Genomic DNA, 140,183 nt, shown 5'->3' with positions numbered 1-140,183 from the left:
CAGCTGCATGACCTTTGGGCAAGCCTCCGGGCCTCAGTTTCCTCCTATGTTAAATGGAGGTAATGCTGCCCACCTCCACCGTACAGTCTCCTGACAAGTGCCCCAGACCAGTCAGGTGCTGTTATTCCTGGGAGACTCGCTGCCTGTGGCTAGGAAGAGAGATGAACCAACGACCGCTTTGGGCATCGTTCCCTGAGTTGACGCTTTCCGGCCACTGTCAGAGACCACATGCCGACCTAGCGGGCCCCAAGGTCGGGTGCAAGGCAGCAGGGCCTGAACTCCAGCACATGGTTTGGGACAGGCTGTCACGGGTCCAGGCTACTCTAATGCCAGGGATAGAGGCAGGTGCTAGAGTTAACTGCTCAGAGCCTAGGGAGGCCATTAGGCAGGTGAAGTGACACAGAGGGGACACTCCCACATTCTTCCTGTCCTCACGGGGCCTTTGTGTTCCCCGGCAGCCCTTCGCCTTGGCCTAGCTCTCAGGGCCAGCCTCCGCTCGTGCCACAAAGCTGGGAACGAATTAAGAAAAGCCTGTGTGTGAACCACAGTGGTGCACAAGTGTGCGTGTGAACCACCAGGTGCGAACCACCGTGGTGTGCAAGTGTGCGTGTGAACCACCGGGTGCGAACCACTGTAGTGTGCGTGTGAACCACCGGGTGCGAACCACCGTGGTGCGCAAGTGTGCGTGTGAACCACCGGGTGCGAACCACCGTGGTGCACAAGTGTGCATGTGAACCACCGGGTGCGAACCACCGTGGTGCGCAAGTGTGCGTGTGAACCACCGGGTGTGAACCACCGTGGTGTGCAAGTGTGCGTGTGAACCACTGGGTGCGAACCACTGTGCGTGCACAGGTATATGTGTGAACCACTGCGTGCATGCAAGTGTGCGTGTGAACAACTGTGCAACTGCTCTCTGAGTGTAGGAGCAGGCAATATCAGCTGATTAATTCCCAGCTGGGGCTGGACCTATGGAGCACGAGGCAAGGACCGGGGTATTTCATGGCATGGCTGGAGCCTGGGGAAAGCTCGAGAACAGCCCGGAGGGCTTTGGCTCCGGCCCTGATGCCTGGGCCCAAAACAGACTGGAAAGTTCTGCGGAAGAGCTCCAACTCCCCTCCCTGCCGGCCTGACTGGCAAACTCAAGTCCCATGGGCCTGGAAACCGGCTTGGCAGTGCCTGGCTGGGGTTGGCGCACAGGCCGGTTTTCGGGGGAAGGCCGGCGGCTGCCTGTTGGCAGGGTGCGGATGTGACTGTCGCTCGTCCCTGCAAGGCAGCAGCGGGTAGGAGTGAGGAAGCAGCCGGGGCAGAAAGGGGAGCGGGGGAGAGCTGGGAAGAAGGGCAGACGTTGCCTTTGAATGCTTAAGTACGTCGCTGGGGCTGATGAACAGCAGGTGGGGGCTCACCAATAGCTGTCTGGTTGCTAAGCAACGAACCAGGGAGCTGTGGTGAATCAGAACCCTTCCCAGGCGCACGCTCCCTCGTGCACGTGGCAAAGACGCACGGATGAGCCCAGGCCCACGTGTGTGGACACAGGTGAGCACAGGCACGTACCCAAAAGCGCATGCATGAACATACACGTGCACGCCGATGTACATACACACACAGGTGCACGCACTGCAGACATGCACATCTACAGCCGCAGGCAGACCCGTAACCCCGGTAGCACACCCACACGGCTCTGCACGGATTCACACGCAGGGAGGAACTCTGACACACCCCCTCCGTCGGAGGAACACGTGCGGATGTGACTAGCACTGCAACACACGGACGGACAAGCCCCTGTTGATGAACTGCAGGCCAAGCTCTCTTCCCTGGTCATAGCCTCCTCCCCGGAGCCCACTGCCGGGGCTGTCACCTCCTGCACCCAACCCTCTGCCCTGAGCTCCCTCCCTCACCTGATCCCCCCCCCCACACGTCACCTCCATATTGGTGCACACAATAAAATTCATTCCACACATGGACATAACAAGTTAAAGGGAACCTGCTTGCGAGCCTTGGACTCCCCCAGTCCTCTAAAACAGGAGAGATAAGAAGCCTAAAACAGAACATGGTGTTACCGCCCTCACTGGACAGGGAACCCAGACTGTCTCGCCCGGCCAGCTGGAGAAGGTGACATTCACCCGTCACTGGCACGCCTTCCAGTCTGGATGGGACACTGCCTTTCTCTGGTTAATGTGGGAGGGAGATCCCAGTTCCTGAACGTGGGGCGGGCTCCAGAAATGAGAGGAGCAGCCAGCCTTCTCCTAACAGTGGCAGGCAGTATTCCCTGTAAGCTGAGCTTTGGGCAGCCGCTCAGGAGACATTCAGATACCACCCAGCTGATAAGCAGAGCGCCCACAGCTAGGTTTGCATTTTCACCGTTAGTGTCCATTGCACGCACCATGGTACACATAAAAAGTTTTATTCCGCACATGGAAAGGATAAAAATTTGCACATAGATGGAAAAGATTAAAGGAAGCATTGGTGGAAGGAGGCTGTCAGCCGGGGACAGTCGGGGCCGTCCCGAGTGGGTGCTGGGCCTGGGGGACCCCTCTCCAGTGCCCCATGAGTGAGGCCCCAGGCAACCTGTCTTGTCACAGGCCCCACCCTGCCCCCATACCCGCTCCATCCCTTCCCCAAGCCCCTCCCTTGCTCCTCCCCCTTTCTCCCACCCCCGAGCAGCAGGGATCATTCCCCTCACCGCACAGCTGTCTGCTCCCCACCTCCTGGCCCACTGCACCCCACTTCTGGGGCCGCAGCACTCTGCTTCTTGCTGGAGCAGAGATGTTGGGGCAGCACCTATGGATAGGACGGCTCTAGCCAAGGGGGCAGAGGGAGGGCACAATGGGGCCAGGGTTCAGGGCCACGCTGCATGCACCAGCAGCCTGCCCACTTCTGGACGCTGCTGCTTTTTGCACTGCTAGGCCAGCGTGAAACGTGATCTGGGCTAGAAGCCCCCAGGCATGGGCATCTGGCTCCAGGCTTGGACTGGTGGCGACACCACGAAAATCTCTTTGTCTCTAGGACAAAAGGGAGAGAAACTCTCTCCTCCCCCTCCCCCACTGACGGCTGACGCAGGAGGGGCGTAGGGTGTCTGCCGCTGCCACAGCCTGTCACTGCTTGTGCTCGCCCTGCGTTTCCGAGACAGCGCAGCTGCCAGGGGACCCAGTGGCTGCGGTAGATGGGGTACGGAGGCTGCCTGGGAGAGGCGGGACAGGTATTTCACAGCAGCACTGAGCGAGGGGGGTGTCACTCATGTTACGGCTTGGGCTGGGCTCAGCTCAGGGCGGCCCGGTTGGACCTGCCGCCTCCCCCGTTTGCCTGTGAGATTGTCAGCTCCTCGGGGCACAGACTGTCTCTGTTCTGGGTTTGGACGGGGGCCCTGGCCCAGGCCTGGCGCCATCAGGCTCTGCTGCTACACCAATAAATAACAACGCCACAGGCCCTGGCCAACCCGCTCGTCAGGCCTCAGGTCGTTGGGGTTCATGCTTGGTGCAGACTGTCCCTTCGGGCTGGGCTGTGGGTGCTGTTTCTCTGTCCAGGGTGTGGGCGCCGCACTGTGGGACAGTGCACCACGCCCAGCCGGCACACGGGTTACAATTGCACAGGACTCTTCAGGGCCACACACGACGCAGCTGGGCCCCCTGGAGACATTCAGGCTGGGAGACCTGCATTGCATTAGCTATACCCAGGGAAGGGTCCCTGACGGACCCCCGGGGCTATAAACCACAGAGCTTGGGAATCGCCTGCCACCCGCACGCCAGCTCACGCCGGCTAGGGGGCGCTGCAGTGCAGAATTGGCACACGGGCTTGCACGGCTCCGTGCGCTCTGAAGACTAAACCCAGTTGTTGTTGGGCTGTAAAGCTGCCTTGGGAACCCCTCCTGCCCCCAAGTACCTGGTTGGCTCAGAGAGGTTAGAGTGGAAGGCAGCACAAAACGGGGATAACCTGTCCCGGCCTAGGAGGAGAGGTGGACACGCTGGAGGGTGGGGATAGAGTCCAGAGAGACCTGGACAAATTGGAGGTTTGGGCCAAAAGAAACCTGACGTTCAACAAGGACACGTGCAGAGTCCTGCCCTTGAGACGGAAGAATCCCAAGTCCTGCTACAGGCTGGGGACCGACTGGCTAAGCAGCAGTTCAGCAGAAAAGGACCTGGGGATTTCAGGAGCTGAGAAGCTGGATAGGAGTCAACAGGGTGCCCTTATAGCAAGCAGGCTAATGGCATATTACGGTGCATTCGGAGGAGCATTGCCAGCAGGTCTAGAGAAGTGATTATTCCCCTTTTTTCAGCTCTGGTGAGGCCACATCTGGAGTATTGTGTCCAGTTCTGGGTCCCCCACTATAGAAAGGATGTGGACGCATTGAAGAGGGTCCAGCGGAGGGCAACCAAAATGATTAGGGGGCTGGAGCACGTGACCTATGAGTAGAGGTTGAGGGATTTGGGCTTGTTTAGTCAGCAGAAGCGAAGAGTGAGGGGGGATTTGAGAGCAGCCTTGAGCTACCTAAAGGGAGGTTCCAAAGAGGATGGAGAGAGGCTGTTCTCAGTGGTGGCAGATGGCAGAACAAGGAGCAATGGTCTCAAGTTACAGTGGGGGAGGTCCCGGTTGGATATTAGGAAAAACTATTTCACTAGGAGGGTGGTGAAATACTGGAATGGGTTACCTAGGGAGATGGAGCACATGACCTATGAGGAGAGGCTGAGGGATTTGGGCTTGTTTAGTCTGCAGGAGAGAAGAGTGAGGTAGGATTTGATAGCAGCCTTCAACTCCCAGAAGGGTGGGTCTAAAGAGAGGGGGTCCAAAGAGGCTGGGGAGAGGCTGTTCTCAGTGGTGGCAGATGGCAGAACGAGGAGCAATGGGCTCAAGTTGCAGTGGGGGAGGTCTGGGTTGGATCTTAGGAAAAACAATTTCCCTAGGCAGGTGGGGCAGCACTGGGATGGGGTCCCTAGGGAGGGGGTGGAATCTCCATCTCTAGAGGTGTTTAAGTCCCGGCTTGACACAGCCCTGGCTGGGATGACGGAGCTAGGGTTGGTCCTGCTTTGGGACTCTCTAGGGCTCTGCCAGCCCTGGGATTCTGTGCCTTGCAGAGAATTCTGAAGGTTAAACCCACAGCCGCTGCTGCTGCAGAGAGAGAACGTTTAATTCAATCACATCTGTGGTACAGAAGTGCCCAGCTGTGTTTTTAACCAGGGCTGCCAAGTGCCAGCATAACGCTGACAGGCAGAACCGAACCTTTGTGCAGGAGGCTCGACCGCTTGAGCTAAAGACCAGCTGGCGCTCAGCTAAAGCCGTAAAACAAACTCCTTCTCGGTCTGTAAGTGGGCTAAGTGCCACTGGGTTACACCAGCTCTCTCGCTTTTGCCACACGGCTTAGGATAGCTGGTTGGATTCCTAAACCCCAGCCCCTAGACTCCGGTGAGGATACGGGACTCTTCAGCTTTCATTAAACCAGTTCTCTGGGAAGACTTGTGAATGGGATGCCCGAGGGCAGAAGCAGCCCAGAAAGTGAATAAGAAACCCACCCACTGTGATATTTTTTTACATCTCACAATTCCTAAGTAGATCTCCCGGTTTGGGAGGCAAGCGCCAGGACTCCTGGGCACGGGCCACAGTTCGCCAGTACAGGCTATTGATTCCGGGGCCGGCAGGAGGGGCTGGTGTAATGTCCAAAGCTCCTTCCTTATAGGAGTGTGCTCCAGGTAGCACTTACACCGGCACTCAGCCAGCAGGGCTCTGCCTCCTGTCCCGTTTTTGGCTGGGCATGGCCGTGGCTGGTGACCAGGCAGCAGCCAGTTACGTGTCCCCTCTGCTTCACCCCTTTATGTGCCCCTCTTCTCCTAGCTCTGCCCCTTCACCCACCAGCCCCACTGCTCCTCCAGAGCCCCCCCCCCCCACACACACACACATACAGGACGCGGCCTGCTCCCAGCGCTGTGCAGAGAACCAGCCCCTGGTCGGAGCGCTCCGCTCACTGGCAACCTGGCCTGCAGGCTCCTTCCTTCCCCCACTACTTCTGGCTGGGCTGGCGCCCCATGAAAACCCAAGAGTCTCCAGCACGGGGCACTGGCCAGGAGGAACCGAGCTCTACATGTGCCAAAGCCCGGCCCAGCGCTTGCACGGAAAAGCCTGTCTGCTCCTCAGCTACGCTCTGCAGTGGAGGGGGGGGGGGGAAGCGATTTCCCGCCTGTTCCCACTCCAAACTTGCAGGCTCCACTCCAGCCCCCTGGGCAGGGGCTTAGCATCCCCTTCCCCCACCCCCTCCCGGGATCCTGCCCCTGGAGACTGTGGGGCTGCTCCAGCCCCCAGGCCTCCTCCCCAGCTCAGCCACCTCTCTGGACGGGTTCCATGTAGCCCCTGCAGCCAGATTCTCTGGCCCTGGTACAAAGCATCCTTGGGGCTTCTCACCCCTAGCTGCCCACCCTGTAGCTGGGGGCAGGGCCCATGGAGCGCAGCCGCAGCAGCCTTCCTTGGTGCTGGGGGCACTGCTCTGGCAGCGGGGGCCGGGTGGGCGTGTGCTCAGCTCACCAGGGCAGCAGGTATTGGGGCCCGTCTCCACAGGCCACGCTCTGTGCAGGAGATGGGTGTGGGGACAGGCTTTGTTTCAGGGCTCCCTGGGGCTGCTCCCTTCTGCCTGGCCCCCTGGTGGGGTCAGCCCATCAGAGCGGGACTAGCCCCTTCAGGGGAGCAAGGCCGAGGACACACACGTGGGATCAGTGGGGAGAGAGGGCCCAGAGAGCTGGGGATGAGAACTGCCGGGAGTGGGGTGAGCCGAGCTTGTGCAGCGCCCGCAAGGAAGACGGGAAGGGACCTGCCTGGAGAAGCCACTGAGCCCTGGATCGGAGGCTCACCAGCTTGGGGGAGGGGGAACCCTCAGCTGGGAGGCCTGGCTGGGGCTGCTGGCGGAGCATGGGGCAGAGACGCGTCAGGTTGCTCTCTGGCCCAGATGGAAAGGGGTGAAAAGATGGTGGGTGACCAGCCTGCAGAAGGGCTCTTGTGCGGGGAGCTAGAAATGGTTCTCCTGGAGGAGGGGGAGCAGATAGGGTTGCCAGATGGTTTACCCAAAAATACTGAACACCCCCCTCCCCACCCAAAAAAAAAAAACCCAGCAGGAAAAAAATTCTGTGACAGGGAAAAAAAGGGGGGAGCCCAAAGTTGTTGAAGAAAAAAAAACATTAAAACAGCTTTAAGTGCCTGCAGAGTCAGACTAGGGATAGCAAGACGGAAGAAGGTGAGCACTAAGACCCAGGGAAGGCTTCAGTTCTTTAGGCTTTTTGCCGGTAGCCATTTTGTTTTCTTCATGGAGGCAGAATGCAGCTTCCCTGCGGAACCAGGTAAGTGAGGCGGGGGTGGGGGCATCAAGGGCTGGGCCCAGTTGCTGAGTGTGACCAGTTACTGGGTGTCCAGTATTTTCACCTCCTGGCTGGGAAAAAAAAAACCAGACATTTTAGGTGTCCGGTATTTTCTGAATTTTTTTTACTGGATAGGAGGCGAAAATGCCGGACTGTCCGGGTCAATACTGGACACCTGGCAACCCTAGGAGCAGAAGCAGCCAGGTCCAGGGCTATCCATAGGATGTAGGGGGCCCTAAGCAGGACTATTAAAGTGCCCGATGGCAGCCGGGGGCGTGTGATTTTTTAGAGATGTGACTTTACAATTTCAGCAATGCACTCATGAAATGGTTTAAAGCTAATGTTAAGCTAAGGCCCTGTGGCCTCCCACAGGACATACAGACACTGACAGTCTGGACTTGGGGTGGGCATAGGCCGGTTAAATGGCTCCATTACCACTGGAATGGCTCTTCCCCAGGTTCAGTGTCTGCTCATTGCTCCTGCGGGCTTTGTCACTTGCAAGGTAACCAGATCCTCTCCAGAGGAAGCAGAGCCACAGAACAGGGCTAGGAAGAGTGGAGGGTGGACATTAAGACCCAGCGGTGCCCCAAATGTTCAGGTGCCTCTCACAGCTGCCTATGGGTAAGGAGGTGCCTATTGTACTTTGGGGCTAACGGCTCTTATCACACAGATTCTGTGAACTGGTTCATGTGAACATGGAAAACATCTGCCCCAGGTGGAATTTTGCATGCTTTGGCCTTGTCTACAGGAACAATGAGCTGCAAGCTGAGAGTTGAATCTAGCCTGCTGGGCACCAACTCCCCCCATCACTTCTTCTCAGAAGCAAGCCTAGATCAAAGCGTGTTAATGAGTCAGCTGTTTTCAGTGAGACAGTGAACCCAGGGCAGAGTCACACCCCAAACTGTCTGTGCAGACAAGCTCTGAGAGAGGGTTTGGGTGGTTTTTTTAAATGAACAAAGGACAGGGAAACTGAGGCAGGACACTGGGTGTGTTGCAGGGGCCTAAGGAGGGGTTGCCTGTCCTGCAGGGGATACTCAGAGCTGTGAGCTACTGCATTTATCTCTGGGCCTCAGCGAACATGTGCTTTGCTGGTGATCAGATGGTGTGTCAGCTCCCTGCCTCCCAGGCCAGCTCCTCCCTGCCCGCCCTCCTGCAATCTGAGAGCTCCAGCCCCCTCGCTCTCCAGCCAGGTTTCTTTGCCAGGCTGCGAAGTTGCAGAAGAGATGAAAGTGTCAGCCCATTGCAGCCGATTAAGCGAAAGGGGATAAACCCACCCTCTCCCCTTCTGCGCCAGTCCTGAGCTGGGTTTCGGGGGTAAACCTCCAAGGGCTGGCACAAAGGCCTTAGGGTAAGCGATCCCCGGCAGACGGGAGAACGGGAGAAATGGCTACAGACAAGCACAAGCAGCAATCTCTCTAGGACTCCGACCTACCCCTGCACCCTTGGGTCAAGGCAGCATCCTCATCGCTTTTCCTTGCAAGCTCCTCGCACTAGCTGGCTGCTGGGCCGTGCCCCTCCGCCCTTGCGTCAAGCTGCCGGTTTTGCTGGTCTCCCCAGGTGGCCCCTGAGGCTATGCCTGCAGCCTCCCATGGCTTTGGGGCTCGTGTGTGTCTAGGGCTTGGAGACCTGCAAAGGGGGAGGGTCTCCAAGCCCAGGCTCCAGCTGGCCCTGGGCACCCCAGGTTTGGGCAACGTCCCCAACGCACTCAGGCCTGCCAGCTGCCCCTTGTGTCCGCTTCACTCCAGCCCCCCAGTTCCCGACAGGCCGGGCTGGTTTGACATCCCACCAAACCCATGCAGCTCTCCCCGGCCCCTTCTGTGCACACACAGGGCCCTGGGGTGGGGGTGGGCAGGCATCTGAGGCTTGAGCTGGGAGGAGGGGCCAGGCCACAGGCGGTTTGGTAGCAGCGCTCCGGCAGGGCTGTTTGGGTGGGGGGGGACGTTGAGATGTGAGGAAAGCCAACCCCCCCCCCCCCAGCTCCCTCTGAATTCCACACATAGCAGAGAGGAGCAAGGGATGGGGCAGCCTCTCCATATAAGGGCAGATCCCTCCAAGGGCTGGGCCAGCCACCTCCCTGGGAGGCTGGTGAGGAGAATCTACTGCTCCCCCCCCCGCCCACGCACAGTGTTTTGTCTCCCAGCCCCCACTGCCTGCTCAAGGGGCTGGGTTCCAAGCTGCGGGGGTCTGACCCCAGCTGTCTCTGTGTGTCCTGCTGATGGGGGTGGGCGGCAGATGGGAGAAAACCAGCAGGGCCCCCGTGGCATAGAAATGGCCAGGCCTGATCATCCCCTGGGACTGCCCGAAAGAGCTTCCTGCCCCCAGAGCATGAAGCTGGTTCCCTAGTCCACTGCGGTCATGAGCCGGATCAGAGCCTGGGGCCCAGTGCCCCGCCTGGGGGGGGCTTTCGTCCAGAGTTGAATCAGATGCCAGGGTTCTCCTGCTCTGATTCCCTTACCCCCTGCAGTGGGTGGACGTTCAGAACCCCCCAGCCTGGACCTCAGTCGGGTGGCTGGCTCCCACCTCCAGACGCTTTCGGTCTGGATGCCCTGACTCGTGGATGGGCTTGGAATTGGAGGCTAGACTTGGACTCGTTTTGTTATAGCCGGAGAGAAAGGCTGAGCCTCCGGTTAAGCCAAGGGACTTGGAAGACCAGCAATCTGTTCTCTCCTCTGCTACAATTTCTCTGGATGATCTTGGGCAATTCACTTAGTCGCTCCATGCCTCAGTTTCCCCGGGCTGCAGCTTGGATACAGTGTTCCCACCCTCTCTCCTGGGGGTGTCCGAAGAGTACCTCAATGCTATGTTAGGTGCTGTAAAATAACCCAGATGGGCAGAGTCTAATCCAAACGCCCCTGAGCTTAGCTCTGTTTGCTGTCTGGCTCTGGGCTTTCCAGCTGGCCCCCCTCCTGTGCCAGCTTGTATCGACCCCGCAGCACCTTCTGGGGCCTTACTGGGTTGTGATCAACCGCTGTTGCACGTTTGCCACAAGCCACGTCCACCGTGGGCCCAGGGTGATGCCGTTGTCACGCTTCCGATCCGTGGCTCTGGGGCTGCTATTTGTATTCATGGATCATTTTTGTACTTGACGAGCTGAACGTTAGTGTGGGGCTGAATTTCAAATGTTAGTGCCTGGAGGAGGCAGCCGGCATGTCTGGGGATGGGTCGGCTTCGCCTGGCCGCCAGCCGTGTCCTGAAACCTGGCTACAGAAGGTCCCTCCACCCCTATCAGAGCAGGAAGGAGAGCGGTCCATGCTCCTTCCGGAGGGCACGAAGAAGCTGGCTCTGCGCCTGCTCTCCTGGCGCTGGGGGGCTGGATCCACAGCGCTCGGGAACGGAGACGTCTCTTTGGCCAGATGGCCCCCGTGCAAACTCCCCAAATGGCCCCCTCAGGCGGTCCACCCCCTGAGGCGGAGAGGAGGCAGGGCTGGGGGTGTGGGGCAGCCCTAGCACACGTCTGCACTGGCTTCTGGACCCAGAACTGCCCCATGACATCACACAGCCCAGCAGGGGATACCAAGGCCTACAAGCTGTGCAGGCTTCCACCTTGGTGGGCCAGCCCCACAGCCCCTCCTTGAACATCACTGGCCTCTGGCCTCACAGCCCTGGAAGGCACAAAGGGCAGCGATAGGCCTGACCCAGCGCCCCCCAGATCTGTATCCTATGGAGGCTCAGGGCTGGTCTCTGCTGCTTGGGCCTGTCTCTGGCTGCTGCAGAGGGGAGAGGCCTCTGGGACTATCCTCTGTGGCGGCGGCCATCTTGGCCCGCAGCGGGGTGGAAGCGGGGGGCTGCCGGAGCAGGGGCCAGCGGAGCAGGGGCCAGCACAGCAGGCCCTGAAGCAGGCTCCGTAGCCGAGGGCCGGAGCACATCCATGCGCTCCACATCCTGAAGGATGCAAACCACACGCCAGCAGCCGCTGACTCCCCTTTGCTCTTCCGGGGGCTGCATGGTACAGACCTCAGCGTGGGTCTGCAAAGTGAAGCCATGCAGGTGGGGGGGGTCAATGGTCCCTCTATTTTTTTCCATCCATGTGTGGAATAAATGTTGTTCTGTGCACCGAGGTGCATATTGATGTGCACCACCAGTAGAAACACAGGCTGCCAGCTGAGGGTGCTCTGCTAATCAGCTGAGTGGCATTTGAATTTCTCCTGGGTGGCCGCCCAAGCGCTCAGCTGAGAGGGCACGCCGGTGGGAGAGGATGTGTAAAACTCCCCCTTTCCTCCTATGTAGCCACAGCTATGCTATCAGCTCTGCTAATGGCACCCAGGGGGGTGACGGTGCTGTACCAGCAGAAAAACACCTCCTGCCGGCATCAGCCAGGAAGCTGTGCTGGCCGTTGCTGGCTATAGCCATAACCCTGTGCCGCATGGCTAGCCCTTGGCAGGCCGTCTCTGGAGGACTGTCCAGAGAGCAGCTCGCTGATGCAGGAACCGGCCCTGACTGGTTGGGAAAAGCGTCACTGTGCTCTCTGGTTCGTGTCAGTCCAGCTCGGTTCTCTCTGGTTATGGCCGAGGAAGGGGGGGCTGGGAGCAGCAGCCCGAGCGCCTTTAGGGAGGAGGTTTTGATTGCGACAGATGGGAGAGCCAGGAAGGGTGTGATCATGCAAAGGCTGCGGCACCGAGACAAGCCAGACGCACTGCGCCCGGCACTTCTGCATCGCTGCCTGTTACCTGCAGCTGTGGGAGCGGGGACTGGATTCTAGCCCCGTGCGCTGCTGAGCGTGCCCCTGTAATTAACATGGGGGGGGGAGGTCTTCTGCAAATGGAGGGACAGGTGCACCATCAGGGGAGCGCTGCTCCCTGGGGGGTCACAGACCGGGGTCAGAGCCGGTATAAACAGGCCAGCGGACAAAGAAAGGGACTTGGAGTCGCTTCAGGCTGCCTGGCTCTGTGACCTTCATTTGAGCCCAGCCCCGACAAGGGACTGCAACCAACAGGCCAAAGCTCTGCAGACGGGTGTGATCTGCTCGTTGTTTTGTGAGCCGCTTTCTCTGCAGTGCTGATGTCCTACAGCAAGTCTCCTGTGCTCTGTGGAAGCTGTCTGGCCCCAGTGTCCCTGCCACACTCCCTGGAGAGACTGTGCCAGGCTCAGGCAGGCCAGACCTGCGCGGATAGTCACTGGGTTGCAAGGAGACTGCAGGCTGGAGGAGGAGGGACATGGGTCACCCCACACAGAGCAGAGTGCTGGAGGCCTGAGACCCAAACGTCATTCTGGAAGGCATTCACAGGAGTGTCGTAAGCAAGGCATGAGACATCATTCTTCTGTTCCATCTTTCTTCTGATTAGACCTTGGCTGGAGTGTTGTGTCCAGCTCTGGGCGCCACATTTCAGGAAAGATGTGGAGAAATTGGAGACGAGCCACAAACATGATGAAAGGTCTAGAAAACATGAGCAATGCGGGAAGGCTGAAAGAACTGGGCTTGTTTGGTTTGGAAAAGAGAAGATTGAGAGGGGACATGAGAGCGGTTTTCAAGTACCTAAAAGGGTGTTACAAGGGGAAGGGAGAAAAATTATTCTCCTTAACTCCTGAGGATCGGACAAGACGCAATGGGCTTAAATTCCAGTGAGGGAGGTTTAGGTTGGATATGAGGAAAACCTTCCTGTGAGGGTGGTTAAGCACTGGAATAAATTACCTAGGGAGGTTGTGGAATCTCCATCACTGGAGATAGGTCAGAGCAGGTTAGACAGACACCTGTCAGAGATGGTTGAGATCTGTGGTGTCCAACATGCTAGCCATTAGCCTCATCTGGCTAGTTGGCTGGTTGAGTGCGGCTAGGTCACTATAGTGGCTACTGCTTCAGAGCTGGTTGGACACCACGGGGCTAGATGGTGCTTGGTCCTGCCAGGGGGGTCCCTCCAGTTCCAGGATTCTAACAGCATGCCCATGAGCAGACCCCGCCGCTGTGATGGTGCTCCTGGCTAGCGCACACTGGCTCGGTGTTGGTGCGAGGGAGCTCCTTCTGGCTGGCTAGAGGCAGGGATCGGAAAGGCTGCGTGCTGATCCAGCACTGCTCTGACACTGCTGTGGTGTTCGCCAGGACCTCGGCTCTCGTTACAAGACAGTTGTCGCTAGTTGTGAAGAAAAGTGTCGCGGTGGGAATGGAGTGTAACCGGAGCAGGACCCCTGCCCTCCAGCCATAGTGGCAAAGCTCATGCAGCTGCTGGTTCTTTTCGTTGGCAGGTGCTGTGTTTGGATAGATGGAGGGGAAGCGTTCCCTCTCCCCCAGTCACTTATCTGTTTAACCCCAAAGAGGGTGATGGGTGGAATAGCCCATCCCCTTATTTCGTCCACCAACTAGTCCCGATTTCTGAGCACCCAAGTTTGGTCCACATTCATGTACCAGGGATGATCTTAACCCAGTCCTTGAGTTTGGACTAATCTCGCCTTTTTGTCCCATTGACATCTTTCCCCATCAACATTTATTGCTCTGACTACTTAGCCATGTGCCCACGGATGCCATCAACTGGAAGGCCCAGTTATTACAACCGTGACCTCTTGTGTTGGTGTCAGAAGTGGGTGGAATTTTGGGGAGATGCCAAGGTCTGCTTCCTACCCGTAGTCTAGCCCCATCCACCTAGTGGGCCTTTAGCCACATGATCATGCCTTGAACATCTGGACAAGACACTGTGAATGGTCTTCTTGTGGCAGCTCACGTGGGTGGAGCTTATTTTGTGGGTGGAGCTTGGAAGAGACCTGCCATCTTGTCCATACTTATGACCATTGGTAAGAAGACCGTGAACTACAGATTGTGTTTGGCCCTGGGATGTTCTTTACTCCCTGTTCAGGAGGACAGAAAACTCAGGAGGTTCTCCCAAGCTTTGCCTCCAAGCAGCCCTGGACTTTGGGGGAGTTTGGATTGGCAAAGAGTTTTCTATCCTGGCTGGGACACGGTGTTCCCTGAAAGCTGAGCGCTTGGGTGGACACCCAGGGGAAATTGGCAGAGTGCTCACAGCACCCACAGCTGGTAGCATGTGTTTCTACTGGTGGTGCACATCTGCACGTCTCAGAGTATATATAGCAGTGGTCTCCAACCTTTTTACACCCAAGATCACTTTTTAAATGACAGACCAAGCCAAGATCTACCGCCCCGCCCCTTCCTTGAAGCCCCGCCCTCTCTCTCCTCCTCCTCCTCTCCATCACTTGCTATCCCCAATCCTTATGCTGCTACTTTAAAAAGAAATTCCCACCATTCCTCGCAGCTACTCACCTGTGCTGTTGCTCAGTGAGTAGTTGCTCCTCAAATGAGGAAATCTAATGTAAATGTACTGCGCAGGCGCGCAGTTCAAAGAGGGCTCAAGAGCTACGCTTAGAGCCTCCGAGATCTATCAGTAGATCGCGATCTACTGGTTGGTGACCACGGATATATAGCAACATTTTTTCCACACAGGGGTGGAAAAAAGTAGAGGGAACATTGCTTGGAAGACTCCAAGTTTGGATGCTTCAGATGCCATTTGGGGTGGAACTTCTGGGTTCTTGTCTTGAATAGAAACTGTGGAACTTTTTTTTGCTTTGCCTGAACCTTTGATTGTTTCATTTCTCCATCCAGGTTTTTGTATCCTGCCCACCACCGTGGTATCTGATCTTTGAACAGATCCCTAGAAACTCGACCACATCTGTAGCCCGCAATTGAGCACTCTAAGAGCACAGCTGTGGTGCCTGCAGTTCCTGCCTGTGCTACAGTTGGTCAGTAGCAATATTAGTAACACAAGACACATTGGTCACGAAGAACCTGCCGTGGCTCAGCAGCTCCCACACGTGGCTCCTGTCCTTTGAGAGGGACGCCCCCTCGGCGCATGGCGGGACGGAGCGAGCGAGTGTCATTCTTGGAGTGCCTTCCGATGCGGCCACTGGCACTGAGCCAGGGGCTATAAACGGCCTGCATGACTCAGAGGAGAATGATTGCCCTGCAGGGGCTGGCTCGTGGACAAAGGGGGAAAGAGGAGGCGCAGTGGGGAGGCAGTGGCAGCCCGGCGGCACGGTGCGGCTTGGCAGTGAGGCTGGACAGTTGGACTGGGATAAGAAGACGCTGAAGGCGTTCTGCTCCTCCAACATTGACAGTCCGATGACCTGGTTCAGTGAAGCCTTCCAGGCTATGTCTACACTACTCTGATCTTCCGGGAAAAGCTACGCAAATCACGAACTGAGAATTGTGTAGCTTTTTCCGCTTTTTTTTTTCAGAAGAGGTTTTTCCAACATTTGGCCCGTCTACACAGGGCCAAATGTTGGGAAAAAACCCTTTTTCGGAACATCCTTCCGTCCTCGTAAAATGAGGTTTACAGGGATGCCAAAAAACCACATCTGCTCTTCCAAAAAAAAATTTCGGACGAGCAGACATGTTGCCTGGATGCGGCAGAGGTTTCCGGGATACCTCGATATCCCGGAAAAACTCAGTAGTGTACATATCGTTGAAACATGTTGGGATTGCCCTCCTTTGAGCCATGGAGAAAACTAGGTGTGGACAGGAAAGTGGCCACATGGGAGGGAGAGTGTTCTGATGGAACCAATGTGCTCCCTGCTCTAACCACTAGGGGACACAGCCCCTCAGAGGAGCTCTACAGGTGACCTCTGGGGGAAAAGCCAAAGATGAAAGCAAAATCTGTGGCCTTGCTGCCAGCAATAAGCAACTGCAAATGCCTCTGCATTTTAAAAAAAATCCTTCTTAACTTTCTGAATGGGGGCCGCCCCAGGACTGGAACAAGCGCAGGCACCAGGACTTGCTGCAGCCGGTTGGACCGAGAGTCCCTCCAGCCCGGGTCCTGCCTTGAGGAAGCTGTTGCCAGCACACGGTTTGTCGGAAAATGCCGGCTTGTGGAAACCCAGAATATTTGCTGGAACTGGATCCAGTTTGCCCAGCACTGCCCAGCACCGGGCTGCACGGTGAAGTCCATGTGCTGTGGTCACAGCCTGGGGGGGGCCTAGGGGCACTGCCTGTCCTGAGCCCCAGGCCTCCCACTCCTATCCCAGCTCTGCCGAGCAGACTCCGCCGGCCCCGCTGGATCCTGTTTGTCTGAGACATGGATTCCTGTCGGCTGACGCGGGGGCTGAGTCCTATCGCCCTCGTCCCACTCTGGGCCTGGGCTGGGCTCGGCTCCCTGTGCTCCAGAGATTAATCTTGGGCTCTCCAGGAGCAGGGGCTGTTAACCCTTTCCAGGCTGTGTCCTTGCCCACGTGCCGGCGGCACCTGGAGCGTTTGCTCAGGCAGCTTTCGGGCCTGGATTCTGAGCACCAGCCCCCCGATCCTAGAGGCTCAGGGATTCTTGTCAGGTCACGCGCGCCGGGAAGGCTCTGTCTCGGAGTCTGACTCAGGAAGGGGGATTAGTGCTGGGATTTGTCAGAGCGGTAATATAGTAACAGCAAGAGGCCGGGCTGCCCATCTAAGGCTGCGACCCTGCTTCGGGCTCGGGGGTTACGGGAGCCCTCCCTGCCCACGGTCCCGGCAGGGCCTTTGGGAACCCCCACCGGCTGATCCCTAGCAGCCCAGAGCACCCCTCCCCAGGGCAGCGTCCGCCTTCCCCAAGCCAGAGGGGAAATTCAGCACAAGCCCACGCAGTCGCTGAGAGGTGGTCAGGGCTCTCTGGAACCAGGGTCCCGTAGCCCCCCGTCCGCCACACTTAGAGCAGGGCTGCCTGGCACTTGGCATTGCCGTTTCCTGGGACTCCCCTAGCAACCGTGCAAGGAACTCTGGAAAGTGGTTCGTGGGATCGGCAAAGGCCGGGAGGCTTCCCCAGCATGGCAGACAGGGCTCTTGAGGCCCCCGTTTGTACAGCACCCTGCACCATGGGCCCTGGCCGTGGCACTCCTCAGACACTGCTCTAGCAAACCTGGCTAATAACAGCTGAGGCACTCCCAGCCCAGAGGCCTGGTGTGTCTGGCAGTGGCAGCCTGACTTGATGCCCTCCCAGAGAGAAGGGGGGTCAATCTAGGTCTCAATCTGGGGTAGCTGGGTGGGCTCCTGAGGGAGGGGCCTGGGTGGGCTGGCGCAGGAGCTGAACTTCTGGGTCTTGGACCTGAGGGTAGAATGGGCTCGTATGAGCCACATCCAATCCCTGCTTGGCCTGAGGGCATCAGCTGTGGTGCTCCAGCTTGGGCCTGCCCGTGAGAGTCACCGACCTGGGCAAGCTCCCCCAAGCTGGCCTGTGGGCCAAGCAAAGCGCCAGGCGGCTCCGGGGTTTGCTGCCAGCATTTGGCCCGGCTGGGAAAGCTGCCGCTGTTCTCTGCCCCACGGCGAGCGGGGGCTGCTTGGGCTTGGTTCTGGGCCCCGCTCTGTGGGGGTGGCTGGGCTCCTCCGCAGCCCACGGCTTCTCCCCCCTTCTCAGTTAGCCTTGCTGGGCACGACTGTCCTGCCGTAGCTGTTCACACCGACGCTGCAGGGGTCAGGAACGAGGGAGCTGTGGTTCCTGGCGTGGATCGAACCTTGCGGGGCAAACTTTGAAAGGGCCGGGCGATAGCAGAGGCCAACAGCGCCTGGAGGATTCCAGAAACACGAGGGCATGCGAGAGGAATGCCAGGAGCCTGCGAGCCGGGAGCCAGCAGGGAGCAATTCCTGGCGGGTGAGTCACACTTTGGAATAGCTCCAATAACACCCGGCCTGGCTCCCGCCTCCCTGCTGCACAGCAGAGCTGCAAACCTTGCTTCGGGTTCCAAACTCAACCCGCCGGCCCTTGCAAATACAAAGGTTCTTTGCTCGATCCCGGGCAGCTCCTGTGCCCTCATGGACTTCAGGGGGCTGACCCATTGCTTCTTTTCACAGTCAGGGATCCCAGAGCCGTGGCTGGGCTTTCCCCTCAGGACTGGGATTCCCCCCATTGCTAAGGAGGCTCCTTGAGGCCGGGAGAGCAAACAGTCCTCCCAGATCACTTCCTTATCCCAACCAACCCACGGGAGAGAATCTCTTCCTTTCTGGCAGCTGGGAGCATGGGGACGGCCCTGTGGCCAGGCCCCTGCAGCAGAGCTGGCCATGAAACACGGCACCCCATACTCTGTGCTTTAGTGCCAGGCCCACCAGAGCCCCTGCCAACAGCCAGGGCAGGACCGTGCCCCACCATGTGACACTGCTCCGTATGGAAGAACGGCCCAAGGACGAGGAGCCCAAGGACAAGGCCCAAGACTGTTCCCAGCCCAGCTTCCCAGCCTCCCTCAGGGGAGACACTGAGCAGGTCACTTAGCTCAGGCGGCAGCTAGCAGAGGCTGCTGGGAGAAACCACGTCCTGGTGCCGTGTGGCACGTGGACCTTCTGGTGAACACGGAGAGAATTTCTCTTGGGGCTTTGCAGCCCCCACCCCGGATGCAGCCTGGCACTATCGCTGGCTACAGGCTAGCCCCAGGGCCAGTGCACCCGGCCATGCAGCACACGGGGAGAGACACTAGGGGGTTGGTTTATTTGACTTTTTCCGATTTATTTGAGCAACTCAGTGGCTGGGCTAGTACAAAAAAAACCAAACAAAACCAAAACCAAAAAAACCCATGGCTTGGGGGGGGGGGGGGCACATAGTGGATTGCGATTTTCCTCCGGGCCAGGCGCTGGCTTATTTCTTGGCAGCTTCCTCAGGCTTTTTGGTGTCGGTCGGGGTGATCTGCGCGTGGCTCTCAAAGGTGACGGGGATGGTGATCTCGGCAGACTGGATGGCCGGCTTGGGCAGGGGGGCTTCCACCGTCAGCGTGCCATCTGGGGACAGCGAGGAGCGCACCGTGGTGGCGTCGATGCCAGGAGGCAGGCTGCATGAGGGAGAGGAGAGGGAGGGTGTGCCGGGGCCGGGGGCTCGCCTGGCAGTGCCCACTGGCACCTGATTCCTGTCTGCCCTCGATCCTGGGAAGCCACCCCCTCCTGGCCAGCAAGGGCTGAGCGTAGCTCCCTCCTGGGACCGCTCACCACTGCTCTGTGCCACCCCGGCCCCGGAGAGCTAGAACCAGGGGCTCCATCTCTGCTGCCCCTGCCCCCCCCTCACGGAAACATCATTCCAGCAGGGCCAGGGATGTGGGCTAACATATCTCCCCTGGGTCCAGCCACCACGCCCCTGGGTCCCACCTGGCGAGCCGCACTGCATGTGGCAAAGAAATCGCCCCCCCCCCCCTCCTGCCACGGCTGAAGGCCCAGTCTCCCAGGAGCCCTCTTCTCCCCCCCTCCCCCCCGGCTGAGCCGGCCACTTACGTGTATTTTCTGGTGAAGCACCTGGAGATGAAGCCGTGCTCGTCCTGCCTCTCCTCGTGCTTGCCTGGAAGAGGAGGCGACAGACACAGTCAGGGGGTGAGGCCTAGTGGTCAGTGCCATGTCCCGGGCCCAGCTAGGACCCTGCAGCCGGAGCTTCCCGGGGGTTTACCCAGAGCGGAGAAGGTACTGACTCCTCCCCGACTCCCAGGGCTCCTCCACAAGCCGCCAGCCTGGCCCACAGACCCCCCCCGCCAGACTGCCCAGGGGACTAGTAGTCGCTTGGCTGGGGGAGCCAAGAGGAACGGGCTCCTTCGTTTCGGAGCGGGGAGGCTCCATTCTGAACAGGACCCTGCGTGCGCAACACGAGCCCTCGCTCACCCTGCCCACTCTCCAGCGAGGGACAGCTTGTTTTCCGCATGGGGTCGTGCGCGACCATCCGATAAGCAGTTTAAAATGCGGCGCCGCAGTGCGGGGGGCTCCTGGGGCTGCCCCCGTGGCGGCTGTGCATAGCGGTGCGATCGGCTAATCGTATAGTCGATACAGATTGTATCGATACAGATTGTATCGACTATTCGATTAGCTCGCAATCGCAATTTAACATCCGGAAGCCCAACTCCTATGAGAGCGCCTGTTCGCGCCAGATTTCCGCCACTGGCGGGGAAGGTTGTCCGGGCAGAGGCCTCGGTTGGCCTGTCAGGTTTTATTCTGTGTATGTCCAGCACCTAACACAGCGGGTCCCGGCCCAGGGCCGACCCTCCCAGGGGCAAGAGCGACTAGTATAAAATGCTGATTTGCCAATGCTCTTGTGTCACTCTGCACCCCACCTGCCAGCTCACAGTGGAGTTGGACCTGGCTGACAAGCTGGTCCATCTCCCCAGCCCTGCTTTCCCCCTCCCCCCAACAGGGCAGGCAGCTTCTATGGCATGCGGTGGGGCCAGAGCCAAGCCGGGCTGCCGTTCCTACAGCTCCCCAAAGCGCGGCTCGGCCTCCCCGCCTTCTAGGCCTCTGCTTCCCTGTTACCATGGTTACCCAGCGCACGGGCGGCTTGCCATTTACATGGGTGATTGCGAATGGAAGAAACCGCTGCCCCCCACCTCCACCCGCACCCGTGCAGCTGGGTTACAAAATCGGGAGACGCCTCAGCCACCCGGATGCTGCATCCTGGGCTCTGTCTGGTTTTCAGGGCAGGCGCCGGGCTGGGCTGAACAGCCGAGACCAGATAAGGAGAAACTGCAGATACAAACGGGAAAGGGGATCAAAAGCTGGAATTTTGCTGCTTGGGGGGTGGGAGATGCGTTCTCTGCCTTGGGGGTTTGGCCCCTGACAGTAGAAAACTGAAGAAAAGTTCCCAGTCCCTTTCCCCCTCCCCTCCCCTCCCACCCTGGATGCCAGCTTTCCTTTGCTTCTCCTGGATTTACAGCCTCTGGAAGGGAACGGGCCGGGGTATTTGGTGGCTCAATGGGAGCCTTCTGCTCCCCTGGTCCACAGCTGCCAAGCCCCAGGGTGCAGAGGTAGCCTCACTGCATCCTCCCCCACTCCCCTCCCCGGCCGTGTCTCAGGCTAGGTGGTTGGTTCGCAGCCCCTGGGTTTCAGCAACCTCCACTTCTCAAGCTAAGGCACGTACGCAGCCCTGTACCTCACAGGCTGCTCCGGCCGGGTAGGGAAGTGCTGATCCCCTGGGCTACTCAGAGGAGGGCCCAGCTCCTAAGGGGCATTTAGGCCCCAAATCCCGCTGAGAAGCTGGAGTTAGGTCACACTAGGCGTCTGTGGCAGAGCAGGGATTTGAACCCATGTGCTGGTATCTCAGCCCAGCTGGGTCCTGCCTTCTGAGCTCCAGTCCCCTGGATGCAAGGGGCTGCCCCTGGGTGAGCACCATCCGCCTTGGACTGAGTCAGTCCCTTTCAGCTTCGCCGGTGGCTGCAAATTGGTTCTGAGCATCGTCGCTCTGGGTCGGTTTCACCAGCAGGCTCGGAGATCCCCGGTTTGTACCAGCTGGTGACCTGATCACTGGCTCGCTGGGAAGAAACAGGGAAGTTGCAGCTTCTTGCAAAGCTTTCCTGCTGCCCAGCAAACCCCAGACTCTGGGGCAGACCCTCAGCAGGTGTGAACCAGCATCGTGCTTTGAAGTCACTCAAGCCGCACCGGTTTGTACCAGCTGGCGACTTGGCACTCTGGGACAGCTGGCTGCAAAACTTCCTGGAGCCGAGGGCGGGAGGGGACGGCTCAGGGGGACTCAGGCTGATCTTACATCCAAGCCGCGTGAGCTGCGCAGGGCTGGGTCACAGCACAGTGTGGTCAGGGCCGTCCTAGCCACATGCAGAATACGCAGCTGCGTCGGGCACCTGGAAATTCAGGGCACCCCTGGGTCCTAATGTCCATCCACCCAATTCCTCTTCCTATCCCTGTTCTGTGGCTCTGCTTCCTCCAGAGAGGATCTAGCTACCAGTGACAAAGCCAGCCGGGGCTAAGAGCAGACACTGAACCTGGGAAAGAACCATTCCAGCAGCAACGGAGCCATTTCACCCGCATGTGCCCACCCCTGGTCCAGACTGACAGCGTCTGAATGTCCCATGGGAGGCCACAGGGCCTTAGTTTAACATTTGTTTGAAAATATTTCGTTACAGGTTGGACCTCCCCGGTCCAGCATCCTGGGGACCTGAGAGGTCCCAAACAAGGGGCTTGCCCGACCAGGGGAGGTCAGGCCTCTGGGCTCTCCTGGGGCTCTCCTCCAACACACTGCTCCCGGCCCACCTGCTCTGGGGCTCCACTGTCCCCAGCCACCAGCTCCACTGGCCACCAGGGCTCCACTCCGGCTGCTGGTATGGCTCCCCATCCCCCGGACACTGGTCCCGCAGGCTGCCAGCCTGGCACCACTCCCAGCTGCTGGCAAGACGGACCCCAGAGTCCCGGACCAGAGGGGGCCAGCCTGCAGTGTGTTGCAGAAGTGGCTGAAAACGGCAGTGAGGGGACTCCTCCTTCCTCCCCGCACCCTCGGCTTTGCTCCCTGCCATTGTGATGGCGATTGCTGGGCTGGGAGATGTTTTGCCGAGCTCTCGTTTGGGATCTGAGCCAGGGAGGGAGAGAAAAAGCTGGAAGGGTCACGATTCAAATCCAGCAGCGAGGCCCACACGATTCCCCCGAGAGTGAAGCCACCATCTTTAATGATGCTCTAGAGGAGATTCGCCAGGCTGCCGGAGCACTCACTGCTAAGGGCGTGTGTGAACTTGGAAAGCCCTCGGGCCCAGACCCCCCAAGGGTACAAGGCTCCTCGCTTTCGAGAGAGGGCCCTAGGGGGTAGTGAGGGCTGGGGGCTAGGCTGTGAGCCGGGGACTCATTGAAGCTTGGGGTCTGTCCCCAGCTCTGTCACAGACCTGCTGGGTGATAAGTTATATTACAGCCCCCTGCCTCAGTTTCCCTCCTCCCCTTTTGTCTATTTAGACCAACTGCTTGTTGGGGCAGGGTCTATTTCTTACTATGTTTGTAGAGAACCCAGCCCAAGGGGGCCCTGCTCTAGGCTGAGGTCTCTAGAGGGGTCTGGAATACAAATATTCAGCCGGAATGGAATAACAAGCGTAGTCTTCCCCCATCCCATGGCTTGCATGGATTTAGGTGGCTGAGCAAGCCCTTTCCCTCTTCGACCTGCTGGAGCAAGCGGCTCCCTAGCGTGCGGTGGGGTGGAACATGGCCCCTCACAGGAAACAGAGGGGGCCGGCTGGCTGCATCCACTCCTCAAGGCTGTGGGGATGGGGGAATAAGGGGGGGCAGGCAACGGCCCGCTTGGAGGCATGAGCGATATAGTGAGAGGCGCCGAGTCGAGGGCTGGAGGTTCGAGAGAGTGAAGGGTGCACCAGTGCCCCACCATCTCGGCAGGAGGAATCCTCCAGCCTGAATGGAGCCTTTGAATCCTGGCCGTCCGGGGCCACAGGCGGCAGCCAGGCCGGCCTGAGGGGGGCTGCAGCCACCTCTCACAGACCAGGCCCAGTGGGGCCTGTGTCACTCACCTTGCTCTAGGGGGGCAGAGCCGGATTAAGACCTTTAGAGGCCCTAAGCACTGAAAAGATGATGGTGCCCCCCCCATGTAATTCAAAATAAAAACAATACTATACCGTAAAATCTCTTTTTTTTGGTGGCCCGGCTTTGCGGGTGCCCTAAGCACATGCTTAGTCTGCCTATTGGGTAATCCAGCCCTGTGGGGGGGCATGTGCAGCAGGCCTAGGGCTCAGCACAGGGAGAACAGCTCAGGCTCACAGGAGACGGCTGCCCCTCTCCAGAGCCAGGAGGAGCGGAAGGAAGCACTCACCGGTTATCTCCACCACACCCTCCTTGGTCTTCACCACCAGCTCCTCCGGGGCAAAGTGGTTGACGTCGAGGGCAACCTTCCAGCTGTCCGCTGTCTGCCGGATCTCCGAGATACCGCTGCTGAGCTGGCGACTCAGGGCCCGGCTGTAGGCAGGGTTAGGGGAGGTGGGGGAGGTGACGATGGGGCTGGGGACGGCCAGCGGCTCGGCGGCCTGGCTGGGCAGCAGGCGGAGGTAGCCCGGCCAGTTGGTGCTGCTCGGCCACTTGTACCAGTCCTCCAGCATTTGGGGCATCCCGAAAGACTGATCGAAGAGCCGGCTGCCCAGGTACCAGTCCCGCCAGGGGTCCCAGCTGGGGCTGCGCAGGAAAGTGAAGGGCACCCGGCGCTCTGACATGGTGCACTCCTGCTCTGGCCTGGCTGCTCTGGCTGTGGCGGGAGGGGAACGAGCGGGCGTCTCTCGAGCAGCCCCGCGGGCTGGCCCCTTATGAAAAGGCAGCTGGTTATTTTTAGCCAGGCAGTTCAGCTGGCTATTCATGGAGATTACATGCGGGCCAGTCACTGCTGATGAGCAGCAGGTCAGCTGTCAGGCTCTGCCCGCGTCCTCCCAGGCCCTTCGTCATCCCACGGCTACGCTGGGCCTGCAAAGAAGCGGGGAAGGGTGCTGGCTCCCCAGTATCTGGCTGCAGTGGGTTGGCTGGGTAGTGAAGACACGACTGGGGTTCAGGAGAGCTGAGTTTAGGGCTTGGGCCCTGCCACAGCCTGCTTGTGTGGCCTTGAGCAAGTCACTTAATCTCTCTGGGCCTCAGTTCCCCAGCTGTACAATGGGGCTGGGTGCAGGTGGGGAAAGAGGAGGGGGCTGCGAGGTGTGGGAGGGTGGATGGTGCAGTGACTGAGAAGCGCATGGCTGCGTGGATGGGCAGGGGCAGCACATGGGAGGCAATGGAAAGAGGAGGGAGGGGCGGGGGTGAGCTGGGGAATGAGGAGGAGGAGAGCCGTGAGATACAGTCCGTGGGTGGCTGAGGAGCAGTGAGAGAACAAGCTGGGCTCAGCCTGCCTCCAGCTCAGCTGCCAAAGGAGGGCCAGCGTCCCCCTGCACCCCTGCCCCACCCTGTGCCCTGTCCGGCTGCAAGGGGCCGGTACACAAGGAGCCCTCTCACACTGCCTGCGCGGGGCAGGGCAGGATCCGGTATCAAACCTGCCACGTCCTTACTGGGACCAGCTGCAGAGGATCCGGTGCCCACCCACCATGCCCATGACAAGGCGATTGATTGCCAGCTCCCAAGTCTCATCACTCTCAGCCTGGAGCTAGGCTGCCCCCCAGCCAGTGTTCCCTGGAAGCTGAGCGCTTGGGCGGCCATGCAGGAGAGGTTCAGATACTTCCCAGCTGATTAGCAGAGCCCCCGTAGTCGGTCGGCAGCGGGTGTTCCTACTGGTGGTGCACATGCCTTGGCGCGCATAGCAAAATTTATTCTGCACCTGGAAGAAATTGGGGGGGAACATTGTCCCCAACCTCATTACCAGTGCAGCAGCTCCTTCCACTGACTTCGCACAGTTCTGCTGAAGCTGGGGATTAGCTCTCCACTCGGGGAGGAGGGGGCGCACCCACTCGCGTGCTGGCTGAGTGCACTGCACAGAGCAGGATGGCAGCTGCCCACCCAGTGCTTTTTTTGTGATGGTACTGTCCTGTACGCAGTACCGGCAGCTCCAGACACAGTACTGGCACCTCCAGTCGTGGTACCAGCACCTCCAGTCATGGTACCAGCACCTCCAGACACAGTACCGGCACCTCCAGTCGTGGTACCAGAACCTCCAGTCGTGGTACCAGCACCTCCAGACACAGTACTGGCACCTCCAGTCGTAGTACCAGCACCTCCAGTCGTAGTACCAGCACCTCCAGACACAGTACTGGCACCTCCAGTCGTAGTACCAGCACCTCCAGACACAGTACTGGCACCTCCAGTCGTAGTACCAGCACCTCCAGTCGTGGTACCAGCACCTTCAGACACAGTACTGGCACCTCAGGTCGTAGTACCAGCACCTCCAGTCGTAGTACCAGCACCTCCAGTCGTGGTACCAGCACCTCCAGACACAGTACTGGCACCTCAAGTCGTAGTACCAGCACCTCCAGTCGTAGTACCAGCACCTCCAGTCGTGGTACCAGCACCTTCAGACACAGTGCTGGCACCTCCAGTTGTAGTACCGGCACCTCCATTTGTAGTACCGGCACCTTCAGTCGTAGTACCAGCACCTCCAGTTGCAGTATTGGTACCTCCAGTCGTGGTACCAGCACCTCCAGTCGTGGTACCAGCACCTCCAGACACAGTATTGGTACCTCCAGTCGTGGTACCAGCACCTCCAGTCGTGGTACCAGCACCTCCAGACGTGATACCAGCACCTCCAGTCGTGGTACCAGCACCTCTCGACGCAGTATTTGTACCTTCAGTCGTGGTACCAGCACCTCCAGTTGTAGGGATAACATATTAATGTATTGAAAATGATTCCCCCAAATGGAAGTGACTCCCCATAATTTGTTCCCCACAACTTAAAGTGTTTAGATTTATTATTAATTCTTCTTATTATTATTATTTGTTAAGATTGTTAAATGTTTAGATTTATTATTATTATTGCCCCTTTAGAATATAATATATTAGGTCATGTAATTTAGAACTGTTAAGAATATAATCCTATGTAGCCAGAAACAGCCCCCCCTCCTGTGTCCCAGGGCATGCTCAAGCTTGTGCAAGGGGCTGCTTGAAATTGACATTGCAGAGATACATTGTAACAATGCATTGTCAAGCCACTAACTCTGCTATGGGAGCCAAGCCCTGTAATTGACTAAGGGCATTGTTACATAATTGACGCCTGTTCTCTTTAAAACATTGTAACTTTACTTAGCATTCAGAATGTTTTAAGCAATACCACCCAGTAACTTTTGTAACTACAACTTTTATTATTATACAAAATACTGTATGGGAAACATTAATTAGGGAATGTATGTAAGAGAGAGTGAGTGCTTGGACGATGAATGAATGGTTCTGAGAGGTGCCAGCCTGAGAATACAGCAACAAAGGGCTGAAGAAGGCGTCAGGTGCCAGTGCAACCAAAAGGTGTCGAGTGGAGAAAACCAAGTACTGGAGGTCCACCCGATGAGATCACTGACGAGCACCTGGCAGCCACCCTGGAGACATCAGCATGATGCAGCAATTCCTATAGACTGGCATAGGAAGAAATTCCTATGAGAACTGGACTAAAAAACTATGGAATCAGAGTCCAAGGTTCTGCTGCCAGCCTACCATCACTTCAGATGCGCATCTGATCAGGACTTCGCTCCCCACTACCATCACTTGTTTACAGAATACCTGGCCAGTATTCTGTCACAAGCAACTTCCAGGCTGGTAATTATAACAAATACACAGAACCTGAATGAATGGATGAATGAATGTTTATATGTATAAGGGTTAAGTAGTTAAACAACGTTGTTTGCTTCTATCTTTTCTTTATTTTTTTTATTATCTTTACAATAAATGTGGCTTTTTGCCTTATCCCCCTCATAAGATCCTGCTTGCTTTTATTGGTACAACACAGTTGTAGTACCGGCACCTCCAATCGTGGTACCAGCACCTCCCGACGCAGTATTGGTACCTCCAGACGTGGTACCGGCACCTCCAGTCAGAGCTCAACAACTTTTCCCCTGGAGTACCGGCACCTTTTTCTTTAAAAAAAAGCACTGTGTGCTTGGGGCCACTGGGGATTGGCCATGGGCAGCTGGCCCAGCCCCTGCCTGCTCTGCAGCACCCCGTGGCTTTGCACAGCTCACAAGCTCAGTCCAAGCGCACACGTGTGCCTGCCCCCTGTGCAGCAGTGCCCAACCTACCTCCACACACTAGCCTGCACACTCGCCTCTCTTCCTCCACCAGCCCTGGTGTTGTCACTCTGCACTGTGCCATAGAGCTCTGGCCCTCCTCTCCGCTGTGGGAGCAGAGGGCCTGCGGGTGGCCAGGGTGCACGGGGAAGGCAGGCTCTGAGGAGTGCCTGCTGGCACTGGCTGCAACCTTTCACACCAGTGCAAAGCAGGGAGGAGGGCAGCATGTCGCACTGGTGCGAGTGGCTGCATGGGGGCCTGAGCAAAGGAGGAGCAAATCCAGTGTGTGCACGTGCTATCAAACCTACGCTTCATGGCGGCAGGGGTGGGGGTGTATTCTGCTATCCTGGGCAATGTTCCCTGTAATTTTTTCCAGTTCTGTGCAGAATAAATTTTGTTATGTGCACCAAGGCATCTGTGAATGTGCACCACCAGTAGAAACACAGGCTATGGGCAGTTGTGGGTGCTCTGCTAATCAGCTGGGCATTGGATGGCCACCCATGCACTCAGCTTGCAGGGACCACTGGTCCTGGGGGTGAGGGGCAGGCAGGAGAGGAAGAAAAGCAGGGATTCTACGGCTTGCCAGCCCCACCAGTCACACCACTGCAGGGGCTGAGACTACCATGCTCTAAGGCAGCTGCCAGCTTGGGCCGCTGCATGGGCCCGTCTGAATCCAGGCTGCCTGACCCCAGCTGGCAACCTCAAAGCAGATGAGATCTCAGGCACCGTCTGGCTCCCAGCCAGGCCCAGGGCAGGGACTGGGCTGTGGGGAGGGAGCTGGAGCGGCCCCAGCAGGCAAGGTTACAGCGAGGGCACGGCCTGGCCTCTCCTGGCTACCTCCCAGCGGGAACAGGAGCCGCCCGTGGCGGAGAGATTGACAGGCCCCATCTGCGGCCCTGCTCCTGTGGCTGCAGCAAGAATAGGGCCTGATTAGGCGGCTGGGCAGGGGGTAGGCCAGGAGAGTCTCTGGGATCCATCCAGCCCCCCCTCCCGATACCCACCACACAGGCGCTCCCAGCTGCTGCCAGAGGGCCGTCAAACTGGCAGCCCAGCTTCCCCTGCCAGCTGGCTGCAGCTACAGCCCCAGGCGGCGTGGGCAGCGCTGGAGCCCAGCATGTTGGGGGAGAAGGGGGGGGGGGTTGAGGAACAAGCCCTGAGGCGGGCCCCTTTGCAGGGAGGGGGAGCAAATGGGAGGGGCACTGGGCAGCTGGCCTTGCTGCCAGCCCCCCGCCCCACACAAGGGCAACCCCAGTTGTCGGCACGAAGGGCGTCGCCCCTTGGGGCAGGGCTTGCAAACAGGAACAGCTAACAGGGAGTTTGGAGAGGAAGTTCTCCAGGTAAAAGAGTAAAAACGGGACCCTTGTGGTAAGTGGCTGTCTGGAGTGTGTGTGTGTGTGTGTGTGTGTCGGGGGGGGGGGTGTTTGCTGTGTGCTGAGCTTGTGTTTGTCTGGTTGGTTGGTTGGTTGGTTTGTTTGAAGGAGCTTCTAAAAGGTTTGAAATCTAGAAGCCTCTGTTAATTGGCTGAGCCTCAGTCAGGGGGCGGGGCTACCAGAGGTATATAAGCCTGTGACTCAGCAACCAGCAAGCTTGCGACCAGGAATAGCTAACAGGGAGTTTGGAGAGGGAGGTGAGAGGGCACTAGTGACTTCTGACCTTCTTTAAAACATAACTCTTAGAATAATCTATATTCCAGAGGTTTAAAAAGAATCCCAGTTTATACTTAAACTTATTCATTAGAAAAATGGAGACAGAAGCCCAGCAGCAGAGTGGGGGCTATCCTGTTTATTGCGTCGAGTGTAACATGTATGATTACCTGCCCTGTGGGCGGGTGGTGTATGTGTGCACCTGTTGTAAAGAGCTCCTGACCCTCAGAGACTGAGTTTGGGCTTTGGAGGCCAGGGTGGCTGAACTGGAGGAGCTAAGGGAGCTAGAGAGCTATGTTGATGAGACTTTCTGGGACACTGTAGTACTGTCCCACCTCCAGTCTGAGAGCCCCAGTGCTCTTAAGGAGGATGAGTCTCAAGGGAACAGAGCATTCAATGGCGGCAGAGGGAAACCATTCTGTAGTTTGGACCCTCCTCCCAGAGCATGTTGCACTGAGGATACCTCTGAGGGGGAGGGAGTGCCAGTTAGGAAGAAGCAGGTGTTAGTAGTGGGTGATTCAATCGTTAGAAACATAGATAGTTTGGTTTGTGATGACCGGGAGAACCGTATGGTCACTTGCCTGCCTGGTGCGTTGGTTGCGGATCTCTCGAGGCATCTAGATAGACTTATGTGTAGTGCTGGGGAGGAGCCGGTGGTCGTGGTACATGTTGGTACCAATGACGTAGGGAAGGGTAGCAGAGACGTCCTGGAGGCCAAATTTAGGCTGCTAGGAAAGAGACTGAAATGCAGGACCTCTATGGTGGCATTCTTGGAAATGCTTCCAGTTCCACACGCAGGGCCAGGTAGGCAGGCAGAGCTTCAGAGTCTCAATGCATGGATGAGACGATGGTGTAGGGAAGAGGGGTTTGGATTTATTAAGAACTGGGAACACTTTTGGGAGAGGGGGAGCCTATACAGGAAGGATGGGCTCCACCTAAACCAGGGTGGAACCAGACTGCTGGCACTAAACATTAAAAAGGCCGTAGAGCAGTTTTTAAACTAAGAGATGGGGGAAAGCCGATTGGTGCGGAGATGCACGTCAATCGGAGGGAGACTCCTCTTAGAGGAGAATCCATTGATAGAGATTGTCTAAGCTGTAGTCAGAAAGAGAGGATGGGAGAGGGCAAACCATGGGCCAGAGCAGACAAACAACCGCATACAAAGGAATCCAATGCAACAGGGAAGGGCAGACAAATAAGCAGTGGCAAATTTTTAAAGTGCTTCTACACAAATGCTAAGAGTCTGACTAATAAGATGGGGGAACTAGAGTACCTCGTATTAAAGGAGGAGATTGACATAATAGGCATCACTGAAACCTGCTGGAATGAGGAAAATCTGTGGGACACAATCATAGTGGGATATAAAATATATAGAAAGGATAGAGCGGGCCGGGTGGGTGGCAGAGTGGCACTGTATGTGAAAGATAATGTAGAATCAAATGAAATAAAAATATTAAGTGAATCAACATGTTCAATAGAATCGCTCTGGATAGTCATTCCATGCTCCAATAATAAAAAATTAGCAGTAGGGCTATATTACCGACCACCTGACCAGGACAGGGATACTGACATTGAAATGCTGAGGGAGATTAGAGAGGCTACCAAAATAAAGAACTCTATAATAATGGGGGATTTTAATTACCCCCCTATTGACTGGGATACATGTCACCTCAGGAAGAGAAGCAGAGAGAAAATTTCTCAATGGCTTAAATGACTGCTTCTTGGAGCAGCTGGTGCAGGAATCCACAAGGGGAGAGGCAATTCTCGATTTAGTCCTGAGTGGAGTGCAGGATCAGGTCCAGGAAATAACCGTTACAGGACCTCTTGGGAATAGTGACCATAATATAATAACATTTAACATTCCTATAGTGGGAAGAACACCTCAGCAGTCCAGCACCCTGGCATTTAATTTCAAAAAGGGGAATTACGCAAAAATGAGGAGGTTAGTTAAACAGAAATTAAAAGGCACAGTGACTAGAGCCAAATCCCTGAAAGCTGCATGGAAACTTTTTAAAGACACCATAATAGAGGCCCAACTTAAATGTATACCCCAAATTAAAAAACATAGCAAGAGACCTAAAAAAGAGTCACCGTGGCTTAACCACCATGTAAAAGAAGCAGTGAGGGACAAAAAGGTATCTTTTAAGAAGTGGAAGTCCAATCCTAGTGAGATAAATAGAAAGGAACATAAACACTGTCAAATCAAGTGTAAAAATGTAATAAGAAAAGCGAAAAAAGACTTTGAGGAACAGCTAGCCAAAAACTCAAAAAGAAATAACAAAATGTTCTCTAAGTACATTAGAAGCAGGAAGCCTGCTAAAAAACCTGTGGGTCCCCTAGACGATCGAGCTATAAAAAGAGCAATCAAGGACGATAAAACCATTGCAGAGAAACTAAATGATTTCTTTGCTTCAGTCTTCACGGCTGAGGACGTTGGAGAGATTCCCAAACCTGCATCGTCCTTTGTGGGTGATGAATCTAAGGAACTGTCCCGGATTGAAGTGTCATTAGAGGAGGTTTTGGAACAAATAGAAAAACTTAATGTTAACAAATCTCCGGGACCGGATGGCATTCATCCAAGGGTTCTAAAAGAACTCAAATGGGAAATTGCTGAGCTATTATCTGTGGTTTGTAACCTATCCCTTAAATCTGCTTCCATACCTAATGATTGGAAGGTAGCCAACGTGACACCAATATTTAAAAAGGGCTCTAGAGGCGATCCTGGCAATTACAGACCAGTAAGTCTAACTTCAGTACCGGGCTAATTAGTCAAAACAATAGTAAAGAATAAAATTGTGAAGCATGTAGAAGAACATAATTTGTTGGATAAAAGTCAACATGGTTTCTGTAAAGGGAAATCATGTCTTACTAATCTATTAGGGTATGTCTACACTACCCTCCTAGTTCGAACTAGGAGGGTAATGTATGCATACCGCACTTGCTAATGAAGCCCGGGATTTGAATTTCCCGGGCTTCATTAGCATAAGCGGGGAGCCGCCATTTTTAAATCCCCGCTGCTTCGAACCCCGTGTAGCGCGGCTACACGGGGCTCGAACTAGGTAGTTCGGACTAGGGTGCCTATTCCGAACTACCGGTACACCTCGTTTCACGAGGAGTAACGGTAGTTCGGAATAGGACCCTAGTCCGAACTACCTAGTTCGAGCCCCGTGTAGCCGCGCTACACGGGGTTCGAAGCAGCGGGGATTTAAAAATGGCGGCTCCCCGCTTATGCTAATGAAGCCCGGGAAATTCAAATCCCGGGCTTCATTAGCAAGTGCGGTATGCATACATTACCCCGCTAGTTCGAACTAGCGGGGTAGTGTAGACATACCCTACGAGTTCTTTGAAGGGGTTAACAAACATGCGGACAGGGACATAGTATACTTATAGTATACTTAGATCAGTGGTCCCCAACCTTTAGAGGCTCCCGGGTGCCCGGGAGGTGGGGGCCACTCACGCGCCGGGCGCCCGTGGGCAGAGCCACGCATCCAGGGGCACGCCAGGGGACTGGGATGCCCTTGCACCCAGCGCCGGTGTGTGCCCTAGGGCCGGGGCTGGGGCCGCCCGAGCGCCTTGTGCCATGGGCCCGGGGCTGGTGCTGCCGCCCGAGCCACGCGCCTCTGGCCGGCACCGGCGCCGCTCGAGCACCGAGCGCCCGCATGTGTCCCGGGGCTGGGGCTGGGGCCGCCCGAGCGCCTTGTGCCATGGGCCCAGGGCCGGTGCTGCCGCCCGAGCCATGCGCCTGGGGCCGGCACCGGCACCACTCGAGCACCGCGCGCCCAAGCGCCCGCATGTGTCCCGGGGCTGGGGCTGGGGCCACCCGAGCACCGCGCACCCGGCGCCGGTGCGTATCGCGCGCCTGGGGCCGGCACCTCCCATGCGCTGGGGGTGGGGCCGGCCCAGGTTGTCGGCGGGCACACACGAATGCCCCGGCGGGCGCCATGGTGCCCGCGGGCACCGCATTAGGGACCACTGACTTAGATTTTCAGAAAGCCTTTGACAAGGTCCCTCACCAAAGGCTCTTGTGTAAATTCCATGGCCATGGGATAAGGAGGAAGGTCCTTTCTTGGATCGAGAACTGGTTAAAAGACAGGAAACAAAGGGTAGGAATAAATGGTAAATTTTCAGAATGGAGAGGGGTAACTAGCGGTGTCCCCCAAGGGTCAGTCCTGGGACCAATCCTGTTCAACTTATTCATAAATGATCTGGAGAAAGGGGTAAGCAGTGAGGTGGTAAAGTTTGCAGATGATACCAAACTGTTTAGGATAGTCAAGACAGAAGCAGACTGTGAGGGACTCCAAGAAGATCTCACCAAATTGAGTGATTGGGCAACAAAATGGCAAATGAAATTTCATGTGGATAAGTGTAAAGTAATGCACATCGGGAAAAATAACCCCAACTATACATACAGTATGATGGGGGCTAATTTGGCTATGACAAATCAGGAAAGAGATCTTGGAGTTATCGTGGACAGTTCTCTGAAAACTTCCACACAGAGTGCAGCGGCGGTCAAAAAGGCAAATAGGATGCTAGGAATTATTAAGAAAGGGATAGAAAATAAGACCCAGAATATATTACTGCCCCTGTATAAAACTATGGTTCGCCCACATCTTGAATACTGTGTACAGATGTGGTCTCCTCACCTCAAAAAAGATATTTTGGCCTTGGAAAGGGTTCAGAAAAGGGCAACAAAAATGATGAGGGGTTTGGAACGGGTCCCATATGAGGAGAGGTTAAAGCGACTGGGACTTTTCAGTTTAGAAAAGAGGAGACTGAGGGGGGGATATGGTAGAGGTCTATAAAATCATGAGTGGTGTGGAGAGGGCCGATAAAGAAAAGTTATTTATTAGTTCCCTAAATAGAAGAACTAGAGGACACCAAATGAAATTAATGGGTAGCAGGTTTAAAACTAATAAAAGAAAGTTCTTCTTCACACAGTGTGTAGTCAACCTGTGGAACTCCTTGCCAGAGGAGGCTGTGAAGGCTAGGACTATAAAGAGAAGCTAGATAATTTCATGGAGGTTAGGTCCATAAAAGGCTATTAGCCAGGGGATAAGATGATGTCCTTGGCCTCTGTTTGTCAGAGGCTGGAGAGGGATGGCAGGAGACAAATCGCTTGATCATTGTCTTCGGTCCACCCTCTCTGGGGCACCTGGCACTGGCCGCTGTCGGCAGGCAGGACACTGGGCTAGATGGACCTTTGGTCTGGCCCAGTACGGCCGTTCTTATTGTCTTCTGTTCTTTCTCCCCAGCCGCAGGCTGCTGCCCGGCCTCCTGTGGGGTGTGGCGCTGTCCCGGGCAGGGCGCCAAACTCCCCTCTCACTGCCCCCGCCTTTTATAGGAGCAGTTTTTGTTTGAGGCCCAATGAGGTTGGGGGGGAGGGGCGGGAAGCGGCCTGGCAGGCTCTGGGTGGTAGTTTGGGTGAGGGAGGGAGCCTGGGGTGCAGACGCTGAGGCGATGTCTGTTTGCTGCGTCAGGCTCTGGGCTTGGGCAGAGGGTGCAGGGGGTGAGGGGTGCAGGCTTCAGGACGGAGTTGGGGTGAGGGGTGCAGGATTTGGGGTGGAGTTTGGGGGGTGAGGGATGCAGGCTTTGGGATGGGATTTGGGACGGTGAGGGGTGCGGGCTCTGGGATGGAGTTTGGGGCATTGAGGGGGTGCAGACTGGGACAGAATTGGGGGGAGAAGGGTGCAGGGTTTGGGAAGGAGTTTGGGGGTGAGGGATGTAGGCTTTGGGGTAGGATTTGGGGGGGCAAAGCGGTGCAGCACTTACCTGGGGCATCCCGCCGTGGTGGGAGGGGGGCAGGGTGTTGCCATGTGCAGGCACTGCCCTCATAGTGCCCAGAGGGCTCAGGCCTGCTTGTGGCAGAGGCGATGCATGGCCCGCAGGGATGTGCTGGCAGCCCCGCAGAGTGAGTGGGCAGAAAACCACATTAGCCCTGCTGCTCCTCAGGCTCCCTCCCCACCCCGGCCAGCTGCCATGCCCTATTAAGTCACCCAGGGGTGGAGAGGCCTGGCCTGGCTGGCAGCTGGCACATGGCAGACAAAGCTGGCACTGGGCCTCTGGGGGCCAGGCTGCAGCAATCCGTTGCTATTTCCCCAGCACCTTGGTAGTCCCCTGCCCAGAATCTCAGCAAGGACTCTGCTGCCTGCAGATGTGACTGCCGAGTTCCCGCCCAGGTCAGCTGCTGTCCTGTGCTTTGTTGGAGTCTCAGGGGTGTGAGGCAGGGAAGGGAAACTGAGGCACGGAGAGGCGTGACTTGCCGTAGGTCACTCAGCGGGTCCGTGGCTGCGCTGGGTCTAGGACTCACGGCTCTCGACTCCCAGGCTGGTGCCTTGTTCCCCAGCAGTGGGTCTGCCGGGTGCAGGGGGCCATTTCAGATTGGGGGGGGTGCGACCTGTGCATGCTGCACTGGGGGACAGACTGAGAACAGCAGCTTCAGCAGTGTTACTGAGCATGCTCAGTACAAGCCAATCTTGGGGGAGGAGGAGACCAATACTGTATGCCCCTCCCCCCATCACCTCTTTCCAGGGGCTGCTAAGACTACGGGTGTTAGCACGTAGCTGTTTGCGAGAATAACCAATAAACCTGGGCTCCTTGGTTAATTGTAACGGTTACGTGCATCCCCCTCTGATACAGAAGCAGCAAGGGGGGGATGCAGCCGTCGGTGCTTGGGGGGAACGGTTTAAAAGCCAGATCCCCACAAGTGCCGGCTCCTGCGGAGTCACCTCCCTGCCATGCTGCTGCCTTTTTCAAGCCGGCTTCCCGGCTTCCCTCGAGCAACCGCTCCCACTGAGCTGCCTGTCCCGTTCTCCCCACCCCCCCAGTTACTGTCTCTAGGGAGGGGAGGCAGGACAAGCTAGTAAGCATGGAGATCCAGCTTTTACGCTGGCTGCCTCCCCCCGGCACGCTGCTGCCTCTGATAGAGGGGGGTAGGTGGGAGCCGGTACATATGGGAAGTGGCTTTCCAGTTGGCTCCTGCAGAACTTCCTGCCCCCTCACCACGTTGCTGCCACTGTAGCAGAGATTGTCAGGACTCGGGCTCAGTCTCGGCTCTGGAAGGGAAGCGGGGTCTAGTGGGTTACAACAGGGGCAGAGACATTTGGGGTCTATCTAAGAACATCGGGACAGCTAGGCCTGGTCAGACCAAAGGCCCATCTAGCCCAGTGTCCCGTCTGCCTTCATTGGCGATGCCAAGTGCTTCAGAAGGCATGGCCAGACGGGGCACTCATCAAATGATCCAGCCTGTTGCTCATTCCCAGCTGCTGGCCAGCAGGAGCCCGGGACACCCTCCCTGCCCCTCCTGGCTAGTAGCCACGGTGGCCCTGTCCTCCTTGAACTTGCTTGTTTCTTCTTGGCGCCCTGCCGGAGTTTGGGCCTTTCCACCCTCCCCTGGCACAGAGCTCCACATGCCGACTGTGAAAAAATCCTTCCTTCAGTGTTTGAAATCTGCTGCCTGTACATTTCGGTGGGGCAGCTTCCTGGGGCGTTGGTTATTTCTTCGCTAACACATGTCCTCACTCTGCTTTTCCACACCACGCCAGGCTTTCTAGCCCTCCAACGCAGCCCCCACCCTCCTGCCGTCGCTTTTCCAAGCTGAAAAGGCCCAGTCTTGCTACGCGCTCCTCATTTGGAAGCTGTGCCTTGCCCCACATCGGTTCCGGTGCCTTTTCTGTTCCTTTCCCAAACCCAATAGGTCTTTTTTTAATCTGGGGTGTCCAGATCTGCCTGCAGTATGCAAGCTGTGGGCATACCATGACTTTATATAGAGGCAATATGGTACTTTCTGTCTTATCTGTCCCTTTCCTAAGGAGTCCCAAGAGTCTGTGAGCTTCTCATGATAATAATAAAACTGAATTAGAAAATACCCCCTGGCTTGCACACAGCCCCTAGCTGCCCCCCCCCCCCCCGCCCCCTGAGCTAACCCCTGCCTGCAGCCCCTACCTACGCCCACCTGCACCCTGAGCTGTTTTCAAACTTTTGGAGCTGAGTCCCCCTTTGAATTATAATTTTTGATTGCGCCGCCCCTCCCCACACTCTGCCACAACCAGGACAGGGAGAGTGGCCTGCTGGTGTGACTCAGTGTGGCGGTGGCATTGTCGCCCCAGTCCTGCCACATGGAGCTGGCTTGAGTCCTGCTGCCCTCCCCCCCAATAGAAGTCAAACGGCACCAATCCCTGCCCCCCCCCCCCAGCCAGGCCCCTGTGGCCCGCTGTCCCCCGCTGGGCCCTGGCGTTTTTTTGGCACGTGTGTGTGGGGAAGGCCTAGCTTGAATTCGTGCCAATTTGCCAGGTGTCTCGTACTTGCCAAGGGAGGTTGGGTCTCCCCAAACAGAGGGCGAGTGACCTAGGGAGCGAGCGCCCGAGGGCAGCGTGGATTCGCCTGCTCTTACTGGCTCCTCAGCCAGACTGATGGGGGGGTTGGGCGGGGGGAGCTTTTGGGAAGAGACATCAGCCAGTGGTGTCCATGTGACCTGGGTGGGCCGAGCGGGTCAGCTCAGGCAGCTCCTTTCTGGCCTGCAGATGCCCCAAGCGACCAGTCCTACGGCGCCCCAGAGGAGCCACGCGCCCTGGCAACACCCTTCCTGCCCCTCCTGGCTAGTAGCCACGGTGGCCCTGTCCTCCTTGAACTTGCTTGTTTCTTCTTGGCGCCCTGCCGGAGTTTGGGCCTTTCCACCCTCCCCTGGCACAGAGCTCCACATGCCGACTGTGAAAAAATCCTTCCTTCAGTGTTTGAAATCTGCTGCCTGTACATTTCGGTGGGGCAGCTTCCTGGGGCGTTGGTTATTTCTTCGCTAACACATGTCCTCACTCTGCTTTTCCACACCACGCCAGGCTTTCTAGCCCTCCAACGCAGCCCCCACCCTCCTGCCGTCGCTTTTCCAAGCTGAAAAGGCCCAGTCTTGCTACACGCTCCTCATTTGGAAGCTGTGCCTTGCCCCACATCGGTTCCGGTGCCTTTTCTGTTCCTTTCCCAAACCCAATAGGTCTTTTTTTAATCTGGGGTGTCCAGATCTGCCTGCAGTATGCAAGCTGTGGGCATACCATGACTTTATATAGAGGCAATATGGTACTTTCTGTCTTATCTGTCCCTTTCCTAAGGAGTCCCAAGAGTCTGTGAGCATCTCAGCTTCTCGTTGGACCCTGCACATGGGGCAGATGTTTGTAGGGAACTAGCCACAAGGATCCTAACCAAACAAGTACCGGACACACTTGATCTCATATCGTCCGGCGGGAAGCAGGGCTGGCCGAGAGGGAGATGGGGGGGTGGGGAACTGGCCGGTGGGAAGCAGGGCTGGCCATGAGGGAGTTGGGGGGAGCGGGGCTGTCCGGGAGAGGTGTGTGTGGGGGGGGAACTGGCAGGTGGGAAGCAGGGCTGGCCAGGAGGGAGTTGGGGGGAGCGGGGCTGGCCGGGAGAGGTGTGTGGGGGGGAACCAGCAGGTGGGAGCGGGACTGGACCGGGCGCACGCAGCTCCCAGGATGCTGCCTGTCCCGCGCATGGTCCTGGCGGGGCACACGGGCGAGTCCAGCCCCGGGGATTCCATCCTGCCCCAGCCCCTGCACTGCCTGGCTGGTAGGCATGTTCCCCCAGTGTGAGCCTGTCTACCCGCCAGGCAGTGCACAGATACGTACTGATACTCATCATATATATAGTAGCCCAGTGTCTGTGCGACTGTAACACTGACGTACGTGGCCATGGCCCCTGGCCGTGTACATCAGTGCCCTGCCCCCATTCTCCTCCCTCCGTGGCGTGCTGTGCCGCTCAGCTGGGCCCCGGTGGGGGAGCAAGTGGCGGCAAGCGGACCCCAAACGGCCACTTGCTGCCACTTGCTCCCCCGCCAGGGCCCAGCTGAGTGCGCCATGGAGGGAGGAGAAGGGGGTCGGGGCTGGCCGGAAGGGGGGCGGGAAGCAGAGCTGAGGGGGGATCGGGGGCTGTGGGGCTGGAGGGGAGGATGGGGGGGCCCGGAGGAAGGGGGGCGGGAAGCTGGGATGGCGGGTGGGGGGGCTGTCCAGGGGCTGTGGGGCTGGCCGGCAGGAAGAGGGGGTGGGAAGCAGAGCTGGGGGAGGGATCAGGGTTGTGCGGCTGGACGGGAGGAGGGGGGGGACAGAGGAAGGGGGGCGGGAAGCAGATCTAGTGAGGGGGGTGCAGCCATTGGCCATAGCTGGAGTCCTTCCAGCTGCCCCCCAGGCAGGAGCTCCCTTTACTTGTCTGCAGAAGCCTGGCGGGGGCGGGGCTGGGAGCCACTCCCCCCGCCCTGTGTCTGCTCGCAACCAGAGGCTCCCAGCTGGGAGATGGGCCGCGACTGGTGCTGGGAGCCTCTGGTCCCGTGCTAAAGCCAGGTGGGGGGGGGGCACGTGGTTGGGAGTCCCGGCCCCACCCGGCTTTTGCGCGCGACCACAGGGCTCCCAAAGCCAATGACGCTCCCAGTCGCTCCCCCGCCCCCGCCCGGCTTCCCTCCGACGCCCCGCCAGAAATTCACAAAATACCGGACATTGCCCGTGTCCGGTATTTTCTGAATTTTTCTACTGGACAGAGGGCGCAAATACCGGACTGTTCGGTAGAAAACGGGACAACTGCCAACCCCAGCCCTGGCGGGAGCGCCGCTCCCCAAGTGGCAAGCGGCCATTTGGGGTCCGCGCTCCCCATGCATGGGGAGCACGGACCCCAAACAGCCACTTGCTTACCTGCTGCGGCCCAGCTGAGTGGCGCTGGCGCTGCGCCCCGGTGGGACGGAAAGGGGGGTGGGGCGCTGACGTACGCGGCCAGGGGGCGGGGCCGCATACATCACTGCCCCCCCTTCCTCCTCCTGCTGTGTCGCTGAGGGGTGCACCCCTCAGCCAGGCCACTGCAAGAGAGGGCAAGGGGGGGCGGTGACGTAGACAGCCCTGCCCCCTGGCCATGTCCGTCAGCGCCCCGTCCCTCCTCCCCTGCAGCGGCCTAGCTGAGCACACAACACTCAGCTGAGCCGCCACGGAGGGAGGGGAAGGGGTCGGGGCGGAGTGGTGATGTACACAGCCAGGGGTGGGGTCGTGCACATCACCGCCCCCCTTCCCCTCCCGCTGTGGCACTCAGCTGAGTGCTGCGCCCCTCCGCCGGGGGAGCCAGCTACACAAAGGGCCGTTTGGGCTCCCCCGGGGTGGGAGGGGAAGGGAGGGCAGTGATGTACACGGCCCCGCCCCCGGCCGTGTACGGCACCGCCCCGCCCCCCCTCCCTCATGGCAGCCCAGCTGAGCAGGCAGCACTCAGCCAAGCACCATGGCGGGAGGGAGAGGGAAGGGGAAGGGGAAGGGGGGAGGGGAGACAGAGGGAGGAGCAGGAGGAGAAGAGAAGAAAGAGAGGGAGAGAGAGGCAGGAGGTGGAGGAGAGCGGGGGGGGGGGTAGGCAGTAGAAGGAGCGAGAGAGAGAGAGACGGAGCGAGCGCGCTCAGGAGAGAAGACCTGAAAATCCCTTCTTATGACAGGCTAATTGGCTAGTGATAATAATAAAACTGAATTAGAAAATACCCCCTGGCTTGCACACAGCCCCTAGCTGCCCCCCCCACCCCCTGAGCTAACCCCTGCCTGCAGCCCCTACCTACGCCCACCTGCACCCTGAGCTGTTTTCAAACTTTTGGAGCTGAGTCCCCCTTTGAATTATAATTTTTGATTGCGCCGCCCCTCCCCCCACTCTGCCACAACCAGGACAGGGAGAGTGGCCTGCTGGGGTGACTCAGTGTGGCGGTGGCATTGTCACCCCAGTCCTGCCACATGGAGCTGGCTTGAGTCCTGCTGCCCTCCCCCCCAACAGAAGTCAAACGGCACCAATCCCTGCCCCACCCTCCCCCAGCCAGTCCCCTGTGGCTCGCTGTCCCCTGCTGGGCCCTGGCGTTTTTTTGGCACGTGCGTGTGTGTGTGTGTGTGTGTGGGTGGGTGAGGGAGGGGAGTGGCAAGCTTGAATTCGTGCCAATTTGCCAGGTGTCTCGTACTCGCCAAGGGAGGTTGGGTCTCCCCAAACAGAGGGCGAGTGACCTAGGGAGCGAGCGCCCGAGGGCAGCGTGGATTCGCCTGCTCTTACTGGGTCCTCAGCCAGACTGATGTGGGGGGCGGGGCGGGGGGAGCTTTTGGTAAGAGACACCAGCCAGTGGTGTCCATGTGACCTGGGTGGGCTGAGCGGGTCAACTCAGGCGGCTCCTTTCTGGCCTGCAGATGCCCCAAGCGACCAGTCCTACGGCGCCCCAGAGGAGCCACGCGCCCTGGCAACCGGTGACGCCCCCAACATCCACGCAGCTGGGCTGTGCTCGCTTAGCAACGTCCCTGTAACGCTGGCAACGGCCGCGCCCCCGTGGGGACCAGCCACGTGACCAGACGGGCAAGCCAGGCCGGGCCTGATTAGCTTTCTGCAGCAGAGGCATCGCCATGGTAGCAGCTCCACTGCGGAGAGGGTGCCTCTGCCATTGTCTTCCTAGTGTCTGCTTTCTTCTCTCATCTGTAGCTGCTCTAAGAGCTCCAACCCCCCTTTCCTCCTTTAGTAGCCACCTTGTTCCCCCCCCCCCGCCCACTTCCCTGGGCCCCGGCTCCCTTTTTACGCCACAAACTGGCAAGCAAGGCACCGGTCCCCACGTCACTTTCCGGAAGCCCTTGCTCCGGCCTCGTGCAAAATCACAAGCACCTCCCTCTTCCCTGCAGACTGACACACCCACGGAGCTTTACCCTGGCTGAGAGTGTGTGCGCTGGTGGGTGTCAGGGTGTCTGCGCCAGGAGCAGTGAGCGCTGCCATGGAAACAGCGGGGGGGACGACCGCTAAAGGGGGCGAGGAAAACACTACAAATATAAAGGGTGTGATGCTGCCAGGTGCTGAGAGCACGGGCGGGAGATGAGGCGGGGCAGGGGAAGGAGGGGGCCTTCCTGAAGCATGGAGGAAGAAAGAGAAGACAAGAGGCAGTCGTGCTGACAGATTGTACTGCCTGGGGTGTACAGCCAGTGTAACCCCCACCCCACAGACCACGCCGTGCCCTGCGAGTCCATTACAATATATACTGTATGCTTTATTAGAACCCAACCAGCTCACTGAGTCTACAGCTGTACTCACAATCGGAAAAGGAGGGGAGAAAAAAGGCGAAAGAGGGGCCAATACTGAAATCTTTCCACAGAGTATTTGTTCCAGTCAGCTCCCCTGGCTGAGCAGGGGACAGACACTGTAGAAGAACCGGAGGAAGACTGGACATTTTCCCTGATGTGCTGTTGTTGTCTGGCCTGTGGCCGCCGTCGGGTGTGTCAGAGTAGAACACCAGGCTCCAGCAGGGAGGGAGGAAGGTGCCGCCTTTCCGGGTATCACCTTTTGCCTGTGGGTCTCCGCTGGCCGTCACCAGCACGTGTGTCTTGGCGGGGTGGGCTGAGCAGCACCAGGATCTGTGTATTTGGGTGTGTGGGGGGGAGGGTTTCGTTACCAGTACGTTGTCCTTTCTGTGGGAGTGGGAACCACACGTGCAAATGAACAGTCACAGAGGGACATGTTCCTGGTGTTGTGCACACCCGTGCTACAGCGTCACTGCTCAAAGCACGGCCCTTCCTGTGCACCTGTGTGGGCACCGGGTAGACCTGAGGTCACTGACTGCAGCAAAGCATGGCTTGCCTCCCCCAGGAACCCGTGAAGGCAACTCCAGCCATAGCACCCCCCTCGCTGCTTATACTTGCGGGTGAGGAGACGCCAGCCCAGGGCAGCTGGGGGTTGGAGAGAAGGCCGCCAGCTTCCAAGGTGCACATGACCAGGCTGGAAGTGCGCTGTGGTGAGCACAGTCAGTTCACGCAGACCCGTCCCCTGCGACGAGAGAGGATCCGACTTGCTGAGTTTGGGACCAGCTTTGCTTTCCATTGCAGGGGAGTGAGATGCCCAGAGACTCCTGCTGCCTGGACTGTGATAGCTACGTCTCAGCGGCTGGCGGTGGACTGTGGAACCATCTCTTGGGGGAAACAGTAGAAGCCCCATCCCCTGGGGGTGTCAAAAAGAGGCTGGGCTAAACTCTAGCCAGTGGCCTGAGGAGCATAATCCTGCCCTGGCAGGATATTTTGCCCCCTGCCTACCTTCGAAGGGTGGGTTGGTCTTTGAGAACGGGGTGTCACAGGGGCCCTAGGGAAGGATCCAAGCCGTCTCCCCCCCCCCAGAAGCAGACATGGGTGTGACCAGTGGGGATGTAACAGGAGGCTCTGCCTAATTAAAGTCCGGGGAGGGGAGAGTCTGGGGCCAGCCCTCTTTGCATGAGTTCCAGACCCATCTGGGAAGGGGGTCAGGCATTTCCTATCAAGGTCTGGAAGGCTACAACGGGAGGAGGGAATCTGCGATGAGCGGGGGATGGCATGTAGCCTGAACAGCCTCTGGGGCCAAGAAGCCTGCTTTGGTTTGAGTTGATGCAGGGGGGCCCTGGCGGAAGGGCCTGTGCCGCGAGTCCTCATGGGCTGGGCAGACAGTCCAGCAGCCTGTGGGACCCCCAGCCCGGGAGGCTCCCCCGAGCCTGAAGCCTGGGATGTGACCAGGACAGGTGACGGGTTTGCAGAAGTGAACACTGGCGCCCCACAGGCCGGGACGGGGGGTGAGGACGGGATGCGATCAGTTAAGTGTCAGGTGGAACCCGTTACCCATTCACTGGTTACCTAGGCTGAGCAAAGCCAAATTGCTGCGGGGGGAGCGGCCCAGTCCCCTTCCTGCTTCTAGCAGCCACCTCGTTCCTGCTTCTGACCCCCTGGCGTCTCGTTCCTGTTTCAAGTGAACAAGCCACTTGCCAATCAGAACCCGCCTTAGTTTTAATTCAAGCACGGACCAGAGCCAGTTGGTCCCACCCTCCTCTGGCCCGTCTGCCCTGGCTCTCCGGCACCATACAAGAAAGTGGCTCCTTAACACTGTGTCTCTTTTAGAACCGGATGCGCCCCCATCGTCGGGCGATGGTTCCTTAGGGCTGAAAACAGCGGATGGTCCAGGGACGCAGCCTGCGGTTACCAAGCCCTCGGCACGGTTCTGTGACGGTGACTCACAGGCTGCGACGTGGCTCTTGCCTGGGGCGAACGGAAGCGCCGGAGCCTTGCCCGCTTGCACCAGGCCAGGAGCTGGCCACCTGAATATTCCTACTCCGGAGCCAAGCAAGAGGCCTAGTTATCTCCTCTTGGACAGCCCTGTCTATGCAAAGCTCCAGACCAACGCATGGTCAATTAGCGGCAGAGGCAGGGGCAGCTCCCGAGAACAAAGGCCTTTCACGGCCTGCAGTGACAGCACGAAGGCTTGGCTCTTCGGCGAGGGCGCGGCGGAAGACGCCTTAGCAGCGAATTGATTTCCTGGTCCTTAGCTCTTCTTTCCCTCTGGGGGGCCTTAGGGGTTTTGAGCCCACCCACCTGGATCTTCCTTAACCGATTGTCTCCTGAAGCTCAGCTTCTATCAATAGCAGCGACGGATTTGAACTAGAGCCCTGGACCACTCGGGGTGGTTTGGAAGATGAACCAGAGCCGGGGCGGCTCAGTCTAGCCCAGACTTGGTGTCTCATGGCTTGGACCAGCTCTACCGTGAAATATCTGTTGTGTGCATGGGCCCGAGATCCTTGGTGGATCTCAACCTGGCAATCCCTGTATTCAGAACGTCCTACTTTCCGCCATCAGTTGCATGACGGGAACAGAGGCTCTTGTGTTGTTCCCAGCCCCCGCCCAGCCAGCTTCTGTTGCCCAGGGAATGGTTGCTAGAGCAACACGAGTGGATGCTTTGAAGCACATGGTTTCTCAGGGAGAGGGAAGAGGATTGCTCCCCTAGAGAGGGAGGTGGCCAGAATCCAGGCCTAGCCCTGAGTCAGACCCCACGTGGCGGAGGCTCCCAGGTACCACGCTCACTTGCTGGGGCTACGGTGGGACTAGCTGAGGGAATCACTCAGCGCACGTGCATGTCCACTGGCCCTTTGCTCTGAGAGCCACAGCACCAGGGCAGGTGTCTGTCACCCATGGCGAGAGGTGCTGAACACCCTCCGCTGCCACTGCCTTTGGTGGCCATTAAGGGTGTGCCACACCTTGGAAGAGCAGGTCCTGTGGGTGCAAAGCTCCATCAAACCATTGAACATTATCTGGTGTGCAGTGCCCCAGCATGGCTGCTGCTACTGCCTCTCCAAGCACAGCAACGAGCTGAAACTGAAATCCACCAGGGCCCCTCTAGCTATGGAAATCGCGCTGGAGGGCACGATTTCCATAGCTAGAGGGGCCCTGGTGGATTTCAGTTTCAGCTCGTTGCTGTGCTTGGAAATCGCGCCCTCCATGCAGCAGCCCTTTACCTAGTTGATCCTGCCAGTAGCATATGCTTGTCTCAAAGATTAAGCCATGCATGTCTAAGTACACACGGGCGTTACAGTGAAACTGCGAATGGCTCATTAAATCAGTTATGTCCTTTGATCGCTCCAAGCCTTACTTGGATAACTGGTAATTCTAGAGCTAATACATGCCGACGAGCGCTGACCTCCGGGGATGCGTGCATTTATCAGGGTCCATGCAGCGGCCCTTTGCGCCTGGCACGTTGTACCACATCCCACCCTAAGCTGCGTCTCGTGGCCTGGCTGGTGAGCAGCAGAAGCCTTCAAGTCCGATGCCCTCCATGCATACACGGCGCCTATGATGGGCCGTATGAAGGGCCGGGTGTGTGCCTCTGACAGCATTCCAGCGCCTCGGCAGTCGCACACACATACCCCCGGAGCCCGAGCCTCACTCTGAACACTCGCCAGTGCAGACTCATACAGGGGGACGAGCCAAGTGATTAGGGAACACCACGGTTTCTCCTCCTTGCCTTTCAAAGGCGTTTGTAATTGCCTTTCTGTCTGAGCAACTGGCCCCCACCCCTCTCCAGAGGAGGCGAAGACCAGACTGGAATAATAATGAACAGGCCCTCTCTCCCCTCCCTTTATCCTGCCCACAGATGCAGCTCAGGGATGCAGAGGGTTTTGCAAACGTTAATACCAGGCTCGCGTGGGGTGCGGGTGGGGGGGCCTGTACTCAGCCAGCCCGGCCTTAGGAGAGTGGAGGAATGAGATTGGGGCTTGTTCCCCTGGTGATGGACCATCAGAAGTCCACGCTGATGAGCGGTGTTGCACTCAGCTGTACCTACAGCTGAACTGTAGGGGTGGGTGGACTCATTCCGGTCCTGACCCTGATTGATTTCAATGGGGATGAGGCATCTAACTCCCTTGAGCGTCTGGGCCTTTGCCCACGACTGGCAGACGGCCTCGGCTTGGGAAACAGTCCCAGGCCTGGGATCAAATAGTAGCCACTTGCTGCCTAGGCGGAAGTCACCATGCTGGAAGCGGCCAGTGTAAGGGCTTGCTGGACACAGCAGTTAGCTTCTTTCTCAGCTGAGCAAGCTAGTGGATGCACAGCAAAGTCAGGCATGGAGCCTCCCGCTGGAATGAGATGCGTGCGCACAGACGCACTCACTGCTCAGGCAAATCAGTGCTCTAAAGGAGCAAGCAAAGCCTAGTGCGTTGCTTCCCCTCATTGGCTGCCCTCAAATCGCTACGTCACCTTTGCAACTGGATAGTGTCTCAGCAGGGACCCTACAGTGTCTGAGCGCTAAGTACGGGGAACTCATAGAGATGCAACACACTGGCTTAGTGTGTGTGGTCACAACTCTGGCCAGTGAGGCTAAGCGATACTAGACGCTCACAGCGAGCAGAGGGCTTCAGCTCAGGGGTGTGTTTGGGGCTGGGGGTCCAGGGTTTGATCCCAGCTGATGACGACCCTGGAGGTCTGTCGACAGTGTCTGTTTCACTTGTGCTGGATGGAGTGGGCGCTAAGCCTGTGGGACAGTCATGATGTTAGATGCATACGTGGCTGGGACGCATCAGGGAATTACGGGGCGGGTCCCTCTAAGAAATATGTGAGGGCTTGTTTGGTGCAGTGATGCACACAGACCACCACAGCGCCCCCTTGTGTCAGAGTGTGGTGTTGCATGGGGAGTTTTTGTCTCTAGTGCCCCCTGCAGGCTGTCTGTCCTTGCATCGCTCTGGCTGAGAAGCTGCTAGTCTGAAGCCCCGCCCCCCGGGCAGCACAATGTCCACATATAGGCCAGAGTCCCCCAAAATTGACCTGTGTTGTGCCCTTGCCCTGGCTCAAGTACTTAGCACTGTCCTGCCCAGCCTCAGTTTCCCTGGGGCCTCTGGTTCCACCAGTCTCTGCTGTTTGGGCCCTTCAAGGAACCTGGCAGCCAGTTTCCCCAGACTAAACTCACTTAGTAGGGCCCAGAGCTCTGCCTCGTAGCCCCCGGAGCTTTGTTTAGTTCCCAAAATGATTGGGGGACTGGAGCACAGGAACTACGAGGAGAGGCTGAGGGATTTGGGCTTGTTTAGTCTGCAGAAGAGCAGGGTGACGGGGGATTTGAGAGCAGCCTTCAGCTAACCTGAAGGGAGGTTCCCAAGAGGCTGGAGAGAGGCTGTTCTCAGTGGTGGCAGAGGGCAGAACGAGGAGCAAGGGTCTCAAGTTGCAAGGGGGGGGGGGGAATCTGGGTTGGAGATTAGGAAAAGCTATTTCCCCAGGTGGGGAAGCACTGGAATGGGTTCCCTAGGGACAGGGTGGAATCTCCACATGCCCCTTGCGCCAAGGCTCGGCCAAGCTGTGATGAATAGCATGCCACACACATACATCGGCCCAGATTTCTGCTCTCCAAACTGCACCATGGCTCTGCGCACCTCCGGCTCCTCACACAGCAAGCATGAAACGAGGGAGGCCCCTGCAACCTGCTAACCGAGTGGGCTCCAACAAGGCAGCTGGTGCCTCTCCGAGCCACGGGGCCCTCCTGCAAACAGAACAACAAAGCCCAGCCTTTTGTCTCCGACCATGGAGTCATCCTCAGCAGCTGCTTCCCCTGCCAGGGGAGGCCTCTCAGCAGCCACCCTGCAGCCAGGCAGAAAGAACCTGTCTCGCAGAGATTCTGTGACAACAACAGCAGCACATTGTCCCGCCGGCCAGCAGCCCCGTGCCCTGGCCTGCCGCCTCCTGACCGACAGAGCGATGATTAAAGAGGATGGAGATCGAGTGTGGCATGAACATGTCCACGGGCGGCCCCGCTCCCAGCCCCTTTTCCGCACCACACAGAGCGCCCTCTGCCGGGCACCCGACCTCTTAAAATGCAAGCCGCCATCCCGGGTGTGCATTGTCCCATTGCTGCTTTGCTGTCCTGCCCCGGTCTGAGCTGGCGCAATTCCATTCAGGAGCAGCGGCCTCCTTTTTGGCAGGAGAGGTCTGCAGGACTGGTCTCAGGCAGTCCGAGCCAAGCGCCGGGGCAGGGTGAATGGCTGGAGCAGGCGCTGAAGGAGGTGGGGAAGGTGGATTGGGATTTGCTGGCTCTGACACCTCTGGTGAAATTTGGGCCCCAAGTAGTGGAAATCTCATGAGATCAGCTGACCCCCTGGGGTTTTCAGGCCCAGCCGAACCAGGACCAGAAAGCAGGCCCCTCTCTGTTCAGATGTAACCTGAAACCAAGCCCACGTGTATGAAGGGACCACTCAGGGCAACCAGAATAAGCCAGGTTACGAGAGCGCAGGATGGGAACATGCCGCTTTGTTTATCTGCCTCCCGAGAACGTAGAAACTGGCACTGAAGGGAGGGGCAGGGCAGGGCTCTATCCCATAACACCAGGCTGCTGCACCATGGTGAGGACACCAAAACGTGACCAAGAAGCCAAGAGCTGGCTGTGGCCAAGGCCTAGGTGTCAGCTGAGAACTGACAAACTCGCAGCCGGAAACCAGGCTGATGCATTTGTATATTAGGACAGATCAAAGTGGATTGTTTAAATAGAGAAGAATGTTTCAGATGTTTTAAACATCCTGAAAACTACTGGGATGCTGCATTAGCTGTCTTCCCGTTAGAAGACAATGGTAAACATTTACACTGTATGTACCCCACAGTGAAATGAGCCCCATCAAGTGAGAAAGAAGGCTTGTATCATGCAGTGAAGAACTTTAGCAGGACTGTGCTAATTCTTGTGCCTTTGAAGGCAAGTGGTCCTTGTGTGTGATGATCACAGATCACCAGTGACACTATCTGCGTTCTCCTCGCCCTCTGCCCTCAAAGGAAGAGTCCGTGCTGTAGTGAGCCCGTCAGCACGGTTTCTGGGAGCAGAAGCATGAAGGAAGAGACACCTGCTTATCTCTGGACTGTTTGGACAGAGCAAATGAGTGAGGAGATGGAGCTCCCTGGACTTTTCCTGGGCAGCCCTGAAAGACTTATGGGAAACTGGCAGATGACTACACATCGGCTACCATTTGGAATTCTAGCCCATGACTCACCCGTAGATCTGTTTTACCTGCTTTAGCTTCTCAATAACTCTCGGCCTTTGTTTAGCATATTTTGAAATTTGTCACATTTACCCAGCACCAAATTTCAAAATAACGTGCTATATCGAGACATCCCTTAACCCTCGTGGAACAAGGATTACAGGGATGCTGAAATAGCGTGTCCACTATTTCAAAGCCTATCTCAAAATAGCGAGCGTGGTCAAAAAATACTTCCAGTATCCCCAAATAGCCCTGCTGTGTAGATGTACCCTTAGTTAGTTTACTCCAGACTTGGTTACCAGAGTTGTCTTTGGCGTGAGCGCCGGGATGCAAATGAGCCTGGTGAGTGGGACTGGGTATTATTACCTGATGCTTTGTGATTTCTGGGGGAAGTGACAATTTTTCATGTAGCCCCAAGCTGGCCTCAGATCTCTGGATGCGATGCCATAGTAAGGCTGCTGTAATCACTGGGAGTTCGTGTGTGTTACTAGGTGGGTACATCCCACTGCTGGGGCTCTGCTCTGCTTTCTGACATTCTGCCCCGAGGCTGGCCCTCACGGTTGTGAGGCGCTCCAGACAGCATGACGGGTGTGTTTATTATACAGATCCGGGCAAAATACAGCCCGTGGGCCAGATGCGTCCTGCCACCGTCCTGCAGCCCAGTGGGAGCCTCAGGTCGGTTCTCTGCCTGATGCACCCCCGCACGCCCTCAAAGCAGCCAGTTGCGGGCCCATGTCCTTCTCTGAGTGCTGCGAGCCCCTAGGTAAGGGCTTCACATGCAGACTTGCCCCAGCACAATCTGGCAGCTCCCATTGGCTGGTTTACGGCCAATGGGAACTGCCCGGGCCATGCTTGGGGTGCAGATAGCACACAGAGGGCCCCTCCAGGGCATGCAGCACACAGAGTACATGGTCCCTGTAGCCAGCTGCTTTGAGCAGTGTGTGGGGCACACAAAGCAGGGAGTCTGCCCAACGCTCCCACTGGGCTGCTGGCTGGGAGCCACCTAAGTAAGTGTCTCTCAGCCAGAGCCTGTACCTGGCACTCCAGCCCCTCCCCCAACCATCTGCTCCCCCTCCTGCACTCCTGCCCCAGGTCACAATCTCCTCCCAGACCCTGAACCCCTCTTCCAGGTTAGACTCCTCTCTTGCACCCCTCCTGAACCCTGCACCTACTCCTGCACCCCAATCCCCCCCAGGTCACAACCCACTCCTTCACTCAAACCCACCCAGACCCCTCACCCCCTCTTGCACCCCTATCATCTACCCTGAGCTCCCTTCTGCATCCAGCCTCCATCCCAGACCCTGCACCCACCCCCGTTAATGTCATGGAATTCTGGGAAGCCCTTGCCCACTTTCCAAATTCATGGAGTGCCCCTCCCCATCAAAAATGATTGCCCACCCTTGGTTTGTTGTGTTCTCTAGTCTTGTGTATTTATTGTGCGGCTAAGTACTGAGCAGTGGTGCTTCAGGATCTGTGCAAAGTCTGTCTGTCTGTGCTGCATGTTACCCTATCCCAGGCCCTGCAGCATTACCTGGCTAGGACTCTGGGAAGGGTGGGCACATGCTACAGGGGAGTCTGGGGGCTTGAACCGCACTTCTGGGGGCTAGAGAGGGGCAGTCCTGGAGCATATGGGAAGGCAGCTTCTGGCGGGTCTTGGAGGTGCTGCTCCATTAGATCTGGGACACACTGGCGGCTGCAGGGCTGGCTGGGCATGTATATGTGCTCACGGGCTTTTCCTTTCCATCCATCCCCTTTGTTTTGGGCTCGAATGCCAAGGGCCGGGGAGCTGAGGTCAGGCGTGGCAGAGGTGTCGGCGGACAGGGACAGCAAGACACGGGGGCAGATCTGACTCTGGGGGCTGTTCTCCCGGTGATGCTGAGAGCGACGTCACTTTCCAGCTGGGGCTCTGCCCTGACAGGGACATCAGACAAGGCAGATGTGTGTATGTGGGGGGAGGGGGGAGCATGTGACCATGACTATCAACAGGGTTTGAACTCAAGATCTCCACTGCTAAAAGCTTGGGCCTGTGCTGCCTGAGAAAAGGGACGAGTCCAGCCGCTGGAACTGCGGGAGCACCCTTGGCCTCTTATGGGGCTCTGAAGTAGACAAAGACAGGGGTGCACCTGTCCACAGCCAGCATGAGCCCTCATCTGAGGAGGGATTCTGGCCTTCCTGTACTTGGAGCACGCGCTCTGGGAAGCAGCTATAGCACATGCTTCTCCTCCTGCGGGGAATGTTGCTCCCTTGGGTCATATGATATCAGGCGCCTCTGGGGCTTACACCACCACCTAATTCCCTATGCAACTTGGAACAGTTTGTAAGTGATGCGTAAAGAGAACCCTGGAAAGCTCTGGAGAGCAGGAAGGACCAATAAGTGAAGCGGGAGGAAGTGACCAAAATGATGCTAAAAGAAGGGGAGGAAAAGCCAGGAACTAGGAATTAAAGAAGGAATAAATGTAAACACTGGAGCACGATGGTCGCTCCAGGGACCGGTCCGATTTATCGGTGCACAAATGCCAGAAGGAGGCTAAGAGAAACAGGGGTGCAGAGTATACGCAAAGGGGGAAGTTCACATCTGGAGCTGACAGTCCTTCACCTGGGTGAATTTCACCCAATGTGAGTGGAACTTTTGCCTTGCAGGGTGCACTGGGACATGTCAAGAAAGCAAAGAGCTGAAAGTCAAGAGCTTAGAAGTGACCAAGGGAAAGGGCCCGGCTAAGGCCTTTGAAAGTATGTATCAAAGGAAGTTGGGAAGAAAGACCCTGGTGAAGAATGGGCAGACCTCAGCAGTAAAGGTAACAGACGTGGCCGCTCGCGCTGATAGCACAGTGGTTTTCACATTGCGCGAGAATTCTGGGAGTTTGACAAATCTTCCTGTCCTGGATTAGGATGAAAAGTCAAAATCTTGAAAATTTTCATGTATGAATGAACCAAACGTTTTCCTGGTTTGGACCCACTGGAATGTTTTTCATTTGGTTTTTCAACCCGCTTTTCTTTCCTCTAGCCACTGTCTGGCGTTGCCCACCATTTGGAACCAAATGTCGTTCTGATGCAAAACACAGAGACGTTCCTGTTCCGAAGGGTCAATGGGATTTCTGGCAAACAAATCTCTAAGGGAGAGATTGAAACCGACCCTGATTCCTGAACAGTTTCAGTTTCAACAAAGTGGCATGTTTGGGCAAAGCATTCCCGACCAGCCCTAGCGGGAGGCTGCAGTGGAAGCATATGAAGGGGAGTCACCAAGCAAGGCGCTTCCTTGGAATTCAGGTTGGGATTTCAACCTCCCCTCCCCATAAGTGTTTATATGTTCTGGTAGGACCGAGAGGCACTGAACTCGCATACAATCAGTGATGTTCCCTGTGCCTGAGTGCTTACAGTCGGAATAAGCAAGACTCACAAAAGGGGAAACTGAGGCACAGAGGGGGACTTGACTTATATAAGGCTACACCCAGGGCAATGCTAGACTGAGGAACATAACTTGCATCTCCTAACGCCTAGTCCGGTTCTTGATGCACTAAACCCAGCTGGCTCCCGTAGTCCCCAATGGGCCAGGCTCCACGCTAATACACATCAACCCGTGACATGATGCTATACAGATACGGTGTGTCTAGACTACAGGGTTTTGTCAACAAAAGTGGACTTTTGTCGACAAAACTATACCTGCGTCTACACTGCCGCTGAGTTCTGTCGACATAATGTTTTCTCAACAGCAGTAAACCTCATTCTATGAGGAATAACGCCTTTTGTTGACAGAGTTCTGTCGACAGATGGCGTTATGGCATCTACACTGACCTGTGCGTCTACACTGTCATGTCTTGCTTTGCGGCTTGCTTTGTTGACAGAACTGGCTGTAGTCTAGACGCTCTTTGTCGACAGACGCTTTGTCAACAGAACTGGATGTAGTCTAGACGTTCTTTGTCAACAGATGCTTTGTCAACAGAACTGGCTGTAGTCTAGACGTTCTTTGTCAACAGATGCTTTGTCAACAGAACTGGCTGTAGTCTAGACGTTCTTTGTCAACAGACGCTTTGTTGACAGAATTGGCTGTAGTCTAGACGTTCTTTGTCGACAGATGCTTTGTCAACAGAACTGGCTGTAGTCTAGACGTTCTTTGTCAACAGATGCTTTGTCGACAGTATCTGTCAACAAAACTTCTGTCGACAAAAGCCTGTAGTCTAGACGTACCCATACAATGTAAGTCACCCGATTGTAATTAACCCTGCACTGCCCGGGCTGCAGGTTTGATGTCCTGAAACAATTCTGGTCTGGACCGGTCCCTTCCCCACTGCCTCGCTTCCTGGGGAAATGGTTCCACATTCCCTCACCATAGCACTGAGGGCAAACCCTTTATCTTAGGCAGGGGAGCAGGCAGTCACCCACTCAATTCCCTGCAAAGAAGAGCTCTCCAGGGTGAGTGGGGGGCTCACGGCTTGGGCCTTAGAGGCTGCATGGATCGAGTCTCTGGGCTGGGTAAGACATGGCTACTCACCAGGGCAGGCAGGGAGCCAGGTGCAGGAGCAGGGGCCGTGTTCTCTATGATGCGGGCGGCCCCCCAGGGTAAAGGATGAAACGCAATTCCATGAGAAAGGCAGCATCAGTGGTGGAAGAGGAGCGCCTTGGCTCAGCCCGCCAGGCTGGGGGCTGCATCACCTGGAACCCGCCCGTCACCGGTAGCATCTCCTCACCCGTAGCGTGGCATCGAGGTCATGTGACTTCAGTGTGTTCTGAGGGGTGGAGCCTGGAGTCAGGACATGCAGAGGACTTCTCCGCCATGCTGGAGAGCACTGCTTCTCTATGGGAAGCAACTTGCCATGGAGCTGCCATGGCCGGGTGTCCCTGGGACCAGGTCGTTCCGCTGCAAGCCCGTGGGTTCTGCAAGCCTGCGGCCAGCTCCTGCACTGAACCTGTGGGATTGGCTGGATCAGACTCTGGGCCTGTGAGACAGCAGCAGTTACCTGCACAGCTGGGGCACTGGCGGGCCTTCGAACTGCACCCCAAAACCCACTCGCCATCCATAGCTTTTCAGAGGGGGCTGCACCACACCCCGGCATCTGCGAGCTCTCCCGTTGGCTCCATTCATAGGGGTTTGCTGGCAGCGGTGGCAAACTTTGTTCATTGGAGGCTCTGCATATGCTGGGCCTTGTGTCACTTCGGCAGGCGGGGGAGTGGAGACGTCTGCACGTGGCCCCTGCCCCACCCCAGGCCTCCCGCAGGCCAAGGTCCCAAGCAACTAGAGATGGTCCCACTCAGTGGCGATTCTGCACAGAAGCAGCGGATCCTCTTCTTTGCCTGTGGCCGGTTCGCGTCTCTGGTTTGCATCAATCCTGCAGCTCAACTGTCCCCCGGCCCCCCTTCTTCCCCTGCCCCGCCAGCCCTCCACTTCAGACAGTTGTGCTAAAAATTAAATTAAATGAAGCACAAGGGCTCTGGACGGATTCGATCAACATAAATAGAGACAAACCCCCTCCCCCCCCCCACAACCTGCCTCGCGTCCATGAGCTTTTTGTTCGTGAAAGGGCCCCCCACTCCGGGAGGCTCCGAGTCCGAGGTCTTTGTTAAGCATTTTGTTCCCTTGCTCCATGCCCCCTCCCCCTCCCCAGTATTTGTAGAAATGAGAAGCCCCCCCCCCCCCAGCCCCACGGCAGTTTGGAGGCTGCCCCGCCCCCGTGATGGGCGGCAGCAGGGTCGGATTGGCGCAGTCACCAGCCCCTGCTGGGAAAAACCTCAGTCTGGTCCCCTCCTCCTCTGCCCAACATGTGCCTCCAGCCAGGCTGGGCGCCCTCTGCGTCCCGCTCGCCGTCCTCCAGCTCCATCTCTCAGCAGCTGCCACGGGTCCCTCCCCCCTGCCCTGGCACCCAAGCCAGGGGTGGCTCCTTCTCCCTCCTCCAGAAGAAGGCAGGATGTGCTGGAAGGACCAGGGCGGCTCACGTGCCGGGGCAGGCATGGAGACTGGTGATGGGGGGGCCCCCGTGCCGATGGAGAGAGGGGGCGTGCCTGCTGCCAGGGGCGGCGAAGGTTCGGTCCGGCTGCTCCCTCTGCTGCTGGCTCAGAACCCGGCGCTCTCCGAGCTGCTGCGGCTGTTGTAGCTGGGGCTGGGGCTGTGGGAGTGGCTCTGGGGGCTGCGAGTCCGGCTCCGGCTGGTGCTGTAGCTGTCGTAGCTCCGGCTCCGGCTCCGGCTCCGGCTCCGGCTGTAGGAGTAGCTGCTCAGGGAGCTGGAAGAGGATGGACTGGGCCGGTAGTAGGGGATCGGGCGCTTGCGGGCACTGCAAATCAAAGGGAAACCGAGTCAGGGCTGGGCAAGGCGGGACAGGGAGCTGGATGGAATGTGGGCTTTGGCTTGAGCACGGGGGGGAAGCGGAGGTGGGGGCTCTAGCTTAGGCCAGCTGAGCCCCACAATTACCCTCCTCCCCAGACAAGGGGCTGCTCTGGAGTCCAATCTGGACGCAAACGGCCTGCGTTGACCCCAGAGCGGCAGGGCAGCCAGAGGCCAATGCGTCTGTTCATTGCGAGGCATTTCTCCTCAGCCTGTGACTGTTGCCAAGGCATCGGGTCCCCACCCCTGCCTGTTCCCCTCTTCCCCCCGTGCCCAAGCCGTCCTCCGGGGTTAGTCCTGGATTAGGCAGCTACGACAGAGCATGGAGAAGGTTAATTGTCGCTTGTGGTTTTGTTCCCCGACACCAAAGAGTTAAAGCTGCAGAAAAACAGAAGTTAGGGATTAGTGGGGGGCTTGGTCAGGCCAGGCCCTGGGGCCGGGGGGCCTGAGCTGCTGCTGCAAGTGTCCCGGGGTGAGCCCAGAACAACCCTGCCCTTGGGTTCTCCCCACTCCTGGTCCCAAGGGCAGGCTCAGCTGGGGAAGTCTCTCCTGCCGCGTTCGTTGGGCCCCAGGCTGTGGGGACGGGGTCGGTGTGAAGAATGACAGGGGGCTTCCTTGACCCCACAGGTGCCCGGTACCCCCCATAGGCCCCATTGGATCTGTAGCCTGCCAACCTTCTTCCATGGGCCCCATGGCCTCCCCCACGAGCCCCATGGCCTCCAAATCCTCCCCTGTCAGCCACTCCTAGCAGGCTCTCTCCTGGACGTCCACCATGCCCTTCCCCATGGGCCGCTGGGTGCCTTTCTCTGTGGGTCCCCAAATGGCCCTCCTCTTCACCCACCCCCTCCTCACCTTGCCCACGAGCCTTACCCCTCTCCTTAGCTGCCCACGGCACAGACCTCTTTCAGCCTGCCTCGCACTCGGCCCCTCTGCCTTGGCTCAGCCCCATTCACAAACGCCTCACCCCACCCTCCACTCGGAGGGCAGCTCCCACAAGTGGGGTTCAGGCTGTTAGCGCCTCAGTTTCCCCAGCTCCAAGGCTCACTGCAGCTGGCACTGGCTACTTGCCCAGGAGTCAGGGTGTGCCCCTCTTAGGCAGGCAGTGAAAGGTGGGCAAGGAGCAGATGCTACCAAGCTCCTCCCCCCACCCTCCCGATCCTGTGGGGGGAGTGCAGGAACCACGCGTGCCCCGGGTGAGTGGTGTTAGTGGGAGCGCGAGAGTGAGACAGACGGCACAGACACGGCTTAGCGCTGAAGGCCTCACACAGTGAATTCAGGGACACACGGGGGGTCCTGGACACCATGGTAACCAGGCCCACGGCGACGCTCTCCAAGAGGAACCTAGAGACGGGCTGGAAAAGGAGAGGTTGGCATCAATAATGGAGGGGGGAGGAATCGGCCAGACAAACGTACGGGGCTCAGATACAAATGTGGGAGCTCCAGCTGGGGGGACCTGGGGGTGCTTGAGGCTCCTTTGCAGGCAAGAGGCCTGTAGGCATCACCCCGTTTTTCTTAGTGCAGTAATGGGAGCCCAAGGACGCACGTCTCTGGGCATCTTGCCAGCTGTAAGGTATTTCTCCTTACAGCACCGCTGTGGGGCAGGGCCGGGATGTTCATTCCCAGTAGTACAGAAGGGAAACTGAGGCACACGACTTAGTCACCCAGCAGGAAACTGAGCACAGGCCTCGCAAAGCCACGGCGCATGCGCTAACTACTGGGCCATTCTTCTGCTGTTTATTTGGGCCTAATGTCCCATTTCTGCCTGTGTTCACTTCCCCACCGCCCCACCCCAATCAGCGCAGAAGGACTCAAGTTCCCTTTAAAAAAAATCACAGACTTGAAACTAAGGAAATATCAGGACACAACAGGCCATGTGTCTGGAGGGAGCCGGACTGAGCAGCAAAACCGGAATGGAGCAAACGGGCCGGAGGGCTGGGTTCCCCGGCTTGCACCCTGGGGCCGGTGCACACGATTCCGCGCCTCACCCCACCCTGCCCCCACCCGGCAGCTGCTGCCATTTCAGCTCAGCGCCCCAGGGCAGACGAGTTCCCAGGCCACGGGGACAGCCAGGAAACTGAAAATACAGGACTTCGGCGTGTGGCGAGCTACAGCTATTCGTGGGTGTGGCCTCTCAGAGCCAGGCTGGGCAGCTTCACAGCCTCCCGGACCGAGCAAACAACACATCTGGTACACTGCATAGAGAACAACCCATTCACTCTTAAAGGCTGCTGCAAGAGCGGAGGGCTCCGTTACGCCGGGGGCAGCTCTGTACAGCGCCATACCAATAAGCCATGGCACTGATTGCGTGGCAGTAACACAGATCAGACACAGCCGCTGCCGGCCCAGTAAAGCGCCTTACTGCTCCGTTTCCAGTGGGGCCACCTTGCAACACGGCTTCCCTTTTGCAGTAACTGCTTGACTTGCTTCCCCAGCCTGAGCCTGCAAACACACACTGGGTAGTTCCACGCAGCCCCAGGAGCGTTCCATGCGTAGGGGGCTCTGCGCTCCGGAGGCTAGGGTGCCCAGGAGGGCGTGTGGTGCTAGAAAGCCGGGAGTCCAAGCTTCCCGCTGGTGCAAACGGGTGAAAGTGCCTCGACTTCAGCGCTGTTTTGCCTCATGACATCGGCCGTGAATCGGGCCCCTAAGAAGGCAGGACCACACTCCTCTGGAGCAGCAAAGTCACAGGAATCGGTAATGCTGCCCTTTGACACTGGCAGGGATTTTGTTGGCTTCATGCACAGGGAAGCAATGTAGGAGAAACCTAGAGAGAGCTTTAGCTCACTGCTGTGGTGTCGATGTGGCTACCTTCTCCACTCAGGGTTGCCAGATACTTTCATAAAAAATACCGAACATGGCAGGGAAAAAAATTGGTTGAGCAAAAAGCCAAACAAATAAAAGGACCAAACTTGATGAGCAAAAAAACCAAAACCAAAACCAAACCGCACAACAAAAAAGAGTCACTGCGCCTTTAAATCCCCGTGCGGACACGGCAGGGGAAGAATGTCCCAAGCAGTCTTCGGTTTGAGAAAAACAGAAAATACTGGTATTTTATGGGGGTTTTTACCAGACAAAGGCCGCAAGTACTGGACACCTGGCAACCCTATCTCCGCCTTTTAACCCTTGAGACTAAGGCTCTGTCTGCACTGGGAAGGTTGGCGACTAAAGTGATGCCGACATGCAAAAGTGAAAAACGGCCAAACCAGTTTTTCTGCCTCTCACTGTTGACATTTTATGGACACAGTGCAAGCACTCTGTGGACAGACAGAGCAAAGGATTGTGGGTAAACTTTGTACAGGGCACTGTTGTGGGAAGGCAGAGCTGATCCCTGCGCTTCTTGGGATTCCCTCCGAGTTCTCCCACAGCCTTCTCAGCTCCTGGAAGCGGCATCATGAGTAACTCTGGGAGCTCTCCATGCTGAGGAATGTCAAAGCAGCACAGCAGCCTCTCCGGCTTCTCCCTGCAGCAGCAGCCTGCCTCCTGCTGTGCTCCTAACAAGGCAGAACAGAAGCACTCCACTGATTTGCTCTTTGTTTGCTCCCCAAATGGAGCAGCTTGCTCAGCTGTCAGACACTTCTTGGAGCTTTAAAAGGGATGGGGCACATGCCTGCAGAGCAGCAGAGATCACAAAACACTGAGCACAGTCACCAGGGCAGGCAGCGTGGGATACCGGAGGAAGCCAGTTCTCTCAACAAAACAAACAGCAGAGTCCACACTGGCTCTTTATAGACAATAAAGGGAGGGGAAAAGAGAAACATCTCTCACAGGGATGGAAGTTTTCTTGTCACCAAAACTGGCTGGTTTTTCCTGACAAAATACGCATTGCCGTGTTTGTTGACAAAAGGCAATTTTTGGTGACAAAACTCAGTAGTGTAGACAAAGCCTGAATGGCACAGGCAAACTAGTGCTAAAACCCTCACCACATGACCTGAGACTGGTTTTCCAGCTGTCCAAATATTAAGTCCCAGTGTCTCACGATGGACAGTAACTAGAAACACATGGCTTAGAAAAAGCACGCTGTCAGTTTAAGGTTTAAGTTTCTAGCTCTGAACAAGATTCTAGACTTTCAAACTGTGTCTGGCCTAGAATTAAATATGGCCTGTTTTGGGATTTAGGGCTAGGATGAGTTTAATTTCAAAGAGGAGGAAATTCTACATTTACAGTGCAAGCCGGAAACATATCTGTGGCAGTATCTTTGGCTGTACAATCTAAATAAAACGTTAAGTAAATAAATCCATATTTCCTTTTACTATTTTGAAGGCGCGTAGAAACTTGTAATTCTGGACTAGGATTTGGATGGTGCTAACCCGTTAGCAGCTTCATGTAGACAAGGCACATATGGGAAACTCTTGTTCTGGTGACTAGCTGCAGCAACCGGGGCTCTGTCTATGCGGCCGAGCAAAGGGAGTGTTGGGGGCTGACCCTGGATCAGTGAATGAGTAAAACCCAAGAGCCGAGCCAGTCTGGACTCCAGGCTGAACCTTTGCACCGTGACTGCTACCTTGTAATTCTCCTGGGCTCCATGAAGCTGGGAGAGTCCCGCCTCCTCTTCCTGATAGGGGAATAGCTCCTGGAGCGGCGCCTGGCCCGGGCAGGATCCGTGTCACTGTGCCGTGTCCGAGTCTCGTTGTCTTTCTCTCTGGATCAAAACCACACACATTAGAGGGGTGGGCATGCACCGGGAGGAGCGCGCATGTCTGCCACAGGCCTGTGGGTTTGCCCGGTGTGATTTGTGCTGTGTGAATCCGTATTTACTGGGGTATCTACGCTGACCTCATGGGTGGGAATCAAACCCAGGACCTGTGGAGCGCAAAACGCAAGCCTCGACTGGTTGAGCTAAAGGAACGACTCCAGCAGTTTAGAGGCAGTAGCTGACTCATAACCCCTGTTATCTTGTCTGGCCGCTAGGGTGAGACAAAGAGCCGAGTTAGCCCAGGTTATAGTGACGTCCCAATGCCAAATAACAGTGAGAGATGGACAGGCCTATTCGGGCCCATCGCGCAGGGGCCAATACAGGACTTTGGAGGTGGGGCTTCCATGGCTTGCATGCGTGTGGCTCTAAACCCAGACTGGTGGGCAGGCTGGCTCTGCTGGGACTAGCCCTGGGGACCACACAGAAGCCTCAGCTGGTGCAGGAGCTGGTCACATGCGTGTCCCAAGCTGCTCTGGTTGCCCCCACATCTCTGGGTGCAATTCCACATTTCCCGCCCGGTCCAGGTCTCCCAGCCCCTCTCATCCCAGCTGCTGCACTCAGCAGGGATGCTGGGGCTGATGGTCCCAAGACGGCTTTGCGCGGGAAGAGATGCTCTCAGGGAAGGAAGCAGCCTCCCACCCTTTGGTCTGACAGAGAATTTTGCACTTCTGGCCTTGTTCCAAGCTGCATTTATTTACTCAGGCCTTGCCTGATTGGATGAACTCTGGCCTTGTCTGATTGGATGAGCTGGTGCGTAAGGCGCTCACTCAGGCCTCGTCTGATTGGATGAGCTGGTGCGTAAGGCACTCACTCAGGCCTTGTCTGATTGGCACTTGCCCCCTTGTGTGTGCCAATGTCATTTGTGAGAGTGAACACCATGTGCCCATTCGTGTCCACAGATCTGTTGGCATCCTGACGCATGCCCCTGCGTGCACGTACTGCCCCCCCAGGATACACGTACTGCCCCCCCCCCCCGCGCGGGGTGCTGCCGGTGCCTCACCTGCTCGCAGGTTTTTTTTGAGATGGAGACCGGCTCCGGCTCCGCGCTGCTCTTTTCTCCCGGGATCGCGACCGGGATTTGGATGGGGAGTCGCTGGAGCTCCAGGAGCTGCTCCTGTGACACGGGCTCCTCCTCTCGGAGTTGTGCCTCGAGTGCTTGGCAGGGGACTGGGAGCTGCTGTTTGGCCGGCCCCGGTGGTGTCTGTCCTTCACCCTGGGATGTCAGTGGATCAGAGAGCCAGTCACTACCTCCGCTCGACCACCACAGCCACAGCCCAGTCACCCGCTGGCTTTGGCCACGTTTCCAAGGGAACCGGAACACCCCACCCCTTTCTAATCGGAGCCCTGGAGCTCAGAACAATGGGGCATGGGCATCCAGGAGCCACAACGGCTGGGGCTGGATTTTCAGAAGCTCTGGTCACTCATAATGCCATGTGACATCACTGGGACTCTGAACAGTCAGTGTGACTCCTCACTGCAGCGTCAATTAGCAGGGTGCTGCTAACCTGGCCATCAGTGAGTAATGCAGGGCTAATCGTCATTCTGCTCTTTAGTAGAATGGCTATTTCTGCTGCCATGGCATTCCACAGACCATGTATAATTAAACTCTGGAACTCACTGCCTCAAGGTAATACTTAGGTCGAGTTTTAGCGGGATGACAAAAAGAGGCCTCCACCGTTCCATGAGGTGGAACAAATGTACATGAAAGGAACTCAAACCCTCATGCTTTAGGGCATAAGCCAATCCGTCTCTTTCAGGGGTCAGGAAGAAACTTCCCCAAGGAGCAGGTTTTGCCACCATTGTTCATTAAGGGCTTTCCAGCACCTTCTGAAGCATCTGGCACCACCAGGACATTTGACTGCATGGGCTCGGATACAGCCTGACAGTGCCTGTCTTCTTAGGATTGGGAAATGGGAGGCTACAACGTCTTTAGCTCGCTGGAGGTGGTGTATCAGCCCAATTCTCAAGGGGCTGCCCTGCGCTCCACAGGAGGACCAGAAAAGAATAAACTGGAAGCTGCTTGTGTTGTCTGGGCATGTTTCCCTGCTTACCTGCAATGTGCACACCTGACACCTGCACCTCTAGGCCTGATTCCATTCCAACAGGTGGTTCCCTGGCACAGGCCCAGGGAACCCTGTGCAGTACTAGCCTGCTATCCAGCTGCCATTTCCCCTCCCTTAATGCTCCGCCCCAGCTGGAGCATGCCAGGGTGGGGATGCCCTTGGAGCCCTGCGGCCTGTGCTCACATCTCTGCTGGAGGAGGTGCTTCGCCAAGCCACACTGGCAGGAGCGGGTGGATCCCTGCAAGCCCAAAAGGCCAGTTCACGTCGCTGGTGGAGCACCACGCCCTGCAGGCCGTAGCCGGATTGTGAGTTCCCCAGCACCCTTCCCTTCCTGGATCTGATTCTTACTTTTTCAAGGGTGCCCCGTGGTTTTTCTCCGCCCCCAGGGCCGCCGGGTAGGGGTGTGAGCAGGCCGACCCCTCCGAATCACTGCTGGAGTCCGTGTGGCTGAGCGAGCGGGACGACGCCTTGTGGGCCGAGGCCTTGGCCTTGCTCTTCCCCTTGTGCTTGTGCAGCGACGCCGACCGGGAGCGGCGTCGGTGGAGGTGCTTGTGCCCGCCGGAGCATCGGCCTCCTTTCTCCGGCGACACCGACCGGGGGCTCCGGGGCCCACGTCTGCTGCCCTTGGAGCGGGGGGACGGCAGCTCGGTCTTGACGTGCCCCCTGGGAGAAGGGGACGCAGAGTCCAGCCTCTGACAGGAAGAAAGAAAACAGGGGTGGGGAGGAAAGAAGAGAAGAAAGAAGGGGGGAGAGTCTTTAACGGGGAACCCCAGGCCCGGCGTGCAATTCACAACGTCAACGCACATTGTATAAGGCAGGCTACACAGAACTCTACTCTGAATCTGCCCTCCTTGCTCAGCCTTTCGACCTCAACAATGCAGCTCATGCAAATCTCCGCATGCAAAACACAAAAGAAATCCAGAAATCAAAAACTGGAGGGAGGGCGGGAGAATTCAAATGAAAACTCATTGGAACCGGAGTTTAAAAAAACCCCCAAAATCAACTGTGTGTAATCAAACAAACTCAAAAGCAAAAGAGGTTGGAAGGGGGGGGGGGGGGGGAATAAATTGGGACTTAAACAAGGAAAAACCAACCGGGGTTGTTGAAAGAAATGGACCTGAGGGGCGGGAATGACGTGGAGGGTCTTATACATGGAGTTCGGGTTGAAACAAATCAGGGTTTCAGGAAGACAGCACAGAAAGATGGTGAGGGGTGGGGGCCGGGAGATAATAGGGGTGGGGAAAACAAAGCATAAAAAACAAAAAGAAGGAAGAGAAACATAAAAAAATAAATAAAGAAAAGAAAAGAAAACTCCACAAATGTCATTACTGAAATAAACGAATGTTTCTGAACTCTTCCTGGGAAACTGTTTTAGCTGTGACTGTCGAGCCCTGCTGAGTTCCCATCAGCGCTCTACATTGACTCCTGCTTTCTGCTTCCTTTTTTTTTCCTTTTTGTTAAATTCTGATTTTTTTTTAAGTCCCTCTTGGTTAACATCCACTTACCAAAAAAGTGGCATTTCCTCCTTTAGTAGGTAAGGTATGAAGAGAAGGGAAAAGCGGGGCAATATAAGTGCATCATTAGATTCACAAAAATGCAAGAGAGAACGAGAGAGAGAGAAAGAGAGAGAGAGAGAAAGAGAGAAAGAAGAGAAATAAAACGAAACAACTCACTTCTCCTAGGCCTCGGAAACATGTGAGAACCCAACCCAAGCTGTATTTGATCAGCTCTGCTTTGATAAGTACCTTTTTGTGTCGGCTGGGGATTTGACGGCTTTTACTTCAAAAATCAAGGTCAAAGCCTTTAATGTCTGCAGATTTCACCCAGTGCCCGGCTACTTAGGCATTCAGTGGCATAATATTGGCCTGCCAGATCTAGCAGAGGCCTTTAAGGACGCTCTTTAGCGGGAAGGCAGTGAAATCCCATGGTGTGGATGGGAGCGGGTGGTAGGAAAGTGATCCCAGCAAGTTTTTCCCCCCCAAGGGTAATATTCCAGAGTCTAACCAATGGCCCATGAGGCACAAGAGAGGCCTATGAGAAAGCAGCACAATTGTACATTGACTCTTAACTATGATATGATACGAGCCTGCAGGCCAGCTTGAATCCCATATTGCGTGGAATCACTGTCGCTGGGTATGAAATGTACACAGGGATTTGCACACATGGAGCTAACGTCTGGGGCCTCGCGGTACATCAGCCACACCAGCATGGGGAATTGGGGCACCTTCTCCCCTGATGGTAACCCTATGTAGATGAGAGAACGTGCCAAGGAGGCTGTCTGGCCCCAGGAGGGTGGCAGCCTTTTCATTTCGTTCCAGCGGGGTGAAGACGCACCCTGACGACTCAGCTGCACCACCCAGAGATGACTGACAGCTCACCTAGCCAAAGCCTACAAAGGACATTGCGATCCGCCTCATGTGCCCTGATAGATAATGGGCACCAAGAAATTGTGTCTGTGGTTTCACTGTCGTGCTGTTCGTGGCATTCCTGCTGACAGGGCTCTCGTGACACTGTATAAACAATAGCTAAGTCAGACTCCTTTGGAGGAGGGCAGCATTCTTGGCCCCATTCCACAGATGGGGAAACTGAGGCACAGAGGGGCTATGCTCACTACCCTAGACTACACAACTGGAGTGGCTAGCTTCTGGGCTTCCATTGCACCCTCTGCTCACATGGACGGCCCGTGGAAGTGTGTGACATGCTGACCACAGAACCCAAGCCATCACTGTTGGTGCAAACTGCCCCGGGACTTGCAGAGAGCTGTGTGCTTGTAACTCACACAAATGTCAGTCTGGTTTGCTAGGATGTATCTTCACCCCCACCCCCACCCCAAATCCACTTTATAGAACTTAGGGCTGATACAGCTTTGGGCGGAGGGGGGAGGGGGGGGACAAGAGCAAACTATGGGCCAGTGCAGTGTCTGCTAAAGTCACTGGGCAGGCTCCCATTGACTTCAGTGCAGTTGGATCTGGCTGTATGCAGCCGAATCTCTCCAGAATCTCTGCCAGCAGGGTTAGCCTGCTTCCTATGAGCCAATGAAGAGGCCAATGAAAAGCGTTTGACACAATAAGCTGGGGCACAAGAAGGGGGGAAAGAAGGGTCTCAAGTCTACCCTTAACTCTGCCCCACTCTCATATGCTTTTCACCTTTACTGACTCTTCCCCTGCCTGTCGCAACAGCACTCTTCACCAAGTCACACCTGCTAACAAAATTGCTTTGGTCCCATGCCCAACTTCCATGCTCCCCAGTGCCACTTGCCACACGTCCTTACAGCTCAGGCTGCTGTTTACCTTAGGCTCGCGGGAGACAGGGGCAGAGGAACGATGAGACTGAAAAGGACCCATTCCACTGCCTGGCTTCCGACCTTCACTGACTGCCTGGCCTGGAATGCCGCCTGCCACTCTGGTGCCATTTCCGCCCCCCCCCCAGCTCTGCCCATGCACCTCACCTTTGAGCTGGGTTAGCCCCTTGCTAGTCCAGCCTCAGGACCTCATGTGCCTCCCCTAACCGGTGCTAAGGACACTCTCCAGCTATGGGACCAGCGTCCGATTCTGTGCTTGGGGCTGACCAGTGACAGCTGTTTACCGAGACCCCTGCTGTTCCGGGGGGTTATTGGCTACCTCTCACTCTAATTTCCGGCTCCTAAACCCAAGCGACTCCCATTCAGAGATGCTGTCCATCCCAGAGGGCGCTGCCTGCTGCGTGGGACTACATTGGCGCACGGCCTCTTGGACCACCAGGCCCTTCCCTCGAGCGGCCCAGCTTCAGCAAATGGTGCGTAGGAGCAGCCCAGGGGCTGGGACATCCCGAGGGGCCAAGGCATCCCCCACGGGGTTCTGTGCCCAACTCCCATAGAATTCCAATAAGATGTGGGCAGCCATCTAACCCCCGGGGCTCCTCCAAAAGACCAGCAGGGGTGCCCCAGATTAGGCACCTACATTCATGGTTAGGCGCTCGCGGGGCCTGATGTTGAAGATGGCTGAGCAGCAGCTGGTGCATTCAGTGGCAACAGGCCTGGTCCCACAGGGATGACAGGGCATGGCTGGAGCGCAGTGGCTTGTGATGGTTGCCTCCGAGGCCTCCCTCTCCTGGTCTCTCTCGCAGTCTCGGGGCAAAGACTCCAGCTTTGAGCCTGATCCCTGCTTCTGCAGCCAGACAAGGCCCAGGGGCCTTTTCTCTCAATGCCCTTTACTGCCTGGCCTGTCTTAGCCATCTGACATGAGGGTTAGGGTGGGGTGCATCAGCATGGCTGGCTCTCCCTGGGAAACTGATTGGCAGCCACGCACTAACCACCACCAAGCCCAGATCAGATGCAAACTGGGCCCAGGGAGGGGTAATCACTCACTGAATGGGCATTTCCCCTCTCGTCTCCTGGCCCAAGGATGTCCATTCCCCACCCAGCTCTGATTCTCCTGTCCCAGGGTTCAGTAATGTCCCAGGGAACCTCCCCCCACTCATGGTTTATCCTCCTTCTCCCTGGTGTGCCACAGCCCCAGGCCCTCTTGTCCCTGCACCATCCCATCTGGAGAGTCCCACCTTGTGTCTACCTCTGGGGACTCCTCCCGTGCCCCACATCAGGTCCCTGATTTGGTCTCCCGGCTCGGGGGTCCCGACCTCAGGCGCTTCCCTGGCATCTCAGCGCATTCAGGCAGCATGAACAAAAACACCCGTCCTAGAGAACCGAAGCTGCAAGCGGCAGCCCTGAGCTAAGCGACTGGCCATGGCACACGCGGCTAGTGCGGCCACCTGCAAGAGTTCTCTCGGCTGCACGCGTCCGGTGCCAGGGCTGTGCGGCTCAGAGGGCTTGTGCTAACCTCTGGTGCACAGGAGCAACATGCGCGCTGCTCTGACAGGCCTGAGCCCCCTTCCATACTGAGACTAAGATACGTGTTTGATGGTGATGGCAATTAACCATTGCAACGATTTCCCAAGGGCATTGAATTCTCTATCCCGGCAGGGGGGTTTCTAAAAGCTCTGCTCTAGAAACGATTTAAGGGACGATGTCTGGCCTGTGCTGTCCAGTGGGTCCTGCTGGGTGGGGTGATCACAACGGTCCCATCTGGCCCAAGCATCTACGAATCTACCCCAGGCACAAGAAGAAGTCACTCCCCTACGGGAGAGCGGAACACAGCGTGTGCAAAGCCTAGAGCGTTGCTGCCGTCGCCTCGTTCAGCACAGGAGTTTTTACGGTTAGGCTCCTGGGCTAGCTCACCCAACTGGAAAGGGGTTTAGGACTCAGCACCGCAGCGCCTAAGTGATTCGGGCACCAGGCGTGTGAAGGTATTTAGGTGCCTATGTCCCACTGAAATGAGACTTGGGCCCCTAAGTCGGTTAGGTGATGTGATGCTCTCTCAGAAGCCAGAGCCTTTGCAACGGGCTGTGGCTTTCATTCCAACCTCTCCCCATTCACGTCCATGATAAAGCACCCCTGGATTTCAATGTGCTTTGGATTCCACCCTCCCCACTGCACAGCTGGTTGACTTGAGGAAGAGGCCCGTGTCCAGAAACTGGATCGTGTCAGAACAGTTGGAGTGAGGGCAACTTCTGCCAGTGATGCCCAGCTTTCAGTGATCCACCCGTTAGGGTTCGGGCGCACCCTGGCCGTAGGCAGGGGAGATTGCTATCACTGAGTCAAGGTCTCCGGCTGAATCTTGCCTCGGCCATCCTGGCTCAATGCCGGGAGTCTGTGGGGGCGTCTCCGACATCTGGGATGCGAGGCGGGAGAAGGCTTCATCTTAAAAGGAACATGCTGAATTTTCCTGCCAAGCAAAGTGGTGATTAGCTGGGCTGGGAAGCAGAATCTGGGGAAAGCTCCGTAAGAGCTAAGTGAGGCTCTGGGAAGGACACGCCGGTGGGGACTGAAAGTCACCCTTTCTTGCTCCAAAAAGGACCTGGATGCGGCAGGGCACCTTTAACAAGTTGCTCCATGGACTGACTCCCCCAGGCCAGGCAGCCAGTATCCACTGAGCCAAGCTACACTGCAACGCCAGCCAGTGGACACAATGCCCAGCAACGACCGTGTGCTGGGGCGGGGGGGGGGGGGAGACAGCCCGCTTCATCTCCCTTCCTCACATGCTCTTCCTTGATCCTCTTGGGGTGAGACTGCGCCGCTGTCTGGCCAGCTGATCTCTTGTCACGCTGAAAATGACAGCGCGCTCATTTCAGTCCTCGTAGCCCTCTGCCAACATGGGGAGCAAAACCGCCGCCCCGATTTGCTCAGCTAAAGCTGCTCTCCAGGCCTGCCGTGGTCTCGGCTAGCCCCACGAGGGACGGAAAGAACCATCCGAACATGCTTGGTCAGGGGTAAAAGCAAAATGGGCCAACATAGCACCATTCAACCAGTGAAGCTCAACGTCACCCATGAGTAACAGATTGCCAGGACCATTTGTCAGGGGGTTTATTATTTTAAACTGACGATGCCTTAGGGGTGGCTGGGCAGGGTTGGAAAACCCCTAAGAGGCTTAGAACCCCATCCTGCAGATCAGGGCTCCCCGTAAGCTGAGTGCTTGGGCAGCTGCCCAGGAGAGAGTCAAGTGCCACCCAGCTGATCCGCAGAGCAACCACAGCCAGCTGCATGTGTTTCTACTGGTGGTGCACATCTGCCCATGCCTTGGTGCACTGAACAAAATTTATTCTGCACACAACTGGAAAAATTAGAGGGGCCACTGCTACAGACCCTTACTCCCAGTAGTCGTGGTTCCTATCAGGCGGTGTGTGGCTGATTTTGGTAGGACTGCTTATAGTGGCAATCACGATGGGTGAAATTCACCCTTGTGCCGTGTTGCAGCACAAGGCTTATCCATGCATTGCAGGCCCTCACGCTCAAATTGTAAGACCTGTGAATTTCATCGTTGTGCTGATTTGGCAGGGCCAAGCTTGTCAGAAATGAGCCCCTAATGCAGGGCTGCTGAAGCCATCCTTAGCTACTGCCTCATGCCCACAGCAGTGAATGGGGTCTCTGCGAGGCTGCTCTTTGACAGTCGGCCAAATGTCGCAGTAATCGTTTGGGAAATTAGGCACGGGTCTTTGAAAGGAATGTTTCCCCCTCCCCGCCCCAAGGTTGCATAATTGAGTCCATAATTTACAGCCTGCTCTCTGGTCCCACGTCAATGAAAGCCCATGTATTAAAGTCAAAGGGACAGAGCAGGTGCTGAAAGTTAAGAACGGGCTTAAGTGTTTTTCCATATAGGGACAATTTGCTGAATGAAAACTAAGTCCAACCAAAACGACTTCTTAGCCCGAGCCAGACATCACAAGTGGAACAAGAGGCTGATTAGACGATGGTGAAAAGAACATCTTTATATTTTCTTGCCCCATCCCCTTAATGACCTAAGGGACTAAACTTCCTCAACTTCCAATAAGCCAAGACACAAGCAGGCTGGACTAATCATTAGACTCGCTGGTCCTTCTTTGTATTTGTCATTAAGTTTGTCGTGTTACCCAGCCCCTAAGAAAACCACAGAGGAAATCAAATGGACTAGACATAATTGTACCATTTATGGAAACAAACACAAAGTCGGAGGGCTAAAACACACAGAAATGCATTCTAACAACGGAACAAGAAAAGGGGCGGGGAGGAAAAGAAAGAAAGAAAACAATTACATGGACAGAAAAAAAGGGAAAGAAGAGCATGGCTTTGCAGCTAACGGGGAGAAATAATAACGAGTTAAAAAATTTATAGAGAGCCACCAAAAAGAGACAAAATGAAAGAGAGAGAAAGAGAGAAAGAAAGAGAAAATAACATTAAATCAAGCTACGGTGCTTTTCAACAGGCTCATCTGCAGAAGTGAACGTGCAGAGGCGGACAAAATACCTACCTTCTGCTTTGTCAGGGACAGGAGTGCAATAATAAAAAAGAAAACAATAAACTCCACATTTGGAGTGCAGAATGGGAAAAAGACAATGACTCTTTAGTAACGTGACTTAGACCCCTTTGTGATCAAGTTTGCTTTGTTCTGAATGCTTTGGCTTATTGGCCTTGGTCTGGTTCTCACTGATTTTGTTCAGTGGGCAAACAAGGCAGGCACATTAGGGGAAGGGGGGTCATATAGTGGTTTCACCAACCCTCTAAACAGCAGCGCTTCTGTTCTCTTTTAAAGTCTCTACGTACCATCACAAAGTCCCAAAGAGCATGCAAGTAAAGCAACAGATGAAGGCAGAACATGGCAAGGGTTACTGGGTTATTTTGGCACTGGGGTAGGCTAGGAGTGGCCCACAGAAAGAAAAAAAAGAGAGAGAGAGAAATACCAGAGAGTGAGTGTGGGAAGAGAGAGGGGCAGAGAGAGAAAGAGGGCAGCAAGGGAACCAACCAGAGGGAAAGGATGGGATGAAAATGAGAACGGGCCATTTAAAAGGGAAGTCAACTCCATTGGAACACTGACAATATCGTTTGTCCCTGATAGGCCAATACACCTGCCAGTCTAATTTAGGGGTGGGGTTTGATGACTACAGTTCAAGACACACTCCACTGATGCTGAATAGTGATAGAAATGTAGCCGTGTTAGTCTGGGGTAGTTGAAGCAAAATGCAGGACAATGTAGCACTTTAAAGACTAACAAGATGGTTTATTAGATGATGAGCTTTCGTGGGCCAGACCCACTTTTGATCTGAGGAAGTGGGTCTGGCCCACGAAAGCTCATCATCTAATAAACCATCTTGTTAGTCTTTAAAGTGCTACATTGTCCTGCATTTTGCTTCCACTGATGCTGTCCCCCACCCACCCATTTCACAAGCTCCCTGGCCGTTTCTTCTCGGGGGGGTTGAGGGACGTGCAATGGGGCCGGTGGAGGATGTAGTAGTAAACCCTGCCGAGCCCCACTCCACCACAGCACCTTGGCAAATTACAGCACGGCCAATGCTCATGATGTTACCCCAAGACTTATGCTAGTGGGCAGGGGCTTTTAAAGCATCCGATCTTGGAGTGGTAAATACATGAGAAACGCAAATGACAAGCCATGTTCTAGTCCCTGGAGTCGTGGGGCAAAGCTCAAAGCTGCCTTGAAGTTCATCATTAAGGCCGTGATGAACCAAAGTGCCATCTGATCTCACTCACTCTGCATGTGTTTTTATTCAGTTGGACATAGTGGGTGCATTCATGTGAGTTTGTACAGTGCCTAGCACTATAGGACTTTGGTCTGTGACTGAGGTTCCAAGGTGCTACCACAATACAAGTATATAAATGCATAAGGAGACTACCAATTATATCTAGTTACCGACCTCTGTGACTTGAGAGCAGAAGCAAAAGGACATATCGGGAGGATTTTGGGGAAGAGGGGGTTAGATTTGGAATTTAGAAATCAGCCCAGTGACTTTTCTTCTCCGCACAGTTATCTTCCCTTTTAAATTCTCTGTTCAAAATATAGAGACGGAAATACAATGTTCAACAGTTGTCAATAATAAGATAACACAGCTGGTTTGTTTGTTTTTCTTCTTCACATTAACACACAGCAAAGCAAAAAAACTCTAGAACGACACGGTGACGACAACAGGAAAAGGAATAGAGAAATAGAGAGTTTGCATTTCTGTACGTCACGAAGGAAAAATAAAGACATGATTTTTTTTTTAAAAGGAAACCAAACAAGGAAAAAGCACGTTCAGTCGCCCGTCTCCCCACCCGCTTAGCCCTGCTTTTGCTGCGCAAGAAATGGAATTGTATATTACCGTTTTCAAACGGGAAGCTAAAGAAAAACACAGATGGGATTAAAAAGAAAATAAACCAAAGAGAGAGCGAGCGAGAGAGTCGCTGGAGAAAAGCACCGCCAGCGCTTGTTAACAAAAGGAACTTGTGTTTATTCAGCCGGGACTCTGATATGATGGGGCAGCAATGAAAGGACACAGAGATGGTGGGCTCTCTTGGGTAATTCCCTCATCAGTATCCATAGGACACACTCTGCCACTGCTACATCCACACATGACCTTTGAGCTGGGGGTTGGGATTTCAGGGAAGGGTTCACAAAGACTGAGGATGATCCATAAATCACCATGGGTTCGTGAAGGGGGGGTGGTCGTGCTCGTGGGGTGGGGACGTAGAAGCATAATAAAAATAAACCATATTAAAAAAAAACACAGTACAGCAGAAATCCAAGAGCAGCTTCAGGGATTGGACTGACATCTCTGCATTGGGCAATATGGTTGCTGGTGGGAAGTAGCCTCAAAGGCAGAGGGGGCTGGGGAGGGAGGAGAGGGAAGGAAAGGAAGGGGAATATGCAAATGTAAAATTGATCGTTGAAATATGCTAGAGCTATGGGATTGCTTTTGCAAAGAGTTTCTCTGCACCCCTCTCTACCCATGCAAGAAGATCTCCAAAGCCCTTCTCTTCACTTCCTGATCTGCTACGGAATGAACAGGAAATCAACCCCAGCTCTGCCCCAAAGCCTAACCAAGTCAATGCAGAGACACAGGCTGACTTCAGTAGACTTTGGCTCAGGCAGCGTCCTGACACAGGAGGCAAACGGGAGGTCTCTAATGCAAGGCTTGGAAGCACAATTCAGAGTTCAAAGGCTCCCACCTGACTCAGAAAATGGTAGAAGCCAGGCTCAGAAAATGGGAGAAGCCATCTTGGCTAGAAATCTCTAGGGAAACCTGTCACAAAGCACCGTTCTCTGTTGCTGGAGCAGAGGGAAAAGAAGGATTTCCATCCCGTGGCAATTCTGGTCCCTCAGCAGTTGTTTTTGTCCCAAAATGGGATGAAACGCTGGGAAATACTGTCTCTTCTCACAGGCTGAAATGTTCTGAAAAATTCCCATTTGGAAATGGCAAATGCTTCTCTTCTGGCAAGTGACTCATGTCGACGTTCCCAAATTGAGACCTTTCCTTTCAACTGGTTGAAATGACCCAGAGCATTTCATTTTGAGTCCGTTCAACATTAAATAGCATTTCCCTAGTGTGCCGCATTGCCTCATGGGAGCTGGAGTTTGAGTCTGACATGCCCATTCTCCTCTATAGGCCAGGCTCTATGGTCAGACTACATTTCCCATGATGCACTACACCATTCATCTAGAGGAGAAACTTATGCTCCATCATGGGAGGTGTAGTCTAGCCAGGACTGACGACCCATAGGAGAAAACAGGCTCTTCAGATACCCCGGACTACAAGTCCCATGAGGCAATTCTGTAGGTTAATACTGAACTGACTTAAAATGACTTAAAACAGTTTGAATTTCAACAATCCAAAATCGTTGGGCAATTTAACCCTAAATGAAATATTTTGCTTCCGTTTTCCTGGTGGAAAAGTGAAAATTTTCTCCCAGAAAATTATGATTTTGCACAAACTATTTCCGTCCAAAATTGTTTCGATGGAAAGTTTCTGACCAGCTCCCTCCTTCCTTTACAGCAGGGGTCTCCAAACTACGGCCCGCGGGCCGGATGCGGCCCGCGAGGCCCTCTCATCCGGCCCGTGGAGACCTTTTTGTCTACGGAAAAAAAATTACGGAAATTTGCATGCGAGATCATCAAAGACCTCCAGCTGCAGTTTCAGCAGCGGTTTTCTGACTTGGATTCAAAGGCAGAAGAAGTGAGATTGTTTCAAAACCCATTTGAAGCAGATGTGGCCAGTTGCCCAGATGAACTGCAGCTGGAAGTCATTGAGTTGCAAGCAAATGACCTCCTTAGGGACAAGTTCAAAATAGGACTGGTGGGTTTTTACCAGTTTTTGCCCAAGGAAGACTTTCCTAATGTCAAAACTTTTGCATCAAGGTACCTTTCAATCTTTGGAACAACATACCTGTGTGAACAAACATTTTCAAGAATGAAATATGTGAAGAACAATTTGAGAACAAACTTGTCCGATGATAATCTCAGGTCACTGTTGATGTTAGGGACAACAAATCTAAAGCCAGAAATGTCTGCTATTTTGGCATCCAGGAAACAATTTCACCATTCACACTAATACAGGTGTTCATGTGTAGTGTATCAATGTGTTATTAAATAATAACTGAATAAAATAATATTAAATAAATAATTTAAAACAACATCCATGTTTTGATTGTTTTTTATTTGGACCTCAAGTGTGTAGTCGGCCCCCAAACTGCTGTTTGATAGTTAATGCGGCCCTCGGGCTGAAAAGTTTGGAGACCCCTGCTTTACAGTATTCTGCTGGGGGTGCAGGACCAGTTTTTTGTAAGAGCGGGAAGGGTCCTCAATGACAGGTCGTACTGCCAACTAAAACCCTCCAAAACCACACATTAGATCAGTCAATCAGTCATGAGATTGTCTTAAAAAGTCATGAGATATTTCTAAAACAAGAAATGTGCTGCTCTCGCTGAGGGAAGGCAATTCTGCCTAGTAGATCACACATGGCACTGGGAATCTAGAGAACTGGGTTCAATCGCTGGCCCTGTGGCTGGGTGACCATGCCCAAATCACTTCCCTGCCCTATGCCTCAGTTTCCCCATCTGTAAAGTGGGGCTAGTGACCTTCACCACCCTTGTGAAGTGCTTTGAGATCTCAGGATGAAATGTGCTATTGAAGAGCAAGGTTTTTATTATATACTTTAATTGCTTCTTATACAAGCCTCCATATTTTCAAGCATTTTTCCACAATTGTGAGAGCTAGAAACTTACGGAAAAAAAAGGAGATGCTCTTGTAATCATCACTTTAGGAAGTGGCATTAAGAAAAACTCCAGACAGCAAAAGGCCAGCAGTAAAACTGTGAAAACTGGCAACACAGGACAAGCTCATGGAGGCCAGAGCTGGTGGAGGAGCAAAATCCCTCTTCATGGGCATTTGCAAGTAAAAGCGCTGGGTTCTATTGGCTGGGATTGACGTCAGCTCGCTTGTTGCTCTTGAGTATTCAGCTGGCTGACGTGGGATTTCCAGAATCCTCACGAGCAATGATCTGTCCAGACCTTTGTCTAGAGAAGCACTTTGCTCACTAGTTTCCCGTTTGAGCTCAGGAACCAAACTCACGCCAGGGGGAGACATTTTCTGACCAACAAAGGGGTTAAGGGCACAAAATGCCTGGCACTTGCCTCGCCCTTTGCAGAGCTGCCATGCACCCCACCTGTGCCCCCGCCTGCCAGTGATGCACAGATTTCCTGCCCAAGCAGCTGGACGGGTGGGGAAAGGAAGCAGCCCAGCCCCTGCAGAGTGGCGGCCACAGCCCTGGGTAGCCTGGAGAAGCCGATAGTGAGCAGGGGGCTTGGAAGCAGTCCGGGGTGCCTCTGGGAGGGGGGACCCTTCTTTGGGAAGCAGAGAGAGGCAAGTTGGGGGTGGGGAATGCCTGAATTCTTGGGGAGCTGGTGGGCTGTGGCAGGCTCCCCATTCTGTCCCTGCCTTGCACTGTCTCAGCCTGAGCCCTTCCCCTCCTCTCCCCCAGCCTGTTCCCTGTGCCCCTCTCCTGCTCCCCACTGCTATGTGTGCAGGACAGGTTGCTTCCCTTCCCCTCTGCAGGCAGGGCACCATGCATGGGGCAGATGGGGCGCGGGGAGACAGATGAAACACTGCTGATGCCACAGCAGCCCCTGCTGGCCAGGTGTAGCAACTGCTGGGACAACCCAGCTCTAGCCGCCCTGGACAAAACAAAATGGATCCAACCCCAGCCACGCTGAAGACCAACTTCTGATCTACGACGCCCTGCGGCAGCGGCGCTCCTCTGGCCCGGTGCCCAGCAGGACGTAAAAGCAGGGTCTAAACAGGTCTGTGCGGAGTCTACAGCCCACCCTGGGTAACGTGGACAGGTGAGCCCTGAACAGCTGGGGTTCTGTCCCAGAAGTCCCTGTGGGTTTGTTTCCCAGAGCCCTGGCTGGAGCTGCATGGGCTGAAGCCATGAGGATTCCAGGATTAGCTGGGAAAAAAATGCAACAGCCTGTTTTACAATTCAGCCCTGGGGTTGTAAGGTCCCCTGGCCTCTTATACCAACAGCCCCTGGCGTGGGCCCAGTGGCTCCAGCGCACCACTCCAGCTGTGCATGCCAGCAGGTGCTAGGACACGCTGCTGAGTGCCTGGTGCCACGGGGTGCCCTGCTCACTGGCCATGCCATGCCACGGGCGTTCTTGCCTCATGGGCTAAGTCTGGTGCTGGCCTGTACCTGAGAGGATGCTGCTGTTGAAGAAGGATCAGTTAGAACAGTCCGAACCCCCTACCTCACCTTTCATTGCAAGATCTCAAAGCACTTCGGGTGACTCCACCCATGTCAGGGGGCTTCCTCTGGCTGCAAAGCAGAGGAGAGAGATCTGGCTCTGGGGTATGCGTTGAAGGCAGTCACACATCCCTGCTGTCAGCGGCAGGAGAACCACAGCCAATGAAAACAGCAGCTCATTGGAGGCCGCCAGCATCCCAAATGAGTCATTCACCTCTCGGACAGCGGAGGCTGGGCTACCTGTTTAACAGGCTGGCGTCAGTCATCATCTCCCTTTTACGGAGGGGAAACTGAGGCCCAGAAAGTTTAAGTGTTTCACCCAAGAGCATACAGTGAATCAGTAGCAGAGTGTGTCCTCATTTCATTATGCCCAGTGTCTAAAGTGGAGATTTTCAAACCCCACCATTTCCCCTTCCTTCCAGCAACTGGGAGCCGTCATCAAGCATTTCCCTGTCCCTAGCTCTGGTTCTGACATGTTTCGCTCAGTCAAGTCCAGCTGCCATGTACAGCAAGTCAGTCACTGCCAAAATCCCAGATGGATTCTGCCCTGGGGTCGAACACTGTGCTGGACTGGTCCGGATTTCAACTGGGGAGAACAGGGACTGGAGGGTGGCAAAGGAAGGCTGGTCCGAGGGTTAGGGCAGTAACAGAGTTTAGTTCCCTAAAATGCCACAAGTTCTTTGTGACCCTGGTCAAGTCACTTAGCTTCCGTTCCCTGGCTGTGAAATGGGGATCATGGCAACACTTTAACAGAACCGGCACCATGGATCCCGGCCTCACAAGCGACAAACACTGGAGCTTTCAGCACAGCCGGTCTCTGTCGGAATCTGCAGGGTCGCTGACATCGGAATGTTTTGCAGGAATGTGTCCAATTCATTTGAATGTCATTAACAACGGCTAACCAAATTGTGTGGGCTCTCTCATTGCCTTCTGAGAATGCATCAGATGTTTCATTTTGACTTTCTCATTTGGTTTTCTGTAGACTTTTATGTTAATTTTATTATTGCATATACTTAGCGTTAATAGTCATTTATACACACACACGCACACACACACATTATATTATTATCTAGCATTAACTAATGTTTCCGCATAATGAGAACAGAACATTTCAGTGTTTCCAACTTGAAATTTTTCAGAATTTCTTTCCTGTGACAAACGGACTTTTTGCTCCAATTTGGACCAGAAAAAAAGGGGACAAGCCGGACTCTCCGGTGGGAAGGGAATTCTGCTTTCCAGCCCACTCTCAGAATGTGGGTTCAGAGCTCATGAGGTGCCCAGGCACCACGGTGACGGGGGCCAAAGAAGGACCTGAGATAAAGAGGCAAATCATAGCAGGTCTGGGTCTCCCTTTACAAAGGCACTTCCGTGGTTTGGAACAGGGTGCAAGAGGGGAGGGCAAAACCAGCTCAAGCACCGTAGTGGCACATTGGCAAAATAAATCTGCTCAGAGGAGTTTAGGGCTCCATCCTGCATGGTGCTGCTCCATCGGTGCATGAGAATAGTCCCACAAGATGTGCAGCAGGGTTGGGCTCTCACAGAGCTGTGGGCGACTTCCGCCGTGAAACCCGCCCACCACATGGACGTGGGCCGGTTTGAGGACAGACCAAGGTTCTCCGCCTGAAGCCAGGCCCGGTTCTGAGGGACTCCTGCTCTGCATGGCCTCAGTGTGGGACCGACGGAAGCTCTGCAGCTCCTACTGGGTTTTCCCTCCTTGACTTTTTGGGGCTCACTTGAAGCTCCCGGAGTGAGCTCCACATGGAGAGAAACCAGGGCTCCCTCCCCAGTTCCCTGCCAAGCAGCAGGGCCCCATGGGCTCAGGAAAGGCCCCAAGCATCGTGCGAGGACGGAGGCTGGCGCCAAAGAGGGCGTGAAGACGCCAATATCTCTTGCCAGAAGGATTGAGGTTGGCCAAGATCACACTAGGCTGCAGGCCTGTTGCTCGCTCCGTTGGGTGGTCCGCAAAGAGCGGAGGGTGGAGTTAGAGGGGACGGTAGGGGAGGATCCCAATGGATGCGAAAGGAGGGCACCCGCTGCAGGGCGCTCCCTGACTCTACCGCCACTGGGCTCCTTTCTAAGCGGGCTTGTGCCGCTCTGGCTAAGCCAGCCGCCCAGATGCATTGTGGGAAGGGCGGCCTGCTTTCACCGCCTTCCTCAGCGATGCTGCTGGGCCGCGGTTAATGAGTGGGGCACACTGGGAAGCGCCACCCCCTGCCCCTCCTCAGCACTCTTGGGAGGAGTCCATGAGGATGGGGGTGGGGGAGGCAGCTGGAAAACCCCACTTGCTGCTCCCCTCAGGTGTGTGGACTAGGAAGTCTTGATACCGACTGCAAAATATACCTCAGAAAGTGCTTCCTTCTCCCATCCGCCCTGCCCTACGGTGACACACGGCCAGCCCCCCAGCACAGCGTGTGGCCGCCCAGGCCTGGGCCCTAGGTGCAGGCCAATGGTGATGGAGAGGGGGGTCTATCTATGGCCTGGCACCGAGAGCCAGGCTGCTCCCGTGGGATCGCGGCGCTCGCATGGTGGGTTTGCCGGCCCTGGCTTTGCGCGCGCCGGGTGAGGCAACGAAAGGAGGAGGACAGATGCCAGGGGGAAGGGGGGAGGTTGGTGGGGGGGAGATGTGGAGGAGAGGGGAGGAGGAAGGAGGGGCCAACCGTGGTAACAGAAAAGTGTACGTACATTCTGCTGCTTGTCGCCCGAGGTGCCGTGGCTGTGCCGGCCGTTCTGGGCGCTGCCCTTGTGCCCGTTCTGGTGCGGCGTGGCCGAGCGGCTGTCCCAGGTGCGAGAGGAGGACGGGCTGCGGCTGGAGCAGAGGCTGCTGGGCTTATGTCCGTCCTCTCTGTGCTTGGGGGTGAGTCTGTGGGAGAAAGCAGAGGGCAGATGGCTGCAGGCGGGCTACTGAGAGAGGCAAGGGGGCAGCTATGGGCTGGGTGAAGAGGCAGGTGGCTGGAAGGTGAGAACCTCGCTGACTGGTGGGACTGTCCCCTGTGCCCCCTGCTGGCCTTGCTCCGTGCCTCAGTTTCCCCCTCCAGAGTGGGCCCTGTTGCCTTCCCACACAGCCTGGAGGTGCTGCTGCAGCTCTGGCCAAGCCACTGACCAAACCTTAACCTCTCCCTGGGTAACGAGAGGCCAAACAATCCAAAGGCTTTTTCACTCGCTGGGCCTCTCTCCAGCCCAGCACTCTGGGACAGAGCCCTGGCCGCTCCCCTGGATTCCTTCCAGCCCCCTCCCACCCGCCTTTCGGGGCCTGCCACAGCAGCCCCTGTGCGCCCCGTGGTTCCTCCCCAAACGGCTCTCTGCCCTTCTGAAGCCCAGGGCTGTGTCTACACTGGGCCACTTATTCCGGAAAATCAGCCGCTTTTCCGGAATAAGCTACGAGCTGTCTACACTGGCCCTTGAATTTCCGGAAAAGCAACGACACTCTACTGTACAAAATCAGCCGCTATTCCGGAAAAACTATTCTGCTCCCGCTCGGGCATAAGTCCTTATTCCGGAACATTGTTCCGGAAAAGGGCCAGTGTAGACAGCCCAGTAGTCTTTTCCGGAAAAAAGCCCCAATCGCGAAAATGGCGATTGGGGCTCTTTTCCGGCAAAGTGCGTCTACATTGGCCACAGACACTTTTCCGGAAAAAGGGCTTTTCCGGAAAAGCAGCCTGCCAATGTAGACGCTCCTTTTCCGGAAAAACTGAAAACGGAATAGTATTCCGTTTTAAGCATTTCCGGAAATTCATGCCAGTGTAGACACAGCCCAGGTGTTTATTCCCGAGGCCCACCCCCTCCGGTGCAGCACCGCCCTGGCCCCCGCAGGGCTGGCTGGCCCGAAAGGAGCAGGCCGCAGACAGAGATACCTACACAAAGGCGTGTGCCCCCCATCCCGGGCCTGAGTCAGACCTCGCTTGCGGCATTTTACATGCACCTCTGACAGCTTCGTCTGCACACCCAGTCCCCGCCACTCCCACCCCCGCCTGAGGCCCAGGGCGCTGAGTGCCCCCCCCCGAGGCCCAGGGTGCCGAGTGTCCCCCCCACCTGGGGCCCAGGGTGCCGAGTGCCCCCCCCACCTGAGGCCCAGGGTGCTGAACATCCCCCCTCCCCCCCCACCTGAGGCCCAGGGTGCTGAACATCCCCCCCCCCACCTGAGGCCCAGGGTGCCGAACATCCCCCCTCCCCCCCCACCTGAGGCCCAGGGTGCTGAACATCCCCCCTCCCCCCCCACCTGAGGCCCAGGGTGCCGAGCATCCCCCCACCCCACCATGGGCCCAGGGTGCCGAGCGTACCTGCCCGGCGATTTGGAGTGGCTGTAATCTGAGGAGAGCGAGGCGCTGGGGGAGCTGCAGCTGCTGCGCCGGTGGCATCTGCGGGCCGGGGAGGGGCTGGGGGATCTGCAGGGGAGAGAAGGAGCATGAACGACCTGGCCAGAGATTAGTGCCCGGCTCCCACTGCCCTGCATGGCCCATGCACCCGAGGGAGCGGAAGGGTGCCCGCTGCCACCAACGGGCTTTGGATCCGGCCCAGGGGGAGAAGCCACGGGGGAGGGGACTCTCTTCTCAGCCACGCACCAGCCCCGCCATGTCCCAAAGGCCTGGCCCCCCACTGCATGTCTTTGGGGGCCTTCAGCAGCTAGAGCCAGGCGAGCCCTCGCCCCCCTACGCTGCAGGCTGGCCTCTGAAGCCTCACCTCTTGCGCTCTTTGTTTTTCTCTTTCCTTTTGTTCTTGGGGCTCCGGGACCTAGGGAAGAGAAGAGAACTGAAAACACAGATGTCAGCGACGGCCCAGCCCCAAGGTCGTCAACGCTGGATTCAACGCTGCCCCCCCACCGGCCAGCCCCAAGGACGGTGCTCAGCACATGGGGCGTGTGTGTGAGGGGGTTGCACCCGGCGGGGGAGCCGCTGAACCGAAGAGGGGCCCTCGGGATCTCTGCCACCCCATCCCCGTGTTAGAATCTGGTCTGAGCCCATCAAGGCTGCATACGCCACTGTGAGGAAGTGGGGAGTTTTGGGAGTTCAAAGGGGGGGTGTTGCACACGGGGGCCACCCAGTGCCCGGAAGCTACTGGCTTAATGTGACAAAGGGGGGTAGTTTGCTGTGTCAGAGAACAGCCCAGAATTGGAGCCGTGGTGTCTGGTATCCTGGGGAGCCCGGCCCTGCTCAGAGGACACAGCGGCTGCGTCTAGATTGGCAAGTTTTTCCGCAAAAGCTACACTGGCCACTTGAATTTGCACGAGAACACTGACGATCTAATGTAAGATTGTCAGTGTTCTTCCGCAAATACTATGATGCTCCCGTTCAGGAAAAAGCCCTTTTGCGCAAATGTATTTGTGCAAGAGGGTCAGTGTAGACAGCTAAAAGCCATTTTGCGCAAAAAAGCCCTGATGGCGAAAATGGCGATCGGGGCTTTCTTGTGCAAAACCGCGTCTAAATTGGCACGGACGCTTTTCTGCAAAATGTGCTTTTGTGGAAAAGCGTCCGTGCCAATCTAGACGCTCTTTTCCACAAATGCTTTTAATGGAAAAACTTTTCCGTTAAAAGCATTTGCGGAAAATCATGCCAGTCTAGACGTAGCCAGCCAGTTCCAGCCAGATGACAGACAATGGGCTGCAGAGAGGGATCCGGACAACCGGCCCAGCCTATCCCAGCGAGGGGAGAGCACTGGACAGAGGAGAGGAGGCAGAAAAGAGAGAAACCCAGGCCACCCTGTTCCCTGGGGAGAAGACAATGGACAGGAGAGGGGCTGTTGCTGGGGGTATTGGAGGCGCTGCTGGGAGACTGGGGGCTATTTTTTGGGGACTGAGACCAGAGCAGGCAGGACTCAGCTGGCTGCAGGGGAGATTGACATGTGGGCTGAGGGCCCAGGCCGACTGGCCCGAGAGATCCTTTGCTGTGTTCAAAGCTCAATAAACCCTTCTGTTTGGTGCTGGCTGATAGTCGCTCTGGTCTAGAGAACAGGGGGACCCCATCCCCTCTGGGGGCGGAGGCCCGGGGGTCCAGAGGGAGTGGCCACCCCTGAAGGGGCTCACGGCGGAGACAGGCGGCTGAAGGCCCTGAGAGGCGCCGTCCCGGAGGCAGAGGGGCGGACCCCCCAGTGAGAGTGGGCACCCCAAGAGAGGGGGGTTCCGCCCAGGAGCCGAGGGGCCAAGTGTGGGCACGACCTGTGAGCCACGACAGCCGCACTGGGCCAAATTCTCTGCTGGCGTCGATGGGGGTTTCTCCACTGACATCAGCCGGGTCTTCGTCCCTGCAGCGACCCCTGCGGTTCAGTCTAAAGCCGTGCTGGGGCGCCGAGACCCTGCTGACCCGGCGTATGATAGCCTGGGCCTGTCCCTGGGAATTTCTAGCGTCTGGGGATTCACGTTGCTTTCCAATCCCCCACTTTGAATTTTGAGTTCAATCCCCCCCTCCCGCCCCCCGAATCCACATTCAAATCCCAAGCAGGGGATTTTGGCGCCAGTTTCAGTGTCAAATCAGGGAGCGGAGCCCTGAGAGCTGCTCGAGTCATGGGCATTCGCCGCCACCTGCGGGCTTGCCGCTGACACGGGCTGTCTTTCCCCAAGGGGTGTGCAGCTGGATGGGGAGCAGAACCCCGGGGGAGTTCCCAGAGCTGTGCCACGCAGGAGACCAGCCTCGCCGATCGCCGGGACCCCGGCTGGCCTGAGCATCTATGACCTAGGTCGGCAAGGTCCCTGAGCCAGGGGCCTCTCTCATGGCTTTGGGCACATGACAGGTGTTGCCCGTGGGTCTATGGGCAGCGGGTAGCGTAGGCAAAATACTGCCCACACGCCCTGCCGCCAAGGAAGGCTGGGGCCGTGGCAAGGCAGCCCGGCTTCCCCGGCCACAGGGAGGGCTGAGGCTGGGCCGCAGCAGGGCAGCCCCCCCCTTCCAGGTAGCATTGAGATGGGGGTAGGCAGGGCTTAGCTCTAGGGGCGGGGCCTCAGGCAGAAGGGGCGGGGCTGGGACTTGCCTTCCCTAGCTGGGCCTTCACCTACCACCCATGCATGGTTATACCCATTTGGCCCTCCCTTGCTCATTTTCCTTGGGGCTGTGCCCTTTTCACACTGGTGGCATATTCCCCCTAGCAGAGGGCAGCCATGCGTGGACACACCACCATCCCAGGGGGCTGCCAAGGCAAGGTGCCCCACACCCCTCCAACCCCAGGCAGGAAGGGGAGAGGGGCGTGTTCAGCCCGGGGGAGCCCTGCCCCCCAAAACAAATGTGGGGAGGGGAGCCGGGGATCGGGCCCAGCTCCCTGGTGCCCAAGGTGCGTCTACGTTGGAGCTGGAGGCATCGTCCTCGGCTTGGACGGACCCGCACCAGCTGTGATGGAAACAGCGGGCTACCGTAGCAGGGGAGGGAGGGGCTGAGAATTCAGATACCCCACCAGCCTGAGCATCTGCACCCTCCGCCGGGAAGCAGGGCAACAATTGCATGGGGGGGGGGGGTTGCTCAGGGCTGACGGGGCAGAAACAGGAGGAAGGGGGAGCAGCCCCCCAGAGCTGGTTTTGCCCTCCCCTCTTGCACCCTGTTCCAAACCACGGAAGTGAGCATGTGCTTGGAGTTGTTCTGGCGACCTCATGCTGCTGGGAGCAAGGGCTGGTGTCTTGGGTGGGGGTGGGGAGTATGCTGCCAGGGATCCCTGGATCTCTGTGCTGTTGAGAGGCAGGAATTGCTGGATCTCAAGGTGCTGCTGGGGAAAGTAATCCCTGGATTTCAGGGTGCTGGGGGAGGGATCCCTGGATCTCTGGGTGCTGCTGGGGGAGGGATCCCTGGATTTCAGGGGGCTGCCGGGGGGAGGGATCGCTGGATCTCAGGGTGCTGCTGAGGGGGGATGGATCCCCAGATCTCAAGGTGCTGCTGGGGGGAGGAATCCCTGGATTTCAGGGTGCTGGGGGAGGGATCCCTGGATCTCAGGGTGCTGCTGGGGGGAGGGAACCCTGGATTTCAGGGGGCTGCCGGGGGGAGGGATCGCTGGATCTCAGGATGCTGCTGAGGGGGGAGGGATCCCCAGATCTCAAGGTGCTGCCGGGGGAGGAATCCCTGGATTTCAGGGTGCTGGGGGAGGGATCCCTGGATCTTGGGGTGCTGCCAGGGGTGTGTGTGGGAAAGATACTGGATGGGGAAGTAAATTCAAAAGCTTGTTTCTCTCCCCACCAGAGCTGGTCCGATGAGCCTCAGGCAGGCACATCAGACAGGCTGCCGGGGAGTTCTTTGCCTTCCTCGGAAGCACCGAGCTTCTCTCTGTGGGGCCCGGGCTGGCTCCCTGGGGGCTATGACCCACTGCCCTGTCCCGGGGGGAGTCTTGGAGCAGATGTCGCCCGGCCTTGCCGAATGCACAGCAGGCTGGGATGTGCTGGGAGCAGCTGGGCCGGATGCAGCCGGCTCGCCCGGTGCCCAGCTGAAGTGACTCTGCACGTCTCACCGGTGGCCTCTGACGGAGCAGGGCCGAGCAGGGCTGGCGGTGTCAGGCAGGTGGGGTGTAGGGAGTTGCAGTCTGGCCACTCCACGAGCCCCCTTTGCTCCGGGCCCCCCATGGGCCTGCTGGCTGGAGGAGCCTCTGATGTGCCTATGAGCCAGGCTTACCCCTCAGCCAGCTCAGGGCACCGGCTGCCTGCTTCCTCCCCTCCCTGACCCAGGCACCCCCTGAAGCCCCACAGGAAGCAGGCGGATGTGCAGAGGCCAGGAGGGAAGCGAGGGCGCCAGGGTGGGACTGAGGCTCTTGCATCGTTCGCTCTCACCTGTGTCTTCTCTTCTTCCGGGAGCCAGACTCAGACCTGAGGGGGGACGGGGCAATAGAAATGAGAGACAGAGCCACAGGAGACGGGTTGAGATGCGCCCTGCGGGAGTCAGTCCCACCCTGAGGGACGGGAAACAGGCAGGCAGGGAGGGAGAAAAGGAGGGGGGGTCGGTCCTTGGGAAGGGGTATGTGCAGGAGGGGAGGGATAATGCCTTCATATTTCAATGGTGCATCTATCTGCCCTCCTACAAGCCCTCTCTCCACCCACCCACGCCTGCCTAGCCAGCCCCCCAGCCCCAGAAAGCCCCTCTATTTATCCATCGCAGACACATTCATTTCTGTGTTTCTCAGCCACCGCTCTGGTGAAATAATTCCACCCGCAAACGACCTGCAGCTGAATCTGGGTAGGAGGCAGCAGCGGTTCAAACAGCCCCTCGTGCCATGGCCCAGCAGCTTGGCACAGGTGCAGGAGAATCCTCTGTCCCTTTGAAATGGGGGTGGGGGGTGCGTGGAGATTTCGCTCAGAACAGAATGACCTGACCCAGGACTGAGGCAGGACTCTGGGGCTAACGCTCTGACTCCTGCAAAACATACATGCCACGGGATCTCCCCCGCCAGGACCTCGATGTTACATCTGGTCCCCAAGAAGCCACCTTTACCCGTGTTCCCTGTAAACTGTGGGCTTGGGCGGCCACCCAGGAGAGAATCAAACACTGCAGAGCGCCCACAGATGTGTTTCTCCTGGTGGTGCACATCTGTGCATGCTTGGTGCATGTAACAAAATGTATTATGTCCTAAGACCCAAGTCCAGCTGCATTCTGCAGAGGACCTCAGCCAGTGCCGCTAACAGTCTCCACCCTCTGCTTCTGGTCCAGCTGGGATGAGTGAGGTGTTGTTGGGATCACACCTCCCGGGGGCTTGTTACCCTCCCCCCAAAAGAGGGGGAATGAAAGATTTATGAATGATCATTTATTCAACCTTTGGAATCATTTAACCCAATAGGATGGCAGCATGCAAATGACCCAGTCAGCTGCCTGGCAGGCTGTGGAAGGATTGGTTGAGCCACCTCGGATGCTAGCCAGCCATGAGAAGCTGTACTTGTCCCCCCGGGATGCTAGTCACTGCTGGATGCACCCAGGAAGCAGAGGGGTGGGTGTGTAATCTGGAGGAAAAGGACCCTGCCCTATGTGTTCTTGGGGGCCTCACCCTTCTCCCTGCATTGGCCCACCCCGCTCTGCCTTCGGGGGCAGGGAGAGTCTCCATCTGGATCCTTCCCATGTTGCTCTGCATTGGTCCTTGGGCAACGCCACTGACCAGCACCTGCTGCTCTGTCTGCTAGGACCACCACGCGCTGAGCCTCGATTCAGTCTGACGCCCAAGCTCCAGGTGAGACAAGGGGTCTGCACGGAGGGATCGCACCAGCGATTCGGACAGACTCAGTGTCCCCGGTGCTGGGCCTTAGCCCCTGGGGGGTAACACCGGGCAGCGCAAGCGGAGGGCCAGGGAGACGTGGCAGGGTGGCTGGGTTGAGGAGCCTGTGACAGCCACTGCTATAGGGCAGAGGGCCCACGCCCGGCCAAGGAAGGGGAGAGCTGGGAAAGGGGATGGGAGAGCTGGGGGAGAAGGGTGGAGGAAGGATGGAGCAGCAAGGGAAGAGTCACCGCCTGCCCCGTCCCACTACCTGTCTCGTCTGTGTTTCTTCCCATTCTTCTTCTTCTTCTCCTTCCGGAGGGGTGAGGAGCTGTCGCAGCTGGAAAGCAAACAGGGATGCCTTTGAGTGGCAGGTGGGACCTTTCTATCCCTGGCTGGGGCCTCCCGAGGGCTGAGAGTTTCTGGGACCAGTGTCTGAGAACACAACTCCCTCCTGCTGACCCCTCTGCGCCGGATACCCAGCATAAGCCCCAGCAGCCGGCATCTTGAGCCAACGCACACCCAGCCCAAACTGGGGAGGCTTCAGAGAGAAAGCCAGAGATCCCTCCCAGTGGCCAAAGGGATTTGAACACCGAATTATCACGGGAGCATAGTGTTCAAATCAGCCAGATGGCTTGGAAAGTCTCAGCCAAGGTGTTTAGCAAACACAGTCAAGAGCATTGAAGATGTTCTGCAAAACAGGGCAGAGGGTTTTCCGGGGGGTCCTTTGGCGGAAATTTGGTTTCCAATTCTGATTAAAAGGTTGGTTTTGAAGCCTTGTGGACAGCTCTAAAAACGGCTTTTCCTCTTGAATCTCGGCACCCCCCTGTGGCCGCTGCAGGCTCTAACAGGGAACCGGCTGCCAAGAGCTTGGGCCAAAGTCTCCTCACTCGCGTTCTGATTTATGCTAATCGTTGGCGCGGTGCAAACCCAGACCAGAATGAGCCCCTGCCCCAAAGTGCTTCCAGACGCCAGCTGGACTCGGCTTCCCCAAAGCCCCCAGTGCCGGCCTCATTCCCCTTCCACTGAAGTCACTGGGAAATCGCCCACTGCAGCTTGGGGATCTTCGACCACTGGGCCTGCGGGGGCCCACTGGGGCCCATCCGAGCCAGCCTGCAGCTTCCGGGGCACTGAGGGTCTGATCCTGAACCCGGAGGATTAAGGGAAAGCATTTCCCTGGCCCCGCAGGGCGTCTCTGCCCTGCAGGCCAGGCTGGGACAGTAACACAAGCAGCCGTTCCCTCCCTCGCTGCTTTATCTGCATGTGGCTGTGCAGCTGACTCTGCTAGGGGCCCTGGGCGGGCCGGGCTCACTGCAGAGCCACGGCTATTGTGCCTCGCACGGCCAGCTCAGGCGTGTCTCCGCAGTCACACCCCGCCTGTGCTGCGCACACCTGCCGATGCTGGGTCGGGCAGGCTGCAGCAAACGGGGTGTTGGCTTGGCACAGCTTCGCGGCTGCTCCCCCGCGAGCCTGCAGCGGGGGGCAGGCGCGGACAAGGAGGAGGCGGCTCCCACGTCACTCACCTGCGCTCCGATCCTGGCTTCCTTTTTTTGCTGGTGGGGGGGATGAAACAGATAAACCACGTGTTAGTGGCAGCGTCTTTCTGGTGGGCAGAGCCCAGGACCCAGCTGGGCTGGGGCCCAAGCTGCCCCACTTAGCCCTTCGTCAGGGGCCCAAATCCAGCTCACTTACCACCTCCCTCATGCTGAGAATCTTCTCCCCCCTCCCCCAGCCATGGGTGCTCCCTGCATGTGCCCTGGTATGCGCTCGGCTGGGCGATGGCATAATTACATGCCACACTTACCGCATGCACTGGCAGGGACTGCCTCGTGGGGCCGCGCCCTGGCAGAGAGGGGAACCCGTGCGGCACTAGGTGCATCCCGAGCAGCCATTTGCAAACCCCCAAACTCCCATCAGAGCCCCAGCCGCAGAGGGCCAGGCAGGCACAGCCACAGAGGCGGGCACAGCCACAGAGGGGGGCACAGCCACAGAGGCGGGCACAGCCACAGAGGGACCTTTCACGTGCTAGATCGTGTTTGGTCGTCAGCCCCTCCACTGTTCTCTCCTGTCCTCGGCTTGCATTTCAGCTGGGAGGACCCCTAGTTACCCCAAGTGCAACCAGGGCACCCCATGGGGCTGGCCTGACGGCTCCGTGGGCCCAGGGAGACACAGCCCCCAACGTGGGGCTGTCCGGAGCCCACCAGGCATGGCTGCTCTCCCACGCGCCACGCTGAGCGCCTGAGCCCCAGCACCTAGCGCTTTCTGTCGCCGCTGGCCTCCCCGGATGCTCCTCTGCACCCCCCGTGCTGGCAACGCTGGGTGTTTGCTGTTTGTCAACTGAGCAGGGCAACCGGGACTAACACCCAGTCAGGATCTCCAGGACAGGGCTTAGAAAAGGGACTGTCCCGGCCAGAATGGGACACGTGAGCATCCTAATTGGAGCCTTCCCATAAGAAATGTGTGTGCGCAAGTCTGTGCGCGTGTGTCCTTCCCTTCGACGGTTGTGTGCCCGGGGCGATGCGTGTCTCTCGCTCTCTGTTGTCTGCATCTCTTTGTGTGTGTCCCTGTGCGTTCCTGGTGTGCATCTCTGGGTGTGTGCATGGTTCTAGCTCTGTTATCTTCCTCCCTCTCTCTGGGTATCTCTATGTGTCTCCCTGGCTTGTGTCTGGCAGGGACGGGGGGTCTATGCTAGTCTGCGTGATAGCGTCTCTCCATCTCTGCATGGGTCTGGCTCTCTGGGGGTGTCTCTGTGTTGTATCCCCCCACTGGGCATGCTCTCTCTGTCTGTATCTCTGTGTTTCTGCACAGGCTCAGTAACGGACTATCCTTAGCTTTGTGTCTCTAGCTCTGTGAGTGTTTTGTGTTTCCGGCTCTCTGACTCTGTGCATGTGTGTATCTGTTTGGGTCTCTGTGAATGGGGTGTGATGGTATCTGCTTGGCTCTCAGTGAAGGGTATGTGTGTGTGTGTGTGTGTGTGTGTGTGTTCCTGTCTCTCTCACAGCTATCTGCAACAACCCTGCATCTCTCTCCGCCTCTCCTTATCCACAGCAGCTCAGCCTCCCCTCTCCCCAGCTGACCCCAGCAATTCCACACCAGGCTGCGGTCAGCCTGACTCGGGAACACTCTGCTCCCCGCAGCACACGCTGGAGTCGAACCGGGCTCGCACCTAAGAGGGCGGGCTGCTGGGTAGGATTCCAGACTCGCTGGCCGCGGGGTCCTGCTACCGTGCCGAGGAGCTGGGTGACTGGTTCCCTCATTCGGCATATTCAGGGAATTGCTTTGCCTCCAAAAGCAGTGACGAGACGCCGCGCCCATGACAGGAGCCCTTTCCTTCTCAGCTTGCCAAATGGTGACAATTAACTTGCCACCCTCCCACTGCAACCAACTGACAGGGGAGGCCAGACCCAGGGGGTGGTGTTGTGCTGAAGGGAGTCCCGGGGAATGGGAGGGCAGAGCTGAAAAGAGGGGGGCTGCAGGTGGATGGAGAGGAGCTGGGCTTGGCAGGGGAGTGCTGGGCCAGAAGCACGGGGGGCGGGGTAAGACAGGGCACACACTCCTGGGGCAGGCTGGAGTAGTCCTTGTCTGACTCCTCTGCCTCGTTAAGCAGGTGTCTTTCCAGGCTGCCAGGAAGGCAGGCAGCCCCTGATTAATCACCAGCCAGACGGGCTCATTAAAGCTGCCAGCTCAGCTCTGTAGACAGAGTCATTAGCAGTAGCGAGGGGGGAAGGGGGGCTGTGCTGGAGATGAGTGTGAGGAACTGCAGGGATGGGACATGACATGAGGCGGCACCTCACCAGCTCAGAGACCCCACCCGCCCTGCTGGGGAATCCCCAGGGAATGGGGCAAGGGGCATGCCCGGCCTCCTTGGCTATGGAGTGTAAAAGGGGACCTGCTGCAGCTGAGGAGTCCCCCAACCTGCCTTATGCCACCCCCCGCCCCTCAGTGCCTCAGACCAGGGCAGCTCCAGGGCGTGACCTAGTGTCCAGAAGGCGGCAGGGCCCTCACCGACCAATTCAGCATAAGCGAGAGCAGCCCGGTGGTCCTTTTGCTGTCCATGAGGTGTGGATTTGGCCCTGGGTGAGGTGATGAGGTGAGGCTCTAGGGGGACTGAGAATATTGCTGCCATTCGCCCTGGGAACGTGTGCCAGGATTTCTGGGAGGAGCTGGGACGGGCCAGACAGTGGGGTCTCCACAATTCATACGAGTTGTGGGGTGAGCCTGCCAGCTTGGGGCACGCAGCGTGCGAGCACTTTGCACCAGCAGCTTCCTCTCTGGGCTTCCCTGAGCTCACTTTGCTCTAGCTAGAGCCAGCAGCCAAGCCACGGCAGAGTTGGCAGGATCCCTGGGTACGTATGTGAGTGGCTGGCCTGTACCGCCGCAGCTTTGCTACTACCGGTAGGGGAACTCGCTGGATCAACGTGAGCCGGGGCAGGTCCCTAGATGTAGCAGGGGCACTTTGGAGTAGACATGCCCTACGTGTCCTTAGACAAGGCATTTTGTGGCTTTGTGCCTCAGTTTCCCCAAATGTAAGCAGGGTTAAGGGGCCTGGGAGCGACTCACTGGCTTTGGGAGATAGGCCAGGGCCACTTTACACCTCTCTGCGCAGCGCGCCAAGAGAGAGGGATTCAAAGTGCTGGATTAGTGCTAGGGGTGTTCTTTCCCCACCTTGTGTTTGGCAGAGGGGTCAAGTTCTTCCCCACACCCCCAGCACAGGGGGCTACAAAATGGCCCCTCCCTAGGCAAGATCTCATAGAGGTCACCAAGTCCACTCCCCCATCCTCACCACAGGAGCGAGCACCATCCCTGACAGATTTTGCTCCAAATCCCTGCTCCGTGAGTGGCCAGCGCGGAACCACGGCAGGTCATCGCGGGCCTGCGGCGGGACGGGCCAGAGCCTGCTGCTTGGGCACAACATGGGGGAAGAGCGAGGGCGGGGAGCTGGGGCAAGGGCAGGAAGCCGGACAGGCTGCTGCTGCCAGTACCTCCCCTCCTCTCCCGCCCTGCCTCTGCCCAGGGAACCTCCGGGAGCCAGCCTTGGGCACGGGAGGTGAGAACAAAGAATGGGGACCCCAGTCAGGCATGAGGGGACACTGTGGCAGGTGCTGCAGTGCTACTGGGAGAGCCCCGTGGCCCTTAGCCCAGCCCCACACTGCTGGCTGCCCCACCCCAGCGGGGTAAGGGGAGGGAGTGGGAAGCATGGGTGGTGGGTGAAGGCCCATCTGGGGAAGGCAAGCTGAAGCTCCGCCCCTTCTGCCCGAAGCCCCACCCTTTCCCCAGACCACACCCCTTCAACAACCTCCCGCCCCAGCCAAGTCCCGCCCAACCCCAGCTGCAGGTCAGGGCTGCCATGTGGCATGGCCCCAGCCCCTCCCAGGCAGCTGGGCAGTGAAGGCAGGTTTGGGAAGGCAATGCGTTCCCTTGCCTGCGTTACCCGCCGCCCATGGTGGGAAGGGTGGAGAGGGTGGCTGGGGAAGGGAAGCGAGGGGTCCCCAGGGAAGCTGGCAAGGGGCTGTGTGCTCAGCTTGGTTTGGGGCAGGTGCGTATCCTCCTCCCAATGGCAGGGTGCTTGGACTGAACCTCTTCTACTGCCCTCCCGAAACACAGTGGACTGGGCCCGGGGGGGAGAACTCACCGGCTCCGGCGATGACTCGATTTCTTTTTCTTTTTCTTCTTGGGCGGCGGCGAGGCGGAGCTGCTACACCTCCTCTTCAGCCTGCGGGGCAGGGGAGAGCTCAGGGTGGGGAGTGGTAACCGCTCACCCCCTTCCCCTCCTGTGCCCCATGACGCAGCCCTGCCCAGAGCCTGGGTGTGTCCCTCCACAGAGTGCGAGTGTTTTGGGCAGTGAGTCCATGTGAGGGGTGTGCATTGAGCACGGGGGCAGGGGGTGGGGGGTGCTGTGTGTGCATGTTGCTGTATCTCTGGGGGTGAGTGGATGCATACACAGAGCTCTGTGTGTGGGGGGGGGGGTTGTGGATATCTCTGGCCACATCTTTGGAATAAAGGTGTTTTTAAATCTGTTGTAGGTGACATATTAACTAACACAGATTAAACTCCTAGGCTACATCTACACTGGCCCCTTTTCCGGAAGGGGCATGTTAATTTCAGCTATCGTAGCAGGGTAATCCGCGGGGGATTTAAATATCCCCCGCGGCATTTAAATAAAAATGTCCGCCGCTTTTTTCCGGCTTTTAGAAAAGCCGGAAAAGAGCGTCTACACTGGCCCCGATCCTCCGGAAAAAGCGCCCTTTTCCGGAGGCTCTTATTCCTACTTTGAAGTACTTCAAAGTAGGAATAAGAGCCTCTGGAAAAGGGCGCTTTTTCCGGAGGATCGGGGCCAGTGTAGACGCTCTTTGAAGTACTTCAAAGTAGGAATAAGAGCCTCCGGAAAAGGGCGCTTTTTCCGGAGGATCGGGGCCAGTGTAGATGCTCTTTTCCGGCTTTTCTAAAAGCTGGAAAAAAGCGGCGGACATTTTTATTTAAATGCCGCGGGGGATATTTAAATCCCCCGCGGATTTCCCTACTACGATAGCTGAAATTAACATGCCCCTTCCGGAAAAGGGGCCAGTGTAGACGAGCCCCTAGTGTGTATCTCAGCATGTGTGTGGGAGTATGTCAGCCCAAAGGGGCAGCCTAGAGGTTGTTGTAACCCACTAACACCTGTTAAAAAGACAGACTACTGCTGCTTCCCACAAGGGTAACAACCCACTGCTGCCACCTGCTAGGATAACAATTTACTGCTGCTACCCACTAGGATAACAACTGACTGCTGCTACCTGCTAGGATAACAACTTACACTGCAACTCATTAGGATAACCAACTACTTCTGCTACCTTCTAGAAAGATAACCTATGATGCTACCTGCTAGGATAACAACCTACTACTGCTAGCTGAGTAGTCCCTGCACCTTGGAGGTGAGTGCTGTGATGCTGAAGGGCCAGGGTTCAAGCCTACGTGGCAGAGGGAGGTCATGGCAGTGTCTCAGCAGCGAGTTTCCAGGTTAGCACTGCTTAGGTGAGGAGTATCTGTTGTGCGCACAATACACAGCACCATGGACACCGGCCATGCTTCTCCCTGGCAGCTGACAGGTGTTCCCAGTGGCAGACGTAGCTGGAGAGGGGCTTTGGATCCAGTCCTAGCAGCCCAGATCAGGCCCCAGCCCTGCCGCTTGTGCCTTTAGCTCAGGGCCGGTGCTTTTGCTGCAGAAGGGAGCTAGCCAGGTTCCGCGGGTACCGGCAGTTTGTTCCTTTGGGCCCAGGTTCCTATGCCCATTGGTAAGGCTGCCATCTCTGGACGTCCTTACAAGGGGCTGTGCGGTGACTCCTGGGGGTGGCTGTGTGCGATGGCATGGCCCAGCCTTCCTTGGCAGAAAGCGTGGGCAGGGCGCGAGAGAGATGGCTTTGGCACTGGGCCAGCAGCACTGCAATTAGCATTTCTTCTGCCTCTCAAAGCTCGCACCCCCCCTCACACTGCGCCCCCAGAAGGAGGGAGACCCCTGAGAGCAGCAACAATGGACAGAAGTGAGCAAAGGGCTGGCAGGAGCAACTGCCGAGGGAAGCTGGAAAGAGCTGATGCAGCACGGCTTGGCTCGGCAATGGCTGAGTGAGCGCACGGCCAGCTGCAAACAGGCTGGAAAGAGCGAGGCGGGAGAGACATTTGCTCGGGGGAGTGCAGGGGGCATGCGCAATGCAGATGCGACGGGCTCACAGGAAGATGTAGGCTTTAGAGAAAGCATCCCCAGGAGAGGCGTGGGAACTCCATTGCTTGGCCACAGGAAACTAGATGGTCCTGGGGGGAGGGTTATGCGAGCCCATGTGCCTCCATGGGAAAGCTGTTGCTGCACATGCACTGAATGCAGGTGATGTGGGGGCAGGGCCTGTGGGGTCAGGTGCAGTGTTCCCTATAAGCAGATCACTTGGGCCACCAGGAGGGATTCAAATGTTGCTTAGCAGAGCGCCCGTAGCTGGCAGCATGTGTTGCTGCTGGTGGTGCACATCGGCACATGCCTCAGTGCAGAGAACAAAATTTATTCCGCACATGAGTGGGAAAAAAAACTAGAGGGAACATTGGTCACATGCCCCCCAGATTTGCTGCTTGGCTTGTACTGAGCATGCTCACACTGACTGAGCATGCTCAGTAACTGTGGAAGCTGGCTGCCCTCACTCCTCCCTCCCCCCATCAGCAGGCGTAGGTCATTTCTCTGTGCAATTGGCACGTGCTGTTCCCAGGCTGCGTGGCCCAGGCCGGGCACCACGCTCAGCTGTCTGCTGGCATGGTCACATTTCTCAGGCACCCATTTGCCGCACAGGGGGTCAGACCGTCCCAGACTGACACTTTTTCCAAGCCGGGTCACTTGTGCGTTTCCCACGTGGAACCTCTGTGGCCTCCATGTCTGAGAGCAGCCCGCGCGGGCCCCGATCCCGGTCAGGCAGAGCCGCGAGGAGTGCTTGGTTCTGGGCCACCTGCAAGCACCCTCAGGCTACATGTGCTCTTCTCCAAAGAGCCCTGGAGCGGAGCTGGTGCCAGTGCCTCCAGCACAGCCCTGTGGCCGCTTGGCAGCATCCCCCGTGACTTCCCTGGACTCTGTGCGTGTGCTGTAATATACGTGTGTTTTCTGGGGCACCCAGGCGTGTATCTCACCCCTGCCAGCCCCCTGCCCTCACCTGTACTCTCTGTGGCTGCAGTGGTCTCGGTAGCAGTCGGCTGGGCAGTCACACAGCAGTAGGCAGCCCTCTCCATACACTGGGTACTCCAGGGCGTACTCCTCCCCATCCACCATGTGCTGGTTTTCTATCACTCTGCTCAAGGGAGAAGACGCAGGTTGATCAGTGTGGGGCTATTTGCTTGTCACTGACTATAGATCACGCCTGGTCCTGGGCCTAGCCGGAGCTTGGGGAGGGGGCCTGATTCGAGACACCTTCCCCATCAACCATACTAGGCCCTAACCACTGGGCTGTCTTTCCTCTGGCCCTGTGGGGCTTTGCCAAAGGCAGATCACTTGCAACGCGGCCACCCGAGCAATGCTGCAGTCTTACAAATGCCCCGAGGGTAGCTCCATGCACCCAGCCTGCTGCTTCCTGGAGCCCGGGCGCAGGCTCCGTGTCATTAAGGTGTGACTGCTAATTATGCCCCCCTCTCCCCCGGTGGAATTATTTCATGGCCTGTGTGTTCCTCTGGCAGCAGCAGCAGCAGCCCGCCAAGCCCCAAAGGCGACAAGTTTTCTGGAGAGCAGCAGAGCGTGCGAGAGGGACGATAACCCTTCGGGAGCCACAGAGCTGTGTGGGCAGCAGCCCCAGGCCATGCAGGCAGGGGAGCCGCCCTGCTGGCAGGGAACTGGAAGCAGTTCCCGTGACTGCTCATTCTCAGCCTGAGATGGGATCGGAGCCCGCCCTGCCCCAAGGAAGAGCAGAGGCCTCCCTTCCTATTACAGGGGCATCCGCTCTGTCTGATCGGGCAAGGCATCAGCCAGCACAAGAGGGTGCTGGCCATGATGGGGGCTCTGGGCGCTACCGTAATACATCTAATAACTAATATGCAGCTCCCAGCACAGTGTTGTCCTGATCTGTAACGGGCTGCTAGGTGCTACCGTAATATACCTAATAACTAACATGCAGCACCCAGCACGATGGGGTCCTAGCTGTGACTGGGGCTGCAAGGCCCTACCGCAATACACCTAATAGCTAACATGCAGCACCGAGCACAACAGGGCTTGATCTGTGACTGGAGCTGCTAGGCGCTACCGTAATACACCTAATAACTAACATGCAGCACCCAGCACGATGGGGCCTGGTCTGTGACTGGAGCTGCTAGGCGCTACCGTAATACACCTAATAACTACATACAGCACCAAACACAATGGGGTCCTAGCTGTGACTGGGGCTGCAAGGCACTACCGTAATACACCTAATAGCTAACATGCAGCACCGAGCACAACGGGGCCTGATCTGTGACTGGAGCTGCTAGGCGCTACCGTAATACACCTAATAACTACATACAGCACCAAACACAATGGGGTCCTAGCTGTGACTGGGGCTGCAAGGCACTACTGTAATACACCTAATAGCTAACACGCAGTGCCCAGCACAATGGAATCCTGACGCTCTGCACTCATGGAGGTACTATCCGGTTGCTTCTCACCGTGAGCCCCCTCTTGGGCAGGACCTTGGCTCTTCCCCCTCCCCCATGGTGTCCCTCGCTGCATCCCCTTTGTTTAGTTCAGTTTTCCTTGCACATGGACAGGTTAAGGGGGGCAACTCCTCCAGAGTCACGCGCGGGCCAATGAGCGGCCTGTCCAATCACGCTGCTTCCTTGTTGGCTGACCGGGAGGGAATGAAACTGCCACTCAGAGAGTGGCGGGGACGAGCGAAGGGGGAGCCCCAGGCAAACCCCGGGGCAAGCCATGCTTCGAAGCCACGCGGCAGTCTCCGGGGTGGACGTGCACATGCTAGGAAATGGGCTTCCTGTCTTTGCCCTGCAGATACCGAGCCAGGCTGGGGATTTCAGGCCACGGCCCCTGAGGCTTGGCAGCTGGAGACCCAAGGAATGGCTGGCTGGGCCCAGCCCACCTCCCATCTCTGCTCTGTTCCTGGGTGCTTCAGGCCCATGTGCTTGGTACAGCTGGTAACGCACAGAGCAGGCAGCCCTGCTCCACTCACACCACATGCCCTTGCGATTGGCTCCAATGCCCACAGAAGGTGCCAGAGAACAGACTAATCTTCTTCCCCGGCTGACACGGCGGAGGGCTGGTGCTGAGCTGTTCTGGGCTGGGAAGCGGAAAAGCCCTTGGGCAGAGATAAGGAGGCCAATCTCTGCCCCTTTGTGCGGATTTGTCTGGCCACAAAGCGCCCCTGCTTGCTATTTTGCAGCACGCTCTGCCTGGCTGCATTTCAGCGCTGGGCCTGTGCACCAGTGCACGGTTTGTAAGTGCGCCAGGATCCTTCAGGAGGAACAGCGCTCGATAGACACATGTTATTGTCCCCTTAAAATCCCTCCCAGTCTGAACTCAGCACAGGGACATTACTGCTGCATGGTTCTCTCTCCTGCCTGCCACTGCCTGGGTGTGTCCACACGCGTGAGCTGGAGGAAAGCCGGTCGTCTGGTTTGGGAGTCAGAAGAATGGAGGACCAATACTTGGCTCTACCACAGATTCCCTGTATGACTTTCTGTGAGTCACTTAATTGTTCAGTGCCTCAGTTTCCCATAGTATGGTCTAATCTATGTAGATGGCAGCCTTTCTGGGGCTGGATCTCTCTCTCCAATTATGCATACACAGCACCTTGCACAATGAGGCTTCAGTCTCACTTGGGGCTTCCAAGAAACAACAGGCAGGTGGTAAGAGGGCAGGTCCTCGTATTGAAAGGTAAGAGACAAAGGGTTGGAATAAGTGGTTGTTTTTCCCAGTGGAGAGAGGTAACTAGTGGGGTCCCCCAGGGACCCGTTCTGGGACCGGTGCCGTTCAACACATTCATAAATGGTCTGGAAAAAGGAAATGAAGAGCAAGGTGACAAAAATGGCAAACGACACAAAACGACTCAAGTTCAAAGCTGAGTGTGAAAAGCCACAAAGGGATCTCACAGAACGGGGTGGCGGAATGGCAGATGGAATCCAGTGCTGATCAATGCAAAGGAATGCATATTGGAAAACAGAATTCCAAGTGTGCCTGCAAAATGACAAGGTCTAAATTAGCGGTAACCGCTCAGGAAAGACAGCTTGGAGTCATTGAGGATAGCTCTTTGAAAACATTCGTTCAATGTGCAGTGGTAGTAAAAAAATCTGACAGAATGTTAGACACCCCAGGGCAAAGGGTAGATAAGAAGACAGAAAACATCATAATGCCATGATGTAAATCCACGGTGCAACCACCCCTTGTTTCCTTTGGGTAGGTCTGGTTGCCTGATCTGAACAAAGATATATAAGAATGGGAAATAATATAGAACTGGTCAACAAAAATGATTAAGGGCATGAAACCGTTTCCTTATAAGGAGAAATTAAAAAGACCGGGACAGCTCAGTCTAGAAAAAAAGACAACTAAGAGGGGATATGACAGAGGTCTATAAAACCATGACTGGTGTGGAACAAGTGAATAGAGAAATGTTACTTACCCCTTCCCATGACACAAGAACTGGGGATCACATGATGAAATCAATAGGCAGTACTTTTAAAAGAAACACAAGGAAGTACTTCACACAACACAGTCAACCTGCGGAACTCACTGCCATAGGAAGCTGTGAAGGCCAAAAGTATTACTGGGTACAAAGAAGAATAAAATGGAGGATGAGCCCATCAGTGCCTATCAACCAAGGTGGTCAGGGATGCCATCCCAGCAACCAGCCCATGCAGGTAGCCCGAGACATCGACTGCCCTGTTTGAGATCATGACAGCAGTTGCCAAATGACATCAACGTCAAAGTTCCATAGGGATCAGCCCTCATTGGCTGGCGTGAATGAGATTGAGCCAAGGTTGCGCGGGGCCCAGGAGCCAGCTGACGATGGGAGCCTGGATGTTTGTTGTTCATCCCCGGTAGGTCTGAGGAGGGTTATCTGGGATTAGCAGGGGGTGAAGAAGTCACTGAAGATCGCTGGGAGAGGGCGCTGCCAGGTTATCGCTGGTGGGGCTTAGCCGGTGTTCCGTGGATTATCCGAGCGGAGAGGGGGATGAACAGCAATCCGGGGATTCAGCGGGATTATCTGGTCATCACAGGAACTGCCTTGGGGGACCTTGAAGTTTTTGAGCTGCTCACCAGGCTCACCGTGGGGCAGGCAGGGACATTTGGGGGTCACCTTCCGTCCACGTGGGGTCGGAGGCCACGTGGAGGCTCTCTGCTGGTGAGTGCAGGGGATTCACGATGGCTGTGGCGGTTACCCAGCAGCAGTAAGGCCGTCAGGGGCAGTAGGACAAAGTTACCTGAAGGTCGCACGTGGCCTCTTGAAGGCAGGATGGTTTTGGTGCTGCCTGAGGCTAGTCTGGGGGGTACCAGGCAAGCAGCTGGCTGGCACCAGCTGCAATGGGGCAGGGCCCAGCTTGCCTGTTGCAGAGACACTGGGAGAAGAAGGGGAATGAGAGGAACAAAACCCTTGGGGTCTTTCCTCCCACCAAGGGGCTTATCTGCTTAATACCCAGGGCTGCCATCATGCTCCCATGGAAACCAAGGCATTCTACGGACTACAACGAAGGGCAACAGGATGGGGGCTGGTGACTTGTATGTTGGCCGCGCCCTTGGGTTTGAGCATCTCAAAGGGCCTTGCAGATGCCCACGAAGAGACACACAGAGCCCTGGAGAGCAGGTCAGTGTCACAGTGCCAGGGTGCCCAACGCAGCGGGACAACACAGCTCCATGGTCAGCCCCAGGAGCAGCACGTTGGGGCCGGCTAGGTACGGGGCCTGCTTTTCCCAGGGGTACGGTGGCTGCTCTGGACATCAGGCCCATGTGGATTCCGGGGCCTAGCCCCAGGCACCTGCATGGGAACACTTGGGTCTGGGTACCTGGCAGCTGATCACACAGTCACTGAGGTGGAGAATCCGGGTTAGCTCCCCCCAAGTCCTGCCCCCTCCCCTCTCCACTACACACTACTCCTGTGTAGACTCAGAGACACAACAGTCAGCAGGGACCATCGTGATCAACCAGCCTGACCTACATGTTGACACCTACAGAACCTCACCTACTCCCATAGGTGGCATGGGGGGGGCACGTGCCCACCGCAGAAACTCACCTACTCCCATAGGTGGCATGGGGGGGCACGTGCCCACCGCAGAAACTCACCTACTCCCATAGGTGGCACGGGGGGGCACGTGCCCACCGCAGAAACTCACCTACTCCCATAGGTGGCATGGGGGGGCACGTGCCCACCGCAGAAACTCACCTACTCCCATAGGTGGCACACGGGGAGCACGTGCCCACCCACAGAACCTCATCTATTCCCATAGGTGGCACATGGGGAGCATGAAAGGGCCCCGGGACTTAACCACAATGTATTTTTAGGGTGCGATTTATATTATGGCTGCTAAAGGCTCTCCTAAAGCGGCCGGAGTTTGCCCCTCTGCCGCCACCGAGAGGGGGATGCCACGCCGTCACATCTCTCCATGCACACGAGCCTTGGGCCCCTGGGAGTGTCACCCAGTTAAGAGCTGAGGGAGCCATTGCCTGCTATAAGGGAGTGAAAACCTGGGTGCCATGCACCTGAAGTTGGAGCAGGCCCTTTTCCTCTCTCCTGCAAATTATCCTTCCTCCCAGTGGCCAGCCAGGGAGAGCGGCTTTTCTCAGGCAGGCTGCCTTCATTTCTCCCATGGCGTGTTTCTCGCTGATCAGCTTCAGTGACATTTGGAGATAGCTTTTGCTGAGATGCACTCACAGGCCAGGAAATGCCCTAACTGCAATACATACAGGCTGTGTCTAGACTGCAACCCTTTTCCGTAAAAGGGATGCAAATTAGACACATTGCAATTGCAAATGAAGTGGGGATTTAAATCCCCCCCGCTTCATTTGCATAAACATGGCTGCCGCTTTTTTCCGGCTCGGAGCTTTGCTGGAAAAAAGCACCAGTCTAGATGCAGATCTTTCGGAAAATAAAGCCTTTTCTGAAAGATCCCTCATTCTTCTTAAAAGGAATAAGGGATCTTTCGGAAAAGGCTTTATTTTCCGAAAGATCCCCGTCTAGACTGGCGTTTTTTTCTGGCAAATCTCCGAGCCGGAAAAAAGCGGCAGCCATGTTTATGCAAATGAAGCAGGGGGATTTAAATCCCCGCTTCATTTGCAATTGTGATGTGTCTAATTTGCATCCCTTTTACGGAAAAGGGATGCAGTCTAGACACAGCCACGGTGACTTGCTGGAGTCAGGCAGGTGCTACTGCTCAGCACTACGGACAGCTCCCAGGCAAGGCAAAGCCAGGACAGACTCTCTGACTAAAGTCAGCCCATCCCACGTGTTTCTCCCATTAGCTCTGCTTAACCATTGAGGACCAGGCTTTGCTGCCTGAGTGATTTCCCCTCTTCTCCTGAAACCTGTAGAGCACATAAACCTTTCCCTTTTAGTGACAGCGGGCCCCCCTCAGGAGAGTGGGGCTGTTTGGCTGGGCTGGAGGGCCTTAGAAAAAATTGCTGGAGCAGGAACTCAGAGGCAGCATGGATTCTATTCCTGGCTCTGCACTGGCCTGCTGCGTAACCTTTGACTGCTGGATGCCTCAGTTTCCCCATATGTAAAATGGGGAGAATGCGGCTGACCTGCTTTCGCTCTGCCTTTGAGATCCCCACAATGGCTGCAAAGAGCTCTGGGCGATTGTGATGAATCACGTACATCAAAAGAACACGATTATGGTTGCAGAGCCAAGGCCTTGGCAATCAGGAAATGCCGGCCTTAGTGTTGTCTGGGCAGGGCTCATTTTGCCCCCCTTGTGCACATGCTGCATGAGCCACATGCCCGTGACCACATGCTATTTCTGCTACAGGATCCCAGCCTCATGCAATGAACACACCAGACTGTGCTCATTCAATATTTGGTCTTCGCATTGCTCAGTGTGGCCCTAGGCCTGAGCTACTATCCATTATTCAACACCCCCCCTCCCAAAAGACAAAACTGTGCCCTGCCTGGGATTTCTATTGTGTCCGAGTGCTTCACAGCTGTTAGTGCATCTTCCTGCCACCACGGAGGGATGGAGGGGCGGCACGATCTCCGTATCACACATGGGGATCCATTCCTTTCAGGGGCCTGCTCTCGGGGTGAGAGCTAGCAGCTGATTGTTCAGATCACATCGCACGACATGGGGAAAGACCAGCTCGACCCCCAGGGGAAAGGCAGCGACATTTATCAGCTCTGAGACTCCCCTGCAGGGGGAAACGACTACACTGAACTACTGCTGCTGCTACCACTGGATGGTCAAGAGGCATCGGGCAAGATTCTACATGGTTTCTGTAAAGGGAAGTCATGCCACACCAATCTACTAGAGTTCTCCAAGGGGGTTAACAAGCATGTGGACAAGGGGGAATCCAGTGGATAGAGTATACTTAGAATTCCAGAAAGCCTTTGACAGGGTCCCTCACCAAAGGCTCTTTTAAGCACAACAAGCTGTCATGGGACAAGAGGGACGGTCCACTTATGGCTTGGTAACTAGTTAAAAGATGGAAACAAAAGGCAGGAATGGTCAGTTTTCAGAATGGAGAGAGGTAACTAGTGGATGATCTGGAAAAAAGGGGTAAACAGGGAGGTGGCAGAATTTGCAGATGATACAAGACTGCTCAAGATAGCAAAGTCCAAAGAAGACTTGCGAGATCCCTTTGTAATTCTTCACAAACTGGGTGACTGGCAACAACATGGCAGGTGAAATTCAGTGTTGATACATGCAAAGTGGAACACATTGGAAAATGTCAGGTCAATATACATATGAAATGATGGGGTCTAAATTAGCTGTTACCGCTCAAGAAAGATCTCGGAGTCGTTGTGGATAGTTCTCTGAAAACATCCACTCCACATGCAGCGGTCAAAAAAAGCAAACAGAAGGTTGGGAATCGCTAAGAAAGGGTTAACCAAAGCAACAGAACGTATCATATTGCCGCTGTATAAATCCATAGTACCCCGCATCTCGAATACTGCAGGCAGACGTGGTCGCCTCCTCTCAAGGAAGATATATTGGGATTGGAAAAGGGCAACAAAAATGATAAAGGGTTTGGAACAGCTGCCGTATGAGGAGAGATTAATAAAACCGGGACTTTTTAGGTTGGAAAAGAGATGGGAGGGGGATAGAATAGAGTTCTATAAAATCACGACTGGTATGGAGAAAGTAAATAAGTCTTATTTACTCCTCATAATACAAGAACTAAGGAGTCACCATATGAAATTAATAGGCAGCTGGTTTAAAACAAACCAAAGGAAGTATTTCTTCATCCAGCGCACAGTCAACCTGTGGAACTCCCTGCCAGAGGATTTTGTGAAGGCCAAGGCTATAACAGGGTTCAAAAAAGAACTGGATACATTCATGAAGATTAGGTCCATCAATGGCTATTAACCAGGATAGGCAGGGAAGGAAGAGCAGGTTCTGTGTGTCAAGTTGGGAATGGGAGACCGGGAATGGATCACTTGATGATTCCCGGTTCTGTTCACTCCCTCTGGGGCACCTGGCATTGGCCACTGTGGGCAGACAGGACACTGGGCTAGATGGACCTTTGGTCTGATCCAGTCTGGCCGTGCTTATGTTCTGATTCTTATCCTGTAGGAGGAGACATGTCTCTGTACAGCCTGAGCACATTGGGGGGAAGGACTGGGCCCCCGAGGCACTATTGAGTCACAGAAGTGATGCCAACCTTGCTTAGGCCTGGGACCATCTGTTGTGTGTTTGTACAGCCCCTAGCATGCTGGGTCCTGGACCGCAAATGGGATCTGAGGCGCTACTGCAGTCACCAGCTGGGGTTTCTTCCTCGCGAGTCACCCTGCACCCAGCATAGCCTGCCAGCAACTTCAGCCCTCAAATTCTGCCCCCCCCCCGACCCCAGCCTGTTTTCTAAACTTTCGAGACTCTCACCCCCTTCCCAGCAGCGGATGGGGAGACAGGAGACGGCTTTTTTAGTACTTAGATGCTGCCTCCCCCCGTCCCACTCCACGGCGCTCCCCGAGCAAATGGGCCTGCCGTTAAGATCCAGGTGGGTGCCGGGCAAAGCACTGCAGTCCCTGGTAAAATTGAAAGAATGCCGCAGGTGCCAGGCAGCTCCATTCCCTCTCAGAGGGGCAGCGTGTCTCACCACCTTTCCCCCTCCTTGGCACGCCCGGTGGCCTTGCAAAGTCTGCCATGAGTGCCACGGCTCCTGACGCCCAAGGCGAGGCTCCTCAGCGGGTGCCCGCCGGCAACCACAAAGCAATGCCACTGAAGCCAGTGGAGGAGCCGGCCCCGGCAGCACACGAATGCAGCCAAAGTCTCAGTGAGGGAGGGCTGCTTGGAGACAGAGGCCCAGGGAACAGAGGGCTGGGATGATCTCTACTCCCCTTTGGCGTCTGGAGCCTTATTTTGCTTCCCAGGGTGCAAAGCCCCCCCACGGGCCAGGGACCCTGCTGTGCTGCTGGATGTGCCTGCTGTGTCCTTCCACCAGCTTTGAGATGCTCACCCCCACTGAAACCTGGGTGTCCCCGGAGCTGTGCCCGGCCGTGCTTTCCAGCCCAGCTGGCATGTGGCTGCTGAAGTTTCTGCCCCTCCCTCTCTCCTCCCAGTGCTGCAGTTCTTCCTCACTGTCCTGATTTCCTGAGCCTAATGAGGCATTAATATTCAGTGAACCTACGGGATCTATTCCTGTCCCGGCCTGACCTGCTTTCCAGGCTGATCGATGAGGTGTGCGTGCCAGCTGCGCTCGCTGGGCCATTTAGCATTTCACAGATAAATCACCATCAAACTGGGGCAGAACCCAGAGCTGACAGGATCTTCCTGGAGCTGGGATGGGGAGGGAGCGGGGGGACCAAAATCAGAACCTGAGAATCAGGGAATCTGCAGCATCAGTTGTGCCTGAATGATTTGAGAATGGAACCCCGCCTTTCTCATCCCATTACACCCCCCCCCTGCACGCATACACGCACACGCAATGGGACTCCTGTAAAGACAGAATCTTGCCTAGGATGAGTCATAAGAGCATAAGAACGGCCGTACTGGGTCAGACCAAAGGTCCATCTAGCCCAGTGTCCTGTCTGCCCACAGTGGCCAATGCCAGACGCCACAGGGGGAGTGAACAAAACAGGAATCCTCACATGATCCCTCTCCTGTCATCCATTTTCAGCCTCTGACAAACAGAGGCTAGGGACACCCTTCCTACCCACCTTGGCTAATAGCCATTGATGGACCTCACCTCCATGAATTTATCTAGTTCTTTTTTGAACCCTGTTCAAGTTCTGCTCTTCACAACATCCTCCGGCAAGGAGTTCCACAGGTTGACTATGTGCTGCGTGAAGAAAAACTTCCTTTTGTTTGTTTTCAACCTGCTACTTACTAATTTCATTTGATGCCCCCTAGTTCTTATGTTATGGGGCCAAGTCAATAGCTTTTCCTTATTCACTTTTTCAACACCAGTCATGATTTTATAGACCTCCTTCATATCCCCCCTTAGACACCTCTTTTCTAAGTTGAAAAGTCCAAGTCTTTTTAATCTCTCTTCATATGGGACCTGTTCCAAACCCTTAATCATTTTTGTTGCCCTTTTCTGAACCTTTTCCAATGCCAATATATCTTTTTTGAGATGAGGTGACAACATCTGTACACTGTGTTCAAGATGTAGGCGTACTATAGTTTTATCGAAAAGCAATAAGATATTCTCTGTCTTGTTCTCTATCCCTTTTTTAATGATTCATAACATTCTGTTTGCTTTTTTGACTGCCGCTGTGCATTGAGTGGATGCTTTCAGAGAACTATCCACAATGACTCCAAGATCTCTCTCTTGAGTAGTTGTAGCTAAATTAGTCCCCATGATATTGTATGTATAGTTGGGATTATTTTTTCCAATGTGCATTATCAACATTAAATTTCATCTGCCATTTTGTTGCCCAATCACTTAGTGAAGACCAAAGCAGACTGAAGAATTTCAAAAAGATCTTGCAAAACTATCTTGAGCAGTTTGGTATCATCTGTAAATTTTTCCACCTCACTGTTTACCCCTTTTTCCAGTTCATTTATGAATATGTTGAATAGGACTAGCGCAGTACGGACCCTTGGGGGACCCCAATAATCTTACCTTTCTCCATTCTGAAAAATTAACCATTTATTTCTATCCTTTGTTTCCTGTCTTTTAACCAGTTATCAGTCCATGAAAGGTCCTTCCCCTTTATTCCATGACAACTTACTTTATTTAAGAGCCTTTGGTGAGGGACCTTGTCAAAGGCTTTCTGGAAATCTAAGTACACTATATCCACTGGATCCCCTTTGTGCTCATGTTTGTTGACCTCCTCAAAGAACTCCAATAGATTAGTAAGACATGATTTCTCTTTACAGAAACCATGTTGACTTTTCCCCCAACAAATTATGTTCATTTGTGTGTCTGACAATTTTATTCTTTACTATAGTTTCAACTAATTTGCTCGGTTTTGACTTTAGACTTACCGGTCTGTAATTGCAAGGATCAACACTAGAGCCCTTTTTAAATATTGGCGTCACATTAGCTATCTTCCAGTCATTAGGTACAGAAGCTGATTTAAAGGATAGGTTACAAACCACAGTTAATAGTTCAGCAATTTCATATCTAAATTCTTTCAGAACTCTTGGGTGAATGCCATCTGGTCCCGATGACTTGTTACTATTAAGTTTATCAATTTGTTCCCAAACCTCCTCTAATGACACCTCAATCTGGGACAGTTCCTCAGATTTGTCACCTAAAAAGAATGGCTCAAGTTTGGGAATCTCCCCAATATCCTCAGCCGTGAAGATCAAAGTAAAGAATTCATTTAGCTTCTCCGCAATGACTTTATCATCTTTGAGTGTTCCTTTGGCATCTCAACTGTCCAGGAGCCCCACCGGTTGTTTAGCAGGCTTCTGATGTACTTAAAAACATTTTGTTATTACTTCTTGAGTTTTTGGGTAGATGTTCTTCAAACTCCTTTTTAGTTTTTCTTATTATATTTTTACACTTGATTTGACAAAGTTCATGCTGCTTTCTAGTTTCCTCACTAGGATTTAACTTTTAAATGATGCCTTTTTATCTGTCACTGCTTCTTTTATTTGGTTGCTAAGCTATGGTGGCACTCTTTGCTTCTTTTGCTGTGTTTTTAAATTTGGGGTACGCATTTAGGTTGGTCCTCTTTGAAAAGTTTCTGTGCAGCTTGCAGGGATTTTACTTTTGTCGCTGAATCTTTTACTTTCTGTTTAACTAACTCCCTCACACGTGTGCACACACACATGCCCGCACACACACAATGGGACTTATCCTAGGCCAGATTCTGACTTCAGAGGGGTCACTCCCCATGTGGAGCAGTGTAACTGAAGTCAGTGTGTTTACATGCCTGGGGGCAGCCAGTGGAGTTACTTTGCATTTACGCCAGAGGTGATGTGAAAGTGCGTGGGGGAACTCTGGATTTATGCTGCCCTAACTCTCATGACACCAAATTCAGTGCAGTGCACAGCAAGAGGGGGCCAAGAGACCAAGTGTAATCGATTTACACTAAGGATGTTAAATAGTAAGTAATTTACTAGTCGACTAGTTGATGGAATTTTCCATCGATTACTCGACTAGTCAATAGGTACTTCTGCATTCCTCCTTTGAAATGTACAAGAGACCCTGCTGGGGCTCTTGTACATTTCAAAGGAGGAATGCAGAACTCCACATGCAGTTTGGGGCCAGCGGAATGCAATTTGCGTAGCTTTTTCCGATAAAACCTGATAGTGTAGGCCTAGCCTCAAGGGGGGTGGGAAGCTGGCAGGACAAGAGAATGCAGAGACCAGGCTTGGGGAAGGTGGGAATTCACCCCCGTGCAGTCCCCATTCCTGCCCAGCCGAGTGCCCCTTCCATACTCACATCTGGCGCCCGTGCTGGTCCTCCCTGGTGAGCACCCCTTCCTTCTCCATGAGCATTTGCCGGAAGGTCCCCACTTTCTGCCGGATCTCCTCTTCGGCATACCTGTGGCAGAGAGAGAGCGGAGGAGTGAGGGACGCTGTCACCCCGAGGTTGCGCTGGGACACTCCTGCTCCGCTGGCAACACCCCCTCTGTGCTTCCTGCACTCCCCTTCCCCCCCCCCCCCCCACTCTGCTTTCCAGGCTCACAGCTCCCCGTGTCTGGAGCCACCTCTCTGTGCCAGGCCTCGCCAGATGGAAAATCTCCATTACACCTCCCCCAATTGCAGGGTCCTGCTATACCCTTCCTCCGCTGTCCCCCACTCCCAGCAGTTTCAAGGGGGGCACATGGCCAAAATTAGGACTTCAGGGCTGGGATCCTGTTAATGTAAAGGGGCCGGATCCTGAGCATAAACTCCCCACTCAGGGGGCATTCAAGGGTGTGCAGGGAGTGTGACAGGGCATGGCTGGAGCAGGCTTGCTCTGGAGACCCTGGGCTGGGGGGGAGCGCTCTCTCTAGGGGAAGTTAGAGCAGTCCTGAGGCTGCCCAGCTCTCTCCGGGGACCCTTAGCTGGCTCCAGGATGCAGCCTGTAAGAGAGACACCAAAGGGAGCGTTTCCATGCTGTCTGTCACAGGTGCTTCAGCTCAGCTGCTGCCTCAGTTTCCCCTCTGGTTGGCTCTGTGACCTGTCCAGGAAGGAGTCACTGCCAGGCCCAACACAGAGACATCAACCACAGCCCCCAGTTCCCACACGCCTCTGCATCTCAGTCAGCTCCCCAGGCATCCCCTGCCTCTTGCAGTGCTGAAAGGACAACACAACCTCCAGGCCTGCTGCACAAGCCATCTCCTTCCTCCTGCCCCCCAAGTCCTATAGGCCTCCCCTGACTCCTTCCCAGCTGGGCTCTGATAACCAAACCAGGCTAGCTGGCCGGCCCCCAACCCTTCAAGAGCACCCACCTGGATATGCATCCTAACAGATTTGCCCTCCCCTCCCACCTAGATCCCATCACAAAAAGAGAACAGGGCCTCTGAATCCCCTCAGCATCCGAAATAATCTCAGCTTTAGAAAACCGACCCCCCCACCCCAAGCTTGGAGCCTTGCCATTGGCCATCCGTCCTCGTGCCCCCCTCACTTCGCCCCACCCCGTCTAAACTTGCCAGAGTCTAGCCCTGAGAGGAACGCTGGCTGAGGGGTTTTCCACACCAGGCGCTCATCGCCTCATCCCGCAGGCGGGCAGCAGGCAGGGCACCAGGGCTGGCCCTACCATGAGGCGAACTGAGGCGGCCGCATCAGGTGCCAGACTGTGTGTTGGGGGGTGTCATTAGGACCCAGAGTGTAGAAAATTGTGTCTGCTGCTAGTGCATAGGTAGGTAGCAGAGTGGTACCATGGGAGGAGCAGAACAGGAAGAAGGCAGAAGTGAGACCTTTAAGAACATAAGAACATAAGAACGGCCAGACTGGGTCAGACCAAAGGTCCATCCAGCCCAGAGTCCTGTCTGCCAACAGTGGCCAGTGCCAGGTGTCCCAGAGGGAGTGAATCTAACAGGTAATGATCAAGCGATCTCTCTCCTGCCATCCATCTCCACCCTCTGACAAACAGAGGCTGGGGACACCATTCCTTGGCTAACAGCCATTTATGGACTTAACTGTCATGAATTTATCTAGTTCTCTATTAAACCATGTTCTAGTCCTAGCCTTCACCACCTCCTCAGGCAAGGAGTTCCACAGATTGGCTATGTGCTGTGTGAAGAAGAACTTCCTTTTATTTGTTTTAAACCTGCTGCCCACTAGTTTCATTTGGTGCCCCCTAGTTCTTATATTATGGGAACAAGTAAATAACTTTTCCTTATTCACTTTCTCCATACCAGTCATGATTTTATAGACCTCTCTCATATCCCCCCTTAGTCTCCTCTTTTCCAAGCTGAAAAGTCCCAATCTCTTTTAATCTCTCCTCATATGGGACCCGTTCCAAACCCCTCATCATTTTAGTTGCCCTTCTCTGAACCTTTTCTAATGCCAATATATCTTTTTTGAGATGAGGAGACCACATCTGTATGCGGTATTCAAGATGTGGGCATACCATGGATTTATATAAGGGCAATAAGGGTACGTCTACACTACAGCACTACTTCGAACTAACTTAGTTCGAATTAGTTAATTCGAACTAAGCTAATTCGAACTAACGCGTCTAGAACTAAAAACTAGTTCGAATTAGCGTTTTGCTAATTCAAACTAGCAAGTCCACATTGAGTGGACTCTGAACAGGGCTTAAGGATGGCCGGAAGCAGTGCCGGCAGGGCATAAGAGGAGGACTTAGAGCATGGAGATGCTGTCTCAGGCTAGCCGAGGGCTGCGCTTAAAGGGTCCCGACCCCCACCCCGGACACACAGTTCTAAGGGGTGCCCCGCTTGCAAAGAAGTTCTGGCTTGGAGTGCCCGGACTACCCACACTGGGCACATCACACCACTCGGTCATCAGCCCGGCTGCACTTGCCGCAGGCTGCCATCTGGGGAGAGGGGGCAATCGGGGGGCTGCAGGAGAGCTTCCACCCCCAGAAGCCCGCAGAGCCAGCCCAGTCCTCCCCATCGGGGGCTCGTACCCCATTCCTCCCTCACCTCCTTCCACTTACCCTTCCCTAGCCCCCCTTCTTATTGATGTACAAAATAAAGATAACGTTTCTTCCAACATTGACTCTGTCTTTATTGAACAAAACTGGGAGAGACTGGGAAAAGGAGGTGGGAGAGGGGAAGAGAAAGGCTGGGAGAGGGGAGGGCAACTAACATGATCAGGGGTTGGGAACAGGTCCCATATGAAGAGAGGCTACAGAGACTGGGACTTTTCAGCTTAGAAAAGAGGAGATGGAGCGGGGACAGAATAGAGGTCTCTAAAAGCAGGGGTTGGGTGGAGAGGGTGCATTCAGAAAAGTTCTTCCTGAGTTCCCATAAAGAAGGACTAGAGGACACCAAAGGAAAGGAATGGGTAGCAGGCTTCAAACTAGTAAGAGAAAAGTGTTCTTCACAAAGCAAATAGTTAAACTGTGGAACTCCTTGCTGCAGGAGGCTGTGAAGGCTACAACTAGAACAGAGTTGAAAGGGAAGTGAGATCAAGTCATGGAGGTTGGGTCCATGGAGTAGTCTTAGCCAGGGGGTAGGAGTGGTGTCCCTGCCCAAAGTTTGTGGAAGGCTGGAGAGGGATGGCACGAGACAAATGGCTTGGTCACTGTCTTCGGTCCATCCCCTCCAGGGTCCCTAGGGTTGGCCGCTGTCGGCAGACAGGCTACTGGGCTAGATGGACCTTTGGTCTGACCCAGGACGGCCATTGTAAGCTCAGGGCTCAGGGTCGGGGGTCTCAGTGGACCTCCTTGATTTTCATGCACACCTGCTCCTGGGTGGCCAGGCTGGCAGCTCTCCTGCCCTAGACGGCCACTTTCCTGTGCCTAGTGCGGAGATCGTGGACGAGGTCCACGATGTCCACACTAGCCCAGGCAGGTGCCTGCCTCTTGCGGTCCAGGGCAAGCTCCCGGGAGCCGCCAGCCTGGTCCCGGGAAGAGGGGGTGGGCTGGGGGACATCCGGTGGGTGGCTCGAGCCGTGCCAAGTGCAGGGTCTGCTGGCTGGGTGCTGGCAGGCTTGCACCTGGCACGGGCACCGTAGCCAGCCCGTGCCCCTTTAAGGGGTCTGGGGCCGGGAAGGGGGCATAGAGTTTCCCTGGTGTTGGCCAGAGTGGCCACCAGGGAAACCTGGGGAGGGCTAGCCTCCCACTAGTTCGAATTAAGGGGCTACACACCCCTTAATTCGAACTAGCTAGTTCGAACTAGGCTTAATCTTTGTAAAATGAGGTTTTCCTAGTTCGAACTAAGCGCTCCGCTAGTTCGATTCAAATTCGAACTAGCGGAGCGCTAGTGTAGCGCCTATTAAAGTTAGTTCGAACTAACGTCCGTTAGTTCGAACTAACTTTGTAGTGTAGACATACCCTAAGATATTCGCCATCTTATTCTCTAACCCTTTTTTAATGATTCCTAACATCCTGTTTGCTTTTTTGACTGCTACTGCACACTGCGGGGATGTCTTCCGAGAACTACCCACAATGACTCCAAGATCTCTTTCCTGATTAGTTGTCGCTAACTTAGCCCCCATCATACTGTATGTATAGTTGGGGTTATTTTTTCCAATGTGCATTACTTTACATTTATCCACATTAAATTTCATTTGCCGACCTTTCGAAGTTTTGCCCCGAGCGAGGGGGCATGGGGGCATCATTTGAGCTCCCCACCTCAGGTGCTAAGATGTTGTGGGCCGGCCCTGCAGGGCACCTTGCTGCAAACAGTTCCATGGCCCAGCAAACAGGCCGGGCCATGGACCAACCCCCGGGGTGGAGGGGGGAGCAGACAGGACGGAGTTTGAGTAACACCAATCACAGCATTTAGCCATGGGGGAGCGATGGCCAATGGCAGAGGGCTCTCTACTCCAGCAGAAAGAGGCATGGCTGGATGCTGGAGCCAGACACATCCCGAGGAGGAATAAGGGGTCACTCTTAACAGGGAGGGCACCTAGCAACAGGCACAGCCTGCCCAGCAAGGTGGCGGATTCCCAGCCCCTCAGAGTCTGTCCCTCAGGGCCGGGTGGCTTTCTAGACACCATTAGTGCTCAAGCCAAAGTGCCCTGGTCGGACAGAGCAATCAATGGGCTGGGGTTTCCAGGGGCCTGGGGTTTCCAGGGGCCAGGCTGGACAATCATGATCCCTTTCAGCTGGCATGGCGGAGAACCCCCGACTCTCGCCCCAAAGGCTCTGCAGCCCCTTTGTAAAGAGCTCTGAGAGCCGGGGGGGGGAAAGCTAGGGTAGCACATACAGGCCCCAATCGAGGACAGGGCCTCCTCAGTGCAAGGCTTGGAAGAGACGGTCCCTGCCCCCACCAGCCTGCAATCCAAGGATCTGTCTTCACTGTAGCCAACACAGGCTCTTAGGCCAGTGCTGCCCTGACCCATCCACTCACAAATCCCTCCCACCTGAAGATGGTAGGGCTCTCGACCCGGGCCTGCCTCAGTTTCCCCTTACGTTGGCCCTGTAGCATTTCCAGGAAGGAGTCCCTGAAACTCTCCCCCAGTTGCTATGAACAGGCCCTCTGGAGTCCTAGCAACACACTCGGTACCAGAGAGACACCAGAACTCGAGTGGGGCTTTGTGGGGCGATGCCTCATGCCAGCTGAACCCCCCAAATCAACCCTTGGTAAAAGGGGAAGCAGAGGGGCCAGGAGGTGCCAAGGTCACCTTGGTGGGGATGAAGCCACAGCCCGGTGCACCTAAGACCCTCTAAAGCCGTGGGGGGAGGGGGACCTTTTTTGGGTCAGGGGCTGAGAAGCAGAAAGACACTCCCCACGTCCCCCTCACACAACAGTGCTGAGGGGGGCGCAGCCTAGTGGATTTGTGAGCTCCAGCCCCGTGGTGGGGCAGCAGGGGGGCTGGAGTGCCAGCATGGGGTCCCCAATGCTGCGGGGAGCCCTGAGCCTGGGGGGTCAGATCCAGGCAAGTGCGGAGCCACATCTAGCCCCTAGGCCTTAGGTCCCCCGCCCTAGAGGACAATCAGGCTGGTCTTAGAAAGACAGTTGCAACTGCCCAGAGAGGTTCAGGAAGTTTCTCTTTACGCCTGGACTTAGCCCCTTTCCCCAGTGACACTGAAGAGGGAGGCTCCGTTCCCAGGCCCTTTGGGGTCCGAGCATGGACTGTTTTATCCCTCGCTCGGCATCACCACTGGCAGGCACAGGCCGGGCTGTGCTCCATAAGCAGCAGGAACTCCCCGCTTGTGTATTCCCCTCTCGGAGAGCAGCCACTCTCCCACTTGCTCTGTGCACCTCGCGGTGCAGGGGCAGCGCCACTATCACTATTATACACGGAGGCCGAGTGGCACGGGGTACGCACTCATCCCAGGGCGCCTCCGGCTGGTCACTTTGGGAATGAGCTCCTCAGCCCTGGAGCGCCCCCTTTCAGCTGGGGTCATGCCTGCTGGTACCATCCTAGGACAGTGGCCCCGCACTCTGGGGTTCTCCCCTCCCAGGGAACCCCCTACACCCACCTTTTGCCTCAGTGACCCATTGTCGGTCATCATCTAGCCCGTGGGTTCCAAACCTGGGGGGCATGAAGAAATTCCAGGGGGGCACGAGGCGACCAAACCCCTCCCCTTAAGTTTTTCTGATATTTTTGTTTTTCGGTCCCGGTCAGTACCTTTTTTTTTTTCTCAAGTTTTGCTGCTATTGGAGGGGGAGGGAGGAAGGAAGCGTGAGGGTAACCCTAAGCAAGTCACCTCTCTGGGCCCCCATTTTCCCTCCCACCCCTTGTGTGTCTGTCTAGGCAGCCTGAGCTCTCTGGGGTAGGGGCTGTCTCATGCTCAGTGCATACACAGCACTTAGCACGCTAGGGCCCTGACCTCGGCTGCAGCCTGTACGTGCTATTGTCAAACAGAGAATTAGGACAATGGTCTCTAGACACCCAATGTTGTGCCCTGTCCATTGGACCATACCGCTCCGGGAGGAGTGCACGCTGCTCCGTGGCACACAGCCGATGGGACCTTTCAGAAGGAAGGAGGAGATGGTGGACGGCTTCCTCCCTACGGGCTCTGCCTGCTTGGAGAGATGCACAGCAAGCAGAGAACAGCAGCCCCATCTCCCCCCTCTCACAGGCCTGCCCTGCAAGCCAAGAGCTATCGACCATCTGGCAAAGGCAGCAGGGAGCCCGCCGGAGTCACAGCTGGAGCAATGGCCTCTGCCCACCGAGAGGCCGTAACTCAGGATTAACAGTTCGTGCGAGCTAGAAGATGAGAAAGAATCACCCCATAAATACCGGAGCCAGCAGCCTGGAGCAGCCTCTCCATCCATGGCCAAAGAAAACATGGCCAGGGTTTAATCGCTCAGGCCAAGTGACAGGGATAAAGCGGCCCGGTCCCTGGAGAGCTTGCCCTCCCTTTGTCCTCCCCCATTCATCCTGACAACCCGCAAGGCCCGTATTTTTCTTGAGGGGCCTTGGCGTGCTAACACCAGGCCTGGCTTAGCGCTGTTCCTGTCTGGCCTCGGCGTGCCGCTGGCTTCTCTCTGGCAGCTTTTACCTCAGACCCTGAAGGCCAGAGGCCTGCTCACATCTGCCTTCAGGGCACCGCACTGTAAAGGTACAAGGACAGCACAGGCCCCAGGAGAGGAAGGGCAGCCCCATAGTTAAGGGACTTGCAAGAGTCTGCGCTCTGCCACAGGCTCCCTGAGTGACCTTGGGCAAGTCACTTGGTCTCTCTGAACCTCAGTTTCCCCTCTGTACGATGGCACTGCCCTGCCTGCCTGGGGTGATAAGAAGACAGATATGCATGAGGGGCTCAGACCACAGGGTGAGGGGGTCACACAAGCACCATGGATACAAGGGCGTCAGGTCCCCACTTGGCAACCCACCCGGAGAGGGGCCTATCCCAGGAATATCTGGGTCTGAAGCTAGTTTCTGTGAGGGGCATGTGGCTGCCGAGAGCAATGCTCCTCCTTCCTCGTGGATGTCGGGACTTTGAACTGCTTCAGCGTCAGGCTTGAGCAGTTGTTAGCGTTAGGTCTAGTAACGTGCTGTTAGACCTGTTGCCATCTCGTAAGGCCTAAAGCCTAAGGCAAGAGTCAGGAACCTTTCTTGGATCGAAGGCCACTGACCCACAGAAAAATCAGTCCAGGGCCACAAACAAGTGAGAAGAAAAAACAAAAAACAAACAGAACCCCTCACCGATGTGGCCCCCCTGCATTCCCCTCACATGCCAGAGCCTACGGGCCCCAGCCTAGTAGATTTTGCACACTCCAGCCCCATAGTGCGGCAGTGGGGGGCTGGAGCACCAGCAGGGGCCCCCCAGTGCTGGGGGTGGGGAGCCCTGAGGCTCAGGGGCCGGATCCAGGATGTGGGGGGGGGGCTGCATCCGGCCTCCTGGCCTGAGGTTCCCCTCCCCTGGCCTAAGGCCTTTGTCTGCAGACAGACTGAAGACACCCCCACATTCCATCTAAATTGCATTCCAATGGCCTCAGTCATACCAGGCCGTTAAGACCCTGTCCTAAGGAAAACTTAGTTTGACGGCATCTCCTCGGGCAAGAAACTATCAAGAGTTGGGTTGGTGAAATCCTCATTCCTTTATTGTTCTTTCATTATGGCCCCTAGTTCCCTATTGTTTGTCTGTATGAGCTGTCTGGCTTTTAATTGTTCCTGTCTGCTATATCATTCATTTTGATGATGATACATATCAGTTTTGCTAGGTGTAAATCAATTAAGGTGGCGGGGTCCAATTGGTTAGAGGATTCTCTTACAGCTTGTTAGGACTGATTAGTAAAATGTTAGTTAATCGGTGAAGGTGGAGCCAAGCAGAACTCAGGTTTTACTCTGTAAAATGGGGCCCCAAAAGGAAGCTCTTTGGAAAGCAACTCCAGGGCACAGCTCCAAGATCAGAGCTGCCAGACCTCACCCCTGTGCCCATCACAGTGTGCAGAAACTGGAGACCCCAGACGGACCCGATCCTGACAGGCCATGCAGAAAAGCGCATCTGTCTTATGGGGCATGATGACATTAGACGCTTTGCATGGGCTTTCTGGCATGTGTGATTGTTTCTAAATAGAGGAGACGTAGGATATTACAGTGTAAGGCTCTTTTGCTGGTAAAAAACCCTGCAAACCGGCAGAGTGTAAGGTTACGCCAGTGCCCCAGGAAGAGCTGAGGGTGGAGGCCCCCAGAGCGAATGGATACCAGTGAATTTTGGGCAGGTAACAGCATGTGTCAGAACTCAGCTTCCCCTGCCGTACTGAAGGGGGAGTAAAACCACTGCTTTCCATGCATGCCCACAAGGTCCTGTGTGACAGGGCTGCAGGCAGGCGACACGGTCAGATCCTGCCATGCCCGGCACTGAAACCACCACGTCCCTTGCGCCTGTAGCTCAGGGCCATGACAGGACACAACCCACGGGAGGGGCAGGCTGTGGCAGCCCCTCGCTGGATGCAGGCAGCAAAGTGCAGCCGCAGGCCACGTTCGTATGTTGTCAATGCCCCACTTGCCCGATGTGGGGGGCAGGGAGACGGTCTCCAGGGTGGAGCCCTCCCCTAGGCAGAGGCAGCACAAACAGAACTCACGATGTCGGGCCTACAGAAACAGACAGGGGGAGGGGGTTAGTCAGAGCGACCAGATGGATGTGGCACCCGTCACCATGGTGACTGGGCACTCCTGGTGCTTTGGTGGAGATGCTCCAGACCCCAGTAGGAGACGCTAAGTGCCCAGCCCCCTGTACCGAAGAGCAGGAGCTAGGTGGCCAAGGCACCCCAGAGGGGGAACTGAGGCAAGGAGAAATTGTGTGACCTGTCACTGGCACCGCTGGGGTCAGATCCCCCGCACTCCAAGGCTAGCTTGTGGCCTAGGGACTGGATGGATTTGGCCTGGCACTGGGGCCTGAGCAAGGAAGTTCTTCCCGTTGGGCTCTGTGAGGGAATCCTCCATTCAGAAAGGGCCCGGGGACCTTCTGCGTGGAGAGTGGTCCTCAATCTCAAATCCCACCCCGAGGATGGTTTGTGCTTGAGAGGGAGGCAGGCGCTCCCCTGACCAAAGCCTCCACCACTGCTTGGTTTGTCACCTCCTCCTGCATGGAGTTGAGGCCCACGTGTGCCATCTCCGATCTAGGTCCCCTTGAAGCCGCCTCGCTTGTTTCTTTTACACCCCCGTCTCCTCGACCATTCTCGGGCCAGGGACAAATGGAAACGCAATTTCTCCCTCTCAGCCACGGATGCCAGTTTATGCCCTAATAAATAAGACTCTAAGGTGCCACGGGACTCCTCTCTGTTCTAGCTCTCCACAGGGCGAGCTTAACGTGGGTCTGTGAGTAGGGCGTAGCCCGTGCGTTCTGGAGCCAGCACCATCCGGCCACATCTCAGCGAGAGAAGCCGGAGCTCTGGGGACATTGAGCAGGACGGGAACCAGCTTTTCCGTCTTGCCGGAAATTCTGTGATTTGGAAACTCCTTCTGTTCCAATGGAACGAACACGATGGTTTTACCCTTCCCCTGCCCCAAATTTTCCTCATGAAACAAAATTGTGAAACAAACCGCAGATGAATTGTTTCATTTTGATCAACTGGGAAACACTTTGCGTTGCTTTTCACGTTAAAACACACACACACACACGCTAGGGTGGAGAACTTTGAAAACAAGACCAATTCGAAGCAAAAACCAAAGGAAAAAAGATTCAAAACATTCTGGTCCAAAAATGTCAACACCCTGGCTGAAATCTCCCCGCCTCTGCTGAATCCTCCCTCCCAAAAACCCAACCCAAAAAAAAGTCGGGGGAGGGGGAAAGAGTCAGGGGAAGGGGGAGTTATTGAGGGGGAAAAAAGGGTTGGGGGAAAGTTATTGAACCAAAAAAAAAAAAAAAAAAAAAAAAAAAAGGTCTCCTGCCCCTTTAAAGGTGGACATTTTAAATTCTGTTGTTCTCCACAGCACACCTCCGACTGCCTCACGGCACACTGGTGTGCCACAGAACAGTTTAAGAAACACTGTTCTACCCCCTTTCGTGGAACATTCTGTGCTAGGGGACTGATTAGCACTGAATTAACAGCCCTGGATGCTGGAGTTTTTACTATATCCCTGGACCAAAGCCATCTGCACATTTAGTCCATGGCAGACATGGGGGTGGATTCAGGAGCGAGGCTGCTGTTTGGTGTAAGCTGGAGTTAAAAGGTTTAAGGGACTTAATTCACTTCTCCTGCGCACGCGGGTGGATTTCAGCCACTGCCTAAGAACATGGCTGACCTGCGCTGAATGAACAAGCCTGAACCTGCCTTGGCCACAGCCGTGAAGCCAAGAATCTGGAGCTCTCCGGTGGGAGGCCACAAAAAAGCCAGGACCCAATGTGCAAAGCAAGCAGGGTCTGGAGCAAGATCAGAGAAAATCAGAGAGAAAACCCCTCGGAGGTTCATTGCGTGACTGATTTTTGTAAACAACTTTTTTTTTTTTGCCCTGTCGGGCTGGCCTCAGCATCATGTGATTTCGCCCTGGTATTCTTAACATTCCTGGACTGTTTTCTCCGGGACAGATCCTGCATACTGCCGAGCGCTTGCTCTGTCAGCTCAGCGCCGTCCCTGGATTTGGCCCTAAATGTGGAAGCGCTGGTAATTAGGAAATGAATTATTCTGATTCATCTAACTTCAAATACCGCACGGCTGTGGAGAGGTGGGTGCTGACTGAGGCAGGCAGTCAGTCAGCAGGGCTTTGAAGAGGAGAGCGGAGGTGCAAATGGGAGAGACCCAGGGCAGTCTTAACACCGAGCAGAAATGTCTGAAGACAGCTGGATCCAGTGGATTATTTGAAGCGTAGTGGTCAGAACACAGGACTGGATGACTGGAGGGGGGGGGGTGTCTAATCCTAAACCCAGTCGTGCTTCGGGGGTTGTGTTTACACGGGGTAGTTGTGTGGATGCTTTTGTAACAACGGCTTCCTGTGCATTAGTGTAAAGCTGCTCCCAATCCACATAAGCAAAGCAGCTGGCCTCAGATGATCCAGAGGCCTGTACCAGTTTAACGACATCCGTTTCCATTCACAGCTTAGGTTAAACGGGTGCAACTTTCGGATAGGCACACAGCCAAATGGATTTGAATTCAAATTTAAACCAATACAAGTCAGTCTGCGCGGCCTTTTGCGCCAATTTAACAAAACTAGTACAAAAAAAATCACCCTATAGACCAGGGCTACTCAACACATGGCCCGCGGTGCGGTTTGGGCTTACGTGGGGCTCAACACACGGCCCACAGGTGGGATCCTTTGAACGTGGCCTCCACTGACAACGCCCTCCACAACGGCGAGGCGGCTCCCAGGCGGGGTGAGCACTGAAAGACGCAAGCGGACGGGCTGGCTGGAACAGACGGGTACAGGGTGTCGGCGTTTCTAGCCCTGAGGGAGGAGATGCCAGGAGCACCGGGGCATTGTGGGAAGTGCTGGCTGCTTAGCCTGGTGGGCAGAGCCTGAGAGGTGCTGACTGGCTCACGCTGGCCACGGTTGGGTTCGGCGGCTTAAGGCTTAATCTTTGTATTAGTGCCCGTCAGTGTGAAAGAAGCTTATTTGCGTGGATATGCAACACACTCAAGTTGCGGCCCAGGGCATGTGCTGAGAGTATCATTGTGGCCCCAGAGGCTTCCAAAGTTGAGTAGCCCTGATCTAAACTAATGCAGCTCTGCATGTAGGCAGAGCCAGAGTGCCGGATGGTCACTGATTGGCTGTGTCTCCAGTCTACAATTCAGAGATACAAACACTGCTCCAAGGGCTGGTCTGCTCTGGGAAACTGACCATGGTTACATTCCCCCTGCATGCCCCTTCTGTTCTGAAATGTGATTTGTCCTTTTCATATGTGTTCACTTTTTTTTTTAATTATATCCTTTGGTATATATGGTTGTGACAATTTTCTTCCACTATTTGATCTGAGGAAGTGGGTCTGGCCTACGAAAGCTCATCATCTAATAAACCATCTTGTTAGTCTTTAAAGTGCTACATCGTCCTGTTTTTTATTCCCTTGAAAGGTGCTTCAAAGACGAAATCTACAAGTGCCAAAGCCTGGCACATCCCAGCTCCGTAATCAAAACAACAACAGACCTCTTCAGCCCCGGGCTCTTTACAGGAAAAATCTCGCCTCTTTTTCTCCTTGCAAAGCATCCACAAGCAGAGTGGGGAATTCCCTCCCCCTCCCCCCCCCCCCCCCGCTTCAATTTGATTTGTTATTGGAAATAATTTGCCAAATCATTTCCAACCATCCTGCTCCGCATGCACCCCAACGGGGAGATTTCCCTTTGAAATGTGAGCTATTTCGATGGACACCGTGTGAAATAACATCAGATAACCTATTTTAATTGTAGAATAGTGATAGAAATGTAGCCGTGTTAGTCTGGTGATGCTGAAACAAAATACAGGACTGTGTAGCATACATAGCTATGTAGCTACATAGTCCTGTATTTTGTTTCAGCTACACCAGACTAACATGGCTACATTTCTATCACTATTCTACATGCAAGGCACTACATTTAGCCATTTGGAATGGAAATCCATCAACCATATGAAAAAACTTGCACAGATACAGACAGACAGCATCTTTCTATCCAAGTGCAAGAAGATGGACATTGTACCCAAAGGACTGAAAGTGAACAATCCATTAAGATCAACATACCGCACTGACTACAGTGAAAGACTGCCTCACACTATCCAAGAAATTAAGGAACCACCTGATAAGTATTTTATACAAGAAACAGAAAAACATCAAGAATGACATTTCTAACTTAGAGAGTCTCATCTCAAGACAAACATCCACACCGACTGACACCTTGCAAGACTTTTGTTCCACCAGACAAGAATCGACTATACACACTTCTATTCCCTACAACAAAGAAAAGACAATGTTAGTCTTTAAAGTGCTACATAGTCCTCTATTTTAATTGGACAGTGTCATGAAGTGGGACTCTTCTATCATATTTTGTGAGGCCCGCCTGTGCCTCAGTTTTCCCTAGGTGCAGCAGGGTGTAGGAAGGTGAAAATGGCATCTAGCTATCAGGGGGGCTCAGGCCAGCTTCTGAGAAGACCATGGCAAACCCAACGGGACTTTGATTCCTAACAAGTGACTATGGCTGGCCCATCATTCTCCGAGGGCAATGTTTGCCCAGCTGGAGAAGAGAGGCCAGAGGAGGACCCCAGGGGCTCACTAGCTCTAGGCCGGTGGTTCTCAAACGTATTTGATCCCACCCCACTTCTTAGGGTCTGTAGTAGTTTATCCCCTTCATTCCCACGAGTACATAGACCAATAAAACCCACCACCCACAGGCCGCTTTGCTTCTCACAGAGCCACCGCTCCATCGTCGGAAGAGCACACACGTGACAGACAGTGCAATGTGCACCCCGCGCCGCAGCCGCCGGAGTCCCGCCCAGAGGCATGGAAACGCAGCACGCCGTCTGGAGTCGGTGCCCAGCACCATCTGAGGGCCTGCTGGGTCGGGCGGAGCTTTGCTTTGTGAGTGTGTTGCTGGGGAAAATCGGCACAGGCTGGGTTTCCCCCCTTAAAGTTTCTCCCGCACACCCAGAATACACTCCACCTCCCTCTCACCGCCCGTTTCAGAACCTCTGCTCTAGGACTCCCGGGCTGCATTCCAGTGGATTAATAAACCCGGCTGTGGCCGAGCGGCCTGCGGATGCCCCTGAAGGAGCACTGCTCTTTCAGGTGGCCATCTCTGAGGGTCTTGCTGGCCAGAGCTACGCGGCTTACCCTGGTGCTGGAGTGAGACCCATAAGGGGGCTGCAGGGGTCCTGCTTAGAGACTGTGCTCAAGCCAGGCCCAGAGTAGCCCCCATCCTGTGGGTCTGTGGCTGGCATTGAGCAGGACACCCGTGAGGTGCACCTCCTCATGGCAAGGAGTGGGGGAGCAGGCCCCTGCCTCAGTTTCCCCACTAAGTGCATCCCCACCTTCACCTGGCTCAGCCCTCCCGTCACAGCTAGCAGAGCCCTAAATCACTGACCAAGAAGCCACAGAACAAAGACATCTATGGACAGCTGGGTTTGCTTTTGGTCCTTTCTGGGTCATCCATCTCTCGGCCACCTGGACTGCCAGGGCCTGGCCTAGAAACCACCAGCAGGTGCAAACAGGCCGGTCAAGCAGGGGCCCTAGCTTGGCTCCCCCGGCGAGCACTGCTGGCCTTTTCTCCTCACTACCAGGCAGGCTCTGCCCCTCGCAGCCCCTCCTGACTGCCTGACACCTGCTGCAGCTGATGGGTCTCCCAGCAGCACACGAACCCTTCCAGCTCTGTGTGCGGTTGGCAACCCCCTCGCAGACACGTACACCCCATGGTGGCTGTGGTGCCCCTAGGAGCTCCTGCAGTGAGAATGCCCCGGGTCCGCCTGAGCTGCGGCACATGGGCAGCCAGCCTCGGCGGGGGAGAGAGGAAGGGCAAAAGGCAGCTCCTGCCCTGGGGGCTTCCAGTCTATGTCCTTGGCAGGCCTAAATGGGTGCATCTGCATTGATTTCAGGGGGCACCACTGAATTGCACCAGCTGAGGGTCAGACCTGCCTTTTTGGGGGCCCCAGAGGTTCATTACCTCATTGGTGCGGGGGGGAGGGGGCCTGCACCATGCCCAGAGGAACGGAAGAAAAACGCAGCATCTCTCCGCTTCCCTGCTTTCATTCCGATCAATAAACCAGCTTCCTTCCTTCTCCCAGAGGACCTGCCCATCCCACGCGCTGCTGACCATCCGGCGCGCACCAGGCTCGGCAAACGTAGCCAGGGCTGTCCTCGGGGCTAGGCGCATGCTGCCCAAACCTGGACCCAGGGGTTTGGGTCAGTGCACTAGAGATGGCGTCAGAGCTGCAGCTGCGCCTGCGAACCAGCCCAGCTCCACCGCTGGGAACCTCGTTCAGGAACCAGCTGAGAAATGCGGCTCAAACGTGGAACTTTTCTGGAGTGCCAAAGCCTTTGGATGCAGACTGGGGTGCGTCTCTCGCCCCAACGTGTCCCGTGCCCGCTGCAGTGCCAGGGACATGAGATAACGCAATCACCACTCCCCCGCCCTGAGACGCTGGCACGGCAGACAGCTGGCATGAGCAGATGTGAGCAGCTCAGGCCAGGCCTGCACTGATGCCCTTGTCGGGCTGAATTTATCCCACCTCAAACACAGCCCGTCCCAGAATTCCCCATCTCCTGGGCTCTGCCACGCCAGCGACATGGCCCCAGGGGCTCTCAATGTCCCCACTCGGTAACCTGCCCCGCCATCGGCAAGGAGCGGCTCCTGGTTTGAAAGTTGGGTGGATTTTTAATGGAATGCCTGGAAGGGAGGCAGAGCAGCCCCCTCTGGGCGGCTGGGATTGGCTGTGCAGGCAGGGGCTCAGACGCCGTGTGCAATCGACATGACAGACGGGGGAGAGGGAGGTACGCCGCCACAGCTCAGGCCTGAATAAATCAGGCGCTGCGCTCCAACTAGCCTCGCTCACGCTCTCAACGGCGCAAGCCTGAACACATGCGCCAGCTCCAGCCGGCTGTCAGACAACAGGGAGCCCGCGGGGCGGTGAATCGGGGCAAACGGGGAAGGAAGAGAGCAGGAGGGAAAAAGGCAGAGGAGTGTGGCCGACCCACTGTAGAAACATACATCGAAATGCACAGCAGGAAGAGAGCGGCCAGGCTGGGATCCGCCCAGAGATTAGCAGGATCCGAGAACCCCAGCGCTGCCCTGACTTTGAATGTCTGGTGTCACTCGAGGGGGAGTTGGGGTGGTGGGGGAAAGACTTGGGTGCTGGCAATTCCCTCCCTTCCTTCCAAGCCATTTCTTTCCCGTGGTTCCTGGCGGGAGCTGGGCGGGAAATGGAAAATGTTTGCCCTGGACAATGTTTCCAGCTTTCGACCATTTTCCCATCCCGGCTCCTGGGAAGAAAAGCCAAAACCTGGAATGATTTTTGCCAACTGGAAGTTTGAAAAATCTTTTGGCTCCGTTCCGCCCTGGAGCCAGCCCCACAAAGGGAGCGTGGCCCAGCCCAGGCCTCTGCAGGCGGAAGGAAACCGGCTTTCTCTGGGTAGTTATCGATCAGAACAGAGCCCCTGGGACACACTGGAGCCATGCTCAGCCTTCTTCGTGGCAGGGGATTTATGTGGCACGTGAAGCTCCCCATTCCCATGCCCAGCGTGGCAGCCAGACGTGGGCAGCACCCGCCTCCCACCTAACCTCATACCTTGGTCTGTAGTCAACGAAACTGCACCATTTACACCAGCTGGGGCACTGGCCCTTTGGCCCCCAGGGAGCTGCACCCATTTACCCCAGGGGCGCACACTCCGGGGCAGTGAGGCTGCAATGCACCGGCGGTAGGTCTGCCCCCCAAGTTATCCGGCAGGAAGGAGAGGGGTGGAGAAAGCAGAATGCCTGTCACGGAGGGGGAAGTTTTGACATCCACTCCCCGCGGCTCCATGCTTTGATTCACACCGTCCTCCGCTGCGCCGAGGCCTCCCCCAGCAATCACAGCCAGTCTGCTTCCCTCCCCTGCCCCCCCCCCCGCCCCTGTCAGTCAGTGTCAGCAAAGGCTGGACACCGGAGATGCCCTGACACGTCTCAGTGCTGTGGCGTGAAGCAGCCACTGACAGCCTGCATGCAGCGCCTGTGTGCAAAGTGACCTCCCCCCCATGGGTTCTGGGTCTGGGTCCACTTCCCCTAGTGCACAGGCGGCGTGAGGCGACCTGAGAGCTGACCCTGGCTCAGATGTGGACGGGCGGTGTGACCTTCGGCAACTTAGGCACCCCCCTCCCTCCCTTAGTCTGTTTAGATTGTAAACTCACTGGCACGCGCGGCCCCTCTCCCCCAGCTGCTGCAGGAGCTACTTCCATCAGAGAAGCTGGCAACTGCCGCTCTGCTCGGCCCTTCTCTCCCGTTCCTGGGCTGGGTGGCTGGATTCAAGGCTCCTTCACTAAGAAAGAAAAGCCTGCGAGGATCTCGGCCGGAGCAGCTTGGGTCCCCTGGTGCATCAGACCCATGGGCTTCCGGATGCTCTGCGGAGCAGGAGGATCTGGGTGACCGTGGGCTTAGCAGCCCTGCTCCACAGGGCCTGGTCTTGCCAGATTGCTGGGGTCGGCTGCCCTGCCACCAGGAAGTGCCAGTAGCCACGCTCTGCCCTGCCCAGTGACGGGCCTCCAGCAGGTCAGAGACACTGACAGATCGGCTGCACTCATCCTGGGGAGCCCAGGCCCGGGGGGACCCGGAGCTGGGAAGAGGAACAGGGAAGACAAGGCAGGAAAGCAAAGAGCACAGGGTGAAGGCACATGCAGAGTCAGCAGGGCTGCAGTGAGCTGCCCCAACAGCCCCCAGGAGAACGGGGGGCTGCATGCACCTGGGGACCGGAGAGGTGCACACGGGCTGCTGGGGAGCTCAGAGGTGTAGGGGAGGGCTGCAGGCTTGTGGGGTGAAGGTGTCTGCGCATGCGGGGAAGCGGCAGATGTATGGGATGCTGAGCTTATAGCTTGGTCCTGCCTTGAGGGCGGGGGGCTGGACTCGATGACCTCTCAATCTCCCTTCCAGTCCTATGATTCTGTGATTCTATGATCACCACCACAAGGTCAGCATTTTCCAAGAGCTCCCCGAAGCTGCTTCCTCTTCCAAATAGAGGGTAACGCCACTGCCTTTCTGGGGCCAGCCAGGGCAGGTTCCCACCCTCCCCATGTGCCAGGCCTCAGCCCATGGCATGGTGATGCCAGGGGCTGGGTGCTGGCAGAATGGCTGGCCTCCCTTCCTGGCCCAGGCTGGTTACGGCGATTTAATCTCCTGAAACTCTTGGAAAGTGTGGCCCTCGCAGAGTTCCCCCAGCAATGCGGGCTGGGCAGGGCGGAAGGAATTCATATGAATGAGTTCATTGACACCGAAATGGCCTCGTTAGCACGGCAGCTGGCGACAGTCCCTCCAGCCTGCCTCATCGCATGGCCACCCAGGCCCTAAAGGCAGCCCCCCATCTCTGCTGGGCAGAACTCCAGCCCTGCTTTGGACAGCTCGGCACCCCCCGCGGGCAGCGCTGCACGGGGGTTTCGCAGCAGAAGCTGGCAGTAGTCAGTGGGTCTGCCACTCTTGGGGGCCAGGCGCAGAGCGGGTAAGGTGTGCACGCTGGAGCCAGTGTGCCAGGGCCTGGCACAATTGGGCACTGCCCTGGGGGGTGGGGCAGTCATGGGGTTTGCCAGGATAGGGAGGGAGAGAGGGAGGGAGGGAGAGAGGGAGGGAGGGAGGTCAGAGAGGAGCAACCCCAAAGGGCTGGCCAGGAAGCTGCATCCTTGGACCAATCTATTGTCCAGTGACTCAGTTTGTCTAATGTGTTATCCTACATCTCAGCCCCTGCAAATCCACAGAGACCTGCTTCATGGCCAGGGGTGCCCACAGCCGCAGGTGTGGGTAGGGCTGTGGATAGCCGAGGCTTAGTCTTGCGGATACACATATGGATGCAGATATGAATTTTGTATCTATACAGGGCTCAACCCATACATACCCATCACACATCCATCCATCCATCCATCCTCCTACACACTCAGCATCCATCCATCCCCCCATCAATCCATCCCCATACACACTGAGCATCCATCCAGCCCCATACACACCTACACCGAGGCTGCTGATTTAAGGTGACTGATAGAAACTCCATGAAACTCAGCAGCTTAGCCAAGCTCCGACCCAACTCACCACATGACTCGAGCTCCATAAGTCACTAGCTGGGAGGCCGTGTCTCCAGCCCTGTGGGCTATTTGGGGGGCTCTGTCTCTCCTTGCACCCCCCTTCCCAGTTCTTCAGCATCCTTCAAAAATGTGGCACCAGGACTGGATCAGTCTCACTTGGTTGCCTGCAAAGGTACCATCCCCTCACCGCTCACTGCCCCCCTCGGCATCACTCGCAGGTTGTAGCGTGGGGCTGCAGCCCAGCAAAGCCGCAGGGCCATTATCAAGCCTGGCAGGACAGCGCATGCAAGAGAGGCTCAAAGGCCTGGGGATGAAGAGAAATGGCCAGGACGAGGTGATTTGTCATGTTCAGGAGAAGGGCTAGATGGGCCTTTTGCCCTGGGCAACGGGAACAAGGGCGGGGATAGTCCGGGGAGCAGCAGGGCTGGGAATCTAGAACCAGTGAACGGCCTTGCCTCCCCATGCAGCAACCTGCCAGCTAGCAGCTGTGAAGAGTCAGCCAGACCAATGCCGGCGTTCACAGGGAGTCGAAGGCAGGCCGGCCCTTTCAGAGGCTTTGGGGTTCAGCTCTGACACTGGGGCAGCGAGCGATTGTCAGGGACCTTCGGAGAAGTAGGAAAGGTCGCAACACAATGAGGCGGAAGGATAGTTCAGTGGTTAGGTCACAGGCCTGGGTTCAAGTCCCTACAGACTCCCCCTGTGACTGTGGACAAGTCATTCAGCCTCAGCTCTCCATCTGTAAAATGGACGTAAAGCCCTGTGCTGCCTCCTGGGGGCATGGTAAGGCGAGGTAGGTTACAGACTGCGAGGCTCTCCGCTATTGCTGTGCTGGGGCCAGGTACTGGCCTAGCTAGGTCCCTGCTCAGTGCATGGGACTGGCTGGTCTCAGAGCAGGTTTTAAGCAGGGGATGGAGAAGCAGGAACGCGCCCCTGAGTGTGGGATGTCCACACAGTTAACTCAGATCTCCTGGGCTTTGACTCTTGCTGCGGCACTGCAGAAGAACAGAATGGATGGAGCCCTTATGGAGAAGGCAGGACCCTGGGCCTCAGCAGAACTGGGTCCTTGTTCTCTCCCGGACTCCTGGCTTGCTCTTTAAGAACATGAGAACAGCCAGGCTGGGTCAGACCAAAGGTCCATCCAGCCCAATGTCCTGTCTGCCACCAGTGGCCAATGCCAGGTGTCCCAGAGAGAGTGAACAGAACAGAGAATTATCATGTGATCCCTCCCCTGTTGCCCATTCCCAGCCTCTGACAAACAGAGGCTAGAGACACCATTCTTGCTCATCCTGGCTAATAGCCATTGATGGACCTAACCTCCATGGATTTCTCTAGCTCTTTTTTGAACTTTGTTAAAGTCCTGGTCTTCAAAACATCCTCTGGCAAGGAGTTCCACAGGTTGACTGTGCGCTGCATGAAGAAAAACTTCCTTTTGTTTGTTTTAAACCTGCTAGCTATTCATTTCATCTGGCGACCCCTTGTTCTTAGGTTATGGGAACAAGTGAATAACTTTTCCTTATTTATTTTCTCCATACTAGTCATATGATAGACCTCTATCCTAGCCCCTCTTGGTCTCCTCTTTGCTAAGCTGAAAAGCCCCAGTCTTTTTAATCTGTCTTCACAGTCTCTCTTCTGGAAAACAGCAGTAGGGATCCTTCTTTCCTCCCCACCTTCTTGTGCATTTCAGTTCGAAGCCCCGTCTCAGTCTGTGCTAGTACAGTGCAGCCATAAGCTGACTCCCGGGCATCAAGAGGCAGTACAAAGAATGATGTTACATCAATCTGTGGAGTGGTCCAGAATGAGCAGGGCACCTACGCAGCTAGAGAGGGCTCGGAAGAGCAGATTGCGTCTGCCTGCTGACAGATCTTCTGTGACTAAACTGCTTGGTGACATAAAAGGTGGAGCGAGAACTCAGACGCTCAATTGCTGCCGGAATGCAGCCGGCACCTCCTGTTAGCTCCATCCTGGGCTGCTGCACTTCTAATACAGTCTGGCTTATTGACGAAGTAATGGACAGTGGCAACACATGTCACAGGGGGGTTTGTGCCTCTCTCAAGTGGATCCTCTCCACGGGGGCTGCGACTTTCTTGTTTCCTTTCCAAAAATGGGAAGCGTGTTAAATGCAAAGCAGCCACCCCATGGCAAGCCAGGAAACGAAGGCAGGAAATGCAGAAAAGAGATGGGAATGGGATGTATTTATACACACTATAAACCGGAGTTTCCAAACTACTTGGGCCCAGATCAAAGGTATTTAGGCACCTGACTTCCACTGATTTGAGGATCTGGACCTCTAGGCCTCGGATGCATGCTGGGTGCTGAGCGCTGTTTAAAATCTCGCCCTTATTCTAGCTCTGCTAGAAATCAGGCCAGGTGGGTGCTGAGACACGTCAATCTAATCCTGTGCTGACGGGTGCTAGTGAAACCCCTATGACAGGCCGCGAGAGGTTATATTTCGTATTCCTTTGTACGTGGGTGCGCATGCTCATGTTTTCTGTTTGTTAATTATTATTCTAGTCGTACCCAATAATTATAATGCCTAGCTCTTACACAGCAGTTTTCCCCAGTAGCTTTCAAACCACGGGGAAAACTGAGGCACAAGGGGGCCGGAAGTGACTTGTCTAAGATCACCCAGCAGGCCACCTGGCAGAGCTGAGAATAGAATCCAGGTTTCCTGAGCCCTACTGCAGTGCTCTATCCACTAGATAACACTGCCTCTAGAAGCCCAACTCAAGGACCAACTCCTTGGGCACTGCACAGCAAAAGTAACAAAATATACACTCCCTGCCTTGGAGATTCTTTGCAGTGCCGCATCTGTTTCATAGACTTTCTTCCTCACTCTCTTCGAGTCAGCTGGATCCATGGATTTCAAAGCACTTTGTGAAGGAAAGGCTGCCTCTTAACCCTCATTTTGTAGCTGGGGAAACTGAGGCACGGTTTGGTTAAGCGTATGGCCTGACAAAATCCAGACGTCCTGAAACACCCCTGATGGGGCCCAGAACTCAACAGTAAAGTGTCCGTGGCCAAGCATTCCCCTAGGGGACAATCTTGCACCGACAGGCAAGTCCTTGCCATCTCTACGGTCTGTGATGCTACCCGTCGGGCCCTGTTGTTTGGATTAGCACCTTTGGAGGAGGCCGGAGAGGATCTAAAGAGCTGAGGGTTCCTTGTGCTGCATCAGAGGGGACATGCCCCACTGGCAGCGCCGGATTTAGGGCAGGTGGAGCGGGCGGCTGCCCCGGGCCCCGCGCTTCCCGAGGCCCCGCGCATGCGCCTTGGCACCACGGCGCATGCGCTGTGTCAAAGGGGGGGACCCCGTGAAATTTTGCTGCCCGGGCCCCGCGGCGCTGCCCTGGGCCCCGCCGCACTCTCATCCGCCCCTGCCCATTGGTTAGTAGCCAGAGACCTGGGCTGGCAGCTGTGTTGCGGTGGTGCAAGAGCACCCCCTAGTGGTCAGTGGAGATAATCCTGTCTCTAATTCCCCACCCCTCCTCTCTGTGACCTCTGTAGATCTTCCCACCCGCTTTCTCCCAGCTTTTTGATACCTTCACAGCCAGGCCAGGATGGGCCTTTCAGCCTTTTGTCAGCTAACGAGGACCTGCCAAAGCCTGCAGTGCTAACGCACAACCGGGCAACCTTGCACACTGGTGCCTTACCGTCTATTTGCCTGGGTCCTGTTACATTATTTGGGCAAGTGGAGGCCCAGAGGCAGGACTCCCTGGGCCCAGGAGAACCAAAGGGTTCCTAGCTGCGACTTCCACTGTAACCCAAAGTTCCTCAAAAGGCCTTTGCAGGCCAAGGCAGAAATATAAAGCGGGTGGAACCCCTTTGAAAGTCAGACTGCGCTCGCCAGGGTCGACCCTGGAAGCCCCGGTACAAGGCGAGGTAGCAATCTGCTGGTGTTTAGATCCAGCGCCTCTGCCGGCCACACTGGAGAACTCGCCCTCCCCCCGTAAGTCAAGGCTACAATACAGACGCTCAATAACGCAATTGAACAAGACTCCAAAGCCGGGGCTCGGCCAGTCGCTGTCGCTCAGAAATCTGCACCAGAGCACTTGCTGGAAGCGAGCCCTGGCTCCGCTTGCTGCAGTCCTGATGCCCTGTGCACGGACCACTCTCCCAATTCAGAGAACAGGCCCCAGGATAAATGTCAGGGTTCAATCTTGCTGTCCTTCCTCGTGCCCCTGGGGCCCGGGAGTCCAATAAGTCTGCTCCATTCATAGGGCCACTTTTCATTCAAAAATCCAAGAGGGTCCCTGTGGTGGGTGTCAATTAAGGGTACGTCTCCACTGCAATCAGAGGGGTAGCTGCGGCATGCGTAGAGACCCCCAAGCTCCAAGAGCAGCAGCAGCGAAGCTGTGACAAGTACAGGCCAGCGCTGCTGTGACTTCATTGCTGTTGGTGGTGCTAGCTAGACCCAAACTAGCTTGGGTCTGTCTCCCTGCTCCAGCCCCACCTCTGACTGCACTCAGACAAACCCACCGATTCAGTTAGGGGCAGCCGGGCTAGGTTTTAGGTTGAGTAGCCACCTCCAAGGCCATCAAAGGTTTTGGACCCATCTTAGTCACCCACGGACCGTTTCTGTATGAAACGTTGCTAAAATTCTTAGACAAGCCTAAAAAGATCTAGAAAACATCCCTCCGGAGCTGAGCTTTTAGTAACGCCGCTAAATTCAAACCATCAAAGCAAAATAAAACCAATGAGTGGACTGGAGTTGGACCAGCCAATTCGTACTACAATCATCAGCCCTTAGAGACATCGTAAGGAGGAGGCGAAGGAGACAGCTAGATCAGGCTGTTTCATTCTAGATCCCAAAGTGCAGGATCAGCCCCTTCATGCAACCCCCCTAAAGCTATGGGCTGAGAAAGGCCTGGGCACAATTTGCCACTTCCCATCTGTGGCTCTCCAAGGGCTTCCCAGAGGACGGTGGGGGTTATGATCCCTGTTTCAGAGATGAGGAAACTAAGGCCTGGGGTAGGAATATGACTTGCCCAAGGACACCTCATGGGCCAGTGGCAGAGCCAGAAAGAGAAGCCAGTTCTAAAGGGAAGGCCAGAACATCTGCAACCAAGCCAGCTGACTACACGTTCACTGATCAGTACCATAAAAACCCAATTTCTGTCAGCGTTACCATCTTTGCTTGGATCTGATTTGGGTTGGGGTCTGACACGGCGCTTGGGGTCCACAGGGAGCGCACAAAGCAGCATGCTTTGCTGCTGCCAGTCTTTGGCTGAAGGTGGCAGAAATTTCCCACGACCTCAGAATCACGCAAGATTCCCACCCTCTCCTGCTGGAAATGCCCCTGCAGGTCTGACCACCACCCAGACTCTGCCCCCCTATCCGATAGGGAGGAGGGAGGCAGAGGTTCCTTTCTGGCCCCGTCACTACACCAGCCCCACACAGCCTGCCCTTCCTGCCAGCCACGCATCTACATCCGGCGCAAAGAAAAGACTCGCTCCGAGCGAGAGGCGCGATTTCAAGTGAACCACTTGGGAAAACAGCCAGACCACAATGTTCAATTTCAGAGGGAAAAATGTTTTTTAAACGAGTTAGTTGCAGCCTTTGAACCACGCCCCCGCCATGCTAAAACCTGAGTTCCTCCCCCTTGCACGAAAGCGGTTAGCTTGTGGCCGCCGTAGGCTCTGGGATTCTTATGCGGCGCCACCGCTAGCGCGCAATAAGCCCTACCCTGCGATAGTGGCAGTTACGCGAATTCAGACACCTTTTGTTACCCTAAATGGAATGGGCTCTAGGGCCAAAAGGCTGCCGGGGTCTCCTAAACCTAGACCCCGTGGCTCAAGGGATGGTGATGCTGAAGGAACACGTGGCAGGCGTTAGCTCGCTGCCCGACCGGAAGGGGCTCCGATGATGAGGAGCATCTCCACGGAACAGAATAGACCAGTCGTTACATTTTCCCCAGGTCGGGCCCCCACCGATCTATGGAGGGGCTCTCCAAGCCAGCTGGAAACCCAGCCCTGGCCTCTGCCACAAACCGGCCACCCCCAGCGTTTCATTCCCTGCTGCTGGTTCATGTTGCGGCCCTAATGCCGCAGAGACTAGACCTGTCAGGCCAGCGATGGGCCAAGCGTGGGGAGGCAGGAGAGCCTGGGTGGTCCGAATCGCACCCCCCGTTTGCCTGGGCTGAGCGTGACATCCAATCCCATCCAGCGCGCCGAGCAGGTCGAGTGCTGCCTCCTCCGCCCCCCTGCAGGCCAGGGAATAATTGAAAAACTCAATAATTTATCAGCGACTTTCACCAAGAGCGGCGGGAAACGAAGCCAGCCAAGCAACACCCTCTCCCGCCTCCACTGGGAGCCAAGCCAGGGAGCCTTCCGATCCTTCCCAAGGCTTCATTTGCTCTGCAGCCTCCTGCCCAAGCCCTGCAACCCACAGGAGGAGGTCGGGGCTTCCCAGCACTGTTTGGCGGTGGAGCTGCGCCGAAGCCCTGGCGCCGTATTGAAGGCTGAGCACATGTCAGGCCTGGCCCAGCAGCAGCCAATGGGAAGATGCACTGAGCAGGAGCAGAGCTCTGGGGGTGTCTTCCTGAGGAGACACAAGGCCTGGGAAGCTAGACACAGGCCGAGCGCGTAGATTTGAATCTATGCTCAGCCCCCCTCGAGGCCGGCCACCGGAGTGAGCTGCACTTTAACACAGCCGCAGGATCGAACCCACTTGGTCAGTGCCCGCGGGGGTGGCCGGTCAGGTTTGACATCGGGTTACCATTGTGCAAAGCCTAAACCAAGCCAGAAAGGAGTGTAGCCTGGAGGTCAGACTCGCTGCTGGGCTTTTCTGACTTGTCAAGGACTTTTCTTGTCAGAGACAAACTTTGCACCACGCCCCCGCCCCCTTTGTGTACACAAGGTTAGTGCTAGTCCCTTAGTACCCACAGGCTGCATTTAGCCTCACAGCAGCCTGGAGAAGCACAGCTCAATGACCTGCTGGTGTGCTGATAGGGAAACCGAGGCACGGAGCGACAACATGACTTTCCCAGTCTGGGTGTGAGAAAAGAATTGAACTCAGGTCTAACTTCGTGCAAGGAAGCAAGCAAACCCATGATGGAGGACAGGTCCACCGATGGCTGTTAGCCAGGATGGGTAGGAAGGGCGTCCTTAGACTGTTTGTTAGAGGCTGGAAATAGGTGACAGGGGGTGGATCTCTCGATGGTTCCCTGTTCTGTTCATTCCTTCTGGGGCACCTGGCACTGACTGCTGGTGGCAGGCAGGACACTGGGCTAGATGGACCTTAGTCTGGCCCAGCCTGGCCGCTCCTACGGTCCTGTCAATGACTCACTCAAAGCACAGGCGATCCTCCCTCCTCCTTCACCTCAAACCCATGTTATTTCTGCAGCACCGAATTCCTAACCTGGATCTTGCCAAGGGCCCTGGGTGTCTGCAAGATCCAGCTTTCGGAAGAGCCTAGGGCTGGATGTTCACGTGCTCAGGGCCAGTCGCCCCCACATGCCACTTAAAAATCTGGGAACCAGGCACCTGAGGTGTGTGGCCTTTGTTCTCCGTCAGGCCAATGACGTTGTGAGAGGCGCCCCCTCCTCTCCCCACAATAGGAAGGGAGAACAATGTAGCCAACAGGAAACACATATTTACTGCCTCGTCTCTCAGAACCACCCTCCGGTACCCCGGCTGCCCTTTGCCCGGGGACTAGGAGTCCCTTGAGCCTGGAGGATGTGACCCAGACCGGGAGCAATGGGGGCTGAAACATACAACATGAGACAGTGGAACTCACTGGCACTGGATTTAGCTGAGGCCAAGGATTTAGAAAGATTCAAAGATAGAAATGTATTTGTTGTTCTCCTAGGCAGGGGTGGGCATAGCCACTTGATCAAGGCCTGCCCTGGAGGGAGGCGGGGGGTGAGAGACTGTGTGTCCCTGCCCCGTCTCCAGGCCCCGATTGGCCAGGGGTCAGGGGAGCTTACAGAGTCTCTCCCCACACCAGGAGCGTGTGGGCGTAGATGGAGCCGCCAGCTGTTCAAAACAGCTGGTGGTTCGCGTTAGGTGCCGCGTGACCCTGGCAGGGGGCGAGAGAGTTCACGCGCTCCCTCACTCCCAGGCCCCGCCCCCTGCTTCAATGATTGGCCTGGGGGCAAGGTAGCACGCAGAGTCTCTCGCGCGGCCCTGAGTGACACGTGGAGGGAACCCATGTGGCTGGGGCTGCTGCAGGAGGGAGCCTGCCTCAGGGACCCTGTCGGGCTGCTGGCCGGGAGCCACCTAAGGTAACTGATCCCCGGCCTGAGCCTGCTTCCAATCCCAGCTCCTGCCTCTGACACCCCAGCCCCTCCCACTTCCCAACTCCCTGCCCCAGGTCACCACTCAAATCCTCTGCACATACATCCCACCCCCCATCACAATTCCCTCCCGGCCCCTGAACCCCCCACGACACCCCTCCCCCAGGTCAAAATTCCCTCCTGCGCCCCTCCTCCCTCCCGGCCCCTGAACCTCCCTGACACCCCTCCCCCAGGTCAAAATTCCCTCCTGGCCCCTTCTCCCTCCTGGCCCCTGCATCCTAATAACCTGCCCCAAGTCACAGCCCCTCCCTCACCTAAACTCCCTCCCAGACCCCACACCCTCTCCTGCACCCCAGTCTCATCCCCCGAGCTCCCTTCTGTACCCAACCTCCCACCCAGGCCCTCTGCATAGAGCAATGTGGCCCTTGGCTACTTTCCAAAACCTTGGTGTGGTCCCTAATCAAATATTACTGCCCCCTCCCCCGCTCTAAGGCGCCACAGGATGACTCGTGCTTCCGAGTGCGAACTGTTAACGTTCATCCAGTCTGGAAGGGCAAAACCTCCCAGCCTCCAACAAGGATCAGACCTGCACGCGGGTGAGGTTTCCTGCACCTTCCTCGCAGGCGCTGGGCGTGGTCTGAGACGAGACCCTGGGCGAAGTGGCTTGCGGGCATGACCAGTCTGGCGCTTCCTGTGTCCCTGACTGAAAGGGGAAGGCCAAGGCATATTTCCAACGCAAGCCACCCCCTTCTCCTCACCCAGCGCTCGAATGATTAGATCCCCTCCCCCCAGCTCCGTGTGCCCTGTTTTAGCGGGGACGCGTTCCGAACCTCACTCCGCTGGGCATTTCCTCTGGGTTCAGTCCTATGGCTGAACTGTGCCTGGTTTCTCCAGTCCCGCCTGCGCCCTGACGAGAGACACGCTCTGCGTGGCTGCGCTGCCAGCCAGAGAACCTGGCCTGGGGCCAGGCTTGCTGCAAAGGAATCCGGGCCAGCCTTCGGAGCCGGAAGGATGGAGACAGCCTCTCTGCGTGTGTGAAAGCACCACCACCCTCCTCCCGGCCCTCCGCTGGCAGCCCCAGACAGCTCTGGGTGCTGTCAGTGCCGATGTCGTCTGGCCTGCCTACCCAGCTGCAGAAAGGCCTACGGTGGGAACCTGTCAGCACAGGCCGGGAGAGAGCGACGGAGATGGAAAAGAAGGGTCATGTGTGGAGAAGGCAGACGGTTCCCCTGTGATCGGACACAGAGCGCCTGGAGAACCAGGAGGCAGCCGCTTGGCCACCTTGTCGCTTCTGAGTGAGACAGACACGCGTGGACACGTTACGCTTCGGGCTCACACTCCGATCGTTCTCTGCAGTCACCCACAGGCCGGGCTCAGTCGGATCTGGCCCCCGAATACTGTGGGGCAGATCCCAAGAGGGCACAGACCCGCCTGGATGGGGGAAGAGGGAACGAAGAAGAGGCCCATCTTGGGGCAGGACTCGGGGCCAGAGGGGGTAGATCCCTGTGCTCCTCGGGGCCAGATGGGGTAGATCCATGATGTGCTGGGAGACAGGCATGAGCACAATTGGGAAGGAGGAGGGTGGAACAGGGGGTCCGTCATGGGGCCCCGTGTTTGGTAGCAGCAGCCTGACCTGGGTGCTATCCCAATCGGACACAGCGACCCATCGCATCAAGGGGTGTGTCTAGACTACACCTCTCTGCCGACAGAGAGATGTAGATTAGGCACATCGAAATTGCTAATGAAGCCGGGATTTAAATTATCCCATGTCTCATTAGCATAAACATGGCCACCACTTTTTTCGACATTTTGAAAAAAAAACGGCAGTCTAGATGCGGATCTGTTGAAAATAAACCCTCTCTCGACAGATCCTATAAACCTCATTTTTTGAGGGTCGAAAAAAGCAGCGGCCATGTTTATGCTAATAAGACATGGGATATTTAAATCACAGCTTCATTAGCAATTTCGATGTGCTTGATTTGCATCCCTCTGTTGACAGAGGGATGGAGTCTAGACGGAGCCGAGGAGAGAAACCGCCACATGCACCGCCTCCTCCCCCACCCAGCCTCTCTGCCACTTCTGCCTCCCCACGACGGGCCCGGGGAAGGCGGCAGGGCCTGCAGCACCTGCGCTCTTGGGTGAAGCCACTCGGGCCCAGCTCCTCAAAGGGAGTGAGGTTCTGAACTTCCATTGGACGCGCCGGGCGCTTGGTACCGTGGGGGCCTGCGCCTTCACCTGGGCCAGGTGATATGGGGCGGAATGAGGCAACGGCCCATGGCCCCAACCAGAAGAGCTTCTGCTTAAACTTCAAAATCCCCACTGGAGGTGCACAAGGCACCAGAGAGATGCTAAGTCTTTATTATGACGGAGCAGCCCAGGCCTGGGTGGTAGTGGGGCGCGTGGTGGAGAAATTCAGTCCCCAGACCAGGCTGTATGTGGGGCTGGGGACCTGGGAGTCCCAGACACGGCCCTGCTCTGGGGGGAGGATGGGAGATGGCCTGGCTGGCATGTGGCCTCTTAGGACCCCGCGCGGCAGGAGAGGGGTGTGTCTAGGCTGCACTGTGCAGCGTGGGCTTTGCTAGGCGGGAGCCGGGTCCCCCACGCCACCCTCAGGGCTGTAGCCTCCTCCAGAAGCCCCATCACTCACCCTTGCTCCTCCATCATCTCCTGCAGCTCCATGCACTTCAGCTCCACCCTCCGCTTCCGCTCGTGATCCAGGATCTCCCGGTGAGCCTTCTTCACCAGGCTGGGCTCCACCAGCCGCACCTCCTCCTCTGGCTTGGGCCAGGTGCCGGAGGCGCCGGGCTGGGCAAAGCCATTGGCCGCCTCCTGGGGGGACGGCATCTTGGCCCCGTTGTTATACAGTGCCATGCGGGCGGCCGCCCTGCAACTCCACAGCCCCTGCAAGGGACAGAAACACCGTCAGGGGAAGTCAGTTCCCACTTCCCAACCCGGAGGGACGAAAAAAGCCGGCTGAGCGCTAAGCCACCTTGTTAAATCCACACTGACAGCTCCGTGGGGGAGGAGCTGTTCTAAGCTGCTTCTCAGCCCTGGGGGGAGCCCAGCCGACAAAGGCGGCCTTTCTAGGCCAGGAAGGGGCCAGGAATTGGGGGTGCAAGTGAAAGGAGAGTGAACGAAAAACGACGGGCCCAGATCCCAGGTCACCCAGCCATCAAGGCATCACTCGAAGACCCTCCTTCCGAAGGCCATCCCATCCCTGGCCCCGCTGGGGTGCCACTCTGCTTTGCCCCCGTGGCCTCACTCAGCCACCTGACTAGAAGCGGCATCTGGATGTGTCGTGTCAACAGGATTTCCAGCTCAAACCGGATCAGTTCACTAGCCCAGTGTTTCTCTGCCAGTGGTCCAAGTACCCTCAGGGGTACCCGAGAGACGTCTGGGGGGTACGTCAACACCCCTGAAAATTGGAGGAAACTGAATTTTTGTTGTAAATTTTACAGCCCTTTATTATTTTTGTACTTTTTACACCCCAAAATTTCATCACCTGCCTGGCTACAATTAAGTCGTTTAAACCAATATGTTGCAATGGTAGAAAAAAATTGTGTGTGTCTGAAAACTGTAGGTACTGGGGGCACTTATAATTGTTTTAAGGGGCACTTTATAAAAAAAGGTTGAGAAACACGGCGCTAGCCCATGCCAGGGATGTGGCAGCCAGGCGGGGCTCTTCTCCTGCTGATGCAGCATCACCAGCCATCAAGGTTCTGCTCCCCTTGGCGATGCCCATGCAACCCCCCAACCCCATCTTCCTCTTTGCCCCAGGCAGCCCCCACCCCTCTGAGCCAGGAGCCTACAAGCCCGACTGGCTGGGACTTTGCAACCCACTCTGCGGCAGGTGCTGACTCCGCAGGGCCCTTTTCAGGTCCTCACGCCAGCAGGCCCACGGGACATGTGACAGGAAGCAGGGATGTGGCCCCTGGACGTGGCCCCGGGACGTGGCCCCAGGACATGGCAGGGAGAGCGGCCTTTCAAACCGCACAAGGCCAGAGTCACCCACACCTGGCAACGCTCAAGGGAGCGACTCCAACTGGATTCCAATCTGGGTTCCCAGGAGGGCGAGGCAAGGGGACCACGCACAGAGCTGGGGGAGTCTGTTACTGGCTAAGTGCTGGCAGTGCCTAGGGGGTAAGATCACAGAATCCTAGAGCTGGCAGAGCCCCCAGGAATCATCGAGTCCAGCCCCCCTGGACCAACCAACTCAATCATCCCCGCCAGGGCTTGAAAACTTCTGGGGATGGAGATTGCACCCCCTCCCTAGGGAACCCATCCCAGTGCTCCCCCACCCTCCATTTTTCCTAATATCCTAGACCTCCCCCACTGTAACTTGAGATCATTGCTCCTCGTTCTGTCATCTGTTACTGAGAACAGCCTCTCTCCATCCTCTCTGGAACCCCCTTCAGGGAGTTGGAGGCTGCTCTCAAATCCCCCCTC

The 140,183-nt window shown here is 56.1% G+C and overlaps 2 protein-coding genes across 3 annotated transcripts; both read right to left on the bottom strand.

Annotated features, from left to right (window-relative positions):
* Positions 1-18,687: 18,687 nt before the first annotated feature.
* On the bottom strand, positions 18,688-24,238 carry HSPB1 (heat shock protein family B (small) member 1). Its single transcript, XM_075904955.1, has 3 exons — positions 23,774-24,238; positions 19,474-19,537; positions 18,688-19,040 (listed from the first exon to the last, which is right to left on the bottom strand). The coding sequence occupies exons 1-3, from the start codon at positions 24,165-24,167 to the stop codon at positions 18,851-18,853; spliced, it is 648 nt and encodes a 215-aa protein (XP_075761070.1). The 5' UTR covers positions 24,168-24,238; the 3' UTR covers positions 18,688-18,850.
* A 26,592-nt stretch (positions 24,239-50,830) lies between these two features.
* LOC102452366 (uncharacterized) lies at positions 50,831-138,627 on the bottom strand. Of its 2 annotated transcripts, XM_075904953.1 has the most exons (13): positions 138,385-138,627; positions 108,281-108,382; positions 92,450-92,530; positions 88,341-88,370; positions 87,089-87,157; positions 85,409-85,444; positions 81,358-81,408; positions 80,958-81,062; positions 79,363-79,540; positions 62,953-63,296; positions 61,542-61,754; positions 60,350-60,487; positions 50,831-55,801 (listed from the first exon to the last, which is right to left on the bottom strand). In XM_075904953.1, exons 1-13 carry the CDS (start codon positions 138,606-138,608, stop codon positions 55,585-55,587), a joined length of 1,788 nt encoding a protein of 595 aa, XP_075761068.1. In that variant the 5' UTR covers positions 138,609-138,627; the 3' UTR covers positions 50,831-55,584. The 2 variants fall into 2 exon arrangements, with proteins under 2 accessions (XP_075761068.1, XP_075761069.1); XM_075904954.1 differs by lacking the exons at positions 108,281-108,382; positions 138,385-138,627 and adding an exon at positions 95,478-95,606.
* Positions 138,628-140,183: the final 1,556 nt, after the last annotated feature.

The sequence above is a fragment of the Pelodiscus sinensis genome, chromosome 21 (genome assembly GCF_049634645.1).
Source record: "Pelodiscus sinensis isolate JC-2024 chromosome 21, ASM4963464v1, whole genome shotgun sequence".
Taxonomy (NCBI): Eukaryota; Metazoa; Chordata; order Testudines; family Trionychidae; genus Pelodiscus; species Pelodiscus sinensis.
This window is presented reverse-complemented; position numbering and strand designations above follow the sequence as displayed.

Bases quoted from the DNA above. Each gene is read 5' to 3' on its own strand.
- HSPB1 (XM_075904955.1), bottom strand. From the start codon at position 24,167: ATGTCAGAGCGCCGGGTGCCCTTCACTTTCCTGCGCAGCCCCAGCTGG. The intron at 19,538-23,773 runs GTGAGTGCTTCC...CTCCTCTTCCAG, and splicing joins GGGTGTGGTGGAGATAACCG to GCAAGCACGAGGAGAGGCAG. The intron at 19,041-19,473 runs GTAAGTGGCCGG...TCCCTCATGCAG, and splicing joins TGCTTCACCAGAAAATACAC to CCTGCCTCCTGGCATCGACG.
- LOC102452366 (XM_075904953.1), bottom strand. From the start codon at position 138,608: ATGGCACTGTATAACAACGGGGCCAAGATGCCGTCCCCCCAGGAGGCG. The intron at 81,063-81,357 runs GTGAGGCTTCAG...TCTCCCCTGCAG, and splicing joins AAAAACAAAGAGCGCAAGAG to ATCCCCCAGCCCCTCCCCGG. The intron at 55,802-60,349 runs GTAGCAGTCACG...TTTGATTTGCAG, and splicing joins GAGCCCAGGAGAATTACAAG to TGCCCGCAAGCGCCCGATCC.